Below are 144179 nucleotides of genomic sequence, written 5' to 3' on the forward strand. Positions count from 1 at the left end.
AGATCCGGTACAGAGGAAGCTACGCCGCAGCCAACGGGAAGCGAAGTAAGGAGAGAGGGCGGGAGGAGGGCGGAAGCGCAGGTACTTATGGGCGGGGCCAGTGGGGACGGGGCCTTGCCTCCCCTTACCCCGTCCTCTGTTAGTTTTGCGTCTGTTGGCCCTTCTGTCCAGCTGTGCTCCCTTTCTCTGCCTTTTAATGCCTTTAAATCTTTGATTTCCTCTGGAGCAGAGCTACTTCCTGCCTGTTCTAAGTTAGTATTTCACACAGCTGAAGGCAAAAGAGACGAATTTTGAGAGGTGCCTCTATGGAAAGCCGAGATGTTTTCAGCAAGTTGAAAAAAACGGAGAAAATTGAAAAGCCCTTTGTGTGAGTTGTGAAGATGGGTGTCTCCTCAGTGAGGAAAAGTAGAATGTAATCACTCAGATGATCCGTTGGGAGTAAGCATCATTAATTGTAACCAGAGACCAGCTTACCACAGGGCAGCTGGCTTTCCCTTTAGGAAATGATTCCAGAAAAAAAGAGGGAGACCGGAATCCACATTATCGTTTATAACGTAACCACAGAAATGACATACCGTTACTCCTGCCAGAATCTGTTGATACACATATTGCTTCTGTTATTGTTGCTGCTGCTGAAGCAACCAATTGCCCTGCCTCTTTCAGGACTGAACAAGTTTCCAAGAAGCAGGACTTTTTGTGCTAAAACTGGGCACGAAACTAGGCAAATGGGGCCTGTGGATCACATAGACTGCTCTGCACTTAGCTTCCCAAACACCTTCCTCACTGTTGGCTTTCTTTCCTAACCCCCTCCTCTTCACCCTGAAAGGATAATCTGGAGAAGAGTTAAGGCAAGACAGGTAAAACTGTAAGAGGCCCACAGACCACTGTGTCCCAGGAGAGTACACCTTTCTCTTTAAATGTGAGATTAGCAACTTTCCCTGGTAGTCCAGTGGTTAAGATGCTGTGCTTGCACTGCAGGTTATGTGGGTTCAATCCCTGGTTGGGGAGCTAAGATCTCAAGAGTTGAAGATTTAATCATTTCTTACACAGAAAGCATTAATCATTACAATATAAAGGAAAATGAATGTCAAGTTAATAAATTACTTATTAAAGAAAATGTGTTTAGTAGCTTCCCTGACAGCCCAATGGTTAAGACCCTACCTTCTGTTGCAGAATTGCATTTCCTTCCCTAGCCGGGAACTAAGATCCCACATGTTTTGGGGTGTGAACAAAATGAAAAGAAAATATGTTTCTTAAGTATCTGTGAGTGGGGACAAATTTAGAGGATATTGATACTGATTTTCATGATAAAAGTATCAGTAGGTCAAATCTCACGGTTCCCTGCTGGAACCTCTGGTTCTGAATATGACTTTGGTCACTAAGAACTAGGAGAATATTCTCTAGGGAGTTGGCACTAAGGTGTACCTGCTATTGTAGACTACAGTGGAAATTATGCGGGAATTTCTATCTATCAGACATTGAATCCTAACTATAAACAGGGGGTATTTGCCTCAAGATACTTTTTGAGAAGTTCTATGACATTTCAGACAATGAGGTATGAAAATGTCACCTTTGTAAGATGACAGATGGAGAAATTCTTGAAAACCCCTCTCAGGTGCTTTGGCTCCATTTCTCTACTCATAATCTAAATGGAGGCACAGTTCAGTGGTCTCAAGAATAGGAAATAACTCATTTTTGGTAGAAATGCTTCTCATGGATACTAACTATACAATCAGACACATGAAATTCCCTTCCTTTGTCAGACCTCAGTATTTACTACTGGTTCCTTGTGAGTTCCCTGTCTGTCTTCAGGGACCAAAGGGAATAGAACCTTCCTCAAGCATTTCAAGAGTCCCTTTGGAGAGGATCAGTACAAACTTTTAGTTCTTTTATCATTAGCAACTGAGCCATAAAGATTTTCACAAATAATCTCAGTTCTCCAAGCCTGACTCACATCGCAGATACAGGTGAAAAGATAATTGCAGTTCTGAAGGGTCATGAGGTCACAGGATCACAAACCCATACCTAGGAGTCAGGCTGCCTCCCTCCGTGTCACAGGAGCAGCCTGACGTGACCAGTACTCTGAACCCAATATCCGGGCTATGTGAAGATATCAAGTGAGTATTTTCTGTTTCAGCTTGTGGGCAAGAATCTGCAAGAAACAGGTGCTTTTGGAAGTCTGGGTTGGTGACCATTCAGGAAACACGAAGTGTTCTGACTCAAAGTAATGCAGTGCCAAAGCAACACTGGAAGGAGGAATAATTCAAAAAAATGTAATGGAGCTATTAAAAAGAGATTAGGTGCGACCAGATGTCAGTTCCCAATGCCTCCTAACATATCTTAGTGTAATTCTTTTTGAAAAATATGTGTTTATTTGGCTGTATTGGATCTTTGGAGAAGACAATGGCACCCCACTCCAGTACTCTTGCCTGGAAAATCCCATGGACGGAGGAACCTGGTAGGCTGCAGTCCGAGGGGTCGCTAAGAGTCAGACATGACTAAGCGACTTCACTTTCACTTTTCACTTTCATGCACTGGAGAAGGAAATGACAACCCACTCCAGTGTTCTTGCCTGGAGAATCCCAGGGACGGGGGAGCCTGGTGGGCTACCGTCTATGGGGTCACACAGATTCGGACACGACTGAAGTGACTTAGCAGCAGCAGCAACTGGATCTTAGTTGTGCTATATGAGATTTAGTTCCCTGATCAGGGATCGAACCTAGGCACCTCCCCCAAGTCCTGATCCCCTCCCACCCCCCACCCCCGCCCTCGCCGAAGCTAGCATTGAGAGCCAGGTGTCTTAATCACTGGACCACCAAGGAAATCACAGTGTAATTTTTGTGACAGTGATTGTTATTTTAGAATCGAAGCGATATGAAACCTAATGTTTAGAGTAACTAATGACTGGAATTGCAGAGATATATGGGAAATCATGGAGTACCTTACAGAAATCATACATTTTGGGGGTTACGATATGTGTGCCAACAGTACCTCCATGAGTAAAAAATCTATAGGAATGGTATTTATTAGAAACAGTGTATAGAGTTGACAATTGTGTGCTTAGTCCATCAGTCGTGTCTGACTCTTTGCAACGCCATGGACTGTAGCCAGCCAGGCTCATTTATCCATGGAAGTCTCCAGGCAAGAATAGTGGAGTGGGTAGCCATATCCTTCTCCAGGGGATCTTTCCGATCAAGGTATCGATCCCTGGTTTCCTGCATTCTAGGCAGGTTCTCTACCATCTGAACTACCAGAAAGCAGTAGAAATACTTTCTCTGAGTCTGGAATTTATAAAGTGCTTAACAGAGACATTATATCCTATTGAAAAATCCATAATTGGGTGATTTGGGTCAGACCATTTTCCAAAAGTAACTTCAGAAATGGGTTTCAGATGGCAGCTATCAGGCATAAAAGCATAGTGTGCCCTATTCTCTGATTTGAAAATATTCTCAAAATTTATAGTTGTATAACTTCATTTTACAAAATAAAAATCACTTTCTTAAAATGTCATTTTCTTTAAATGTGATAATATTTCAGATATCTTGACTTCCACTCAATACTTTTGATGTCACATTAATTAACAGATCAGTTTATGATTTGGAATTCAGTTCAGTTCAGATGCTCAGTCGTGCCTGACTCTTTGCAACCCCATGAATCGCAGCACACCAGGCCTCCCTGTCCATCACCAACTCCCGGAGTTCACTTAAACTCATGTCCATCGAGTCGGTGATGCCATCGAGCCATCTCATCGTCTGTTGTCCCCTTCTCCTCCTGCCCCCAATCCCTCCTAGCATCAGTCTTTTCCAATGAGTCAGCTCTTGGCATCAGGTGGCCAAAGTATTGGAGTTTCAGGTTCAAAATCCTGCACTCAATGTGCCAGCACATTTGGGAAATTCAGCCCTGGCTACAGGACTGGAAAATATCAGTTTTGATTCAAATCTCAAAGAAAGGCAATGCCAAAGAATGGTCAAACTGAAGCACAGTTGTTGCACTCATCTCTCATGCCAGTAAAGTAGTGCTCGGAATTCTCCAAGCCAGGCTTCAATAGTATGTGAACCAGAACTTCCAGATGTTCAAGCTGGATTTAGAAAAGGCAAAGGAACCAAAGGTCACATTGCCAACATCCCTTGGATCATAGAAAAAGAGAGTTCCAGAAAAACCTCTACTTCTGCTTCATTGACTATGTTAAAGCATTTGTGTGGATCACAAGACAGTGTGGAAAATTCTTAAAGAGATGGGAAAGCCAGAACACCTTAGCAGTCTTCTGAAAAATTAGGATGCAGGTCAAGAAGCAACAGTTAGAGCTGGACATGGAACAGACTGGTTCCATATTTTGAAAGGAGTACATCAAGGCTGTATGTTCTCACATTGCTTATTTAACTTAAATGCAGTGTTCAGTTCAGTTCAGTTCAATCGCTCAGTCGTGTCCGACTCTTTGCAACCCCAGGAATCACAGCACGCCAGGCCTCCCTGTCCATCACCAACTCCTGGAGTTCACTCAGACTCACGTCCATTGAGTCAGTGAGGCCATCCAGCCATCTCATCCTCTGTCGTCCCCTTCTTCCTCCTGCTCCCAATCCCTCCCAGCATCAGAGTCTTTTCCAATGAGTCAACTCTTTGCATGAGGTGGCCAAAGTATTGGAGTTTCAGCTTTAGCATCAGTCTTTCCAAAGAAATCCCAGGGCTGATCTCCTTCAGAATGGACTGGTTGCATCTCCTTGCAGTCCAAGGGAGTCTCAAGAATCTTTTCCAACACCACAGTTCAAAAGCATCAGTTCTTCAGTGCTCAGCCTTTTTCACAGTCCAACTCTCACATCCATACATGACCACAGGAAAAACCATAACCTTGACTAGCCAGACCTTTGTTGGCAAAGTAATGTCTCTGCTTTTGAATATGCTATCTAGGAGTAAGCGCTTTTAATTTCATGGCTGCAGTCACCATCTGCAGTGATTTTGGAGCCCCTCCAAATAAAGTCTGACACTGTTTCCACTGTTTCCCCATCTATTTCCCATGAAGTGATGGGACTGGATGCGATGATTTTAGTTTTCTGAATGTTGAGCTTTAAGCCAACTTTTTCACTCCCCTCTTTCACTTTCATCAAGAGGCTTTTAAATGCAGAGTACATCATGCTAAATGCGCAGCTGGATGAGGCACAAACTGTAATCAAGATTGCTGGGAGAAATATCAATAACCTTAGATATGCAGATGACAGCACCCTTAGGGCAGAAAGTGAAGAGGAACTAAAGAATCTCTTGATGAAAGTCAAAGAGGAGAGTGAAAAAGCTGGCTTCAAACTCAACATTCAGTAAATGAAGATCATGAAACCCAGTCTCATCACTTCATAGGATGGACTTTAATAGATGGAGAAACAATGCAAACAGTGACAGACTTTATTTTCTTGGGCTCCAAAATCACTAGAAATATTGGCTGCAGCCATGAAATTAAAAGGCGCTTGTTTCTTGGAAGAAAAGCCATAACCAACCTAGAGAGCATATTAAAACTTGAAGTCATTACTGTATTAACAAGGGTCTGTATAGTCAGAGCTATGGTGTTTCCAGAAGTCATGTATGGATGTGAGAGTTAGACCATAAAGAAAACTGAGCGCTGAAGAATTGATGCTTTTCAACTGTGGTGTTGGAGAAGACTCTCAAGAATCCCTTGGACAGCAAGGAGATCGTAACAGTCAATCCTAAAGGAAATCAGTCCTGAATATTCATTGGAAAGACTGATACTGAAGCTGAAGCTCCAATAGTTTTGGCCATCTGATGCGAAGAACTGACTTATTGGAAAAAGCCCTGATGGTGAGAAAGATTGAAGAGAGGAGGAGAAGGGGACGACAATGGATGAAAATGGTTGGATGGCATCACTGACTCAATGGACTCGAGTTTGAGCAAACACTGGGAGTTGGTGATGGACAGGGAAGCCTGGCATGGTGCAATCCATGGGGTTGCAGAGAGTTGGTCACAACTGAACTGAACTGAACTAAGTTCTAATTTTCACCTTTTTAATAAAAAGACTTTACATTTTTACAAATCTGTAACCTGTATTAGGCTCATTGCTACTTATGGTTCCATGAAAATACTCATCCTGGAATGAATTTTGATGTATATAAACGTGTGTTATAGACATTACTTTTATTTATTTTTATAATTTCACCTTATGTATGTTTTACCAAGATTTTTAAAAACTTTGATTCACTTGGTTTGTACAAAGGTGGCAAGATAGTTGCCATTATACTAACTCATTTGTTGAAAAAAAATCTTTTCACTACTGCTTTGTAATGTATATTTATCCTCCTTTCCACCATTGTACTGAACTTATCAATTCACATCCACCTATTTCTACTTTATTATCAAACTTTCATTTATTTTAACTAAATGGTATGCTTTAATATTGTTTCCTGAATATTTTTACTCTTACCTTATCTTTACCCTGTGTGAACTTAAAAATCATCTTGTGTAGTTTAAAATATAATCATGGTATCTTTACTGATATTACACTCATTTGTTCCTTACCCAGGGATTGAACAGTCCTCTCCTGTTTGGCAGGTGGAATCTTTACCACTGAACCATCAGTGCATGACTTTTAAATCCTCATTGATATTCCTTTAAGTGTTTTCACTGTTACACATTCAAATATCAGACACTTGTTTTACAGAAAGAAATGTAAATAATTCTTTTTCAGTGGCATCTAAGGTAAATGAAGAATACTTAAGAGTATCAATTCCAGTTGATATGGTACAGAGTTCTGCCTCATTTTCTCATGCAGGATTCTCTGGCTCAGAAGATTATTAGATTTGACAGAATGGCCTCCAAGGATTTGGCAATAGGAGTGGTCTTTTTATTGCAGACTACGGCAGGGATTATGGGGAATTTCTGTCTTGTTTACCATTTTCGCTCCCTTTATTTTGCAGGAGGCAAATGTCGGCCCACAGACTGGATTCTCAAGCACGTGACTCTAGCCAAACTCTTAGTTGTTCATTTGAAAGGAATTCCTGAAACACTGGCAGCCTTGGATGCACACTTGTTTTTCATGTTCCAAGAGTCGGCAGAGATGTGTCCATTGGCACCATCTTCCTCTTGAGTGCCTTTCAGGTGATCATCATTCCCAGTGACTCCAGGTGGGCAGAGCTTAAGAGAAAAGCTCCCAAATATGTGGGCACCTTCAGTATCCTCTGCTGGATCTTCAGCATGATTCTCAGTATTTTGGTTCCATTTTAAATGACTGCCAAGTGGAATGACACAATCAACCCAGAGAATATAGATCATGGCTACTGTTATTTGTGGCGTGCTGCCCCAAGGCCACAGATGTGAAGCCTTGCACCAAGAACACAGAAGCACACAAAGCTCAGAATCAAGGACACTTTCAAAGCTGACTAAGCCCCTCTGTAGGCTTCCCGACTCCCAATGGGGCAAAGATGCCCACTCCAGTAAGCACCCTATAGTGCCCCAACCAATCACCTAACATCAACCATCCAGCAGCAATTTTGCTTTGAGGCTGTAAAAATTGGCTATTAGCCCATGGAAACTGTCAGCATCCCCTGGTCTGTGCAGATGTGGGCCCACTGCACTCGCAGTGCCTGCTTTATCTCTGCCCTTTGTTTTTAATAAACTCACTCTTTTCTAAAATGGCCTGTGTCTGGAAATCCTTTTTGAACCCGCATTCAGACTGCCTCAACACTTATGGCTGATTGACAGTGTTGTACAGCAGAAAGGAACACAGCACTGTAACAATGTAGAAGGGTGGGATGGGGAGGGACGTGGGAGGGAGGCTCAGAAGGGAGGGGACACGGGTGTACCTATGTCTCACTCTTGTTCATGTTTGACAGAAAACAACAAAATTCTGTAAAGCAAGTATCCTTAATTGAAAAAATTTTTAAAGTTAAAAAACTCAAAACCAAAAAACATACACATTTCAAAAAAAAAAAAAAATTCCATTGTTACAAAAAAATTGTAAAACAATTGCCCAGTGGATACAAATCTGTCAGCAAGTGCAGGGGATATGGGGTTGAACCCTGCCCCAGGAATATTGCACATGCTGCAGGGCAACTTAGCCTGTGCACCACAACTACTGAGCCTGTGTGCTGCAACTACTGACACCTAGAGCCGCACTTCACAGAGGAAGCCACCGCAATGAGAAGCCCGTGCACCACACCTAGAGGTAGCCTGCACACAGCAACAGACAAAATTTTTTTAATGTTTAAAATATCAGGGACAAAAATAACTCAATCAAAATTTGGACCAAGGCCTCATATCTCCAAAGAAGATATTTCGATGGGCAAGAGGCAAATGAAAGACACTCAGCATCAGTAATTATTAAGAAATGGAAAACAAAACTACAATGAGGTATATCATTGTAGTCAGAATAACCATTATCAAAATGCCCACTAATGATATAATAAAGGCTGAAGAGGCTATGGAGATCAGGGAACCTCCTACAGGACTGAAGGGAATGGAAGCTGGTGCAGCCACTAGGGAGGACAGTGTGGAAATTCCTTAACAAACGCAACCTCCTGACATGTAAGGAAATAAATTCCATGAAAAGTCGACAAAACAGATTAGTTGCCAAATCTGTAAGTTCTTGGTAAATCATCTGCAATGCTGAAATTCTCCCTTTTGACCTATCATTCCCAAATTCTTTAAATAAATATGCACTAAAACACCTACACTTGCACATTCTCTAGTAGTTCATTGCTAACGTATGTACCTTGAGATATTTATATATTGCATTCAATGTATGTCAAAGGCATGAGAAAACAGTTCCTTTAAGCCCAGATGAGAGACGTGCTGAGAATTTTACATGGGGTAAAATTTTATGAATCTTGGTTCAGAATTTTGCAATCACTCTTTTTAATTATTCTTCCTGTGACTTTGTTAAATTTTCATTTGCTAAAATGATCCCGTGTAAAATCTTAGTTCAACAGAAGAAAAAAGGAAAATTGAAGCCAGTGAGTTTGTGAGAGAATTCATAGCAAGCATTGAGGGACGTTGTGGGAGGTCAAGGCTAGAAACAGGCACAGAAAGTTCTAGTACGTGGGGTTCAGGCTTATAAGTGACCTTGGGTGAAGTGCTCTGGGCTCCAAAGACTGAAGGTGGATTGGTCCCAGACCAAGACGCGCAGGATTCTGGTGAGCTCTGTGAGGGTGTCATTGAAGGGAACCTTTGAAGTAGACCCTGGGGTTGAGTAAGACTGCTGATCACAGTCTTAACACTTCATTCATTACAACCAATGGAGACACTAGAAACCATTCACTTTTATTAATAACCATGTATTAATGTCACACAAGGTTGAAATCAAACATTTTACAATCCACAGTATGCTGCTGCTGCTAAGTTGCTTCAGTTGCGTCCGACTCTGTGACCCCATAGACGGCAGCCAACCAGGCTCCGCCATCCCTGGAATTCTCCAGGAAAGAACACTGGAGTGGGTTGCCAATTCCTTCTCCAATGCATGAAAGTGAAAAGTGAAAGTGAAGTCGTTCAGTCGCAACCCCATGGACTGCAGCCCACCAGGCTCCTCCGTCCATGGGATTTTCCAGGCAAGAGTACTGGGGTGGGGTGCCATTGCCGCAGTATGATCCATGATTAAATCAGATTAAAAGTACAGAGAAAGATACTCATTTTCTGATAAAAGGATGTGAGGATCATTATGTTTTTGACTTACAAAACAAAGCCTAGGAAACACTTAGTAAACAAGAAATACACTAATTACATGCCTTTTTTGAAAGGGTTCTAATACATTTCTAGGTTATTACAGATGCTGTCTTTATTTCAACATTGTCAAGTAATATACTTCACTTATGCTGATATTATAAAGATATATCAATATTGTAGTGAACTGTGATTGTGTTCTTACAATTCAAGTGATATAACTATTGAAAATTTAGAACCGACTTTTGGAGAAGTTCCCTGGTGGTCCAGTGGCTAAGACTCTGCATTCCCAATGTGGGGGTCTGGGTTCAATCCCTGGTCAGGGAACTAGATCCCACATGCTGCAACTAAGATCTGATGCAGCCAAATAAATAAATATTAAAAAAAAAAAAAAAAAACCATCTTCTGCCTTACTTTAATACATTGGAAGATTACATGATCACTTACATTAGGGCAACCTCACAGGATACTTCATATCAATGACAAACACCTCCATTTAGATGTTCATTGTACATTTTACGTTAAGGTATCCTTCATCTTTTAATGGAGAATAGATAGAGATAGTTGCAACACAACATAAAAAGGATAATCTTTGAAGCTTAAACCCGTCAAAAACCTGTTTTCATTCACACTAGAAACAAAGCATAGTATGGATTATTTGAGCATTGAATTACATTCATTTTGCTTTTCAACTAATCTCAAATCAAGTCATTGTAAACAAAGACACATTGCTAATAAGTGTAGCTTTCTAACAATCAACCTTCATCTCATGATCCTAGCTAAAATATCCATTTTCTATGTTTTTAAACGATGGATTGCTCTCTATACAGTAATTCTCCTACTAGAGAAAATTAAAAAAAAAAAAAAAAAGATGATTGATGAAATACTTTTTAGTATGCAGTCTCTGATATTTATTTCAATTTGATTTTTAATTAGTTTTCTACATATTTGTTACATTTCCATAGGTTTCTTGTATAAACTCTTGTTTTCTGATGTATATTTAGGGCAAACGCCTTCCATCACTTGTATCATCACTCTGCAGCATGTGTTCTGAGATGTTTAGTGAGATGACCACCATGACTAAAGGCTTTGCCACATTCTGTACATTTATAAGGTTTCTCTCCAGCATGAACTTGCAAATGTGTAGTAAGAATTGAGTTCCGATTAAAGGCTTTGCCACATTCAGTGCATTTATACGGTCTCTCCCCAGTATGGATTCGCTGATGTTTAGTAAGACAAGAACTGTTAATAAAGGCCTTGCCACATTCCATACATTTATAACGTCTGTCCCCCATATGAATTTGGTGATGTTGAGTAAGACTTGAACTTGTAATAAAGGTTTTGCCACATTCTTTACATTTGTATCATTTATCCCCAGTATGGATTCGATGATGTGCAGCTAAAGTTGAACTCCGAGTAAAGGTTTGCATCTGTACAATGATAAGGTCTCTCGCCACTATGAATTCGCTGATGTCAAGTGAGATGTGAGCAACGGATAAAGGCTTTGTCAAATTCTTTACATTTATAAGGTCTCTCCCCAGTATGAATTCGCTGATGTCCAGTAAGAAGTGAGAGACGATGAAAGGCTTTGTCACATTCTTTACATTTATAAGGTTTCTCTCCAGTATGCATTCGCTGATGTTGAGTAAGACCTGAGTTCTGATTAAAGGCTTTGCCACATTGTGTACATTTATAAGGTCTCTCCCCAGTATGAATTCGCTGATGTTGGGTAAGATGTGAGCAACATATAAAGGCTTTGTCACATTCTGTACGTTTATAAGGTTTCTCTGCAGTATACATTCGCTGATGTTGAGAAAGTGTTGAGTTGTGATTAAAGGCTTTGCAAATAAATCTGTATATTTGTAAGGTTTCTCTCCAGTATGAATTCACTGATGTTGAGTAAGATGTGAGCGAAAGATAAATGTTTTCCTACATTCTGTACATGGGAAAGGTTTCCTTCCTGTATGAATTTTCCTATGTCTACTTCTATCGGATGAGTTACAAAGACTTTCCCACATATCTTACACTTGTTTTCTTTCTGTGAATTCTGAATAGTCTGCTGTTGAACAAGTTCTGTAGACTGATTAGAAATTTTACCATATTCACTACAATTGTAAGTCTTCTCTCCAGTATGAGTGCTCTTATATAGAGAAAGACCTGACATCTGATAAAAGATATTTCTACATTTATTAATTTTAGAATCCTTGTTTGAAGATTCAGGTCCCTGATGTTTCACAAGGTTTGAGTCTCCTTCAACCTTATACCCAGTTTTATTGCCTGAATACGCTCTCACTCCATCATAAATACTCTTGCAATTATTGGGGCTGACGCTCTTACAGAAGTGTTGACTCATTTTATTATACACGGAAAGTTCTTCCATATTAACCATATCATGGGATGTATTAAACAATGATGGTTGGATTACATCTCTTCCATTATCATCAACATTATACATTTTGGCATGGGGAAAAAATATCTGTTGGTGGAAGAATAATGACCCCCTGCTCACAGATCCCTCAAGTTAATTATATTGTGAGTTTTCCCCCTCATTTTTAAAATTCCGGTGTTCAGATACACTTGAATGATTTTTTAATATGTTACATTGAGTATTGTTGGAATGAGTATTTGTAGTAGAGACTAGATTACCTTCCGGGCTTTCCACGTTTCCTTTCAGAGAACATGTATGTTTCAAAAAAGGATGGAAATCTTTTCTTAAAAACTTACAGTTCTCATCAGATGTTGAAGACTGAAGTTGACATTTTCCCCAATTTGACTTGCATTGCTCATTTCTTTTTGCAGTGATGTGTACCTTATGTTAACTGTCTCAGTTTCTTTATGTCCATATAAACATCCTCTCTGTCTTTCATATGCCCTCATATGTTCCCAGTCATTCATTAAATGTTCTGAGGTGAAATCTTTCATATTTTCCTAGGTTTGCTTTTGGAAATACATCTTCTAACCCTGGATTCTTTAGCATCAAATCCTGGGTATCTTGAGGAGACAGAGTTGAAAGATATCAAATAACAAGTTACTTTACCTACTATTCTCAGTGAATATCCTTAGCGATTTAAAGAAAAGTGATGACTCCTTTGCTTGTTTAAAAATAAAAAACAGACAGAAGGATCAAGATGCCAGAGGATCAGGCAGAGATGGGAGTTCATCTCTCTCCACAAACACAACAAGAATACATCAGAAATGGAAGAATTTTCACAGAGCCCCTGGTGAACACAAGCAGAGGGCCTTGGACAATGAAAAGGTCAAGAAAGATTTCTGTGTTGACAGATAAGACAAGAAAAAGAAGAAGGAAAAGGAACAGGAGAGGAATTGCAGTGGGACCTGAACCTTGGGGCGATCTGAAGACAGGTCAGGTCTCCATATCCAGGGAAGGCCCTCACTGGGGGAGCCCAGTTGAGACAGAAGAGGAGCCTCATTCTCTGTGGAAAGAGAACACGCCAACAGTCTGTGGCAGCAGCACAGAGTGAGACGTGTACACAGGGTACTGACCCCTGCCCTGCCCACCCAGCCTGAGAGGGTGTCCACCACTGCAGACAAGGGCTGGGTGCTGGAATGTGGGGTCTAGAGAGCAGACCCAGGCAGAGGACTGCTGTGGGCTGTGAGAGGACATCCTGCAGGAAAGGCAGGGAGGGAGGAGCTCTATAAACGGGGATGTTGTGGCAGAAGGCCTGAACCACCATACAGCATAGCACCATTGCTGACTGATGACCAAAGAAGAAGCCCACCGCAGCCCCTCTCCCTCTGTGCTGGCCCCTGCCTCACCAGCATCCAGGAAGGGCCACCACCCGGGTGGGCTCTATTGAGCCCCAGCCACAGCCTCCCCCCACACACCTCCTCCACCATCAGCAGACTCCTGTGCTCTGTGGAAGCCTCTGGAGCAGACACCTGTGGGTCGGCCACATGCACAGATGGAGCTGAAAGCACAGCTAGCCCCAGGGTTAAGGAAGAGAAGCTGAAATCTCTCTTCACAGCTGCACAAACAATGCTTTTACACCCACAACTGGCTTTGTAACCTCAGCCCCTTAAGAGCATTTGAATGGAAAAGCAGACCCCATCCCCCTCACCCAGTCACAACAGGTGTAGCTTTAGCAGCTGTAGACTTTGTGGGCTCTTACATGAGGGGAATGGGCCAGGCCAGATCCTGAGCTGCCCCCACAGCACCACATCGGGTCCAGCTCCATGATGAATGCGATCCTGGCCCCTGATTTCAGTGGATGTGTGCTGGTGACCTGGTGAAAACAACATCTGAGAGACCCCAGGGCCATGTGCCGGCATACACAGGGTTAAGGTGGGGTCAGAAGCAATGTCAACACAGGGTCACATGAGACTCACACAATGTGCAAAAGGTGACACACAGAGCACACCTAGAGGTGAACATCCTCAGAGGAGCAATACTCAGTGGTTTCTCTCCCAGTGGGTGTGCTCCAATCCCACCTGCCTCCACCATAGATCAGAAACAAAGTGAAGAAACAGATCTGGGGACTCTATTCCACCAACCAGGGAGCAGACTCCGCCCCTAAAGGGCAGGGATAACCAGAGAGCAATGGGAAACTCCCTTCAATATCCAAGGAAGACTCGGGTCACAATAACAGCAATCACACCCCCTATTAAGGGGATAAGGACACAAGCCTGTGGAGCAACCTCACACTCCAGGGAACAGACACCAGAAGGAAAAACTAGGATTCTGCAGTTTTCATTACACAGAACACAAACACAGAAAATTGCACAAAATGATCATACAGAGAAATATGCTGTGGAGGAAGGAACAAGATAAAAGCCTATTAAGAACCAATAAATGAAGAGGGGATATTAGTCAGTATAATGATTAATTTCCACCTTCAATTCAATTTAGTTGCTCAGTCATGTCCAACTGTTTGCGACCCTGTGGATGGCAGCATGCCAGGCTTCCCTGTCCATCACCAACTCCCAGACCTTGCTCAAATATATCATAAGACTGATTCTCTTTGATGTACATTGTAAAACAGTTATATTCCAATAAGAACTTTTACAAAAGATGTCTTCGTATAATCTAAAAACCTTAAGAGCGAGGAACAACAATTAAAAATATGATGGAGAATCTCCTAGGATCTCATGAGAATTTATTTGAAAACGCTTTGAGTTTCAGAGATAAACTCTGAAAATCACAAGTTTAATTGGAAGATGTAGTGACACAAAGACTTCAGTGACTGCAAATTCAAAACAATTCAAACTCAAAACAAACATGGATATTTCAAATGTTAAGTCTCAGCTGTATCTAGAGAGCTAACATAATTTTGAATATAAAAATCAAAAAAGCCTAAATAGAGGGAACCTGCCAAGTTATATATGAAGCTATCACTGTATAGACTAGTTCACATTATTTTAAACTAAATGAAGCAAAATAGCTACAAGGTAGCCAAAGAAGCTCACCTAAAGAGAGACTTGGACATTATTTTGAACAATAAAAGAGTAGGATGAAACACAACATTATATTTTGTAATCATGTAAGAGGTGAGGTATTCCAAAGCAACATCAAAAATCAGAGGGGAAAAAATACCACACAGCATAAAGGAAAGATTTAGGTTTCAACGTTGTGTAATAAAGAACTTAGGGACATGCCTGATGGTCCAGTGGGTAGAAATCTGCCTGTCAATGCAGGGGACACGGGTTCCATCCCTGGTCAGGGAAGATCCCACAAGCCTGGGAGCAACTAAGCTACTGTGACACAACTACTGAAGCCCACCTGCTCCAGAGCCTGCCAGTTATGAATACAACAACTGAACCCGTGCCTTAGAGCCAGAGCTCCACAACAAGATAGTAGCTCCTCCTAATCACAACAGAGAAAGCCCAAGTGCATCAGCAAAATCCCAGCATAGCCAAAACTAAATAAATATTAAAATTTCAAAAGAATAAGAGAATTTAGCAGGCTTTGGCCCACAGGTTCTGAAAGTTAGCTTTTACTCTTGGAATTTAAGTTTTTTCCCCTCTTGGAATTTCCTTAGTGACTGAAGTGGCTTTATTACTCTCCGTTGTCCCTGATAATTTATGCTAACAAGAGGACTTACAAGTGGGCCCATAGTTTAATAAGAAAATGACTCAGGTTGTGAAGCTGGTCATTTCACAAAGACCAATGAAGTGACTAGAGGTACGGGGCTTTAAGCCAGGTGGGCTTATTAACCCAACCCAACTTCTAAGGAGGGGAGAATGTTGGAGATGTTATCAACCATGCCTATGTAGCTAAACCCCAACAAAAACTCGGGACTTAAAAGCTTGAGTGAGCTTCTTTGGCTGGCAATACGGTTTTCTGACACACCGATATGCCAGGAGGGCAACGGGTCCCTTCGGATGAAGACTATGGGTAAGTTCAAACAAACCCGTTCAGAAGTTAAGGAGCTTATCAAGTCCAAAAAAAGAGCATTTCAGGAAAGACAGACAGAACTATCAAAAGGACTATGCCTCTTATCTCGAAACGAGTCATTTCTGACCTTGCTTTCCTCTTTCTCTGGGCTTCACTCTCAGGTAAGATCAGTCTTGGGAAGTGACCCCTGAGTGTTGAAAACAGGCTGTCCAATACTCAGAAAAATACACTGAGGTCCCTGTAACACAGCCACACACACAGGGAGGATCTCAACAGGTACAAAACAAAATCCTGTACGGCCACTGACACAGGAGGGATTCTGGAACAGAGATCAAACGAGGTATTTTTAGTTTTATTGTTTTCTTCAGAACTCGCGGCCCTTCCTGTGAAAACCACACGTTCTAGGCAGACCCACCCTTCAAACCTTAGGCGAGACCCTGACCAAACTCCATACAGAATAGAGCCTCTTTCACCTCTTCGTGGATCAGGGACCTAGCGGTTGGGCAATGCAGGACTTTCAGCAGCGGTCTCTACAAGTTAGAAGGCAGAACTGCCAGAGAAGGACATGGACTCTAGAACTATATTAACAGCAAGCGGACCTGGGCCCCAGGGACACGGCAGCTAAGCTAAAGGACTTCAGAACTTTTCACGCGATCCGAAGACACACTGGGGACGGGAAAATGGGGACGGTAGTTTGAACGGCCACAGAGACCCCGGAAACCCACGTGTGAAGGACAACAGGCTGTGGGACTACGAAATTCAGATTTTAAACAAACAAACATTCAAACTGACCAGAACTCTCTATCGCTCATTTAAACTCAATTCCGGGTCTGCAGGATACTGCGCACGCGCGGGCGGAAGATCCGGTACAGAGGAAGGTGAATGCGCTACGCCGCAGCCAACGAGAGGGGATGTAAGGGGAGAGGGTGAGACGAGGGCGGAAGCTCAGATACGTAGTAGGGGGCCAGTAGGGGCGGAGCCTTGTATCCCCTCACCCTCGCCCCTGTCAGTTTTGGGTCTGTTGGTCCTTCTGTCCAGCTGTGCTTCCTTTCTCTACATTTTGATGTCTGTAAATCTGATTTCCTCTGCAGCAGAGCTGCTTTCTGCCTGTTCTAAGTTAATGTTTCACACAACTTAAGGCTAAAGAGAAAAATTTTGAGAGCTGCCTCTGGGAAGCCGTGCTGTTTTCAGCAAGTTGAAAAAAGAGGAAAATTCAAAAGCCCTTTGTGTGAGTGTATGAAGATAGGTGTCTCCTCAGTGACGAAAAGTAGAACATAATCACTTCAGCAGCAGCAGCAACAATTAACAGGATCAATATGTGTATCAACAGATTCTGGCAGGAGTAACAGTATGTCGTTTCTGTGGTTATATTATAAACGACCATGTGGGTTCCGGTCTCCCTCATTCTTTCTGGACTCACTTCCTAAGAGAAAAACCAGCTGCCCTGTTGTAAGCAGGTCTCTAGTTACAATTACTGAGGTTTCCTCCTAACAGTCATCTGAGTGATTCAGTTCAGTTCAGTCCCTCAGTCCTGTCCGACTCTTGGGACCCCAAGGACTGCATCACACCAGGCCTCCCTGTCCATCAGCAAATCCCGGAGTTTACTCAAACTCATGTCCATTGAGTCAATGATGTCATCCAACCATCTAATCCTCTGTTGTCCCCTCTGCTCCTGTCTTCAACCTTTCCCAGTATCAGAGTCTTTTCCAATGTCACATCTTCGCATCAGGTGGCCAAAGTACTGGAGTTTCAGCTTCAGCATCAGTCGTTCGAATGAATATTTAGGGCTGATTTCTTTTAGGATGGACTGGTTGGATCTTCTTGCCTTCCAAGGGACTCTCAAGAGTCTTCTCCAACACCACAGTTCAAAAGCATCAATTCTTCGGCACTCAACTTTCTTCACAGTCCAACTCTCACATACATATATGACCACTGGAAAAACCATAGCCTTGACTAGATGGACCTTTGTTGGAAAATTAATGTCCCTGCTTTTGAATATGGTGTCTAGGTTGGTCATAGCTTTCCTCCCAAGGAGTAAGTGTCTTTTAATTTCATGGCTGCAATCACCATCTGCAGGGATTTTAGAGCCCCCCAAAATAAAGTCTGACACTGTTTCCACTGTTTCCCCATCTATTTCCCATGAAGTGATGGGACCAGATGCCATAATCTTAGTTTTTGGAATGTTCAACTTTAAGCCAATTTTTTCACTCTCCTCTTTCATTTTCATCAAGAGGCTTTTTAGTTCCTCTTCACTTTCTGCCATAAGGGTGGTGTCATCTGCATATCTGAGGTTATTGCTATTTCTCCTGGCAATCTTGATTCCAGCTTGTGCTTCTTCCAGCCCAGCGTTTCTCATGATGTACTCTGCATATAAGTTAAATAAGGAGGGTGACCATATAGCCATGAAGTACTTCTTTTCCTATTTGGAATCAGTCTGTTGTTCCATGTCCAGTTCTAAATGTTGCTTCCTGACCTACATATAGGTTTCTCAAGAGGCAGTTCAGGTGATTTGGTATTCCCCTTTCTTTCAGAATTTTCCACAGTTTATTATGATCCACACCGTCAGAGGCTGTGGCATAGTCAATAAAGCAGAAATAGATGTTTTTCTGGAACTCTCTTGCTTTTTCCATGATCCAGTGGATGTTGGCGATTTGATCTCTGGTTCCTCTGCCTTTTCTAAAACCAGCTTGAACATCATGAAGTTCACAGTTCACATATTGCTGAAGCCTGGCTTGGAGAATTTTGAGCATTACTTTACTAGAATGTGAGATGAGTGCAACTGTGCAGTAGTTTGAGCATTCTTTGGCATTGCCTTTCTTTGGGATTGGAATGAAAACTGACCTTTTCCAGTCCTGTGGCCAGTGCCGAGTTTTCCAAATGTGCTGGCATATTGAGTGCAGCACTTTCACAGCATCATCTTTCAGGATTTGAAATAGCTCAAGTGGAATTCCATCACCTCCACTAGCTTTGTTCGTAGTGATGCTTTCTAAGGCCCACTTGACTTCACATTCCAGGATGTCTGGCTCTAGGTCAGTGATTACACCATCGTGATTATCTGGGTTGTGAAGCCTTTTTTTTTTTTTTTGTACAGTTCTTCTGTGTATTCTTGCCACCTGTTCTTGATATCTTCTGCTTCTGTTAGGTCCATACCATTTATGTCCTTTATTGAGCCCATCTTTGCATGAAATGTTCCCTTTGTATCTCGAATTTTCTTGAAGAAATCTCTAGTCTTTCCCATTCTGTTGTTTTCCTCTATTTCTTTGCATTGACCACTGAGGAAGGCTTTCTTATCTCTCCTTACTATTCTTTGGAACTCTGCATTAATATGCTCATATCTTTCCTTTTCTCCTTTGCTTTTCACTTCTCTTCTTTTCACAGCTATTTTTAAGGCCGCCCCAGACAGCCATTTTGCTTTTTCGCATTTTTTCCCCATGGGAATGGTCTTGATCCCTGTCTCCTGTACAATGTCACGAACCTCATTCCATAGTTCATCAGGCACTCTATCAGATTTAGTCCTTTAAATCTATTTCTCACTTCCACTGTATAATCATAAGGGATTTGATTTAGGTCATACCTGAATGGTCTAGTGGTTTCCCCTACTTTCTTCAATTTAAGTCTGAATTTGGTAATAAGGAGTTCATAATCTGGGCTACAGTCAGCTTCCGGTCTTGTTTTTGCTAACGGTATAGAGCTTCTCCATCTTTGGCTGCAAAGAATATAATCAATCTGATTTCGGTGTTGACCATCTTGTGATGTCCATGTGTAGAGTCTTCTCTTGTGATGTTGGAAGAGGGTGTTTGCTATGACCAGTGCGTTCTCTTGGCAAAACTCTATTAACCTTTGCCCTGCTTCATTCCGTATTCCAAGGCCAAATTTGCCTGTTACTTCAGGTATTTCTTGACCTCCTACTTTTGCATTCCAGTCCCCTATAATGAAAAGGACATCTTTTTTGGGGTGTTAGTTCTAAAAGGTCTCGTAGGTCTTTATACAACCATTCAACTTTAGCTTCTTCAGCGTTACTGGTTGGGGCATAGGCTTGGATTACCATGATATTGAATGGTTTGCCTTGGAAACGAATAGAGATCATTCTGTCGTTTTTGAGATTGCATCCAAGTACTGTATTTCGGACTCTTTTGTTGATTATGATGGCTACTACATTTCTTCTAAGGGATTCCTGCCCACAGTAGTAGATATAGTGGTCATCTGAGTTAAATTCACACATTCTAGTCCATTTCAGTTCTCTGATTCCTAGAATGCCGATGTTCACTTTTGCCATCTCCTGTTTGACCACATCCAATTTGCCTTGATCCATGGACCTGACATTCCAGGTTCCTATGCAATATTGCTCTTTACAGGATCTGACCTTGCTTGTATCACCAGTCACATCCACAACTGGGTTTTTTTTTTTTTTTTTTGCTTTGGCTCCATCCCTTCATTCTTTTGGCAGTTATTTCTCCACTGATCTCCAGTAACATATTGGACACCTATCGACCTGGGGAGTTACTCTTTCAGTATCCTATCAATTCTTCAGTGCTCAGCTTTCTTTATAGTCCAACTCTCAAATCCATACATGACTACTGGAAAAATAATACCTTTGACTACACGGACCTTTGTAGGCGAAGTAATATCTCTGCTTTTTAATATGCTGTCTAGGTTGGTTATATCTTTTCTTCCAAGGAATAAACGTCCTTAAATTACATGGCTGCAGTCACCATCTGCAGTTATTTTGGAACCTGAAAAAATAAAGTCTGTCACTGTTTACATTGTTTCCCATCTATTTGCCAAGAAGTGATGGGACCAGATGTCATGATCTTAGTTTTCTGAATGTTCAGCTTTAAGCCAACTTTTTCACTCTCCTCTTTCAGTTTCATCAAGAGGCTCTTTAGCTCTTCTTCACTTTCTGCCCTAAGGGTCGTGTCATCTGCATATCTGAGATTATTGGTATTTCTCTCACCAATCTTGATTCCAGCTTGTGCTTCATCCAGTCCAGCATTTCTCATGATGTACTTTGCATATGAGTTAAATAAGCTGGGTAACCCATGCTTACTGCTAAGACACTTCAGTCGTGTCCGACTCTGTGCGACCCCATAGACGGCAGCCCACTAGGCTCCCCCTTCCCTGGGATTCTCCAGGCAAGAACACTGGAGTGGGTTGCCATTTCCTTCTCCAATGCATGAAAGTAAGAAGTGAAAGTGAAGTCGTTCAGTCCTGTCTGACTCTTAGCGACCTCATGGACTGCAGCCTACTAGGCTCCTCCGTCCATGGGATTTTTCCAGGCAAGAGTACTGGAATGGGGTGCCATTGCCTTCTCCGACCCATGCTTAAGCTGGGGCCAAAAGCAGTGCCAATAATAGGATTACACAAGACCTTGCTGGAGAATAAAAGGTGACACATAGAGCACGCTCTGAGGTGAACATTATGAGAGGAGCAATACTCAGTGGCTTCTCTCCCAGTGGCTTCTCCCCAATCCCACCAGCCTCGCACCACAGATCAGAAACACAGCTCAGAAACAGGTCTGGGGCTCTATTCCACCAAGGAGCAGGTATCACACCACAGAGAGGGCAGTGAAAACCAGAGCAATGGGGAATTTCGCCTCAATATCCAGGGCAAGCTCTGGTCATAGGAACACAATCAAAGCCCAGATCAAGGGGATAAGTGCACAAACCTCTGGACCAACCTCACCCACCAAGTTGCAGACACCAGAAGGAAGACTAACTAAGTTCCTGTATCATTCAAAACAGAGATCACAGAAAACTGGACAAAATGAGATGGCAAAGAAATAGGTTATAGAGAGAGAAGCAACATCAAACCCTTCAAGAATCACAAAATGAAGAGGAGATAGGCAATCTAATGATTACTTGTTGCTTTTAGTTGTCTTGCATGGAGACACCAGATGTTTTCACAAATCCTAGGCTCCTGATAATTCTTTAATCCACTTCTTTTCACACATGTTTCTGAGAATGTCCTATTAGATGTTTCAATCTAAAAATCATAGATGATAGTGACACAAAACTAATCAGAAACTGAGGATACATAAGACAGTGTCCGAGGAAGTGGATTACAAATAAGATAAACTTAATAAAGTTCTAGTTCTTAAGAAATTAAATAAGAAGAGAACCTTTTAAAAATATAGTAGAAACACAGGGACGTGTACTCATAGCTATGTGGAGACCAACGTGGGATGGAAATCAACAGAATGGGGAAGACTGGATATCCCTTCAAGAAAATTGATATACCAAGGGAACTTTTCATACAAAGATGGGCAAAGTAAAGGACAGAAATAGTATGGACCTAACAGAAGTGCAAAACATTAAGAAAAAGGGAGAAGAATACACAGAAGAGATATATAAAAAAACCATCATTATAATGACTAATATAATCAGGACAGTGTGATGATTCACCTAGAGGCAGACATCCTGGAGCCTGAAGTCAAGTGGGCCATGGGAAGGATTACTATGAAAAAAGCTAATGGAGGTGATAGAATTCCCGTTGAGCTGTTTCAAGTCCTAAAAGATGATGTTCCTAAAGTGCTGCACTCAATATGCCATCTAATTTGGAATACTCAGCTGTGGCCACAGGACTGGAAAAGGTCAGGTTTCATTCCAATCCCAAAGAAAGGCAATGGCAAAGAATGCTCAAACTACCGCACAACTGCACTCCTTTCACATACTACCAAAGTAAGGTTCAAAATTCTTCAAGTGTGGCATCAACAGTATATGAACTGAGAACTTCCAGATGTTCAACCTGGATTTAAAAAAGGCAGAGGAACCAGAGATTAAATTGCCAACACCCGTTGAATCATAGGAAAAGCAAGACAGTTTCAGGAAAATACCTACTTAGGCTTTATTGACTACGCCACAGCTTTTGATGGTGTGGATGAAAACAAAGTGTGGAAAATTCTTAACAAGTTGAGAATACAAGACCACCTTACCTGCCTCCTGACAAATCTGAATGCAAGTCAAGAAGAAACAGTACTGGACATTTTACAACGGACTAGTTCCAAATTGGGAAAGGAATCTGTCAAGACTGCCAATTGTCACCCTGCTTATTTAACTTATATGCAAAGTACATAATGCAGGAGACCTCGGTTCATTCCCTGGGTTGGGAAGATCCCCCTGAAGAAGGGAAGGGCTACCCACACTAGTATTCTGGCCTAAAGAATTCCATGGATTGTATAGTCCATAGGATCACGAAGAGTGATATATTCAGTTGAGATGAGAATGCAAGGGAGAATGTTAATACAGCCTGGAAAATGATTTCCCCAAAATCTTTATTCAAATCACCTATTTAACACTAACAAACACATAACATCAGATCCTGAGATACTGATCAAGTACTATGAAGGCAAAGTAAGTGTGTAACTGTGAAATTAAGAAAAGGTGTACCTATTTAATACTAGGTGTGCCTATTTAATACTATCGGAGAAGGCAATGGCACCCCACTCCAGTACTCTTGCCTGGAGAGTCCCATGGACAGAGGAGCCTGGTAGGCTACAGTCCATGGGGTCGCTAAGAGTCGGGCACGACTGAGCGACTTCACTTTCACTTTTCACTTTCATGCATTGGAGAAGGAAACGACAACCCACTCCAGTGTTCTTGCCTAGAGAATCCCAGGGACAGAGGAGCCTGGTGGGCTGCCTTCTATGGGGTCGCACAGAATCGGACACGACTGACGCGACTTAGCAGCAGCAGCATTTAATAATACAGAGCTTATACAATTACCACTAACCTATGCAGTGATAGGTTACAGTGAAGGGTGTCAGATTCATGATCTCCAAACAAGATTTAACTTCGGGACCAGGGATCAGGCACCAGGCTTGATCACTCAAGAGCTTTTGTGTAGCAGAGTTTTATTAACATGAAAAAGGGACAGAGAAGCTTCTGACGTAGACATCAGAAGAGGGTGGAGAGTGCCCCCCTTGCTAGTCTAAGCAAGGAAGCTATATACTTTTTAAATCAGTAATTACAATAAATCAAAAGAATGTCTCAAGGTTGTAAAAATTTTAACAGACCCACTCCGACAATTTACGTTTGAGGATAACAGGATTAGAACTTAACAACAGAAAGATCCTACTAGACCCAGACCCCTTTATTGACTATGCCAAAGCCTATGACCGAGTGGATCACAACAAACTGTGGAAAATTCTTCAGGAGATGGGAACATCAGACCACCTGACCTGCCTCCTGAGAAATCTGAATGCAGGTCAAGAAGCAAGTTAGAACTGGACATGGGGAAACACACTGGTTCCAAATTGGGAAAGGACTACTCAAGGCTGTATATTTTCACCCTGCTTATTTAACTTATATGCACAGTACATCATGAAAAATGCTGGGCTGGATGAAGCACAAGCTGGAGTCAAGACTGCCAGGAGAAATATCCATAACCTCAGATATGCAGATGACACCTCCCTTATGGCAGAAAGCGAAGAAGAACTAAAGAGTCTCTTGATGAAACTGAAAGAGAAAATCACTACAATATTGTAATTAGCCTCCAATTAAAATAAATAAGTTAAAAAAAACTACCATGTATAAAATAGATAAGTAACAAGGATATATTGTATAGCATAGGGAATTATTCCCATTGTCTTGTGATAACTTTTAATGGAGTATAATTTGTAAAAATACTGAATCACTATGGTATATACCTGAAACTAATGTAATACTGTACAGCAACTATACTTAAATTAAGAAAAGAATTCAGGACAAAATAAATATGAGACACTTTTTTTTTTTTTTTTCTTGGAAGAAGAGCTCAACTCAATGTAAAGAAAGGATCTTCTTTCTTGAAAAAAATAAAAAGAAACTGAAAGAGGAGAGTGAAAAAGTTGGTCTTAAAACTCAACATTCAGAAAACTAAGAACACTGCATCTGGTCCCATCACTTCTTGGCAAATAGTTGGGGAAACAATCTAAGCAGTGATAGACTTTATTTGGGGGGGGGGGGGCTCCAAAATCACTGCATATGGTGACTGCAGCCATGAAAATAAAAGACGCTTGCTCCTTGGAAGAAAAGGTATGACCAATCTAGACAGCATATTAAGAAGCAGAGACATTACTTTACCAGCAAAGGTCTGTCTAGTCAAAGACATGGCTTTTCCAATAGTCATGTATGGATATGAGAGTTGGACTGCAAAGAAAGCTGAGCACCAAAGAACTGATTCTTTTAAACTGTGGTGTTGGAAAAGACTTTTGGAACTTCCTTGGACTCTAAGGAGATCCAACCAGTCCATCCTAAAGAAAATCAGTTCTGAATATGCATTGGAAGGACTGACGCTGAAGCTGAAACTACAGTACTTTGGAGAGCTTATGTGAAGACCTGACTCATTTGAAAAGACCGTGATGCTGGGAAAGATTGAAGGCGGGAGGAGAAGGGGACGACAGAGGATGAGATGGTTGGATGGCATCACTGACACAATGGACATGAGTTTGATGAAACTCCAGGAGTTGGTGATGGACAGGGAGGCGTGGTGTGCTGTGGTACACGCGGTCACAAATAGACAGGACTAAGGGACTGAACTGAACGGAATCAGACCCGCTCCTATAATATAAATTCTAAGGTATCAGGATAAGTCAGAAGGTTTTCAGGAAGGAGAAAGTGTCCTCAAGCAGGATCAGTTTAGTTCAGTTAAGTCGCTCAGTCGTGTCCGACTCTTTGCGACTCCATGTATCACAGCACACCAGGCCTCCCTGTCCATCACCAACTCCCGGAGTTCACTCAGACTCATGTCCATCAAGTCAGTGATGCCATCCAGCCATCTCATCCTCTGTCGTCCCCTTCTCCTCCTGCCCCCAATCCCTCCCAGCATCAGAGTCTTTTCCAATGAGTCAACTCTTCACATGAGGTAGCCAAAGTACTGGAGTTTCAGCTTTAGCATCATTCCTTCCAAAGAAATCCCAGGGTTGATCTCCTTCAGAATGGACTGGTTGGATCTCCTTGAAGTCCAAGGGACTCTCAAGAGTCTTCTCCAACACCACAGTTCAAAAGCATCAATTCTTCGGCGCTCAGCATTCTTCACAGTCCAACTCTCACATCCATACATGACCACTGGAAAAACCATAACCTTGACTAGACAGACCTTTGTTGGCAAAGTAATGTCTCTGCTCTTGAATATGCTATCTAGGTTGGACATAACTTTCCTTCCAAGGAGTAAGCGTCTTTTAATTTCATGGCTGCAGTGATTTTGGAGCCCAGGAAAATAAACTCTGACACTGTTTCCACTGTTTCCCATCTATTTCCCATGAAGTGATGGGACCGGATGCCATGATCTTCGTTTTCTGAATGTTGAGCTTTAAGCCAACTTTTTCACTCTCCACTTTCACTTTCATTAAGAGGCTTTTGAGTTCCTCTTCACTTTCGGCCATAAGGGTGGTGTCATCTGCATATCTGAAGTTATTGATATTTCTCCCGGCAATCTTGATTCCAGCTTGTGCTTCTTCCAGTCCAGTGTTTCTCATGATGTACTCTGCATATAAGTTAAATAAGCAGGGTGACAATATACAGCCTTGACGTACTCCTTTTCCTGTTTGGAACCAGTCTGTTGTTCCACGTCCAGTTCTAACTGTTGCTTCCTGACCTGCATACAGATTTCTCAAGAGGCAGGTCAGGTGGTCTGGTATTCCCATCTCTTTCAGAATTTTCCACAGTTTATTGTGATCCACACACTCAAAGGCTTTGGCATAGTCAATAAAGCAGAAATAGATGTTTTTCTGGAACTCTCTTGCTTTTTCCATGATCCAGCAGATGTTGGCAATTTGATCTCTGGTTTCTCTGCCTTTTCTAAAACCAGCTTGAACATCAGGAAGTTCACAGTTCACATATTGCTGAAGCCTGGCTTGGAGAATTTTGAGCATTACTTTACTAAAATGTGAGATGAGTGCAATTGTGCAGTAGTTTGAGCATTCTTTGGCATTGCCTTTCTTTGGGATTGGAATGAAAACTGACCTTTTCCAGTCCTGTGGCCACTGCTGAGTTTTCCAAATGTGCTGGCATATTGAGTGCAGCACTGTCACAGCATCATCTTTCAGGATTTGAAATAGCTCAAGTGGAATTCCATCACCTCCACTAGCTTTGTTCGTAGTGATGCTTTCTAAGGCCCACTTGACTTCATATTCCAGGATGTCTGGCTCTAGGTCAGTGATCACACCATCGTGATTATCTGGGTCATGAAGATCTTTTTTGTACGGTTCTTCTGTGTATTCTTGCCACCTGTTCTTGATATCTTCTGCTTCTGTTAGGTCCATACATTTTCTGCCCTTTATCAAGCCCATCTTTGCATGAAATGTTCCCTTGGTATTTCTGATTTTCTTGAAGAGATCTCTAGTCTTTCCCATTCTGTTGTTTTCCTCTATTTGTTTGCATTGATCGCTGAGGAAGGCTGTCTTATCTCTTCTTGCTATTCTTTGGAACTCTGCATTCAGATGCTTATATCTTTCCTTTTCTCCTTTGCTTTTCACTTCTCTTCTTTTCACAGCTATTTGTAAGGCCTCCCCAGACAGCCATTTTGCTTTTTTGCATTTCTTTTCCATGGGGATGGTCTTGATCCCTGTCTCCAGTACAATGTCACGAACCTCATTCCAGAGTTCATCAGGCACTCTTATCTATCAGATCTAGGCCCTTAAATCTATTTCTCACTTCCACTGTAGGAGACATTGTTGTTATATAATCCCTAGAACAGAGTTTAAACCAAGTTGTTTGTTGTTTAATCATCAGTTCTGGGATTAAAGAAAAAGTCATGTGTCTAAGACACATAAACACATAAAAAAGTCATTTTATGTGTCTAAGACCAAGGAATGTAGAGGAAAAAAAGGTGTTTGTCCTTTCCTCCTCCTCGAGAATTCCAGACCCCTATCTTCTCTTCGAGAGTCCCAGACACCCCCCCCCCCTCCTCTGGGACCCCAGATTTCTTATCAACCTGCCTACGAACTGATTCTTAGAGAAGGAGGCAGAGTATATCAAGGAAGAAAAAGCTTACCAGCATAATGAATTATCCTGAAGCCTTTCTTTCTCAACTCATACATACCCATTTCCCCTAAAGGAGAGATTTCAAACTATTGTGGGAAGCAGAAATTTAAGAAACATTCTAGAAATGATGGAACCAAAACCCAGTGGGTAGACAAGGGATTCTGGAAGGAAGCGGTCATCACCCAAGCAGGCCAGCTTCCTATAGTTCTCTAACAAAACGTCCCTGTACAATGCCCATTGAAAATTTTCTGAAAAACTCTGGACCAGTGAGTTGAGTCACTGGGCTACCCAGCTGGCTAAGTGGTAAAGCATCTGTCTGCCAATGCTGGAGATGCAGCTTCAGTCTCGTGGTGGAGAGAATCCCGGGGAGGAGGAATTGGCAACCTACTGCAGAATTCTTACCCGGAAAATCCCATGGACAGAAGAGTGTTGGTTCTATGTATAATGGCACTTCAAACTCTATTTTAAATATCTAAATTGCATCCAGGTGCTAAGTCATCACTGCATTTCCCATCGTCTCTAAATTCCCAACACCAAACCACATCCCAGTGGGAGTGAAGATAGGAATGACTCCCAATGCTGATCTCTCACAAGAAGAATAGTTTCAACAGTAGAAAGTCGCTGATTCATGTTGAGAATTCATCATGCTCCATAGAAAGCGAGGATGCAGACAAGGGAGAAAAGGCTCTGGGACACAAGGAAGTAGTCTAAAGGCCAGGTCTTGACTATTATAAGATGAAATGGGAAAAAATAAGATAACAAATGCCTGGGAAGAAAAATTAGGACCAGAGAGCTAAAGGCTTGCAGATTCTCGTTGGGGCATTTCAGGAGGAAAAGCAGACACAGCCCTAGACCCAGGACAGGGCATTTACCTGAGAAGCTGCCATTTCTTCCTCTTCTTCCTCCTGCTCTGAATTCTCTGGGTATGTTATGCTGCAAACACACTTCTGAGTTTTGAGAAAATACTTTTGACGGCATCAACACAGCCCTTTAATCTGTAACCACCGCTCCTACAGACAGAAGGACCTTGAAAAGCTCAGAAGACCGACCTCTTCTGTCCTGTCTCAGGATTCAGAAGCAATCAATTCCTACGTGGAGACCAGCCTATGAAGTAATTTCTTGATTGTTCTCTCGACGATGTGAGCTGACTGAATTTCCCGATCCAAATGGAGCTAGAGCATCCTTGCTCCCTCTCCTCAGACTGATGCCGGGGCTCAGCTCTCACAAATGGACCAGGAGCCACGTCCTTAACCCGGGCCTCTCTTTACAATCCCCTGGAGCACTTCCAACACACCACAGTGATGCTCCCAAAGGACCAACATAGAACTCTGTTGGGAGGGCATCATTGAGGTCATTTCCTGACACTGGTCACGTGATCCTGATGGGAAACCACATGGCTAAAGATTCTTTCTGAACCAGTTCAATGAATGCAAATCCCTGGTGGTCAGGTTCCCACTCCAAGAAGTTATCAATCTGCAGGTCTATAGTGGGGCCATGAAAGAAGTCATCAGCAAATCCATTTTTTCTGATGTTTCTTCCCCCAAACCAACATTCAGGGGTCCTGAGCTCAAAGCCTCACACTCACCACACCTAAGACCTGTAGGGGAGGATTTAGGGCAGGAATTTCTGAGAGGTTAAAGCTAGAATCAGGCAGAGAAAACAGGAGAACTTGCAGTTCAGCTTTCCAGTTACCCTGAGTGAAGTGCCTCAGGCTCCCTAGGCTAAGTGTGGATTAATCCATTCAAACCAAGACAAGGATTCTGGTAAGCACTGTGACAGTGTTGAAAGGTTGCTGCTGCGGCTACTGCTTCTAAGTCACTTCAGTCTTGTCCGACTCTGTGTGACCACCAGGCTCCCTGGGCTTCTCCAGGCAAGAACACTGGAGTGGGTTGCCATTTCCCTCTACAAGGCATGAAAGGTTGCTGCTCAACCACAAAAGATGCCTGGATTCTTGGCCTCCTGAGGAAAAGAATTCAAACTGGGGCCAGAGATGAAGCTTGATCGCTCGGAGCTTTTGTGTAATAAAGTTTTATTAAAGTATAAAAGAGATAGAGAAAGCTTCTGACATAGACATCAGAAGGGGACCGAAAGAGTGCCTCCTCACTAGTGTTAGCAAAAGAGTTATATACTTTTAATTAGTTATTCCAGTGAATCAAAAGCATGTCTGGAGGTTGTAAAGACCTCACTAGAACCACTTCCATAATTTACATTTTTAGACAACAGGATTAGCCAGGTTTTTTTTTTTTTCGAGAGACTATCTTCAAACAGGATAATTTGTTACATAATCCTAAGAAATGTAGAGGGGAAAAAAAAAGTTCTTCCTACTTGAGAATTCCAGACCCCTCTCTCCTTGAGGATTGCTGGACTTATCAATCAACCTGCTTAGAAATTGACTCTCTCAGTGTGATTGAATGGGGGCCTGTGAACAGACCCTGGGGTTCAGCAAGACTGATGATCTCAAGGAAGGTGGTCATCTAGTGCAGGTGCTCACAGGACTGGCTGGTGTGAGTTCAGGGAACTGCAGGCTGCCTGCTCTCAGACAGATGCTGAGGCAGCAACAGCACGGAGCAGTTCACGGAAACTGTCTACAATACTTTCTATCATCTTTCTTATTAGAACCATCCCAGTGTCCAAGTAGTTACAAAATGGGAGAGGAGATACAACATAGAAATGATGGGATATATCTGAAGTTATGAGAAATTTAAAGCTAGTGCGTAAACTAACTTCCACATATGCCATCTCTCTGTGCTACCAAGTAGTTCATTGTAGTCTCTTCACTACAACCTTAAATAAGGTGGGCGAGGTTACTGTTGGTGGTGGGTTAACCCTTCATTCATTACAATCAACTGAAACACTAAAAGCCATTCACTTTTATTAACAACCATGTATTAATTTCACGCATAGTTGAAATAAAACCTTTTATAAGCCACAGTATGATCCATGATTAAATACAGATAAATAGTATGTAGAAATATATTCATTTTTTGATATAATGATGTGAGATTTCTGATTTTTATGGCTTACCAAAGCCTAGGAAGCACTTCACAAGCATGATATACACCAATTCCATGCCTTTTCCAGGAAGGGTTTCTTACATTTCTAGGTTATCACTGTCTTTATTTCAACACTGTCATGTAATAATCATGACTTGTGTTGATATTATAAAGATACATCAGTACTGCACTGAACTGTCATTGTATTCTTCTTACAAATCAAGGATATTACTATTTAAACCTAACAACCAACTTCTGTCTTACTTTAATACATGGAAAGATTAAATGACCACTTATATCATGGCTACCTGCAGATATTTCACATCAATGACAAATGCCTCCATTTAGATGTTCATTGTCCATTTTATATTATGGTATCCTTCATCTTCTAATGGAGAATAGACAGAAATGGTTGCAACACATATAAAAAGGCTAATCTTTAGTAAACCATCAAAAACCTATGTTTGCAAACACACTAGAAACAAAGCATAGTATGGATTATTTGAGTGCTGAATTACATTGACTTCAAATAATCTCACATCACGTCATTATTAACAAGCATACATACATTACTAAGAATTGTAACTTTCTAAGCATCAACCTTTATCTCATGATTCATGCTAATATATCCGTTTTCTATGTGTTTTAACTACGGAGTACTCCCTACAGTCATTCTCCTTTAGAGAAACTTCTGAAAACAAAATTGATGAAATGGTTTCTAGTATGCAACCTCTGATATTTACTTCAATTTAACTTTTGATTAAATACCTTTCTACATATTTGTTACATCATTTCCATTGGTTTCTTATATAAACTCTTGTGTTTTCTGATGCATGTTTAGGACAATCCTCTTCCATCACTTGTTCCATTACTAGCGTTTCTCTTCAGTGTGTGTTCTCAGATGTTTAGTGAGATTACTACTATGACTAAAGGCTTTGCCACATTCTGTACATTTATAAGGTCTCTCTCCAGTATGAATTCGCTGATGTTGAGTAAGATGTGAGCACTGAATAAAGGCTTTGCTACATTCTTTACATTTATAAGGTCTCTCCCCAGAATGAATTCGCTGATGTCGAGTAAGAACTGAGCAATGATGAAAGGCTTTGTTACAGTCTTTACATTTATAAGGCTTCTCTCCGGTATGAATTCGCTGATGTCGAATAAGATTTGAGCACTGAATAAAGGCTTTGTTACATTCTTTACATTTATAAGGTCTCTCCCCAGAATGAATTCGCTGATGTCCAGTAAGAAGTGAAAGACGATGAAAGGCTTTGTTACATTCTTTACATTTATAAGGCTTCTCTCCAGTATGAATTCGCTGATGATAGGTTAGCTGTGAGTAACAGATAAAGGCTTTGCTACATTCTGTACATTTATAAGGTCTCTCTCCAGTATGAATTTGCTGATGATAGGTGAGATGTGAGTAACAGATAAAGGCTTTGCCACATTCTGTACATTTATAAGGTTTCTCTCCAGTATGAATTCGCAGATGTTGAGTAAGATGTGAGTTGTAAGTAAAGGCTTTGCCACATTCTGTACATTTATAAGGTCTCTCTCCAGTGTGAATTCTCTCATGCTTAGTAAGAAGTGAGCGAAGGTTAAACACTTTGCTACATTCTGTACATTTGAAAGGTTTCCTTCCTGTATGAATTTTGTTATGTCTACTTAGATGGCATGACTTACTAAAGACTTTCCCACATATCTTACACTTGTTTTCTTTCTGTGGATTCTGAACAGTCTGCTGTTGAATAAGTTCTGAAGGTTGATTAGAAACCTTACCATATTCAGTACAAATCCTTTCTTCAGTACAAGTACTCTTATCTAGAGAAAAACCTGACATTTGATCAAAGGTACTTCTGCGTTTATTACTTTTAGAATCCTTGTCTGAAGATTTGGATCCCTGATGTTTCATGAGGTTTGAGTCTCCTTCAACCATATACCCAGTTTCATTGCCTGAATACCGTCTCAGGCCACCATAAATACTCTTGTAATTATTGGAGCTGGAAGCTCTTACTTAAGGTATGACTCATTTTATTAAACATGGAAAGTTGTGTATTAACCATATCACAATATGTATTGAACAATAATGGTTGGATTGTGTCTGTTCCATTATCATCAACATGATACATCTTGGAATGCAGAGAAAATATCTGTTGGGGGAAGAAAAATGACACCCTGCTCACGGATTCCTCAAATTGATTAGATTGTGAGTTTGCCCTCTCATTGTTAAATTGTAGGTATTCAGACATGCTTGAATGTATGTTTAGTCGAAGCCTACGTTCAGAATTGTCTGAATCACTATTTACAGTAGGGACTAGATTACCTTCCAGATTATCCACGTTTCCTTTCAGAGAACATGTATGTTTCAAAAAAGGATGCAAATCTTTTCTTAAACACTTACACTTCTCGGCGGATGTTGAAGACTGAAGTTGCTGTTTTTCCCAAGTTGTCTCACGTTGCTCATTTCTTTTTCCAGTAATGTTAGCATTATGTGTAACTCTCTCCATTTCTTTATGTCCATATAAACATCCTCTCTGTCTTTCATATACCCTGGTATATTCCCAGTCTTTCATTAAATTTAAGTTTCTGAGGTGAAATATTTGACATATTCCTAGGTTTGCTTTTGGGAATACGTCTTCTAACGCTGCATTCCTTGGCATCAAATCCTGGGTGTCTTGTGGAGACATAGCTGAAAGATACCAAATAACAAGTGATTTTCCCTGCTATTCTCAGTGAATATCTTTAAAGACTTAGAGAAAATTGATGACCATTAGCTAATTTAAAAATAAAACAGAGACGGAAGGATCAAGATGGCAGAGGCTTAGGCAGATGTGGACTCATCTCTCTCTCCACAAATGAATGAGAAATGGAACAATTCTCACAGAGCCCAGATGAACATTAGTAGAGGCCCTTGGAAATTTGAAAGGACAAGAAAGACTCCTGCTGAGCCAGGTAGGACAAAAGAAAGAAGAAGGAAAAGGAAGAGGAGAGGAACTGGGTTCAGGCCTGAAACCCTGCGGGGAGATGAAACTGAGGAGAGGTCTCCATATGGGGGGAAGCCCCTCACTGGGTGAGGTCAGTTTGGACAGGAGGAGAGTCTCATTCTCTGTGAGGAGAGAACATGGCAACCAGGGTGTGACAGCAGGACAGAGTGAGAGCTGAACACAGGGTACTGACGCCAGCCCTGCCCACCCAGCCGTACAGGCATGTCCACCAATGAAGAAAAAGAGCTGCGTTCTGAAATGTGGGGTTTGTAGAGCAGACCCAGGCAGAGGACTGTAATTGGCAATGAGGAAACATCCTGAAGGGATGGGAGTAAGGGAGGAGCTTTGCAAACAGGATGCTTGTGGTGTAAGCCTGAATCATCAGAGAGCAGAGCGCCATTGGTAAGTGATATCCAAAGAAGAAGCCCACTGCATCCCTTGTCCCTTCTGCTGGCCCCTGCTCAACAGGGGCTATGAAGAACTCCACCCACATAGGTCTTTTGAGCCCGAAGTTATGGCTTCCCCCATTGACCTCATCCACAATCAGAAGACTCCTGTACTCTGGGGCAGCCTTAGGAGCAGACACCTGTGAGTTGGCTATAGGCACAGATGGAGCTGAAAGCATAGGTGAACCCCAGGGATAAAGAAGAAAAGCTGTAACTTCTCCTTGAAGCAACACAAGCCATGGTCTTACACCCACGACCGGCTTTGTAACCTCAGCCCCTACAGGGCATCTGAACCAACAACCAGGGCTCTCCCAGTCATGGCAGGAATAGCTTTAGCAGCTATAGACTTTGTGGGCTCCTACAGAAGGGAGCTGGGCCAGGACAGAGCATGAGCTGCCCCATAGAACCACAGAGGGTCCAGCTCCACGGTGAATGTAATCCTAGGACCTGACTTCACTGAATCTATGATGGTGACCTTGTGAAAACAACAGCTGAGAGACACCAGGGCCACAGTTCATCATGCCCATGGTTAAGGTGGACAAGAGCAGTACCAAAACTACATAACATAAGAGCTTGAAGAACGCATGAGAGGGGGCACCAGAACACCCTGAAGTGAACATTCCTAGAGGAGTAATACTCAGTGACTTCTCTCCCAGTGGGTGTGCTCCAATCCCACCTGCCTGGCTCCACAGATCAGAATCACAGCAAAAACTCAGATCTGGGGGCTCTATTCCACCACGCAGGGAGCAGGCACCACCAGAGAGAGGGCACTAATAACCACAGAACAAGGGGTAAACAGCCCTGAATATCCAGGGCAGGCTCTGGTCACAATTAACAGCAATCAGAGCACAGATCAAGAGAGGATAAGGGCACAAACCTCTGGACCAACCTCACCCACCAAGGTGCAGATACCAGAAGGAAGACTAACTGCGTTCCTGCACCCTTCAAAACAGAGACCACAAACAGAACACTGGACAAAATGAGATGGCAAATAAATACATTATAGGGGAAAAAACAAGATAAAAACCTCCAAGGACCACTGAGTTAAGAGGTGATAGGCAATCTAATGGTTACTTCTTGCTTTTAGTCATTTTAAGTGGAGACACCAAGCACTTTCACAAATCCCAGGTGCCTAGTAATTCTTAAATTCACTTCTTGCCACACATGTTTCTGAAAATGTTCTATTAGATCTTTCGATCTAAAAAGCATAGATGATAGTGACAGAGAACTTAGCAGAAACTGAGGAGACATAAGGCACTGTCTGAGGAAGCTAAATACAAATTAGAGAAACTTAATAGAAATCAAATACAAAGAGAGACTTTCAAACTATGATTGAAAGAGGGAACTCTACTCCTTGCTCTGTGGAGACCTAAATGGGAAGGAAATCAATAGGACGGTAAAGACTAGAGATCTCTTTAAGAAAATTAGAGGTACTGAGAATATTTCATGCTAAGACAGGAACAGTAAAGGACAGAAACGGGATGGACCTAAAAGAAGAAGAAGATATTAAGAGAAGTTGGCAAGAATATATGGAAGAACTATACAAAAAAGATCTTAATGACCGAGATAACCACGATGGTGTGGTCACTCACCTAGTAACAGACATCCTGGCATCCAAAGTAAAGTCGGCCTTAGAAGGCATGACTACCAACAAAGCTAATGCAGGTGATGGAACTCCAGCTGACCTATTTCAAGTCCTAAAAGATGATAATGCTAAAGTTCTGCACTCGATAAGCCAGCAAATTTGGAAAACTCAGCAGTGGCCTGAGGACGGGAAAAGGTCAGCGTTCATTCCAATCACAAAGGAAGGCAATGCCTAAGAACTCTGAAACTACTACACAATTTGCCTCGTTTCAAACAATAGCAAAGGCTCAAAATTCTCCAAGCCAGGCTTTAACAGTACATGAACCGAGAGCTTCCAGATTTTCAAGCTGGATTTAGAAATGGCAGAGGAACCAGAGGTTAAATTGCCAACATCCCTTGGATCATAGAATAATCAAGAGAGTTCTGGGAAAACAATTACATCTGCTTTATTGACTACACCACAGACTTTGATTGTGTGGATCACAAGGAACTGTGGAAAATTCTTAAAGAGATGGGAACACCAGATTACCTTACCTGCCTCCTGAGAAATCTGTATGCATGTCAAGAAGCAACAGTGAGAACTGGACATGTGACAATGGACTGATTCCAAATGGGGAAAGGAGTACGTCAAGGCTGTATATTGTCAGCCTGCTTATTTAATTTATATGCACAGTACATCATGTGACATACTGGGTTGGATAAAGCACAAATTGGAATCAAGATTTCACGGGAGAAATATCCATAATCTCAGATATACAGATGACACCACCCTTATAGCACAAAGTGAATGAAAGGTTGTTGCTGAATCACGCAAATATGCTGGGATTCTTGTTCCGGAGGAGAAGAATTGAATTCAGGGCCAGAGATGATGCTTGTTCGCTCAGAGCTTTTTGTAATAAAGTTTTATTAAAGTATAAAGGAGATAGAGAAAGCTTCTAGAAATCAGAAGGGGGTAGACATCAGAAGTGTGTAGAAAGAGTACCCCCTTGCTAGTCTTAGCAATGGAGTTGTATACTCTCCAATGAATCTAAAGAATGTCTGGAGGTTGTAAAGATCTCACCAGACCTACTCCCATAATTTACATTTTAAGATAACAGGATTAGCTAGAAGGTTTAGTCCAGAGACTGATTTAGGCAGGATACATTATTGTTATCAGTTGACTTCAGTTCAGTCGCTAAATCGTGTCAGACTCTTTGCGACCCCATGAATCGCAGCACACCAGGCCTCCCTGTCCATCACCAACTCCCAGACTTCACTCAGATTCATGTCCATCGAGTCAGTGATGCCATCCAGCCATCTCATCCTCTGTCGTCCCCTTCTCCTCCTGCCCCCATCCCTCCCAGCATCAGAGTCTTTCCCAGTGAGTCAACTCTTCCCATGAGGTGGCCAAAGTACTGGAGTTTCAGCTTTAGCATCAGTCCTTCCAAAGAAATCCCAGGGCTGATCTCCTTCAGAATGGATGGGTTGGATCACCTTGCAGTCCAAGGGACTCTCAAGAGTCTTCTCCAACACCACAGTTCAAAAGCATCAATTCTTCAGTGCTCAGCCTTATTCACAGTCCAACTCGCACATCCATACATGATCACAGGAAAAACCATAGCCTTGACTAGACGGACCTTTGTTGGCAAAGTAATGCCTCTGCTTTTGAATATGCTATCTAGTTTGGTCATAACTTTCCTTCCAAGGAGTAAGCGTCTTTTAAATTCATGGCTGCAGTCACCATCTGCAGTGATTTTAGAGCCCCCCAAAATAAGTCTGACACTGTTTCCACTGTTTCCCCATCTATTTCCCATGAAGTGATGGGACCGGATGCCATGATCTTCGTTTTCTGAATGTTGAGCTTTAAGCCAACTTTTTCACTCTCCACTTTCACTTTCATCAAGAGGCTTTTGAGTTCCTCTTCACTTTCGGCCATAAGGGTGGTGTCATCTGCATATCTGAGGTTATTGATATTTCTCCCAGCAATCTTCATTCCAGCTTGTGCTTCTTCCAGTCCAGCATTTCTCATGATGTACTCTGCATATAAGTTAAATAAGCAGGATGACAATATACAGCCTTGACGTACTCCTCTTCCTATTTGGAACCAGTCTGTTGTTCCATGTCCAGTTCTAACTGTTGTTTCCTGACCTGCATACAGGTTTCTCAAGAGGCAGGTCAGGTGGTCTGGTATTCCCATCTCTTTCAGAATTTTCCACAGTTTATTGTGATCCACACACTCAAAGGCTTTGGCATAGTCCATAAAGCAGAAATAGATGTTTTTCTGGAACTCTCTTACTTTTTCCATGATCCAGTGGATGTTGGCAATTTGATCTCTGATTTCTCTGCCTTTTCTAAAACTAGCTTGAACATCAGTAAGTTCACAGTTCATGTACTGCTGAAGCCTGGCTTGAAGAATTTTGGGCATTACTTTACTAGAATGTGAGATGAGTGCAATTGTGTGGTAGTTTGAGCATTCTTTGGCATTGCCTTTCTTTGGGATTGGAATGAAAACTGACCTTTTCCAGTCCTGTGGCCAGTGCCGAGTTTTCCAAATGTGCTGCCATATTGAGTGCAGCACTTTCACAGCATCATCTTTCAGGATTTGAAATAGCTCAACTGGAATTCCATCATCTCCACTAGCTTTGTTCGTAGTGATGCTTTCTAAGGCCCACTTGACTTCACATTCCAGGATGTCTGGCTCCGGGTCAGTGATCACACCATCGTGATTATCTGGGTCGTGAACATCTTTTTTGTACGGTTCTTCTGTGTATTCTTGCCACCTCTTCTTGATATCTTCTGCTTCTGTTAGGTCCATACCATTTCTGTCCTTTATCGAGCCCATCTTTGCATGAAATGTTCCCTTGGTATCTCTGATTTTCTTGAAGAGATCTCTAGTCTTTCCCATTCTGTTGTTTTCCTCTATTTGTTTGCATTGATCGCTGAGGAAGGCTTTCTTATCTCTTCTTGCTATTCTTTGGAACTCTGCATTCAGATGCTTATATCTTTCCTTTTCTCCTTTGCTTTTCACTTCTCTTCTTTTCACAGCTATTTGTAAGGCCTCCCCAGACAGTCATTTTGCTTTTTTGCATTTCTTTTCCATCGGGATGGTCTTGATTCCTGTCTCCTGTACAATGTCAGGAACCTCATCCCATAGTTAATCAGGCAGTCTTATCTATCAGATCTAGGCCCTTTAATCTCTTTCTCCTAAAGACCAGACCTACTCCCATAATTTACATGTTAAGATAAAAGGATTATCCAGAAGGTTTAATCCAGACTGTCCTCAGGCAGGATACATAATCCTAAGAAATGTAGAAGGAAAAAAAAAGTTTGTCCTGTTTTCCTCCTTGAGAATTCCGACCCCTCTCTCCTTCAGATCAGTCGCTCAGTCCTGTTGGACTCTTTGCGACCCCATGAATCGCAGCACGCCAGGCATCCCTGTCCATCACCAACTCCCGCAGTTCACTCAGACTCACGTCCATCAGGTCAGTGATGCCATCCAGCCGTCTCATCCTCTGGCGTCCCCTTCTCCTCCTGCCCCCAATCCCTCCCAGCATCAGACTCTTTTCCAATAAGTCAACTCTTCGCATGAGGTGGCCAAAGTACTGGAGTTTCAGCTTTAGCATCATTCTTTCCAAAGAAATCCCAGGGCTGATCTCCTTCAGAATGGACTGGTTGGATCTCCTGGCAGTCCAAGGGATTCTCAAGAGCCTTCTCCAGCACCACAGTTCAAAAGCATCAATTTTTCAGCGCTCAGCCTTCTTTACAGTCCAACTCTCACATCCATACATGACCACAAGAAAAACAATAGACTTGACTAGACAAACCTTTGTCGGTAAAGTAATGTCTCTGCTTTTGAATATGCTATCTAGGTTGGTCATAACTTTCCTTCCAAGGAGTAAGCGTCTTTCAATTTCATGGCTGCAGTCACCATCTGCAGTGATTTTGGAGCCCACAAAAATAAAGTCTGACACTCTTTCCACTGTTTCCCCATTTATTTCCCATGAAGTGATGGGACCGGATGCCATGATCCTCATTTTCGCAATGTTGAGCTTTAAGCCTCTCTCCTTGGGGACCCCTAGACTTCTTATCAACCTGCCTAGGAAATGACTCTGTCACAAAGAGGAACTGCGGAGTCTCTTGATGAAACTGAAAGAACCGGGTGAAAAAGCTGGTTTCAAACTCAACCTTTAAAAAATGAAGATTATGGCTCCGGTCAGATCATTTCATGACAAACAGAGGAAGAAACAGTGGAAACAGTGAGAGACTTTAATTTTTTGGGTTCCAAAATCACTGCAGATGGTGACTACAGCCATGAAAGTAAAAGACGCTTGCTGCTTGGAAGAAAAGCTATGACCAACCTAGGCAGCATATTAAAAAGCAGAAACATTACTTTGCTAACAAAGGTCCATCTAGTCAAAGCTATGGTTTTTCCAGTAGTCATGTATGGATGTGAGAGTTGGACCATGAAGACAGCTGAGTGCCAAAGAATTGATGTTTTTGAACTGTGGTGGTGGAGAAGACTCTTGAGAGTCCCTTGGACTGCAAGATCACACCACTCCATCCTAAAGGAAATCAGTCCTTAATATTCATTGGAAGGATACGCTGAAGCTGAAGATCCGATATTTTGGCCACCTGATGCGAAGAACAGACTCACTTAAAAAGACCCTGATCCTGGGAAAGATTGAAGATGAGAGGAGAAGGGGACAACAGAGGATGAGATGGTTGCATGGCACCACTGACTCGATGGACATGAGTTTGAGCAAGCTCTGGGAACTGGTGATGGACAGGGAAGTCTGGCTTGCTGGAGACCATGGATCACAGAGTCAGACTCAACTGAGCGACTGAACTGAACTGACTAATATGTATAATTGATTCTCTTTGCTGTATAGTAGAACAGCTATATTCCAATTAGAAATTTTAAGAAAGATTTCTTTATATAATCTAAAAATTGTCATAGTTTGAATCAACCATTAATAATATAGTGGAATATATGGTAAGATTTCATGTCAATTTATTTTAAAATTCTATGAAGTAATAGAACATAATAAAGTATTTTAGCATGTTAGAATTGGGGCAAATACACTAAAGATATTTAATGTTGGATCATATAAGGAAAAGTGAAACTTTGCAGTCAACCTGAGTTGTGTATTATTTCATTTTCATGAGGTTTTGCTTTCTGCAGTGAAAAATTACTTGAATTTGAAATTTATTCAGAAGGTCCTATATGTTGCTCCCAGTGGATAGGAAATTATAAATCAGAGAACAAAAACCCGTCCCCAGTATTCCTAGAAGTTTTGCAGTTTGTCTGCCACTCCACTTGCACATTTCTGTCTAGACGTAGAAGGAAACTTTAAAAGGACTGTCATACTGTTGCTCAGAAATGGGCAGAGTTTTCCTAGGGTCCCCAAGAAATCGAAAAGCAACGAATGAATGCAGTTTGTCACAAGCCAAGAGGAGATTTTTAGTTCACACTGTGATGGAGAAAAATAATCACTGGTGAAAAATTCATGAATGATTTAAGAGACAGAATGGGGCAGGTGATACATTCCTATGACAGTAGCAGACACAAACCCAAGTTCCTGAAAACCATTTCCACTGAAGCAAATCTTCCACAACCATGTGATGAAGGATGAGTTCCTCACTGTTCCTTGGACCTCTCATCTGATTCATCATCTCCAACCATTCATACCTACCTGGGTAAATGGCTGTTGTCTCCATTCTCCTTATATTCCTGGAATCCTTCAATTGCTCCAGAAAGGTGACCAGGTCCAGTTTAGAGACAAGACCTGTTGATCAGAGAAAGGAATATTTGTGTTGTTACAGATTCATCAGTATCGAATCCAGTATTATTCAGGTGAGACGAGAACGCATTTTGTTCTAGAAAACGATTTCCTTAAATACTTTATTCCAAGCCGCTATACAATACTAACAAACACCTAACAATCAGATCCTGAGATTCTGGTCAAGTAGTACTAAGGCAAAAGTAAGTAGTGTCAATGTGAAATTAAGAGAGGGTGCAACTATTTAATACCACAGAACTTACACAATTACCAGGAACCTAGAAGGAAGGAGGCAGAGTACATTAAGCAAGAAAACCGTCACCAGCATAACGAATCAGGAAGGCTTTCTTTCTAAACTAATAAATACCCATTTTCCCCTAGAAAGCAGAGATCTGAAACTACTGTGGGAAGCAGAAAATTTCAGAAGACATTCTTGGCATGACAGACAAAAACACAGTGGTTAAATAAGGGATTCTGGAAGGCAGTTATCCTCACCCAAGGAGGCCAGGTTCCCGTAGTTCTGTAACATCACGTCCCTGTACAATTCCCGCTGATCGAGGTCCAGGCATTCCCACTCCTCTTGAGTGAAGTCTATGGCCACATCCTGGAACGTCAGCCGTCCCTGAAACACAAAGTATAAATGCCATGTGCCTGTGGGAAGACTTACTAATGTGACCCAAGATGAAAAGAGCAAGTTCAGAGACCTGGTCATGATTTAGTAGCTTGGCTATTATTACAAAATCTATTTTTTACACAGTAATCCTTTCTATGCAATTTCTAATGTGAAGAAAAGAGGATGAGTTATGACCCAGAAGCCATTAGAGAAACTATTCTCATCTGAAAGAGCAATTATAAAATAATCAAGGCAACATTAGCATATTTATTTAGTGTTCTACTCGTGTGACATGGGATAAATTGTTTGTCAAAGAAACAGGATTTTTTTTTTTTTTTTTAAAGCATATTCTGAGCCAAGAGTTCTGAAGTGGGGCCAAAGCCACATTTCTAGCAAGGATATTTGAGTTAGTAATGTTGAAAATTCTGCTCAATGAATGACGATTTTGAACGGCAATGAAATAGAATAGTAAGGTAAGAATTCATACTTCAGTTGGAACTTGAACTGTTTTAGAGATTTAACAGGTCTAATGGGATAGTAACCTTTCTTGTGGTCTGGGCTCGTGTTGGAAAAGAATTTCCAGACATGAGACAAACTGAGAGGGAAGTAAAGTTTATTAGAATGGGGGATGCTGTTAGAAGAGCAGGCCAGCTCAAGGGAGAACGGATGTTGAACAGGGGTCTTTAGTCCACTCATAGCCAGGGTACAAGGAGGGGGAAAGGGGTCTTGCGGATGATTGCTAAATGGATGAGGCACATATACTGGGTGGGGGAAGAGTAAGAAAAACACTTTCTCCTTATGGGGTAGGAGAGGAAACCATTTATACTGCTCAGGAGGACCTGAAATCAATACGTACAACATGGGGGTGGGAAAAATGGTAAGGGGTCTTGTTTTTCCATTCCTGCATTCCAAGACCCTCCTTGGTTTTATCTACTCTTTTGTCCCTGGGTCACCACATACCTCCTTCTGTTTATTTTTAGGGCCAATTGTTTGACCCTTGTTGATACCCTGCTCATGTCTAACTATTTACCCATTTCCCTTCTCACACATTTGGGAATCCAGTTTCAAGGAAAAAGGGGCGACGACTGCTCTGGCTTCTTCAGGCTGAGCACAGGCACCATGGGGCTCTGGGTTCCCTTTGCCTACTCTGTCAGGGTGCATTTATGGAGAGAGATGAGAGTCCATGGAATGATAAGGTGACTTGTTTCAGCACTGTCTAGGTGTTAGGGAATATTCTTGCACGACCACTTGGAAATTTGTGGTATTTTAGAAGAAACAATCCTTATAAGAAAGTTAAAGTTACATGGCCTAAAGATTAATAGAAGTAGAAAAGCTGCTCAGAACAAAAAAAAAAGAAAAGCTGCTCAGGGGTTAGTTAGGAGAACCAGGACCGGACACTGGTTCGTGACATTAGTGTTTCTCTAGGTACGAGAAGAAGCCAGAATCTGGGCTCATAAAATCTTTACCTGAAAACATCTGACTATCAGAAGGCCAGTTCTGGGTTTTTCCCAGGGCACAGATTGCCTTATTTCTGATCTCTACTCTCAACAGCTTTCGGGGGGGGGGGGGGGGGGGCGGGGATTGGTGGAGGGGGCGGTCGTTGAAAGTCAGGAGCTTGCTGTGGTCATGATGTCATCTTTGTAGAGACAGCTGGCAGAGTCCAGTTAGCAGAGTCCCTTCAGAGCCACATATTTGACCATGCCTTGGGGGCATTTCTTGGCCATTGTGTCCCATGGCACTGGGAAGGCTCATTCCCAGGTCTAGGGAAGGATCCATTGATAGGCCACTCAATGTGCTGTTTCTAGAGCACGCCTTGTGAGGAGCAAACTCTCTGGACCATACCTGTCTTATTAGCCTCTTGGTCCAGGAAAAGATTCCCTTTTCTTCCTTCTTCCCATATCTAGATTTACATTATTACAATCATTGATAGCATTTGGAACTGCATATCAGCATTTTATCACAGGCTCAGTTACACATTGAGTAACATAAGAAACAATCTTCTGAAAGAAGCAACATAGAAAATAATATAGCTATAGCTAGCAGTTATTAGTCAGGATGTAAGTAAGAATGAAAAGTCAAGACCTTTCATTAGGTAGAGCCCAGTATTCCCCAAGTCATCTGACTTCACTTGTTAAATGACTATAACCTGGTGGTAATCTCCTGGTTGTATATCATGGAGCATCTAATCTTTATCTGAAGATTGCTTACTGAGATTAGCTTTAGAAACAAACTTAGAGTGTCCTTTTTAATAACTTAATTAAATCTTTTAGAAGTATAACATAAGAAGGAACTATCTCAGAAGTGAGTCTTAGTGAACACTAGACTTTAATTAACAAAACTAGAAACTTAGTTTAACAATAAAAAAAGTTAATATTCAGTTAAACATAATTTTTGCATTATGAGGGCATTAAACCTGTAGCCAGGGAAAGCTTTAACCCATCAAATAAAAATGAGGTTTGTCAGGGAGCTGGGAAAAGCCAGGCAGCCATGTTGGATTTTCCATAGCCCTGACTCTTTGATTTACAGCTACTGTTCACCCATTTTTAATTCCCTGATTGAGAAGCAGACCATGGCCATGTTTTAAGAACATCAGGATGGCAAAAGTTTAACCATGAGAGGTTATTTTTGTAGAAGAAGAATGAGCTTTGTCCATAGGTATCATAATCTTAAGTAATGCTTAGATTTTAAAAATGAATATAAATCACTTAAAGGCAAAGAAACTCATAATCTTTTATCGAAAGCTTGCCAGCTCTTATTGAAAGGGAGCCAGCACGGGAGTTCCCACCCATGACAAAGGTCATGCGGAGAGGCCTAATATGCAAAGTCAGGACTCGAGGCACCGCCCCCCGCCCCGCCCCCCACTGGACCTGCCTGAGCATCTACCCCAAAACCAGAATCTATTTTACTATTTTACGACTTTCACCAACTCCTCTGACATTAATGGGGGGGCTATCCCCGACCACCTTTCTCTGAAGGAAATCAACTTAGAGCTCTAGCTAATTAGCCTCCTGGGCATAACAGGAGTGTTTAAATCCAAACCCCTCAGATTGCTCTCTAACTTGCCTGACAGGTTTACCGGGACTCTTACAGCTATGCATAGGATTGTTTACAGTCTCCCAACTGCGAGAGGCACGGGAAGCTTAGAATATTCAAATAGTATAGAGCCTCTTGGAGAGTTAGAAATTGTTAGAATTAGTAGATTTCATTGTTGAGCCAATGCTTGCTGCCAAGTTTCCACATCCCCTGTATTGTATCCTTGAAAGTGTATTAATTAACATAGTTGGTACATCGAAAAAATAAGTAGTAGCCTTGGTGTTAACAACTTTAGACCCTTAAGGTAATAAATTCTTTCCTTATTGTAAACCCACTGCACCTCTGCCCTGTAGGAATGCAACTTTATCTAACACCTTCGGAGGATGTCGCCAAACTTTAAAATAATTACTCTTAGAGAAAATAAGTCTTATGGTTGACAAACCTTTATCAGAGTCATAAAATGTTAACAGGCCTTCTGGCCAGAAGATGATGTAAATCACCTAAACCATTTGTATAGTTTGCAGAAAAGAAAGCCTGGTCTCGATCAGGATCAAAGACTGCTGACTTTGCATGATTTTACATCCCCTATTATCCTCTATGCACAACTTAAGGTATATAAGCTCCCTTTGAAAATAAAGCTACGGGCCTTGCTCAACAGGCTTGGTCTCCCCGTGTCCTTCTTGCGTGCTTCCTTTTCTCTCCTTTTCTTCTCTATCTTTTCAGGCCAAAATAATTGGAGCATGGGGGTCCTCTGGGACTACTTATTTGCCTGGGCTTCTAAGACCCACTCGAGAAGGCACCCAAGGGGAGGCACCTTCCACTATTCGAGAGGGCGCCTGTGGCCTCCATAGTCAGAGCAAGTTCGGTGTCACGAACTTTATTGATTTCCCGTGTAAACCAGTTGTTAATGAGCCTCTAAAATCTCTCAGCCTTTGCTATTCTAATTGCCAACGCCGACTTCCTGAGGGAATCCCTGAATCCAACTGGGGCTGGACCCCGGTAAAAGCTGCATTCTAAGGAAACTTTGTTCTATTAACATAGAGATTAGACCAAATTCCAGTCTGATACCAGCTTACCAGATAGCAAACAAAACTTGTTTATCGGAAGGTGTATTCTGTTTACAGATGAAATGTTCTGTATATGTCTGTTAAGTCCATTTGGTGTAATACATAGTTTTAAGTCTAATTTTTCCTTATTTTCTGTCTATATGATCTATCCATTGTTGAAAGTGGGATACTAAAGTCCCCAATTATAACCGTGTATTTCTATTTTCCCTTAATGTCTGTTAATATACACATAAATATATAATATTTAATAAAGATCAAATTATACAAATATACAATAATACACATATATAATAAGTATATATTTGCTTCCCCCCCCCAAAAAAAGAAAAATCTTTTCCATAAATCATGAAGTAGCAGTATTCTTACAAAGTCATCAGAGTGAAACCATAGAAGGCATGTTTAAATCTGATTAAACTGCAAATGAGAATGTAGCCTGGTCATTGCTGTGACTTGTAACACTTTCACAGGATAAGTAGAATTATAGTTGACCACATTTTATTAGGGCATATCAGATCTATATGAATTCCACATAATTTTAGGATATCTATATTAGTAACATCAACCATACAGTATAATCTGAGAAGATTTATCACCCCTTCAACAGTACTTCCCTTGTAATTTAACATGTCCAATGAACCCAGGTAGTTTAATAGCCCCCCTGGGATATCTCAGGGGCCCTCTGAAGCATTCCAAAGTTAGCTAGAAGTCAAGTCATTTAGGAAGTTTTGTGGGCAAATATCAAAAGGGGTTATAACACTCAGTCAGATAAAACCATATAGATCACTGGGAAACAATATATTCACTTAGCCAAAGTAACAAAGATTTCAAAGGTAAACCTAGAACAGATCACTTCAGAGGTAAAGAAACTTAAAATCTATTATCAAAGGCAGCTCAACATCTCACGAAAACTTGTATTTATACACAAATTTCTTCCCCTGGGGTCCACTTTCCATAAAACATTTTAATCACTTTCTATACCCATTACTCTGTTCTCTCATCCTGAAACAGCCACCTGTAAGGCAGACCTACCTCCTTTTCCCTTCATAAAATGTAATTTCATTCATCATTCCTTCTTTACTGAAAATACACATGCTACTTTCTGTAAGCAACCAAGAATTTAAGCATTCTGTAGATTGGTGAACATATATACGAGAGATAATTTCTAAAAAAAAAACAAAAAATTCTAGAGAACATCTCAGGATGGCATCCTGTTCTCTAGAATTTTTCATGAATAGTCCAAAATCTCTACTTTCTCTGTAACAGGAAGTTAGTCCTCAGTAATGAATGTTTCAGAATCTCATTTTATTTGGAAATGACCAAGCTATTCGATAAACTTCCATCACTTAGTTTAGCACAGCCCTAGAAGTACAGGCTACCAAAATCTAGAGAAAGTTTTAGTCAGACATTTCTAAAGTATAATTATTCTTATAAGAGTTTCTCTGAAAGCTCATATCTCTTTTACATTTTCTTTGAAGTTTTTTTTTTTTTCCCCCCATTCCTAGAGGTACTTTGCTGGTTGACAAACTTGTAACAGATATAAAAATATAACAATATTTAACTTATAATAAACCTAGGCACAATGAAAATACTGTGCTTAATGACTCTTAGACATATTTACATTAGATTAGCAAACAAACATTAATACTAGATATTTAATATTGAATATTTCCCAGTTCATGTGAATCTGAAATTCATTTAGGTTAATTTCTCTTATACTTAGAATTGTCTGAATTGTAAGCGCTTACTTTCCTTTAGGCCTATTAAATTAGAACTCTTTTTTTTTTTTATTTTTTATTTTTTTTAGAACTCATTTATAACTTCAGCAATATTATAAAAAAAAAAAAAAGCACATACTGAGACATATATAAATCCAGACAGACAGACAGAGATCTCATAGTTTCCTGCCTGAGATTTAAAACTTCTCTTTGACCCTTTTTTGTTTGTTTGTTTGGCTTGAAGTTCTGACTTGCCCAAGGCTGAGTTAGGTCTCAGGCAAAGTGGGCAGTGTATTTCAAGGACATGGAAAGGGGTAACTTCAAGCTTTCCCCTAGGCAGGCCTTTTAACAAGCTAGTTGTTTTTAAATGCATATGCAGAAAGAAAGGGTTAGGCAGATTCCAAGGTAAAGAAAATTTCATTTTAACTAGTTTTCTCCAAAGTCTAAAGAATATCAGGGCCATCCTGTGTCAAAAAGTCATCTTTCCTTTCTGTAGTTTTAGTTTTATAGCTAAAATATAGACCAAATAATGCTCAAATTAACCCTGATATCAGGGGCATTTCAGCTCATAAAAATTTTGGACTGTCCCTCTGGTGGGAAGTGAGGTCTTTGTCCCATGAGAAGAATCTGAAGGGTTAAGGGAATTTGCAGGAGTGAAGGGAGCTTAGTCATTCCCAGCCCTGAGAAACCGGAGTTGTCAAAAGGGAATTTTTTAGGATGTTCAGGAGTGGGGGAAGCTTGGTTCCCTCTCCACCTGAGAGATCAGCTTCCTTAGAAGGGGATTCTTTAGAATGTTAAGACAGTTTTTGATCCTTCAGGCTTTTGACTATAGAAGAAAGAGCTGGACCAAAGGGAACCTCAGAATCCTTTCCTAGAGATCATGTGGATATGAAAGGCCGCATAGAGGTCATCTAGGAAATCTGATGGAGAGAGACAGAGAGGGACAGGAGACAGAGAGGCAAAAAAGGCAAGGGAATTCTGAGTTCTTTCGCTTCTTTTGGCAAAACCTAGTGTGCCATTCAGAGGCCATTTTTAGGGTTCCCCCGTTTCTATTGGAGCCAGGCCTTTTGGAGGGTCAAAATTTTCCAGTTTCTGAGAATGTAACCAAGGGTTGATTATGAAAGAGCCTCCTGGGATGTAACAGAACCCACTCTTAGCCTACCTACCATAGAATGGGAGTACTGAGAGTCACTGGCTGACAGAAAGGCATCCCTTTTTCCCCGGTGGTCTCTCCGTGCGACTAATGCACAAAATGGCCGAGCGTCCCAACAGTCGCGTCCGACAGTCAGAGCAGACCTCTGAGAACCGTGCAGCTAAGCCATCAGGTGACACGGGTAAAGAAAGCCAGAGATTTCCTGGGAGCAACCAGGTGACTCACCATTTGGTGATTCCTTGAAACCTGGAAGGCACTCTTGGGACGGCTCAGAGGCAACACCCAGGCTTCTGTAAATCAATCCGGACCAAAAGGGAAAGAAGAGAAAGGGACAGGGAAGAAGGCTGAGGAATCCGCCTTACAATATATCTGGAAGGCAGTAGCCCGGGGACAAAGGTCTGTTTTGCTTCAACCTGATACGGTGGACAGAAGTTATCTTGCTGGAGGCAGATGCCCTTCTGGCTTGATCCGTTCTGTGTGCCCCCGATCCACACATGGGAGTCTTTCTGGCAGGCGCCCTAATGCGTTTTATGTGTCTGTCCTGTGCCCACACAATATTGGTTGGCATAGTCCTCAGTCGGAAAAAACAAAAAGGAGAGACCCTCAGCCATTCACAAAAAGGAGAGATCCTTACCAGGGCTTCCCTGGTGGCTCAGAGGGTAAAGCGTCTGCTTGCAATGCAGGAGACCTGGGTTTCATCCTTGGGTCAGGAGGATCCCCTGAAGAAGGAAATGGCAATCCACTCCAGTACTCTTGCCTGGAAAATCACATGGACAGAGAAGCCTAGTAGACTACAGTCTATGGGATCACAAAGAGTCGGACACGACTGAGCAACCTCACTTTCACTTTCACTCACCCATTCAAGCTGCAGCCACTGAGCAGTGGGGCCTTTGAACATACCAGAGGTGAACCCTGGCTACAGTTCCTACGTTGCTGCCACAGCACTTGCCTGTTGGCAGAGGGTCCCTGTGAGAAAGGAGAAGCAAAGATGGTGGGAAGAGACTCCAAGTCCCTGAACAAGCCACCAAAAATGTCATGGTTTGGCTGCGGGTTGAAAAGAATTTCCAGACATGAGATAATATGGGCCTGGTTTTTCAGTTTCTGCATTCTAAGACCTTCCTTGGTTTTATCTGCGCTTCACTCTTTGTGTAACCACAACCTTGGCAGAAAGAATCATTTTACCTATACAGTATATACTCTATATATCTTTCTGATTGTTTTTATCAGAGTCTTGAAAGTGTAAGAAAAATAACTAAAAATCAGTAATGTTGCTCTTGTTCCTTTTGGCACATATTTTAACAAACAGCCATTAAGTGGCAGAGCTGAAACTTTACTTCAGTTTATGCACTTTAGACTTTAACTAATAAAACACAGACAGATTCACAGAGACAACTCTAAGAAAAGTTGATAGAAGTTTCTGTTCATTGCAGTTCAGTTCAGTCGCTCAGTCATGTCTGAATCTTTGCGACCCCATGATTCGCAGCACGCCAGCCCTCCATGTCCATCACCGACTTCCGGAGTTCACCCAAACTCACGTGCATCGAGTCGGCGATGCCACCCAGCCATCTCATCCTCTGTTGTCCCCTTCTCCTGCCCCCAATTCTGCCCAGCATCAGGGTCTTTTCCAATGAGGCAACTCTTCGCATGAGGTGGCTAAAGTATTGGAGTTTCAGCCTCAGCATCAGTCCTTCCAATGAACACCCAGGACTGGTTTCCTTTAGGATGGACTGTTTGGATCTCCTTGCAGTCCAAGGTATTAGCAAGAGTCTCCTCCAGAACTATAGTTTAAAAGCATCAATTCTTTGGCGCTCAGCTTTCTTCACAGCCCAAATCTCACAGCCATACATGACCACTGGAAAAACCATAGCCTTGACTAGACGGACCTTTGTTGGCAAAGTAATGTCTCTGCTTTTGAATATGCTATCTAGGTTGGTCATAACCTTTCCTTCCACGGAGCAAGCATCTTTTAATTTCATGGCTGCAATCACCAACTGCAGTGACTTTGGAGCCCCCCAAAATAACGTCTGACACTGTTTTGCTATCTATTTCCCATGAAGTGATGGGACCAGATGCCATGATCTTCGTTTTCTGAATGTTGAGCTTTAAGCCAACTTTTTCACTCTCCACTTTCACTTTCATCAAGAGGCTTTTGAGTTTCTCTTCACTTTCTGCCATTAGGGTGGTGTCATCTGCATATCTAAGATTACTGATATTTTTCCCGGCGATCTTGATTGCAGCTTGTGCTTCTTCCACCCAGCGCTTTTCATGATGTACTCTGAATATCAGTTAAATAAGCAGGGTGACAATATACAGTCTTGACAAACTCCTTTTCGTATTTGGAACCAGTCTGTTGTTCCATGTCCAGTTCTAACTGTTGCTTCCTGACCTGCATACAGATTTCTCAAGAGCAGGTCAGGTGGTCTGGGAGTCCCATCTCTTTCAGAATTTTCCACAGTTTATTGTGATCCACACAGTCAAAGGCTTTGGCATAGTCAATAAAGCAGAAATAGATGTTTTCCTGGAACTCTCTTGCTTTTTCCATGATCCAGCGGATGTTGGCAATTTCATCTCTGGTTCCTCTGCCTTTTCCTAAAACCAGCTTGAACATCTGGAAGTTCACGGTTCACATATTGCTGAAGCCTGGCTTGGAGAATTTTGAGCATTACTTTACTAGCGTGTGAGATTAGTGCAATTGTGTGGTAGTCTGAGCATTCTTTGGCATTGCCTTTCTTTGGGATTGGAATGAAAACTGACCTTTTCCAGTCCTGTGGCCAGTGCCGAGTTTTCCAAATGTGCTGGCATATTGAGTGCAGCACTTTCACAAGTTTCTGCAATGTAAAGAATACTAAAGACAAGAAATGTTTTAGTCACTCAGTCATGTCCCATTCTTTGTGACCCCATGGACTCTAACTTGCCAGATTCCTCTCTCCTAGAAATTCCCAAGCAGGAATACTGGAATGGGTAGTCATTCCCTCCCAGAAGTTCTTCAAGAAAACAAAGCAAAAAGAAAATAAGAAGAAAAAATTGATCAAGTCATGTTAATATTTTCATACATACGGTTCAGTTCAGTTGCTCAGTCATAACCGACTCTTCGCTATCCCACGGCACACAGCTCGCCAGGCCTCCACCAACTCCCGGAGCCTACTCAAACTCATCTCCACTAAGTACAGACATACACTCAAATGGGTCTATATGCTCAATTAGAGGAAGAGACAAAATTTTTCATGTCACTAAATCAGGTAATTTTGAATGGGGTAAAAATGTACATAATGTTAGAGGATGATATTCTTCATTTGCACTGAGCTGTACTTTAAATTTTAATACAGTTGAGCATAGGACTAATAAGATTCTTGTAAATATTTTGGAAAATACAAATACCTGTGTAATTACCTGCAATGAGACTCTGTGATGTAAGCATGGAGTATACTGGAAAAGATCAGACCTGGGTTTGGGATGAAAACTCCCACTCCCAAAACCCATCATCTCTGCTAAATACACATGAGTGTTCATTTCCCAAAGCAGAAAGAAAGTAAGAAAACATGAAGTTACTCCATTAATTGTGATAGTTTAGGCATATCCCTCACTTTTTCTTTCCAAGACACTTGTTCAAGTCAAGTGGAAAAAAACAAATTCATAGCATGGGAATCTCACAAACCAGTGAACATGAGTCATGCAGTAAGAAGTACATGGAGGAATGCATTATCACTGCATGGGTATTTTGGCATTAGTATGGAAACTATGATCTGAATCTATCATTAAAAACTGTTAGTTTGGGGACTTCAGTGACTAAGAACATGAGCTCCCAATGCACGGAGGTCAGGTTCTTTCCCTGATCAGGAAACTAGATCCCACATGCTATAGTTAAGAGTTTACATGTCACAACCAAAGAACCTGAACATTACAAGGATGACTGAAGATCCTACTTGCCACAAGAACACCCAGTGAAGCCAAATAAATATTTTAAAAATGTGTTGTAAGCAAATTTCACTTCATATATACCTTCCCTGATCTGTAGCCTAACGTTGCGGTCCTTTAATGGACTGGAATCTGGTGGTCGGAGTCGACAATAAGAAAGTAAAAGAAAGAAAGGGGCTGATATTTCCTGGCTTGTGCAGAGAACCAATAAAGCCCTTGACACAGGGCTTGTACCACTCACGAAAGCACAGGGCATCCTCTCGAGGAGGTCTGGAAAGCCCGGGAAAGAAAGTGAGCTTGGCAGGATTCCACGCTCCAGAGAACTACCTGAGGGAGAGAAAGAAAGAAAGATACGGGGACCCAAGCTCTAATGGAATAAGGGTGCTTTAATGATCTTTGTGTGAGCATATATAGGCTGTTAAGAATTTCTTTGACAATGATAAAGATCAGAAAACCAAACGAATAGTAACCGCTACCAAGGAAACAAAGAATTAACAATGGTCACAAGGTCAGAAGACAACCCATATCTCAACAGGGAGGGTCGTGACTAGGCAGAGTAACCAAAGGGAAAGAATTTACTGAAGGAAATCCATACAGACAATCCATCTCATTATCTCAGTTCTGGGAGCAGGACTGAACTGGTATTGTACTATAATATGACTTTTACACAGCAATATTTTCTACGGTAATCCAAAAACAAAAAAAGATGAGAAATGACCCACACACCATTTCAGAAACTATTCTGATCTGGAAAAGAAATGATAAAATAATCAGAACACCATGGGCATATTTATTTTTGAGTGTTGTATTGGTATGACACAGGATGAATTGTCTATCAAGGAAACAAGTAATATTTTTGAAAAGCATACTCTGACCCAAGAGTTCTTGAGTGGGAGAAAAATGCCATTTATTTTAACAAGCTTAATTTTTTTCAGAGTATTGCTAACAAGCTTCTTTTAACTAGTGATATTCAAAATTATGCTCCATGAATGACTGTTTTGAATAGTAACGAAATACAATAGTAAGGTAAACATTCATACTTACTTTTGAACGTCAAGTGTTTTACAAATTTTACAGTTCAAATATGATAACATCCTCAGTAGCAACAATCATTTTAACTATTTAGGATATACTACATATCTTTCTGAGAGTTTTTACAGAGTCTTGGATGTGTAATGGAAATAATTTAAAATCAATTATGTTGTTGTTCCACCTTTTTGCAAATATGTACCAAACATTCCTTAAATAGCTTAAATTTATCTCAGTTTATGTACCCTAAACTTTAATAATACGCAGACAGATAGGGACAACTCTAAAGAGAGTTCATAGAAGTTTCTCTAACTGTGAAGAATACAAAATACAAGAAAAATAACTGATCAAATCATATGAACATTTTCATGCATACATATATTAAAATGGAACTATATATTCATTTCATTAAAATGAAACAATCTAAGGCCATGGAAAATATGTAAGAACAATTTTCAAAGGTTAGAATAAATAAAAATATTCATGAAATGATGATGGCTTTTATAAACCCTAGGTTTCTGCACACAAAGATGCACACATAAATACACTAAAGGCAAAAGCAACTGTCCATAAGTAACAGATCTTTTGGAAGAAACATTTTTAATCCACCTTTTTTAAAAAAATTCAAGTATATTTTAGCATTTATGGTAAAACAAACATTTACAAATTTTGCATGAATGCATGCTAAGTCACATCAATCATGTCTAACACTTTGCGACCCCATGGACTGTAGCCATCCAGACTCCTCTGTCCGTGAGATTTCCCAGGCAAAAATACTGGAGGGGGTTGCCATTTCCTTCACCAGGGGACCTTCCCAACCCAAAGATCAAACCCAGTTCTCCTGCATTGGCAGGTGGATTCTTTACCACTGAGCCACCTGGGTTCACTGAAAACAATTTTTTCTCTTTAGTAAGCATAATCAAAAACACAATATGAGAAATAGTCTACATTTTTATTAGCAAATATACCATGACACCTACCTATTTAGAACACATTTCTAGACCTATGTGAAGAAACTGTAAACCTTTACTGAAGCACATAATGTCTGAAAATCACAAGTTTTATTTGGAAGATGTGGTGACATAAAGACTTCAGCGACTGCAAATTCAGAACAATTCAAACTCAAAACGAGAGCCAACATAACTATGAATTTAAAAACGAAAAAACACCTAAATAGAGGGCAATTACAGATTTCTGTAATTACAATCTGTAAATCTGTAATTCTGCCAAATTACAGACGAAGTTATCACTGTACAGACTAGTGAAACTTCAAAATAAATGAAGCAAAATAGTAAGAAGGTAGCCAAAGAAGCTCACCTAAAGAGAGATTTAGACATTATTTTTAACAATAAAATAGAAGGTAAACACAACAAAATATTTTTTTTAATAATGCAACAGCTGAGGTATTCCAAGGTAACAACAAAAATCAGAGGGGGTAAAAAAAAGGTCAAAGGGCATAAAAAAAAGATTTAGGTTTCAGCATTGTGTAATAAAGAATTTAGGGACTTGCCTGATGGTCCAGTGGTGAGAAATCTGCCTGTCAATGCAGACGACATGGGTTCCATCCCTGATCAGGGAAGATCCCACATGCCTTGAAGCAGCTAAGCTACTGTGCCACAACTACTGAAGCCCACCTGCTCCAGAGCCTGTCAGTTATTAATACAACGACTGAACCCGTGCCTTGGAGCCACAGCTCCACAACAAGATAGTATAGCTCCTCCTAATCACAACAGAGAAAGCTCAAGTGCATCAGCAAAATCCCAGTATAGCCAAAACTAAATAAATACTAAACTAAAAGAAAAAAAAAAAAAGAATTTGGCAGGCTTTGGTCCCTAGGTTGTGGAAGTTTCTTAACTACTTGTAATTAACTAGTTAACTACTTCCACGTTTATTAATTTGGAATTTAAGTGTTTTATTCTTTTGGAATTTCCTTAGTGACTGAAGTAGCTTTATTACTCTCCGTGGGCCCTGATTATTTATGCTACCAACATGACCTAAAGTGGGCCCTTGGTTTAATAATGGGACGACTCAGGTTGTGAGGCTGGACAGTTCACAAAGACCAAGGATGTGACTAGAGGTTTGGGGCTTTGAGCCAGGTGGGCTTAATAGCCCAACCTCTAAGGAGGGGAGAATGCTGGAGATGTTATCAATCCCGACTATGTGGCTAAACTGCAATAAAAACTTGAGTGAGCTTCTTTGGCTGGCAATACTCTGTTTTCTATCACACTGATGTGCCAGGAAGGCAATGGGTCCCTTGGGATGATGACTATGGGTCAGTTCAAACAAACCCGTTGAGAAGTTAAGGAGCTTAATCAAGTCCAAAGAAGCAGCATTTCAAGAAAGAGACGGAGCAAACAAACAAAAGGACTATGTCTCTTACCTCGGAATGAGTCATTTCTGATTCCTTGTTTTCCTCTTTCTCTGGGCTTCCTTCTCAGGTAAGATCAGTCGTGGGAAGTGACCCCTGAGTGTTGAGAATAGGCTGTTTAATACTTAGAAAAACACACCGAGCTCCCTGTAACACAGCCCCACACAGAGGGAGGATCTCAACAGGTACAAAACACAGTCCTCTACGGCCACTGACACAGCAGGGATTCTGGAACACAGAATCAAACGAGGTGTTTTTCGTTTTATTCTTTTCCTCAGGACTCGCGGCCCTTTCTGTGAAAACCACACGTTCCAGGCTGACCCTCCCCTTCAAACCTCAGGCGAGACCCTGACCAAACTCCATACAGAATAGAACCTCCTTCACCTCTTCGCGGATCAAGGACCTAGGGGTTGGGCAATACAGGACTTTAAGCAGCGGTCTCTACAAGTTAGAAGGTAGAACTGCCAGAGAACGACGTGGACTCTAGAACGATATTAACAGGAAGCGGACGTGGACCCCAGGGACGCGGCAGCTGAGCTAAAGGACTTCAGAACTTCTCACGGCGATGCGAGGACACACTGGGGACGGGAAAATGGGGACGGTAGTTTGAACGTCCACAGAGACCCCCGAAACCCACGTGTGAAGGACAACAGGCTGTGGGACTAGGAAATCCGGGTTTTAAATAAACAAACTCACCAGAACTCTGTCGCTCATTTAAACGCAATTCCGGGTCTGCAGGATACTGCGCACGCGCGGGCGGAAGATCCGTAACAAAGGAAGGTGAGTGCGCTACGCCACGGCCAACGAGAGGCGACGTAAGGGGAGAGGGTGGGACGAGGCCGGAAGCGCACGTACGTAGGGGCCTGGGCCAGTGGGGGCGGAGCTTTACCTCCCCTTACCCTGTCCCTGTCAGTTTTGGGTCTGTTGGTCCTTCAGTCCAGCTGTGCTTCAGTTTCTTTGCCTTTTGATGCCTTTAAATCTCTTTGATTTCCTCTGGAGCAGAGCTGCTTCCTGCTTGTTCTAAGTTAGTGTTTCACACAACTTAAGGCAAAAGAGAAGAATTTTGAGAGCTGCCTCTGGGAAGCCGAGATGTTTTCAGCAAGTTGAAAAACGGGAAAAATTAAAAAGCCCATTGTGTGAGTGTGTGAAGATGGGAATCTCCTCAGTGACGAAAAGTAGAATGTAATCACTCAGATGATCCGTTGGGAGTGTCACGCGAGTGTATACTCCTCGATTCTGTCTCGTCACAACAAAGATTTGGAGTGACGGACATTAAAACCCCCCATCGGCGTGTCACAGCTCTCGGGTCTTGGACAGCTTGTTATAATTTTTGTCTTTTAATTTCGTGGCTGCAGTCACCATCTGTAGTGATTTTGGAGCCCCAAAAAATAAAGTCTGACACTGTTTCCACTGTTTCCCCATCTATTTCCCATGAAGTGGTGGGACTGGATGCCATGATCTTCGTTTTCTGAATGTTGAGCTTTAAGCCAACTTTTTCACTCTCCACTTTCACTTTCATCAAGAGGCTTTTGAGTTCCTCTTCACTTTCTGCCATAAGGGTGATGTCATCTGCATATCTGAGGTTATTGATATTTCTCCCGGCAATCTTGATTCCAGCTTTTGTTTCTTCCAGTCCAGCGTTTCTCATGATGTACTCTGCATATAAGTTAAATAAACAGGGTGACAATATACAGCCTTGACGTACTCCTTTTCCTGTTTGGAACCAGTCTGTTGTTCCATGTCCAGTTCTAACTGTTGCTTCCTGACCTGCATAAAAATTTCTCAAGAGGCAGATCAGGTGTTTTGGTATTCCCATCTCTTTCAGAATTTTCCACAGTTTATTGTGATCCACACAGTCAAAGGCTTTGGCATAGTCAATAAAGCAGAAATAGATGTTTTTCTGGAACTCTCTTGCTTTTTCCATGATCCAGCGGATGTTGGCAATTTGATCTCTGGTTCCTCTTCCTTTTCCACCGCCATTTTGTACTCCTGTTTTCTATTCTACCTACCTAACAGGAGGAAGCCTCAGTAACTGTAACCAGAGATCTGCTTACAACTATGGATTGCTCTCTACAGTAATTCTCCTTCAGAAAAATTTAGAAAAGAGGATTGATGAAATACTTTCTAGTATGCAGTCTCTGATATATATTTCAATTTGATTTTTGATTACTTTTCTACATATTTGTTACAACATTTCCATAGGTTTCTTGTATAAACTCTTGTTTTTTGATGTATGTTTAGGGCAAACCTCTTCCATCACTTGTTCCATCACTCTCCAGCATGTGTTCTGAGATGTTTGGTGAGATGACCATGACTAAAGGCTTTGCCTGCAGCCATGAAATTAAAAGACGCTTACACCTTGGAAGGAAAGTTATGACCAACCTAGATAGCATATTCAAAAGCAGAGACATTACTTTGCCAACAAAGGTTCGTCTAGTCAAGGCTATGGTTTTTCCTGTGGTCATGTATGGATGTGAGTGTTGGACTGTGAAGAAGGCTGAGCGCCGAAGAATTGATGCTTTTGAACTGTGCTGTTGGAGAAGACTCTTGAGAGTCCCTTGGACTGCAAGGGGATGCAACCAGTCCATTCTGAAGGAGATCAGCCCTGGGATTTCTTTGGAAGGAATGATACTAAAGCTGAAACTCCAGTACTTTGGCCACTTCATGCAAAGAGTTGACTCATTGGAAAAGACTCTGATGCTGGGAGGGATTGGGGGCAAGAGGAGAAGGGGACGCCAGAGGATGAGATGGCTGGATGGCATCACTGACTCGATTGACTTGAGTCTGAGTGAACTCCAGGATAAAGGCCTTTAGCCTTGCCATATTCCATACATTTAATACATCTCTCCCCCATATGAATTGGGTGATGTTGAGTAAGATTTGAACTTGTAATAAAGGTTTGCCACTTTCTTTACATTTGTATGGTTTCCCCCCAGTATGGATTCGAATATGTGCAGTTAGTGTTGAACTTCGAATAAAGGTTTGACCACTTTCTGTACAATGATAAGGTCTCTTGCCAGTATGAATTCGCTGATATTGAGTAAGATGTGAGCAACGGACAAAGGCTTTGTCACATTCTTTACATTTATAAGGTTTCTCTCCAGTATGCATTTGCTGATGTTGAGTAAGAGTTGAGTTGTGATTAAAGGCTTTGCCACATGCTGTACATTTATAAGGTTTCTCTCCAGTATGAATTCGCTGATGTTGAGTAAGATGTGAGTGACAGATAAATGCTTTGCTACATTCTGTACACTTGAAAGGTTTCCTTCCTGTATGAATTTTCCTATGTCTACTTAGATTGGATGAGTTATTAAAGACTTTCCCACATATCTTACACTTGTTTTCTTTCTGTGACTTCTGAATAGTCTGATGTTGAACCAGTTCTGAAGACTGATTAGAAATGTTATCATATTCACTACAATTATAAGTCTTCTCTCCAGTATGAGTACTCATATAGAGAAAGACCTGCTATCTGATAAAAGATATTTCTACATTTATTACTTTTTGAATCCCTGTGTGCAGATTCAGGTCCCTGATGTTTCATAAGTTTTGAGTCTCTTTCAACCTTATACCCAGTTTTATTGCCTGAATACCCTCTCACTCCATCATAAATACTCTTGCAATTATTGGGGCTGGAGCTCTTACTTAAGGGTTGACTCATTTCATTTTATTACATGTTGAAAGTTCTTCCACATTAACCATATAATGGGATGTATTGAACAATGATGGTTCGGTTATATCTCTTCCATTATTATCAACATTACACATTTTGGCATGGGCAGAAAATATCTGTTGGTGGAAGAATAATGACCCCCTGCTCATAGATCCCTCAAATTGATTATATTGTGAGTTTTCCCCCTCATTTTTAAATTTCTGGTGTTCAGATATGCTTAAATGTTTTAATCTAAGCCTATATTGAATATTGTTTGAATGAGTATTTGTAGTAGACATTAGATTACCTTCTGGGCTTTCCACGTTTCCTTTCAGAGAACAGGTATGTTTCAAAAAAGGATGGAAATCTTTTCTTAAAAACTTACAGTTCTCATTAGATGTTGAAGACTGAAGTTGGTGTTCTCCCCAATTTGACTTGTATTGCTCATTTCTTTTTGCAGGAATGTTTGTCTTATGTATAACTCTCTCAGTCTCTTCGTGTCCATATAAACATCCTCTCTGTCTTTCTTATGCCCTCGTATGTTCCCAGTTGTTCATTAAATGTAAATTTCTGTGGTGAAATACTTTATATTTTCCTAGGTTTGCTTTTGGGAATACATCTTCTAACCCTGGATTCTTGGCATCAAATCCTGGGTGTCATGAGGAGACAAAGCTGAAAGATACCAAATACCAAGTTATTTTACCTACTATTCTTAGTGAATATCATTAAAGATTTAGAGAAAAGTGATGAATCCTTTGCTTGTTTAAAAATAAAATAGAGACAGAAAGATCAAGATGCCAGAGGATCAGGCAGAGATAGTTCATCTCTCTCCACAAACACAACAAGAATACATCAGAAATGGAAGAATTTTCACAGAGCCCCCGGTGAACACAAGCTGTGGACAATGAAAAGGTCAAGAAAGATTCTTGCTTTGACAGGTAGGACAGGAGAAAGAAGAAGGAAAAGGAACAGGAAAGGAAGTGGAGTGGGACCTGCAAACCCTGGGGGGATCTGAAGAGAGGAGAGGTCTCCACATCCAGGGAAGCTCCTCACTAGTGGGGGGAGCCCAGTTGAGACAGAAGGGGAGCCTCATTCTCTGTGGGAAGAGAACACACTAACAGTCTGTGGCAGCAAGACAGAGCGAGACCTGTACACAGGGTACTGACCCCTGCCCTGCCCACCCAGCCTGAGAGGGTGTCCACTGCTGCAGACAAGGGCTGGGTGCTGAAATGTGGCATCTGGAGAGCAGACCCAGGCAGAGGACTGCTGTGGTCCGTGAGGAGACATCCTGCAGGAAAGGCAGGGAGGGAGGAGCTCTATAAATGGGGATGTTGTGGCAGAAGGCTGAACCACAATACAGTATAGCTGCATTGCTGAGTGATGACGAAAGAAGAACCCCACCGTAGCCCCTCTCCCCCTGTGCTGGCCCCTGCCTCGCCAGCATCCAGGAAGGGCTCTCACTCAGGTGGGCTCTATTGAGCCCCAGCCACGGCCTCCCCCCATGGACCTCCTCCACCATCAGCAGACTCCTGTGCTCTGGATAGCCTCTGGAGCAGACACCTGTGAGTAGGGCACATGCACAGATGGAGCTGAAAGCACAGCTAGCCCCAGGGTTAAGGAAGAAAAGCTGAAATCTCTCCTCACAGCTGCACAAACAATGCTTTTATACCCACAACCGGTTTGTAACCTCAGCCCCTGAAGAGCATCTGAATGGAGAAGCAGGACCCCACCCATCCACCACATCACAGCAGGTGTAGCTTTCGCAGCTGTAGACTTTGTGGGCTCGTACATGAGGGGATGGGGCCAGGCTGGAGTCTGAGCTGCCCCCACAGCACCACATTGGATCCAGCTCCATGATGAATGCGATCCTGGGTCCTGATTTCAATGGGTCTATGCTGGTGACCTGGTGAAAACAGCATCTGAGAGACATCGAGGCCATGTGCCGGGATACCCATGGTTAAGGTGGGGCCAGGAGCAGTGAAGACCAGGGTCACATGAGAGCTCGCACAAGGCATGAAACATGACACACAGAACACTCCCCGAGGTGAACATCCCCAGAGGAGCAATACTTAGTGGCTTCTCTCCCAGTGCGTATGATCCAATCCCACCTGCCTCCACCATAGATCAGAAACAAAGTGAAGAAACAGATCTGGGGGCTCTATTCCACAAACCAGGGAGCAGACTCCACCCCTGACAGGGTAGTGACAAACAGAGAGCAATGGGAAACTCCCCTCAATGTCCAGGGCACAATAACAGCAATCACACCCCCTATCAAGGGGATAAGGACACAAGTGTGGACCAACCTCACACTCCGGGGGACAGACACCAGAAGGAAAAACTAGGAATCTGCAGCTTGAATAACACAGAACACAAACATAGAAAATTGCACAAAATGATTATACAAAGAAATATGCTGTAGACGAAGGAACAAGATAAAAGCCTACAGGAACCAATATATGAAGAGGCGATATTAGTCAGTATAATGATTAACTTTACCCTTCAATTTAGTTCAGTCGCTCTGCTGCTGCTGCTGCTAAGTCGCTTCAGTCGTGTCCAACTCTGTGCGACCCCATAGACGGCAGCCCACCAGGCTCCCCCGTCTCTGTTCAGTCATGTCCAACTCTTTGTGACCCCGTGGACTGCAGCATGCCAGGCTTCCCTGTCCATCGCCAACTCCCGGACCTTGCTCAAACTCATGTTCATTGATTCGGTGATGCCATCCAACCATCTCATCCTCTGTCGTCCCCTTCTCCTCCTGCCTTCAGTCTCTCCCAGCATTACCGATTTTTCCAATGAGTCACTTCTTTGCATCTGGTGGCCAAAGTATTGGAGCTTCAGCTTCAGCATCAGTCCTTCCAATGAATATTCAGGACTGATGTCCTTTTGCATTGACTGGTTGCATCTCCTTGCAGTCGAAGGGACTCTTGAGAGTCTTCTCCAACAACACAATTTACAAGCATCAATTCTTTAGTGCTCAGCTTCCTTTATGGTTTAACTCTTACATTCATACATGACTACTGAAAAATACGTACCTTAAATATATGGACCTTTGTCAGTAATGTCTATGCTTTTTAATACACTGTCTAGGTTGGTCAAAGTTTTTCTTCCAAGGAGCTAGTATCTTTTCATTTCATGACTGCAGTCACCACTTGCAGTGATTCTGGAGCCCAGGAAAAGGAACTCTCTCACTGATTCCATTGTTTTGCCATCTATTTGCCAGGAAAAGATGGGATCAGAGGCCACGATCTTACTTTTTTGAATGGTGAGTTTTAAGCCAGCTTTTTCAGAGGCCAGGATCTTACTTTTTTGAATGGTGAGTTTTAAGCCAGCTTTTTCACTCTCGTCTTTCACCTTCATTAACAGGCTCTTCAGTTCCTCTTCACTTTCTGCCATAATGGCGGTGTCATCTACATATCTAAGCTTATTGATATTTCTCTTGGCAATCTTGATTCCAGCTTGTGCTGGCAACAAACATTTTGACAAACAGTAGGTGCCTAATGTTTCTTTAATCCACTTCTTCCCACCTCTGTTCTTATTTGAGCATATTCTATTGGATATTTGAATGTAAAAATCATAAATGATATTGACATACAACAAATCAGAAAGATAGGACATATAGGATAAAGGCAGGGGAAGCTGATAACAAACAAGATAACCTTAATAATGCAGCAGTACTTAAGACATGAGACTCTGAAAATATGGTGAGAACCTAGGGAAGTCTACCAATGCTGTGTGGAGTCCTAACTGCAAGGAAATCTAAAAGAGAGTTGAAATATATATACATATGACTGATTCTCTTTGATGTACAGCAGGACAACATTGTAAAACAGTTATATTCCAGTAAGAACTTTTAAAAAAAGATGGCTTCATATAATCTAAAAATCTTAAGAGTGAGAAACAACAATTAAAAATATGGTGGAGAATTTTCTAGGATCTCATGAGAATTTATTTTAAAAACTCTTTGAGTTAACTGAATATATTAAAGTACTTTAGCATTGAAGAATTGGGTCAAATGCACTTAAGATATTTAACATGAGTTCATATAAAGAAAAGTGAAACTTGGAAGTAACTCTGAGATTTGCATTCTCCCATTTTAGGGAAAAGAAAGTGAAAGTGTTAGTCCCTCAGTCACATCCAACTGTTTGTGACCTCATGGACTGCAGACTTCCAGGCTCCTCTCTCCACGGAATTTTCCAAGGAAGAATATTGGAGTGGGTTGCCATTCCCTTCTCCAGGGGATATTCCCAGTGCAGGGATTAAAGCCAGGTCTCCTGCAATGCAGGCAAATTCTTTACCTCTGAGCCACTAGGGAAGCCCATTTTAGGGAGGTTTTGCTTTATACAGCAAAGAAGTGACTTGAGTCTAAAATTTGTCAAGTCATATCTGTAGCTTCCAGTGTTTTAGGAATTATAGATCAGAAAAACAAAAATCTGTCCCCAGTACTCCTAGAACCTTCGCAGTTTGTCTATAACCACACACTTCTGTCTAGAGGTAGAAACAAACTTTAAAAGGAGCATCATATTTACTCATAAATGTGCACAGTTTTATTAGGGCCCTCAAGAAATGAAACAGCAACCAATTCATGCAAGTTGTCATAATCCAAGAAGGGCATTTTAGTTCTCATTGTGAAAGAGAAAGGTGATCAACACGGAAAAATTCATGATGGTTTAACAGACAGAATAGGGCAGCTGACAGCTGTCTATGACAGCAACAGAAATAAATCCAGACTTCTCCAAAATGATTTCCAATGAAGGAGATCTTCCAAAACCACATTGCAAAGAATGACTTCCTCACTGACACTTGGACCTCTCACCTGAGTCATCGGCTCCATCCATTCACACATACCTGGGTATACGGCCACTGTCTTCATTGTCCTTATATTCCTGGGCTCCTTCATTTGCTCCAGAAAAGTGACAAGGTCCAGCTTAGAAACCACAAGGCCTGTTCATCAGAGAAAGGAATATATGTTTTGCTAGAGATTCTTTACTTTCCAATCTAGTATGTATCTAGGTGATGAGAGAATGTATGATAGAATGTTAAGACAGCCTAGAAAGTGATTTTCTCAAATACTTTATTGAAAGCACCTATACAATGGTAGGGAGAAGAAAATAGCAACACAATCCAGTATTCTTGCCAGGAGATTCCCACGGACAGGGGAGCCAGGTAGGCTAAAGTCCATGGGGTCGTGGAGAGTTGGACACAATGAGCTACTTCACTTTCACTTTTCATGCACTGGAGAAGGAAATGGCAACCCACTCCAGTGTTCTTGCCTGGAGAATCCCAGGGATGGGGGAGCCTGGTGGGCTGCTATCTGTGGGGTCGCACAAAGTCAGTCATGACTGAAGTGACTTAGCAGCAGCAGCAGCATACAACACTTACTACATAAAAGTCAAATTCTGAAATTCTGGTCATGTGCTACAAGGCAAAAGTAAGTAGTGGAAATTTGATTTGAAGAGGAAGGTAGCATCATTTTATACCACAGAACGTACAGAATTAGCACTAACTTAGAGGAAGCAGGAAGATTACATCAAGAACAAAATAAATTAGAATCATAATAAATCATCATGAAGTCTGGCATGCTGTAGTCCATGGGGTCCCAAAGAGTTGGACACGACTGAGAGACGGAACTGAACTGACTGGTAGGTATAATTGACTCTCTTTGCAGTACAGTAGTACAAAATTGTAAAACAGCTATATTCCAATTAGAACTTTTTAAACTGATTTCTTTATATAATCTAAAAATTGTTATTACTTGAATCAACTATTAATAATATGGTGGGAAATGTGTAAGCATTTATGCCAGTTTATTTTAAAATTCTATGAGATAATTGAATATATTAAATATTTTGCATTTTAGAATTGGGGCAAATACATTTAAAATATTTAATATGAGATCATGTAAGGAAAAGAGAAACTTTGAAGTCAGCCAGAGATGTGCATTCTTTCATTTTCGGGAGGTTTTGCTTTCTGTGGTGAAAAAAGTATTTGAGTTTGAAATTTATTTAGAAGGTCCTATCTCTAGCTCCCACTGGATAAGAAGTTATAAATCAGAAAACAAAAACCTGTCTCCAGTATTCCTAGAAATTTAGCAGTTTGTCTTCCACTTCACTCACACATTTTTGGCTAGAGGTACAAAGAAACTTTAAAAGGACTGTCATACGGTTACTCAAAATGGGCACAGTTTTCCTAGGACCCCCAGAAATGGAAGAGCAACCAATGAATGCAGTTTCTCACAAGACAAGAGGAGACTTCTAGTTCACACTGTGATGAAGGAAAGTAATCACTGGAGATGAATTTATGAATGATTTAAGAGACAGACTAGGGCAGGTGATACATTTCTATGACCGCAGTGGACACAAACCCAGGTTTTCCAAAATCATTTCCACTGAAGATGATCTTCCAAAACCACCTGACGAAGGATGACTTCCTCTAGCTCCTTGGACCTCTTATCTGAGTCATCATCTCCATCCATTCATACATACCTGGGAATATGGCTGTTGTCTCCATTCTCCTTATACTCCTGGGATTGTTCAATTGCTCCAGAAAGGTGACCAGGTACAGCTTAGAGACCACAAGACCTGTTCATCAGAGAAAGGAATATTTGTGTTGTCAGAGATTCATCAGTGTCCGATCCAATATGTATTCAGTTGAGATGAGAATGCAAGGGAGAAGGTTAATACAGCCTAGAAAATTATTTCCCCCAAAACCTTTATTCAAATCACCTGTTTAACACTAACAAACACATAACATCAGATCCTGAGATAGTGATCAAGTACTACGAAGGCAAGGTAAGTGTGTAACTGTGAAATTAAGAAAATGTGTGCCTATTTAATACTACAGCACTTATACAATTACCACTAACCTAGAATGCAATGATAGGTTACAGTGAAGGGTGTCAGATTCATGATCTCCAAACAAGAGGATTTAACTTCGGGACCAGGGACCAGGCACCAGGCTTGATCACTCAAGAGCTTTTGTGTAGCAGAGTTTTATTAAAGTGAAAAAGGGACAGAGAAGCTTCTGACATAGACCTGAGAAGGGGGCGGACAGTGCCCCCTTGCTAGTCTAAGCAAGGAAGCTATAAACTTTTTTAATCAGTAATTACAATAAATCAAAAGAATGTCTCAAGGTTGTAAAAATTTTAACAGACCCACTCTGACAATTTACGTTTGAGGATAACAGGATTAGAACTTAACAATAGAAAGATCCTACCAGACCCAGACCCCTTTATTGACTATGCCAAAGCCTATGACCGTGTGGATCACAACAAACTGTGGAAAATTCTTCAGGAGATGGGAACACCAGACCACCTGACCTGCCTCCTGAGAAATCTGAATGCAGGTCAAGAAGCAAGTTAGAACTGGACATGGGGAAACACACTGGTTCCAAATTGGGAAAGGACTACTCAAGGCTGTATATTTTCACCCTGCTTATTTAACTTATATGCACAGTACATCATGAAAAATGCTGGGCTGGATGAAGCACAAGCTGGAGTCAAGATTGCCAGGAGAAATATCCATAACCTCAGATATGCAGATGACACCTCCCTTATGGCAGAAAGCGAAGAAGAACTTAAGAGTCTCTTGATGAAACTGAAAGAGGAAACCACTATAATATTGTAAAGTAATTAGCCTCCAATTAAAATAAATAAAATTTAAAAAATTACTATGCATAAAAGAGATAGGTAACAAGGATATATTCTATAGCACAGGGAATTATACCCATTATCTTGTGATAACTTTTAATGGAGTATAATCTGTAAAAATACTGAATCACTATGGTATATACCTGAAATTAATGTAACATTGTACATCAACTATACTTAAATTAAGAAAAGAATTCAGGACAAAATAAATATAAGACATGCTCTTTTATTTCTTGGAAGAAGAGCTCAACTCAATGTAAATAAAGGTTCTTCTTTCTAGGAAAAAAAAGAAAAAAAGAAACTGAAAGATGAGAGTGAAAAAGTTGGCTTAAAATCAACATTCAGAAAACTAAGATCATGGCATCTGGTCACGTCACTTCTTGGCAAATAGATGGGGAAACAATCTAAGCGTTGATAGACTTTATTTATTAATTTTTTTTTTTTTGGGGGGGGAGCTCCAAAATCACTGCAGATGGTGACTGCAGCAATGAAATTAAAAGATGCTTGCTCCTTGGAAGAAAAGTTATGACCAACCTAGACAGCATATTAAAAAGCAGAGACATTACTTTGCCAACAAAGGTCCGTCTAGTCAAATATATGGTTTTTCCAGTGGTCATGTAAGGACGTGAGAGTTGGACCACAAGGAAAGCTGAACACAGAAGAATTGATGGTTTTGAACTGTGGTGTTGGAGAAGACTTTTGGAAGTCCCTTGGACTGTAAGGAGATCCAACCAGTCCATGCTAAAGGAAATCAGTTCTGAATATTGTTTGGAAGGATTGATGCTGAAGCTGAAACTCCAATACTTTGGCCAGCTGATGCGAAGAGGTGACTCATTTGAAAAGATCCTGATGCTGTGAAAGACTGAAGGTGGGAGGAGAAGGGAACGATAGAGGATGAGATGGTTGGATGGCATCACCGACTCAATGGACATGAGTTTGAGTAAACTCCAGGAGTTGGAGTTGGACAGGCAGGTCTGGTGTGCTGCGGTCCACGGGGTCACAAATAGTCAGACAGGACTGAGCAACTGAACTGAACTGAACCAGACCCACTCCCATAATATAAATTCTAAGATATAAGGATTAGTCAGTAAGTTTTAAGGAAGGAGAAAGTGTCCTCAACCAGGATACATTGTTGTTATACAATCCCTGCTGCTACTGCTGCTAAGTCGCTTCAGTCGTGTCCAACTCTGTGTCCTCATAGATGGCAGCCCACCAGGCTCTCCCGTCCCTGGGATTCTCCAAGCAAGAACACTGGGGTGGGTTGTCAGATTCTTCTCCAATGTATGAAAGAGAACAGTGAAAATGAAGTCGCTTAGTCGTATCTGACCCCTAGCGACCCCATGTAATGCAGCCTACCAAGGCTCCTCCACCCATGGGATTTTCCAGGCAAGAGTACTGGAGTGGGTTGCCATTGCCTTCTCCATACAACCCCTAGTACAGAGTTTAAACCTAGTTTTTTTGTTGTTTAATCATTATATCTGGGCTTAAAGAAGAAGTCATGTGTCTAAGACACATGAAGACATTAAAAAGTCATTTTATGTGTCTAAGACCAAGGGATGTAGAGGGAAAAAAGGTGTTTGTCCTTTCCTCCTCCTTGAGAATTCCAGACCCCTATCTCCTCTTCAAGAGTCCCAAATCCCCCTTCTCCTCCTCGGGGATCCCTGACTTCTTATCAACCTGCCTATGAATTGATTCTCACAGAAGGAGGCAGAGTACATCAAGGAAGAAAAAGGTTGCAAGCATAATGAATTATCCTGAAACCTTTCTTTCTAAACTGATACATACCCATTTCCCTTAGAAAGGAGAGATTTCAAACTATTGTGGGAAGCAGAAAATCTCAGAAACATTCTAGAAATGATGGAACCAAAACCCAGTAAGTAGATAAGGGATTCTGGAAGGAAGTTGTCCTCACCCAAGAAAGCAAGGTTGCCATAGTTCTCTAACAACAAGTCCCTGTACAATGCCCGTTGAAATTTTTCTGAAAAACTCTGGATCACTGAGTTGAGTTACTGGGCTTCTCAGCTGTCTCAGTGGTAAAGAATCTGCCTGCCAATGCTGGAGATGAGGCTTCCGTTTCGGGATGGCGAGAATCCCAAGGAAGAGGAAATGGCAACCCACTGCAGAATTCTTGCCCGGAAAACTCCATGGACAGATCTCTTCTGTTGGTTCTAGATATAACGGCATTTTCAAACTCTGATTTAAATATTTAATTGCATCCAGGTGCTAAGTCATCACTATATTTCCCATCATCCGTAAAATCCCAATACCAAACCACATCCCAGTGGGAGTGAGGATAGGAGTGACTCCCGATGCTGATCTCTCATAAAAGGAATATTTTCAACAGTTGAAGTCACTGATTCATGTTGAGAATTCATCATACTCCATAGAAAGTGAGAATGTAGACAACAGAGAAAAGGCTCTGGGACACAAGGAAGTAGTCTAAAGGGCTGGTCTTCATTATTATAAGAAGAAAGAGGAAAATATAAGATGATGAGAAATGCTGGAAAGAAAAATTAGGACCAGAGAGCTAAAGGCTTGCATATTCTCATTCGGGCATTTCAGGAGGAAAAGCAGACACAGCCCGAGACCCCGGATAGGATATTTACCTGAGAAGCTGCCATTTCCTCCTCTTCTTCCTCCTGCTCTGTCTTCTCTGGGGATGTTTTGCTGCAAACGCACTTCTGAGTTTTGAGAAAATACCTTGGAAGGCATCAACACAGCTCTTTAATCTGCAACCACCACTCCTACACACAGAAAGACCTTGAAAAGCTGAGAAGACCGATACCTCCTGTCCTGTCTCAGGAGAGACTCAGGAACAATCAATTCCTACATGGAGACCAGGCTATGAACCAATTTCTTGATTGTTCTCTCCCTGTAGAGAGCTCCTAACACTCTGCTCACACAGACGATGTGAGCTGACTGACTTCCCTGGTCTAAATCCAGCTAGACCAACCCTGCTGCCTCTCCTTGGACTGACGCCAGGGCTCAGCTCTCACAGATGGACCAGGAGCCACGTCCTTAACCCAGGCCTCTGCTTAGAATCTCCTGGAACACTTTCTACAAACCACACTGATGCTCCCCCAGGACCAACACAAAACTCTGTTGGGAGGGCATCAGTGAGGTCATTTCCTGACACTTGTCACATGATCCTGATAGAAAACCAGATGGAAACCACGTGGCTAAAGATTCTTTCTGAACCGCTTCAAAGAATACAAATCCCTGGTGGTCAGGTCCCCACTCCAAGAACTTATGAATCTCCAGGTCTACAGTAGGGCCATGAAAGGAGTCATCAGCAAATCCTGTTTTTTTCCTGATGTTTCTTCCCCCAAACTACTGTTCAGGAGTCCTGATCTCAAAGCCTCACACTGACCACACCTGTAAGACCTCTCTGTAGGGGAGGATTTAGGACAGGAATTTCTGAGAGAGGTGAAAGCTAGAATCAGGCAGAAAAAACACCAGTACTTGTGGTTCAGCCTTTAGAAGTTACCCTGGGTGAAGTGCTCTGGGCTCCCTAGGTGGAGTGTGGATTGCCGAATTCAAACCAAGACAAGAATTCTGGTGAATGCTGTGAGGGTGTTCAAAGGTTGCTGCTGAACCACGAAAGACACTGAGATTCTCGGCCTGTGGAGGAGAAGAATTCAATCTGGGGCCAGAGACGAGGCTTGATCACTCAGAGCTTTTGTGTAATAAAGTTTTATTAAAGCATAAAAGAGATAGAGAAAGCTTCTGACATAGACATCAGAAGAGGGCAGAAAGAGCGCCCCCGTTGTTAGTGTTGGAAGTTATATACTTTTAATTATTAGAGTGAATCAAAAGAATGTCTGGAGTTTGTAAAGACCTCACTAGACCCACTCCCATAATTTACATTTTAAGATAAGGATGAGCCAGAAGGTTTTTTTTCTCCAGAGACTGTCCTCAAGCAGGATAATTTGTTATATAATCCTAAGGAATGTAGTGGGGAAAAAAAGTTTGTGCTTTCTTCCTCTTTGAGAATCAGACCACTGTCTCCTTGGGGACCCCTTATCAACCTGCCTGGAAATTGACTCTCTCAGTGTGATTGAACGGGGCCTGTGCAGTAGACCCTGGGGTTCAGCAAGACTTCTGGTCTCAAGGAAGGGAGTCATCTAATGGAGGTGCTCACAGGACTGGCTGGTGTGAGTTCAGGGACCTGCTGGCTGCCTGCTCCCAGACAGATGCTGAGGCAGCAACAGCATGGAGCAGTTCAGGGAAACTGTCAACAATACTCTGTATCATCTTTCTTATTAGAACCATCCCAGTGTCCAAGTAGTTACAAAAAATGGGAGAGGAGATACAACATAGAAATGATGGAATATATCTGAAGTTATGAGAAATTTAAAGCTCATCTCTATGGCATATCAAGGATATTTCTATTGAAACCTTACAACCAACTTCTGTCTTTAAATAGTTCATTGTGATCTCTTCACTACAACCTTAAATAAGGTGGGCGAGGTTGATGTTGATGGTAGGTTAACATTTCATTCATTACAATCAACTGAAACACTAAAAGCCATTCACTTTTATTAATAACCATGTATTAATTTCACACATAGTTGAAATAAAACCTTTTACAATCCATGGTATGATCCATGATTAAATACAGATCAAAAGTACAGAGAACTGTATTCATTTTTTGATTAATGATGTGAGATTTGTGACTTTTACAGCTTACCAAACAAAGCCTAGGAAGCACTTAGCAAGCATGATATCCACCAATTCCATGCCTTTTCCAGGAAGGGTTTCTAATACCTTTCTAGGTTATCACTGTCTTTATTTCAACATTGTCAAGTAATAATCATGACTTGTGTTGATATTATAAAGATACATTAATATTGCAGTGAACTGTCATTGTGTTCTTCTTGCAAATCAAGGATATTTCTATTGAAACCTTACAACGAATTTCTCTCTTACTTTAATACATGGAAAGATTAAATGATCACTTACATCATGGCAACCTCCAGATATTTCACATCAATGACAAACACTTCCACTTAGATTGTCATTGTACATTTTACACTATGGTAGCCTTCATCTTCTAATGGAGAATAGATAGAAACGGTTGCAAAACATTATAAAAAGGCTAATCTTTAATAAACCATCAAAAACCAATGTTTGTAAACACACTAGAAAGAAAGCTTAGTATGGATTATTTGAGTGCTGAATTACATTCACTTCAATGAATCTCAAATCATGTCATTATTAACAAGCATACATACATTGCTAAGAATTGTCACTTTGTAACTATCAACCTTCATCTCACAATTCATGCTAATATATCCATTTTCTATGTGTTTTAACTATGGAGTACTCCCTACAGTCATTCTGCTTCAGAGAAACTTCTGAAAACAAGATTGATGAAATGTCTTCTAGTATGCAACCTCTGATATTTGTTTGGATTTAACTTTTGATTAAATACTTTTCTACATATATGTGACATCATCTCCAAAGGTTTTTGTATAAACTCTTGTGTTTTCTGATGCATGTTTAGGGCAAACCTCTTCCATCACTTGTTCCATTACTAGGGTTTCTCTCCACTGTGTTATCAGATGTTTAGTGAGATGACCACTATAACTAAAGGCTTTGCCACATTCAGTACGTTTATAAGGCCTCTCTCCAGTATGCACTCACTGATGTTGAGTAAGACTAGAACCCTTAATAAAGGCCTTGCCACATTCTGTACATTTATAACGTCTATCCCTGGTATGAATTCGGTGATGGTGAGTAAGGGTCAAACTCGAAATAAAGGCTTTGCCACATTCTTTACATTTGTACGGTTTCTCCCCAGTATGGACTCGCTGATATACAATTAACTTTGAACGACAAATAAAGCTTAGGCCACACTCTGTACAATGAGAAGGTCTCTGCCCAGAATGAATTCGCTGAGGTCGAGTAAGAACTGAGCAAAAGCTAAAGGCTTTGTTACATTCTTTACATTTATAAGGCTTCTACCCAGTATGAATTCACTGATGATAGGTTAGAAATGAGTAACCAATAAAGGCTTTGCCACATTCTGTACATTTATAAGGTTTCTCTCCAGTATGAATTCGGTGATGTTGAGTAAGATGTGAGCGATGGTTAAATGCTTTGCTACATTCTGTACATTTGAAAGGTTTCCTTCCTGTATGAATTTTCCTATGTCTACTTAGATTGGATGACTTACTAAAGACTTTCCCACATATCTTACACTTGTTTTCTTTCTGTGAATTCTGAATAGTGTGCTGTTGAATAAGTTCTGAAAACTGACTAGAAACCTTACCATATTCACTATAAGTCCTATCTCCAGTACATGTACTCTTACCTAGAGAAAAACCTGACATTTGATGAAAGATATTTCTACATTTGTTACTTTTAGAATCCTTGTTTGAAGATTCAGGTCCCTGATGTTTCTTAAGGTTTGAGTCTCCTTCAACCATATACCCAGTTTCATTGCCTGAATACCTTCTCACTCCACCATAAATACTCTGGTAATTATTGGAGCTGGAGCTCTTACTTAAGGTCTGACTCATTTTATTGCACATGGAAACTTGTTGTGTATTGAGCATATCACAATATGTTTTGAACAATGATGGTTGGATTACGCCTCTTCCATTATTATCAACAATACACATCTTGGAATGGACATAAAATATCTGTTGGGGGAAGAATAATGATCCCCTGCTCATGGATCCCTCAAATTGATTATATTGTGAGTTTTCCCCCTCATTATTAAAATTTAGGTGTTCAGACTTGCTTGAATGTATGTTTGGTCGAAGCGTATGTTCAGTATTTTCTAAATGAGTATTTACAGTAGGGACTAGATTATCTTTCAGATTTTCAATGTTTCCTTTCAGAGAACATGTATGTTTCAAAAAAGATGGAAATCTTTTCTTAAACTCTTACACTTCTCGGCAGATGTTGAAGGCTGAAATTGGTGTTTTTCCCAGTTTGACTCATGTTGCACATGTCTTTTTGCAGTAATATTAGCATTATGTGTAACTGTCTCCATTTCTTTATGTCCATATAAACATCTTCTCTGTCTTTCATATACCCCTGTATATTCCCTGTCTTTCATTAAATTTAAGTTTCTGAGGTGAAATGTTTGATATATTCCTAGGTTTGCTTTTGGGAATACATCTTCTAACACTGGATTCTTCAGCATCAAATCTTGGGTGTCTTGTAGAGACATAGCAGAAAGATACCAAATAATAAGTAACTTTCCCTGCTATTCTCAGTGAATATCTTTAAAGATTTAGAGAAAATTGATGACCACAGCTAGTTTAAAAATAAAATAGAGACGGAAGGATCTAGATGCAGGGGATTAGGCAGATGTGGAGATCCTCTCTCTCTCCACAAATGAATGAGAAATGGAACAATTCTCTCGGAGCCCAGCTGAACACTAGTAGAGGCCCTTGGAAATCTGAAAGGACATGAAAGATTCCTGCTGAGCTAGGTAGGGCAAGAGAAAGAAAAAGGAAAAGGAAGAGCAGAGGAAGTGGGTTGGGGCCTGCAACCCTGCAGGGAGATGAAACTGAGGAGAGGTCTCCATATCTGGGGGAGCCCCTCACTAGGTGAGCTCAGTTTGGACAGAAGGAGAGCCTCATTCTCTGTGGGAAGAGAAAAGCACAACCAGCCTGTGGCAGCAGGACAGATTGAGACCTTTACACAGGCTGCTGAGCGCTGCCCTGCCCATAGAGCCTTAGAGGCATGTCCACCAATGAATACAAGGGCTGGGTGCTGAAACGTGGGGTTTGGAAAGCAGACTGAGGCAGAGGACTGCGGTTGGCTATAAGGAAACATCCTGAAGGAATGGGAGTGAGGGAGGAGCTCTGCAAACGGCAATGCTTGAGGAGGAAGCCTGAACGACTATAGAGCAGAGTGCCATTGGTGAGTGATGCCCAAAGAAGAAGCCCATTTCATCTCTTGTCCCTTGTACCAGCCCCTGCTCAGCAGGGACTACGAAGAACTCCACCCACATAGGTCTTTTGAGCCCCCAGCCACGGCCTCCCCCCATGCACCTCCTCCACAATCAGCAGACTCCTGTGCTCTGGTGCAGCGTCAGGAGAAGATACCTGTGAGTTGACTGCACGCACAGATGGAGCTGAAAGGACAGCTGAACCCCAGGGATAAAGAAAAGCTGAAACCTCTCCTTGTAGCAACACAAGCCATGGTCTTACACCCACAACCAGCTTTGTAACCTCAGCCCCTATAGAGCATCTGAATCAACAAACAGGGCTCTCCCAGTCATGGCATGTATAGCTTTAGCAGCTATAGACTCTGTGGGCTCCTACAAATGGCAACTGGGCCAGACAGAGCATGAGCTGAATCGTAGCACCACAGTGGGTCCAGCTCCACGCTCAATGCAATCCCAGGACTTCACTTCACTGAATCTATGCTGGTGACCTTGTGAAAACAACATCTGAGAGACACCAGGGCCATATGCCATCATGCCCATGGTTAAGGTGGGGAAAAGGCTGTATATTGTCACCCTGCTTATTTAACTTATATGCACAGTACATCATGAGACATAACGGGTTGGATGAAGCACAAATTGGAATCAAGATTTCAGGGAGAAGTATCCATAATCTCAGATATACAGATGACACCACCCTTATAGCAGAAAGCACACCACCCTTATAGTACAAAGTGAAGAGAAACTGAGGAGTCTCTTGATGAAACTGAAAGAAGAGGGAGAAAAAGCTGGCTTCAAACTCAACCTTCAAAAAATGAAGATCATGGCACTGGTCAGATCATTTCATGACAAACAGTGGTAGAAACAGTGGAAACAGTGAGAGGCTTTAATTTTTGGGTCCAAAATCACTGCAGATGGTTATTACAGCCATGAAAGTAAAAGATGCTTCCTCCTTGGAAGAAAAGGTATGACCAAACTAGGCAGCATATTAAAAAGCAGAAACATTATTTGGCTGATAAAGGTCCATCTATTCAAAGCTAAGGTTTTTCCAGTAGTCATGTATGGATGTGAGAGTTGGACCATGAAGAAAGCTGAGTGGCGAAGAACGGATGATTTTGAACTGTGGTGTTGGAGAAGACTCTTGAGAGTCCCTTGGACTGCAAGGAGATCACACCACTCCTTCCTAAAGGAAATCAGTCCTGAATATTCACTGGAAGGACTGATGCTAAAGCGGAGGCTCCGATTCTTTGTCCACCTGATGCGAAGAACTGATGTAATGAGAAAGACCCTGATGCTGGGAAAGATTGAAGATGGGAGGAGAAGGGAATGACAGAGGATGAGATGGTTGGATGGCATCACTGACTTGATGGACATGAGTTTGAACAGGCTCTGGGAGTTGGTGATGGACAGGGAAGCCTGGCTTGCTGCAGACCACGGATTGCAGACTCAGAATCAACTGAGCGACAGAACTGAACTGACTGATATTTATAATTAATTCTCTTTGCTGTATAGGAGTACAAAATTGGAAAACAGCTATATTCCAATTAAAACTTTTCAAAAAGATTTATTTATATAATCTAAAAATTGTTATAGTTTGAATCAACGTTTAATAATATAGTGGAAAATGTGCTAAGACTTTATGTCAATTTATTTTAAAATTCTCTGAGGTAACAATAAAATAAAGTATTTTAGCATGTTAGAATTGGGGCAAATACACTAAAGATATTTAATATGAGATCTTATAAGGAAAAGAGAAAGCTTGAACTCAACCTGAGATGTCCATTCTTTCATTTTCACCAGGTTTTACTTTCTGTAGTGAAAAATAACTTGAATTTGAAATTTGTTTAAAAGGTCCTATGGGTTGCTCCCAGTGGATAGGAAACTATAAACCAGAGAACAAAAATCTGTCCCCAGTATTCCTAGAAGTCTGGCAGTTTGTCTACCACTCCACTCACAAATTTCTGTCTAGAGGTAGAGGGAAGCTTTAAAAGGACTGTCATACAGTTACTTAGAAATGGGCAGAGTTTTCCTAGGGTCCCCAAGAAATCCAAGAGCAATGAAAAAATGCAGTTTGTAACAAGGCAAGAGGAGACTTTTAGTTCACACTGTGATGGAGAAAATTAATCACTGGAGATAAATTCATGAATGATTTAAGAGACAGAATAGGGCAGGTGATACATTTCTGTGACAGTAGCAGACACAAATCCAGGTTTTCGAAAACTATTTCCATTGAAGCAAATCTTCCAACACCATGTGACGAAGGATGAATTCCTCGCTGCTCCTTAGACCTCTCTGAATCATCATCTCCATCCATTCATACCTACCTGAGTTCAGTTCAGTTCAGTCACTCAGTCGTGTCTGACTCTTTGCGACCCCATGAATTGCAGCACTCCAGGCCTCCCTGTCCATCACCAACTTCTGGAGTTCACTCAAACTCATGTCCATTGAGTTGGTGATGTCATCCACCCATCTCATCCTCTGTTGTCCTCTTCTCCTCCTGGCCCCAATCCCTCCCAGCATCAGGGTCTTTTCCAATGGGTCAACTTTTCCCATGAGGTGGCCAAAGTACTGGAGTTTCAGTACTTTAGCATCAGTCCTTCCAATGAACACCCAGGACTGATCTCCTTTAGGATGGACTGGTTGGACCTCCTTGCAGTCAGTACTTTAGCATCAGACTTTAGCATCAGTCCTTCCAATGAACACCCATGACTGATATCCTTTAGGATGGACTGGTTGGACCTCCTTGCAGTCCGAGGGACTCTCAAGAGTCTTCTCCAACACCACAGTTCAAAAGCATCAATTCTTCAGTGCTCAGCTTTCTTCACAGTCCAACTCTTATTTGAGTTACTAATGTTGAAAATTCTGCTCGATGAATGACAATTTTGAACCACAATGAAATAGAATAGTAAGGTAAGAATTCATACTTAAGTTGGAACTTTAATTGTTTTACATATTTTAACAGGTCTAATAGGATAGTAACCTTTCATGTGGTCTGGGCTTGTGTTGGAAATGAGAGAGAAATAAAGTTTATTAGAATGGGGGATGCTGTTAGAACAGCAGGCCAGCTCAAGGGAGAACAGATGTTGAACAGGGGTCCTTAGTCCACTTTCTAGCCAAGGTATGAGGAGTGGGATAGGGGTCTTGCAGATCATTTGCTGAATGGATGAGGCACATATAATGGGTGGAGGAAGAGTAAGAAAGATACTTTCTCATTATTGGGTAGGAGGGGAGAGAGTTTATACTGCTTAGGAGGACCTGAAATCCATCAGTAGTTACAACATGGGGGAAGGAAAGATGCTAAGAGTCTTGTTTTTCTGTTCTTGCACTCCAAGGCCCTCCTTGGTTTTATCTGCACTATAGTCCCTGGGTCACCACATACCTCCTTCTCTTTATTTTTAGGGCCAATTCTTTGGTCCTTGTTGATGCCCTGGTCATGTCTAACTACACATTTCACTTCTCACACATTTGGTAATGCAGTTTCAAGGAAAAGGGGGTGATGACCACTCTGGCTTCTTCAGGCTGAGCAGGGGAACATGGGGCTCTGGGTTCCCTTTGCCTACTCTGACAGGGAGCATTTATGGAAAGAGATGAGAGTCCATGGAATGATAAGGTGACTTGTTTCAGCATTGTCTAGGTGTTAGGGGATATTCTTGCACAAGCACTTGGAAACTTGTGGTATTTTAGAAGAAACAAACTGTACAAGAAAGTTAAAGGTACATGGCCCAAAGATGAAGAGAAGTAGAAAAGCTGCTCAGGGGCTAGCTGCCAGCTGCCGGGAGCCGGCAGCTAGCCAGGAGAACCAGGACCAGACATTGGTTTGTGACATTAGTGTTTCTCTAGGTAAGAGAAGAAGCCAGAATTGGGGCTCATAAAATCTTTACCTGAAAACATCTCACTCTCGGAAGGCCAGTTCTGGGTTTTTCCCAGGGCACAGAGTGCCTTATTTCTGATCTCTACTCTCAACAGCTTTCGGGGGCTGTTGAAGGTCAGCAGCTTGCAGTGGTCATGATGTCATCTTTGTAGAGACAGCTGGCAGAGTCCAGTTAGCAGGGTCCTTTCAGAGCCACAAATTTGACCATGCTTTGGGGGCATTTCTTGTCCACTGTGTCCTGCGGCACTGGGAAGGCTCATTCCCAGGTCTAGGGAAGGTTCCACTGATAGGCCACTCAATGTGCTGTTTCTAGAGCACGCCTTGTGAGGAGCAAAATCTCTGGACCATACCTGTCTTACTAGCCTCTTGGTCCAGGAAAATATTCCCTTTTCTTGCTTCTTCCTGTATCTAGAGTTACATTATTACAATCACTGATAGCATTTGGAACTGCATATCAGCATTTTATCACAGGCTCAGTCACACATTGAGTAACATAAGAATCAATCTTCTGAAAGAAGCAGCATAGAAAATAATATAGCTATAGCTAGCAGTTATTATTAAGTTATTAGAAGGTCATAAGTAAGAATGATAAGTCAAGAACTTTCATTAGGTAGAGCAGTATACCCCAGGTCATCTGACTTCATTTGTTAAATGACTAAAGCCTGGTGTTACACTCCTGTTTGTACATCATGGAGCATCTCATCTTTATCTGAAGATTGCTTCCTGAGATTAGCTTTAGAAACAGTGTCCTTTTAATAACTTATTGAATGTTTTAGAAATATAACATAACAAGGAACTATCTCAGAAGTGAGTCTTGGTAAACACTAGACCTTAATTAACAAAACCAGAAACTTAGTTCAACAATGAAAAAACGTTAATATTCAATGAGACGTATTTTTTTCATTATGAGGGCATTAACCCTGTAGCCAGGGAAGGCTTTAACCCATCAAATAGAAATGAAGTTTGTCAGGGAGCCGGGAAAAACCAGGCAGCCATCTTGGATTTCCCATAGCACTGACTCTTTGATTTACAGCTATTGTTTACCCATTTTTAAATCCGCAATTTAGGACAAGTCAATGGCACCCCACTCCAGTACTCCTGCGTGGAAAATCACATGGATGGAGGAGCCTGGTAGGCTGCAGTCCATGGGGTCCCAAAGAGTCAGATACGACGGAGCGACTTCACTTTCACTTTTCACTTTCATGCATTGGAGAAGGAAATGGCACCCACTCCAGTGTTCTTCCCCGGAGAATCCCAGGGATGGGGGAGCCTGGTGGGCTGCCATCTATGGGGTCACACAGAGTCAGACACAACTGAAGCGACTTAGCAGCAGCAGCAGCAGCAGCATGGCCATGTTTTAATGACATCAGGACAGCAAAATCTAACCGTGAGGGGTTATTTTTGTAGAACAAGAATGAGCTTTGTCTACATGTACCATAGTCTTAAGTAATGCTTATTTACTTTACCAAAGTAAAAAAAAAAGATTTTTTAAATGAACATAAATGACTTAAAGGTAAAGAAATTCATAATGTCTTCTTGAAAGCTGCATTATAATAAAAATGTGTTCTATTAACATAGAGATTAGACTAAATTTCAGTCCGGTGCCAGCCGACCAGATAAGAAACAGACAAAATTGTTTATCAGGTAACCTTAGAAAAATCTTTTCCATAAATCTTGAAATAGCAGTATTCTTGCAAAGGCATCAGAGTGAAACCATACAGTTCAGTTCAGTTCAGTTCAGTTCAGTCGCTCAGTCAAGTCCGACTCTTTGCGACCCCATGAATCGCAGCACGCCAGGCCTCCCTGTCCATCACCAACTCCCGGAGTCCACTCAGACTCATGTCCATCGAATCAGTGATGCCATCCAGCCATCTCATCCTCTGGCGTCCCCTTCTCCTCCTGCCCCCATCCCTCCCAGCATCAGAGTCCTTTCCAACGAGTCAACTCTTCACATGACGTGGCCAAAGTACTGGAGTTTCAGCTTTAGCATCATTCCTTCCAAAGAAATCCCAGGGCTGATCACCTTCAGAATGGACTGGTTGGATCTCCTTGCAGTCCAAGGGACTCTCAAGAGTCTTCTCCAACACCACAGTTCAAAAGCATCAATTCTTCTGCGGTAGGCCTTCTTCACAGTCCAACTCTCACATCCACACATGACCACAGGAAAAACCATAGCCTTGACTAGACAGACCTTTGTTGGCAAAGTAATGTCTCTGCTTTTCAATATGCTATCTAGGTTGGTCATAACTTTCCTTCCAAGCAGTGAGCATCTTTTAATTTCATGGCTACAGTCACCATCTGCAGTGATTTTGGAGCCCCCAAAAATAAAGTCTGACACTGTTTCCACTGTTTCCCCATCTATTTCCCATGAAGTGATGGGACCGGATGCCATGATCTTAGTTTTCTGAATGTTGAGCTTTAAGCCAACTTTTTCACTCTCCATTTTCACTTTCATCAAGAGGCTTTTGAGTTCCTCTTCACTTTCTGCCATAAGGGTGATGTCATCTGCATATCTTGAGGTTATTGATATTTCTCCCAGCAATCTTGATTCCAGCTTTTGTTTCTTCCAGTCCAGCGTTTCTCATGATGTACTCTGCATATAAGTTAAATAAACAGGGTGACAATATACAGCCTTGACATACTCGTTTTCCTATTTGGAACCAGTCTGTTGTTCCATGTCCAGTTCTAACTGTTGCTTCTTGACCTGCAATCAAATTTCTCAAGAGCAGGTCAGGTGGTCTGGTATTCCCATCTCTTTCAGAATTTTCCACAGTTTATTGTGATCCACACAGTCAAAGGTTTTGGCATAGTCAATAAAGCAGAAATAGATGTTTTTCTGAAACTCTCTTGCTTTTTCCATGTTTAATTCTGATTAAACTGCAACTGACAATGTAGCCTGGTCATTGCTGTGACTTGTAACACTTTCACAGGATAAGGAGAATCATAGTTGACCACATTTTATTAGGGCGTATCAGATCTATATGAACTCACATAATTTTAAGATATCTATATTAGTAACATCCACCATACAGCACAATCTGAGAAGATTTATCACCCCTTCAACAGGACTTCCCGTGTAATTTAACATGTCCAATGAACCCAGGTAGTTTAATAGCTCCCTGGGACGTCTCAGGGGCCCTCTGAAGCATTCCAAAGTCAGCTAGACGCCAAGTTATTTAGGAAGTTTTATCAACAAATATCAAAAGGGATTATAACACTCAGTCAGATAAATCATATTGATCACTGGGAAACAATATATTCACTTAACCAAAGTAACAAAGAAGATTTCTTTTTCTTTTTTTTTTTTTTGAAGTTTTGAAAATTTTTATTTTATATACAAAGAGCTAGTATTATTTCTGCCTAAGGTTGATGTGCTGGATGAGCCATCTAAGCAAGTTCGGTTAGTCCAACTTAATGAAGCCAATGTCCTTCGTATACTGGCGGAAACACTGGCGGCACATATTGAGGCCGCATTTCCGGATCAGACCGTGCCGGTTTGAGCAGACCCGGCTAGAGCGAGAACCCTGGCGGAATTTTCTCGGATGGCTCCAGTACAGCTGCTGGTGACCCATGTTGCTTTCTCGGCTGCAACGAGGTAAAAGGCCAAAGAAGATTTCAAAGGTAAGCATAGAACAGATCACTTTAGAGGTAAAGAAACTTAAAGTCCATCATGAAAGGCAGTTCAACATATCAAGAAAACTTGTATTTATGCACAAAACTCTTCCCTTGGGGTCCACTGGCCATAAAACCTTCTTATCACTTTCTGTACCCATTACTTTTTTCTCCCATCCTGAAACAGCCACCTATAAGTGAGATTTACTTCCTTTTTCCTTCATAAAGTGTAATTTCATTCCTCATACCTTCTTTACTGAAAATATACATGCTACTTTCCTTAAGCAATCAAGAACTTAAGCATTCTATAAATTGGTGAACATAAATACCAGTGATAATTTCTGAAAATAATTCTGGAGAACATCTCAGGATGTCATCAAATATTATTCATGAATAGTCCAAAATCTCTAGTTTCTCTGTAAGAGGAAGTTAGTCCTCAGTAAGGAATGTTTCAGAATCTTATTTAATTTTGAAATCATCTAGCTATTTAATAAATTTCCATCACTTAGTTTAGCACAGCTCTAGGAATTCAGGTTACCACAATCTAAAGACTGTTTTAGACAGACATTTCTAAAGTATAATTATTCTTAATAGAGTGTATCTAAAAGCTCATATCTCTTTTGCATTTTCTTTGAAGTTTTTTTTTTCCCCCCACTAGACGTACTTTGCTGGCTGACACACTTGCAACAGATAAAACAATATAACAATATTTAACTTATAATAAACCTAGGCACAATGAAAATACTATTCTTAATGACTCTTAGACATATCTATATTAGATTAGCAAACAAACATTAATACTAGATATTGAATATTGAATAATTCCCAGTTAACATGAATCTGAAATTCATTTAGGTTAATTTTTCTTGTAGTTAGAACTGTCTGATTTGTAAGTGCTTACTTTTCATGAGGAGCTACCCCACGTCCGAGGTCAGGGGCAGTGGCCAAGAAGAGCTTTCACACATCCGATGTCAGGGATGGCGGCCTAGAGGAGCAACCTCACATCCAAGGAGTGGCGGCAAGTGGAGCTTCTCCACGTTCAAGGTCAGTAGGTGTGGCGGTGAGGAGATACTCCTCGTCCAAGGTAAGGAGCAGTGGCTGCGCTCTGCTGGAGCGGCAATGAAGAGATAACCCACGTCCAAGGTAAAAGAAACCCAAGTAAGACGGTAGGTGTTGCGAGAGGGCATCAGAGGGCAGACACACTGAAACCATAATCACAGAAAACTAGTCAATCTGATCACACGGACCACAGCCTTGTCTAACTCAGTGAAACTAAGCCATGCTAGGTGGGGCCACCCAAGACAGACGGGTCATGGTGGAGAGGTCTAACAGAAAGTGGTCCTCTGGAGAAGGGAATGGCAAACCACGTCAGTATTCTGGCCTTGAGAACCCTATGAACAGTATGAAAAGGCAAAATGACAGGATACTGAAAGAGGAACTCCCCAGGTCAGTAGGTGCCCAATATGCTACAGGAGATCAGTGGAGAAATAACTCCAGAAAGAATGAAGGGATGGAGCCAAAGCAAAAACAATATCCAGTTGTGGATGTGACTGGTGATAGAAGCAAGGTCCGATGTTGTAAAGAGCAATATTGCATAGGAACCTGGAATGTCGGGTCCATGAATCAAGGCAAATTGGAAGTGGTCAAACAAGAGATGGCAAGAGTGAATGTCGACATTCTAGGAATCAGCGAACTGAAATGGACTGGGATGGGTGAATTTAACTCAGATGACCATTATATCTACTACTGCGGGCAGGAATCCCTCAGAAGAAATGGAGTGGCCATCATGGTCAACAAGAGTCCAAAATGCAGTACTTGGATGTAATCTCAAAAATGACAGAATGAAAAAAAAAAAAATGACAGAATGATCTCTGTTTGTTTCCAAGGCAAATCATTCAATTTCACAGTAATCCAAGCCTATGTCCCAACCAGTAACACTGAAGAAGCTGAAGTTGAACTGTTCTATGAAGACCTACAAGACCTTTTAGAACTAACACCCAAAAAAACATGTCCTTTTCATTATAGGGGACTGGAATACAAAAGTAGGAAGTCAAGAAACACGTGGAGTAATGGCAAATTTGGCCTTGGAATACGGAATGAAACAGGGCAAAGGGTAATAGAGTTTTTCCAAGAGAACACACTGGTCATAGCAAATACCCTTTTCCAGCAACACAAGAGAAGACTCTACACATGGACATCACCGGATGGTCAACACCGAAATCAGACTGATTATATTTTTTACAGCCAAAGATGGAGAAGCTCTATAGAGTCAGCAAAAACAACACTGGGAGCTGACTGTGGCTCAGATCAAGAACTCCTTATTGGCAAATTCAGACTTAAATTGAAGAAAGCAGGGAAAACCACTAGACCATTCTGGTATGACCTAAATCAAATCCATTATGATTATACAGTGGAAGTGAGAAAGATTTAAGGGCCTAGATCTGATAGATAGGGTGTCTGATGAATTATGGATGGAGGTTAATGACATTGTACGGAAGACAGGGATCAAGACCATCCCCATGGAAAAGAAATACAAAAAAGCAAAATGGCTGTCTGGGGAGGCCTTACAAATAGCTGTGAAAAGAAGAGAAGTGAAAAGCAAAGGAGAAAAGGAAAGATATAAGCAACTGAATGCAGAGTTCCAAAGAATAGCAAGAAGAGATAAGAAAGCCTTCCTCAGTGATCAATGCAAAGAAATAGAGGAAAACAACAGAATGGGAAAAACTAGAGATCTCTTCAAGAAAATTAGAGATACCAAGGGAACATTTCATGCAAAGATGGCCTCGATAAAGGACGGAATGGTATGGACCTTACAGAAGCAGAAGATATTAAGAAGGTGGCAAGAATACACAGAAGAACCGTACAAAAAAAGATCTTCACGACCCAGATAATCATGATGGTGTGATCACTGACCTAGAGCCAGACATCCTGGAATGTGAAGTCAAGTGGGCCTTAGAAAGCATCACTACGAACAAAGCTAGTGGAGGTGATGGAATTCCAGTTGAGCTATTTCAAATCCTGAAAGATGATGCTGTGAAAGTGCTGCACTCAATATGCCAGCAAATTTGGAAAACTCAGCAGTGGCCACAGGACTGGAAATGGTCAGTTTTCATTCCAATCCTAAAGAAAGGCAATGCCAAAGAATGCTCAAGCCAGGCTTCAGCAATACGTGAACCGTGAACTTCTTGATGTTGAAGCTGGTTTTAGAAAAGGCAGAGGAACCAGAAATCAAATTTCCAACATCTGCTGGATCATGGAAAAAGCAAGAGAGTTCTAGAAAAACATCTATTTCTGCTTTATTGACTATGCCAAAACCTTTGACTTTGTGGATCACAATAAACTGTGGAAAATTCTGAAAGAGATGGGAATACCAGACCACCTGATCGGCCTCTTGAGAAATTTTTATGCAGGTCAGGAAGCAACAGTTAGAACTGGACATGGAACAACAGACTGGCTCCAAATAGGAAAAGGAGTACATTAAGGCTGTATATTGTCACCCTGCTTATTTAACTTATATGCAGAGTGCATCATGAGAAACGCTGGACTGGAAGAAACACAAGCTGGAATCAAGATTGCCGGGAGAAATATCAATAACCTCAGATATGCAGATGACACCACCCTTATGGCAGAAAGTGAAGAGGAACTCAAAAGCCTCTTGATGAAAGTGAAAGTGGAGAGTGAAAAAGTTGGCTTAAAGCTCAACATTCAGAAAACGAAGATCATGGCATCTGCTCCCATCACTTCATGGGAAATAGATGGGGAAACAGTGGAAACAGTGTCAGACTTTATTTTTTGGGGCTCCACAATCACTACAGATGGTGACTGCAGCCATGAAATGAAAAGACGCTTACTCCTTGGAAGGAAAGTTGTAACCAACCTAGATAGCACATTGAAAAGCAGAGACATTACTTTGCCAACAAAGGTCCGTCTAGTCAAGGTTATGGTTTTTCCAGTGGTCATGTGTGGATGTGAGAGTTGGACTGTGAAGAAGGCTGAGTGCTGAAGAATTGATGCTTTTGAACTGTGGTGTTGGAGAAGCCTCTTGAGAGTCCCTTGGACTGCAAGGAGATCCAACCAGTCCATTCTGAAGGAGATCAGCCCTGGGATTTCTTTGGAAAGACTGATGCTAAAGCTGAAACTCCAGTACTTTGGCCACCTCATGTGAAGAGTTGACTCATTGGAAAAGACTCTGATGCTGGGAGGGATTGGGGGCAGGAGGAGAAGGGGACGACCAAGGATGAGATGGCTGGATGGCCTCACTGACTCGATGGACGTTAGTCTGAGTGGACTCTGGGAGATGATGATGGACAGGGAGGCCTAGCGTGCTGCGACTCATGGGGTCGCAAAGAGTCGGACACGACTGAGCGACTGAACTGAACTGAAACTTTACTTCAGTTTATGTAGTTCAGATTTTAACTAATAAAACACAGACAGATTCACAGAGACAACACTACGAAAAGGTGATAGAAGCTTCTGTAACTGTAACGAATACTGAAGACAAAAACTTTTAGTCACTCAGTCATGTCCAATTTTTGTGACCCCCATGGACTCTAACTTGCCAGATTCCTCTATCCAAGAAATTCCCAAGCAGGAATACCAGGGCGGGTAGTCATTCTCTTCCACAGAAGTTCTTCCAAAAAATGAATAAGGAAAAGAAAAAGAAGAAGAAGAAGAAATTGATCAGGTCATGTTAATATTTTCACACATACAGTCCAGTTCAGTTCAGTCACTCAGTCAGGTCTGATTCTTCATGACCCCATGGACCACAGCATGCCAGACCTCCCTGTCCATCACCAACTCCCAGAGACTATGCAAACTAATCTCCACTGAGTACAGGCATACACTCAAATGGGGCTATATGCTCATTAAGAGTAAGTTTCATGTCACTAAACTCAGGAAACTTTGAATGGATTAAAAATGTATATAATGTTTAAGGATGATATTCTTTATTTGCACTCACTATATTTTAAATTTTAATACAGTTGAGCATGGATTAGAATTAATAAGATTCTTGGAAACATTTTGGAAAATACAAAGCTGTGATGAGACTCTGTGATGTGAGCATGGACTGTACAGGAAAAGATCAGACCTGGGCTTGGAATGAAAACCCCCACTCCCAAAACCCAGGATCTTGGCTGAACACACGTGAGTGTTCATTTTACAAAGCAAAAGAAAGAAAGAAGACATTAAATTACTCCATTAATTGTGATAGTTTAGAGACATCCCTCACTTTTTCTTTCCAAGACACTTGTTCAAGTCAAATGGAAAAAAAACAAATTCATAGCATGGGAATCTCACAGAAACACTTAAACCAGTCAACATGAGTCATGGGGTAAGAAGTACATGGAAGAATGCATAATCACTGCATTTTGGCACTATTATGGAAACTATAATGTGAATCTATCATTAAAAATGTTACTTTGGGGACTTCGTGACAATCCACTGACTAAGACCCTGAGCTCCCAATGCAGGGAGCTCTGGTTCTTTCCCTGACCAGCAAATTAGATCCCACATGCTATAGCTAAGAATTTACATGTCACAACCAAAGAACCTGAAAACAACAAGGATGACTGAAGATCCTACTTGCCACAACGAAGACCCAGTGCAGATAAATAAATAAATAATTTTTAAAAGTGTTATATGTGAATTTCACTTCATATACGCCTTTCCTGATCTGTGGCCTAATTTTGGAAGGACTGATGCTAAAGATGAAACTCCAATACTTTGGCCACCACATGTGAAGAGCTGACTCACTGGAACAGACTCTGATGCTGGGAGGGATTGAGGGCAAGTGGAGAAGGGGACGCCAGAGGATGAGATGGCTGGATGGCATCACTGACTCGATGGACGTGAGTCTGAGTGAACTCCGGGAGTTGGTGATGGACAGGGAGGCCCTGGCGTGCTGCGATTCATGGGGTCGCAAAGAGTCGGACACGACTGAGCGACTGAACAGGATCGACCCAATTACTGGGCTAGCTGACACACATTTTGAGGGTTTTTGAAACATGGCGGGTGAAGACCAACATTTAGGAGCCCTGAGCTGCAGCCTCACACTCTGCACTCCTGAGACCTCTCTGGAGCTGAGGATTAGGGCGGGAACTTCGAGAAAGAAAGGTTGCTGGGCTGCTTGCCTGGGGAGGGGCTCTTTCTCGGATGGGTGTGGCCCTCCACCGCCTCTGCCTGGGCCCTTGGGGGAGGGGTGGTGGGGAATGCGTGCCTGGCGGGAATCACCTGGGGGCCTTGGGTTCCTGCAAAGCTTTGTTCTCAGAACTCTTCCCAAAGATGCCTTGCCTTTAGCGTGCTAAGTCTGACTCTTTGGCACCCCATGAACTGTAGCCCGCCTGGCTCTTTTGCCAATGGGGACTCTCCAGGGAAGAATACAGGAATGGGTTCCATGCCCTCCTCCGGGGGATCTTACTGATCCAGGAATGGAACTCACCTCTCTGGTGTATCCTGCATTGCCAAGCGGTTCTTGACCGCTAGTGCCACTTTGGAAGGCACAGGATACCCTGAGTACTTAGGGTTTTTTCACTACCCTCTGCAGCCTGAGCAAACATGTTTTCACAAAATGATTTGCACTGTGACCACCTGTCTGCAGGCAAGGGATCTCCAACTTCAGAGACCAGGAGGCTGAAAGTGTTTCCATTGTTGCAGAAACGGAGCACCGCACTCGGAGAGTTGGAGAACTCGGGTTTATTATGCCGGCGGGCCCCAAGAACTTAACACTCCAAGCTCTGAGCCCCAAACAAAGGGGTTACAGAGTTTTTATACTTGGGCAGGCATGATTAAGAGAGTTTGCAGATTTGCAGGGGCTAGGGCAATTGGAAAGAACAGGACAAGGGTGAGTGAGATAAATTCCAGTTCCTAGTATTTTGAAGTCCCCACTTTTTGAGACCTATGTGATTAAGACTTTGCAAAGAGCAAGCCGAGTTACAGAGGAAAAAGGAGCAGGAAGTTATGCAAAAATTTGACATTTCCCTCTTCATTGTCCCGCTTGATGTTTCTATCACTCATTGTAGAAAGCATCATCTTATGTTCGATAGGATATTCAGAGCTCCAGATCAGTTAGGAGACTATACTGAGCTATTAACATCTGTAACTTTCTGGATCAATTCGAGAGGTTATGAACTGGGTAATATCTCTGAGAACACAAGGGGTAAACAAAAGCACCTCTAAGAACATGAAGAGAGGACCGGTTAAAGGGAGAAGCCACGATGCCCAGCTCCAGATATTGTTCCAATTACTTCAGGAATTTTCTAGTTCCTCTCTGCTTTTCATGATTCATTCCCTTAGTTGTTAGGCCATGTCTCTTACTATTTCTAACTGGTTTTTATAAAAGCAGCATTCTTAATTCAAGAAGAGGCAGAGGCCTGCCTTTTCAGCTGTCAATAGGTCTAGCCCTCTCCTATTCTGTAAAGCCACCTCAGCCAAAGAATCTAGCTGGTCCTGTAAGGCCACTAAAGATGTGGCTACTCTCTCAATGTCGTCTCTGTGTAGTAGCCACGCGTTCTGGGAAACGAACTCACTCAGAAAGACAATGCAGATAGTGTAGTGCAGTTTATTACACAGGCGGGCTCAAGGCAGAGTCTCCTCTTACCCAAGCACCCCGACCAGTTTTTGTGAAAGCCTTACATACCCTACGTGTATAAGGTTCCCTGAAACTAGTCTGAACAAAGGAAAAAGAAAGATACAATCAAAGTTAACCCGCAATCATATGCCTTAAGCCTAGGTAGTTAACAGTCGACAATTATCAATAGGCCTGTGGTCATACCCCAGTAAGCATAATAGAACGTATGATTCTATTCAGTTACACAGATAATTAGGACATTCTTTTAGGCCACAGAGAGCCCTGGGCCTCTTCCTTCCAGGGGGCCTGGTTTTCTAGTGGACATTTCATTTCCATAGATACTGGGCATATAGCTCAAGGTCCACAGTCCAGCCCAAGATGGAGTCCTGCTTTCAAGATAGAGCCTGTTCTGTTTCCTCCTTCATGTGAAGTCCTTGGATAGTATATGGTAGAAGGTGATTGATGAAGCAATCCTCCTGTTCCAATACTTATCCCAGCCAAAATTTCGGGACCAAAGTAGGGGATAAACTGGATGGGTCTTTTTGACCGCACGTGTGCTGTCAGAGGCACCGTGAGAGTCTGGTTGTTAGGGCCAGTATTCATCTGGAGAGTGAGGAAAGCTAAGGTGCAGATACCCATCCACTGATTGGGAGACATAAGTAAGCATCTGGCCACAAACCAAGAAAAGGCCTTGATAGGGGCGGCACCATATTGTGTCTGTGGGAAGAAGAGTGGGCCACTCACCTACAGTTTGATTACATTCGTCCCTGGCTAAATTACCTACAGCTTCAGTTCTTCCATCATTTGTAAATCATTTGCCCCCTCGCCAGTGTTAGCAATGGAGTTATATACTTTTAATTATTACAGTTAATCAAAACAATGTCCGAAGGTTGTAAAAACCTCACTAGATCCACTCCAATAATTTACATTGTAAGATAACACGATTGGCCAGAATATTTTTTTCCCAGAGACTGTCCTCAAGCAGGATATACGATTGTTGTATAATCCTCAGAAATGTAGAGGAAAAAAAAAAAAAAAACCTTTTTCCTTTCTTCCTCCTTGAGAATTCCAGATCCTTCTCTCCTGGGGAACCCCCGGACTTAAAAACCTACCTAGAAATTGACTCTCGGTGGGATTGAAGGGGGTCTGTGAATAGACCCTGGGGTTCAGCAAGACTGCTGGTCTCAAGTAAGGTGGTCATCTCGTGCAGGTGCTCATAGGACTGCTGGTCTGAGCTCAAGGAACTGCAGGCTGCCTGCTCCCAGACAGATGCTGAAGCAGCAACAGCATGGAGCAGTTTAGGGAAACTGTCAACAATACTCTGTATCATCCTTCTTATTAGAATCGTCACAGTGTCCAAGTAGTTTAAAAATGGGAGAAGAAATACAACATAGAAGTGAGGGAATATATATGAAGTTATGAGAAGTTTAAAGCCAGTGAGTCAAGTAATTTCCACATATGACATCTCTCTGGGCTACCAAACAGTTCATTGTGGTCTCTTCACTACAGCCTTAAATAACGTTGGAGAGGTTACTGTTGGTGGTGGGTTAACACTTCATTCATTACAATCAACCGAAACACGAAAAGCCATTCAGTTTTATTAATAACCCACAAACTGGAATCAAGATTGCTGGGAGAAATTTCAATAACCTTAGATATGCAGATGACACCATCCTTATGGCAGAAAATGAAGAGGAATTCAAAAGCCTCTTGATGAAAGTGAAAGTGGAGAGTGAAAAAGTTGGCTTAAACCTCAACATTCAGAAAACGAAGATCATGGCATCTGGTCCCACCGCTTCATGGGAAATGGATGGGGAAACAGTGGAAAGAGTGTCAGACTTTATTTTATGGGCTCCAAAATCACTACAGATGGTGACTGCAGCCATGAATTTAAAAGACGCTTGCTCCTTGGAAGGAATGTTATGAGCAACAGAGATAACATATGCAAAGCAGAGACATTACTTTACCAACAAATATTTATCTAGTCAAGGCTATGGATTTTCCTGTGGTCATGTATGGATGTGAGAGTTTGACTGTGAAGAAGGCTGAGCGCCGAAGAATTGATGCTTTTGAGCTGTGGTGTTGGAGAAGACTCTTGAGAGTCCCTTGGACTGCAAGGAGATCCAACCAGTCCATTCTGAAGATCAGCCCTGGGATTTCTTTGGAAGGAATGATGCTAAAGCTGAAACTCCAGTACTTTGGCCACCTCATTGGAAGAGTTGACTCATTGGAAAAGACTCTGATGCTGGGAGGGATTAGGGGCAGGAGGAGAAGTGACAACAGAGGATGAGATGGCTGGATGGCATCACTGACTCGGTGGACGTGAGTCTGAGTGAACTCCAGGAGTGCTGATGGACAGGGAGGCCTGGCATGCTGTGATTCATGCGGTCGCAAAGAGTCAGACATGACTGAGCGACTGATCTGATCTGATCTGATCTGATGTATCAATTGCAAACATAGTTGAAATAAAACCTTTTACAATCCACGGCGTGATCCATGATTAAGTACAGATCAAAAGTACAGAGAAAGATATTCATTTCTCTGTTATAATGATGTGAGACTTGTGATTTTTATGGCTTACCAAACAAAGGCTAGGAAGCACTTAGCAAGCATGGTATACACTAATTCCATGCCTTTTGCAGGAAGAGTTTCCAATACATTTCGAGGTTATCACAAAAGCTGTGTTTATTTCAACAGTGTCAAGTAATAATCATGACCTGTGTTGATATTATAAAGATACATCAATATTGCAGTGAACTGTCATTGTGTTCTTCTTAAAATCAAGGATATTACTATTGAAACCTTACAACCAACTTCTACTTACTTTACAACATGGAAAGGTTAAATGATCACTACATTATGGCAACCTCCAGATATTTCACATCAATGAAAAACACGTCCATTTAGATGGTCATTGTCCATTTTACAGTACGGTATCCTTCATCTTCTAATGGAGGATAGATAGAAGTGGTTGCAACACAATACAAAAAGGCTAATCTGTAATAAACCATCAAAAATCTATGTCTGCAAACACACTAGAAAGAAAGCATAGTATGGATGATTTGAGGGCTTAATAACATTCACTTCAAATAATCTCAAATCACGTCATTATTAACAAGCATACATACATTACTAAGAATTGTAACTTTCTAACCATCAACCTTCATCTCACGATTTATGCTAATATATCCACTGTCTATATGTGTTTTAACTATGGAGTACTCACTACAGTCATTCTCCTTCAGAGAAACTTCAGAAAAGAGGACTGATGAAATGCCTTCTAGTATGCAATTTCTATTTATTTCGATTTAAATTTTGATTAAATACCTCTCTACATATTCGTTACATCATCTCCATAGGTTTCTCATATAAACTCTTGTTTTCTGATGCACATTTAGGGAAAATTTCTTCCATCACTTGTGCCATTACTAGAGTTTCTTTCCAGTGTGTGTTCTCAGATGTTTAGTGAGATGATCACTCCGACTAAAGGCTTTGCCACATGCTGTACATTTATAAGGTCTCTCTCCAGTATGAATTCGCTGGTGTGTAGAAAGCGTTGAGTAGCGACCAAAGGCTTTGCCACATTCAGTACATTTATAAGGTCTCTCTCCAGTGTGCACTCGCTGATGTTGAATCAGCAATGACCGACGATGAAAGGCTTTGTTACATTCTTTACATTTATGAGGTCTCTCTCCAGTATGAATTCGCCAATGTTGAGTAAGTGTTGAGTTGCAAGCAAAGGCTTTGCCACATTCAACATATGAATATGGTCTCTCCCCAGTATGTATTCGCTGATGTTTAGTAAGCCTAGAACACATAATAAAAGCCTTGCCACATTCTGTACATTGATAACGTCTATCCGCGGTATGAATTCGGTGATGTTGACAGAGGTCCGATCTCGTAATAAAGGCTTTTGCCACATTCTTTATACTTGTATGGTTTCTCCCTAGTATGGATTTGATGATGTACAATTAACTTTGAATGACAAATAAAGGTTTGGCCACACTGTGTACAATGATAAGTTTTCTCTCCAGTATGAATTTGCTGATGTTAGGTAAGATGTGAGCTAAGGATAAAGGTTTTGATACGTTCTTTACATTTATAAGGCCTCTCTCCAGTATGAATTCGCTGATGATAAGTTAGATCTGAATTTTGAATAAAGGCTTTGTTACAGTCTTTACATTTATAAGGTCTCTCTCCAGTATGAATTCCCTGATGTTGGGTAAGTTGTGAGCGATTGATAAATGTTTTGTTACATTCTTTACATTTATAAGGCCTCTCTCCAGTATGAATTCGTTGATGATAGGTTAGACTTGAGCGTTGATTAAAGGCTTTGTTACACTCTTTACATTTATAAGGTCTCTCTCCCGTATGAATTCGCTGATGTTTAGTAAGATTTGCGCGCTGAATAAAGGCTTTGTTACACTCTTTACATTTATAAGGTCTCTCTCCAGTATGAATTTTCTGATGTTTAGTAAGATGTGAGCGCTGAATAAAGGCTTTGTTACACTCTTTACATTTATAAGGTCTCTCCCTAGAATGAACTCGCTGATGTTTAGTAAGAAGTGAGCGACTATGAAAGGCTTTGTTACATTCTTTACATTTATAAGGCTTCTCTCCAGTATGAATTCGCTGATGATAGGTTAGATGTGAGGAAGAGACAAAGGCTACACTACATTCTGTACATTTATAAGGTCTCTCTCCAGTGTGAATTCGCTGATGTTCAGTAAGACTTGAACTGTAAGGAAAGGCTTTGCCACATTCTGTACATTTATAAGGTTTCTCTCCAGTGTGAATTCGCTGATGTTGAGTAAGATGTGAGCGACGGTTAAACGCTTTGCTACAATCTGTACATTTGAAAGGTTTCCTTCCTGTATGGATTTTCCTATGTTTACTTAGATTGGATGCTTTACTAAAGACATTTCCACATATATTACACTTATTTTCTTTCTGTGGATTCTGAACCGTCTGCTGTTGAATAAGTTCTGAAGACTGATTAGAAACCTTACCATATTCACGAAAAGTCCTCTCTTCACTACAAGTACTCTTATCTAGAGAAAAACGTGCCATTTTATCAAAGGTATTTCTAAATGTCTTACTTTTAGAATCTTTGTTTGAAGATTCAGGTTCCTGATGTTTCATAAGGTTTGAGTCTCCTTCAACCGTAGACCCAGTTTCACTGCCTGAATACCTTCTCACTCCACCATAAATACTCCTGTGATTATTGGAGCTGGAGCTCTTCCTTAAGGCCTGACTCATTTTATTATACATGGAAAGCTCCTGTGTATTAACCGTATCACGATATGTACTGAACAATGATGGCTGGATGGCATCTCTTTCATTATCATCAACATTATACACCTTGGAATGGAGAGAAAATATCTCTTGTGGGAACAAAAATGACCCCCTGCTCACAGATCCCTCAAATTGATTAAATTGTGAGTTTGTCCTCTCATTGTTAAATTGTAGGTATTCAGACATGCTTGAATGCATATTTAGTCGAAGCCTACCTTCAGAATTGTCTGAAACAGTATTTGCAGTAGAGACTAGATTACCTTTCAGATTTTCCATATCCCTTTTAGAGAACTTTTATTTTTCAAAAAACGATGGGCATTTTTTCTTGAACACTTACATTTCTCAGCAGACGTTGAAGACTGAACTTGGTGTTTTTCCAAATTTGACTCACGTTGCTCATTTCTTTTTGCAGTAACATTAGCATTATGTATAACTATCTCCATTTGTTTATGTCCATATAAACATCCTCTCTGTCTTTCATTTACCCTTGTGTATTCCCTGTCTTTCAATAAATTTAAGTTTCCGAGGTGAAATGTATGACATATTCCTAGGTTTCCTTTGGGGAATACACCTTCTAATGCTGGATTCTTCGGAATCAAATCCTGGGTATCTTGTGGAGACACACCTGAAAGATACCAAATAACAAGTAATTTTCCCTGCTCTTCTCAGTGAATATCTTTAAAGATTAGAGAAAATTGATGGCCATCGCTAGTTTAAAAGTAAAATAGAGATCGAAGGATCAAGATGCCAGAGGCTTAGGCAGATGTGGAGCTCATCTCTCTCTCCACAAATGAATGAGAAATGGAACAATTCTCACAGAGCCCAGCTGAACACTAGCAGAGGCCTTTGGAAATCTGAAAAGACAAGAAAGATTCCTGCTGAGCTCAGTAGGACAAAAGGAAGAGGAGAGCAGGAAGAAGGAAAAGGAAGAGGAGAGGAAGTGCGTTGGGGCTTGCAACCCTGTGGGGAGATGAAAGTGAGGAGAGGTCTCCATATCCCGGGAAGCCCCTCACTGGGGGAGCTCAGTCTGGACAGAAGGAGAGCCTCATTCTCTGTGGGAAGAGAACACAGCAACCAGCGTGTGGCAGCAGGACAGAGTGAGACCTGCACACAGGGTACTGACCCCAGCCTTGCCCATCCAGCCTTAGAGGCTTTTCCACCAATGCAGACAAGTGCTGGGTGCTGAAAGGTGGGGTTTGGAGAGCAGATTGAGGCAGACGACTGCTGTTGGCTGTGAGGAAACAGCCTGAAGTGATGGGAGTGAGGGAGGAGCTCTGCAAACGGGATGCTTGTGGTCGAAGCTTGAACCACCAGAGAACAGAGCGCCATTGGTGAGTGATGCCCAACCAGGAAGCCCATTGCATCCCTTGTCCCTTAGACCGGCCCCTGCTCAGCAGGGACTATGAAGAACTCCACCCATGTAGGTCATTTGATCCCCCAGCCATGGCCTCCCCCATCGACCTCCTCCACAATCAACAGGCCCCTGTGCTCTGGGGCAGCCTCAGGAGCAGAACCTGTGAGTTGGCCACACACACGGATGGAGCTGAAAGTACAGCTGAACCCCAGAGATTAAGAAGAAAAGATGAAACCTCTCCTCCCAGCGACACAAGCCATGGTCTTACACTCACAACCGGCTTTGTAACCTTAGCCCCTTAAATACCAGGGCTCTCTCATTCATGGCAGGTGTAGCTTTGGCAGCTGTAAGCTTTGTGGGCTCCCACACAAAGGGGCTGGGCCAGGACAGAGCCTGAGCTGCCCCATAGCACCACAGTGGCTCCAGCTCCACGTGGAATGCAATCCCAGGACCTGACTTCACTGAATCTACGCTGGTGACCTTGTGAAAACAACATCTGAGAGACCACAGGGCCACGGGCCATCATGCCCTCGGTTAGGGTGGGGCCAAGAGCAGTGCCAACACTACATAATGTGAGAGCATGCAGAATGCAGGAGAGGGCACAACAGGGCACACCCTGAGGTGAACATCCCCAGAAGAGTAATACGTAGTGACTTCTCTCCCAGTGCGTGTGCTCCAGTCCCAGCAGCCTGGTACCACAGATCAGAATCACAGCTAAGAATCAGATCTGGGGGCTCTATCGCACCACGCAGGGAGTAGGCACCAACAGAAAGAGGGCAGTAACACCCACAGAACAAGGGACAACAGCCCTGAATATTCCCGGCGGGCTCCGGTCACAGTTACCAGCATCAAAGCACAGGTCAAGAGAGGATAAGGGCACAAACCTCTGGACCAACCTCACCCACCAAGGGACAGATACCAGAAGGAAGACTAACTAGGTTCCTGAACCCGTCAAAACAGAGACCACAAACAGAACGCTGGACAAAATGATATGGCACAGAAATACGTTATAGGGGAAGAAACAAGATGAAAACCCCCAAGGACCACTGAACTAAGAGGTAATAGGCAATCTAATGATTAATTCTTGCTTTTAGTCATCTTAAGTGGAGACACCAAACACTCACTTTCAGAAATCCTAGGTGCCAGTAATTTTTAATTCCACTTCTTGCCACACATGTTTCTGAGAATGGCCTATTAGATGTTTCAATCTAAAAATCATAAGTGATAGTGACAGAGAACTAACCAGAAACAGAGGACACATAGGGAAATGTCAGAGGAAGCTGAAAACAAATAAGAGAAACTTAATACAGTACTAGTTTTAAGAAATTAAAAAAGAAGAGGGACTTTAAAACTATGACTGAAACAGGGAAGTCTACTCATTGCTCTGTGGGACCTAAATGGGAAGGAGATCAATAGAACAGTAAAGACTAGAGATCTCTTTAAGAAAAATAGAGGTACTCGGAATATTTCATGCAAAGAAGGGAAAAATAAAGGACAGAAACGGGATGGACCTAAAAGAAGCAAAAGATATTAAGAGAAGATGGCAGCAATACATGGAAGAACTATACAAAAAACGAAAGATCTTAATGACTGAGATAACCACGATGGTACAATCACTCACCTAGTAACGGACATCCTGGCATCCAAAGTCAAGTCGGCCTTGGAAGGCATGACGACCAAAAAAGCTAGTGCACGTGATGGAACTCCAGCTGAGCTATTTGAAGTTAAACGATGATAGTGCTAACGTTCTGCACTCGATAAGCCAGCAAATTTGGAAAACTCAGCGGTGGCCTCAGGACAGGAAAAGGTCAGTTTTCATTCCAATCACAAAGAAAGGCAGTGCCAAAGAACGCTCAAACTACTACACAATTTCCCTCATTGCAAACAATAGCAAAGGCTCAAAATTCTCCAAGCCAGGCTTTAACTGTACATGAACCGAGAGCTTCCAGCACTTGAAGCTGGATTTAGAAATGGCAGAGGAACCAGAGATCAAATTGCCAGCATCCCTTGGATCGTATAAAAAGCAAGACAGTTCTGGAAAAACAACTACATCTGCTGTATTGACTACACCACAGCCTTTGATTGCATGGATCACAAGAAACTGTGGAAAATTCTTAAAGAGATGGGAACACCAGACTACGATACCTGCCTCCTGAGAAACCTGTATGCATGTCAAGAAGCAACAGTGAGAACTGGACATGGGGCAATGGACTGATTGCAAATGGGGAAAGATGTACGTCAAGCCTGTATATTGTCAGCCTGCTTATTTAATTTATATGCACAGTACATCATGTGACATACCGGGTTGGATGAAGCACAAATTGGAATCAAGATTTCAGGGAGAAATGTCCATAATCTCAGATATACAGATGACACCACCCTTATAACTGAAAGTGAAGAGGAGTTGAGGAGTCTCTGGATGAAACTGAGAGAGGGTGAAAAAGGTGGCTTGAAACTCAACCTTCAAAAAACGAAGATCATGGCACCAGTCAGATCGTTTCATCGCAATCGGCGGGAGAAACAGTGGAAACAGTGATAGACCTTATTTTTGGGGTCTCCTAAATCATTGTAGATGGAGACTACAGCCATGAAAGTCAAAGAGCCTTCCTCCTTGGAAGAAAAGCTATGACCAACCTAGGCAGCATATTAAGAAGCAGAAACATTACTTTGCTGACAAAGGTCCATCTAGTCAAAGCCATGGTTTTGCCAGTAGTCATGTATGGATGTGAGAGTTAGACCATGAAGAAAGCTGAGCACTGAAGAATTGATGCTTTTCAACTGTGGTGTTGGAGAAGACTCTTGAGAGTCCCTTGGACTGCAAGAAGACCACACTACTCCATCCTAAAGGAAATCAGTCCTGAATACTCATTGGAAGGACACGGTGAAGCTGAAGCTCCGATACTCTGGCCACCTGATGTGAAGAACTGACCCACTGAGAAAGACCCTGATGCTAGCAAAGATTGAAGATGAGAGTCAAAGGGGACCACAGAGGATGAGATGATTCGATGTATCGTGGACTCGATGGACATGAGTTTGAGCAGGCTCTGGGAGTTGGTGATGGACAGGGAAGCCTGACTTGCTGCAGATCATCATTGCAGACTCAGAATCGACTGAGTGATGCAACTCAATGGATATGTATAATTGATTCTCTTTGCTGTATAGGAGTACAAAATTGGAAAACAGCTATATTCCAATTAGAACTTTTAAAAAATATTTCTTTATATAATTTAAAAATTGTCATAGTTTGAATCAACCAAAAACAATATAGTGGAAAATGTGCTAAGATTTTATGTTAATTTACTTTAAAATTCTTGACTTAACAGGATAACATATTTAATACATTTGAATCAGTTCTAATGAGGTGGATCAAACAGGAGCCTATTATACAGAGTGAAGTAAGCCAGAAAGAAAAACACCAATACAGTATACTAACGCATATATGTGGAATTTAGAAAGATGGTAACAATAACCCTGTATACCAGACAGCAAAAGAGACACTGATGTATAGAACAGTGTTTTGGACTCTGTGGGAGAGGGAGAGGGTGGGATGATTTGGGAGAATGGCATTGAAATACGTATAATATCATATATGAAACGAGTCGCCAGTCCAGGTTCGATGCACGATACTGGATGCTTGGGGCTGGTGCACTGGGATGACGCAGAGGCATGGTAGGCGGAGGGAGGAGGGAGGAGGATTCAGGATGAGGAACACGTGTATACCTGTGGCGGATTCATTTCAATATTTGGCAAAACTAATACAATATTTGAAAGTTTAAAATAAAACTAAATTAAAACATTTTTTAAAAATTAAAAAAAAAAAAAGAATAACGTATTTTAGCATGTTAGAATTGGGGCAAATCCACTAAAGATATTTAATATGAGATTATACAAGGAAAAGAGAAACTTTGAAGTCAACTTGAGATGTGCATTCTTTCATTGTCCTGAGGTTTTGCTTTCAGCAGTGAAAAATTACTTGAATTTGAAATGTATTTAGAAGGTCCTATGTGTCACTCCAAAATTTATTTTTCTGGGCTCCAAAATCATTGCAGATGGTGATTGCAGCCATGAAATTAAAGATGCTTACTCCTTGGAAGGAAAGTTATGACCAACCTAGATGCTGCTGCTGCTGCTAAGTCTCTTCAGTCGTGTCTGACTCTGTGCGACCCCATAGACGGCAGGCCACTAGACTTCCCCGTCCCTGGGATTCTCCAGGCAAGAACCCTGGAGTGGGTTGCCATTTCCTTCTCCAATGTATGAAAGTGAAAAGTGAAAGTGAAGTCGCTCAGTCGTGTTCGACTCTAGCGACCCCATGGACTGCAGCCTATCAGACTCCTGCGTCCATGAGAATTTCCAGGCAAGAGTACTGGAGTGGGTTGCCATTGCCATCTCCAACCTAGATAGGATACTCAAAAGCAGAGACATTACTTTACCAACAAAGGTTCATCTAGTTAAGGCTATGGTTTCTCCTGTGGTCATGTATGGATGTGAGAGTTGGACTGTGAAGAAGGCTGAGCGCCGAAGAATTGATGCTTTTGAACTGTGGTGTTGGAGAAGACTCTTGAGAATCCCTTGGACTGCGAGCAGATCCAACCAGTCCATTCTGAAGGAGATCAGCCCTGGGATTTCTTTGGAAGGAATGATGCTAAAGCTGAAACTCCAGTACTTTGGCCACCTCATTGGAAGAGTTGACTCATTGGAAAAGACTCTGATGCTGGGAAGGATTGGGGGCCAGAGGAAAAGGGGACGACAGAGGATGAGATGGCTGGATGGCATCACTGAGTCAATGGACATGAGTCAGAGTGAAATCTGGGAGTTGGTGATGGACAGGGAGGCCTGGCATGCTGCGATTCATGGGGTCGCAAAGGGTCGGACAGGACTGAGTGACTGATCTGATCTGATTTGATGTGTCGCTCCCAGTGGAAAGGAAATTATAAACCAGAGAACAAAAACCCATCCCCAGTATTGCGAGAAGTTTGGCAGTTTGTCTACCAATCCACACACATTTCTGTCTAGAGGTAGAAGGAAACTTTAAAAGGACTGTCATGCAGTTACTCAGAAATGGGCAGAGTTTTTCTAGGGCCCCCAAGAAATCGAAGAACAATGAATGAATGCAGTTTGTCACAAGCCAAGAGGAGACTATTAGTTCACACTGTGATGGAAAAAGCAGTCACTGGAGATAATTTCATGAATGATTTAAGAGACAGAATGGGGCAGGTGATACATTTCTATGATAATAGCAGACACAAACTCAGGTTTTTGAAAACCATTTTCACTGAAGCAAATCTTCCAAAACCATGTGATGAAGGATGAGTTCCTCGATGCTCCTTGGACCTCTCCAACCATTCATACCTACCTGGGTAAATGACTGTTGTCCCCATTCTCCTTATATTCCTGGGATCCTTCAATGGTTCCAGAAAAGTGACCAAGTCAAGGTTAGACACAAGCCCTGTTCATCAGAGAAAGGAATATTTGTGTTGTTAGAGATTCATCAGTATCGAATCCAGTATGTATTCAGGTGAGACGAGAATGCATTTTGTTCTAGAAAACGATTTCCTTAAATACTTTATTCAAAGCAGCTATACAATACTAACTGACACCTAACAATCAGATCCTGAGATTCTGGTCAAGTAGTACTAAGACAAAGTAAGTAGTGTCAATGTGAGATTAAGAGAGGGTGCTACTATTTAATACCACAGAACTTACACAATTACGACAAACCTAGACGGAAGGAGGCAGAGTACATCAAGGAAGAAAAACTTCACCAGCATAACGACTCATTATGAATCATCCCCTTTCTTTCTAAACTCACAAATACCCATTTTTGCCCTAGAAAGCAGAGATCTGAAACTTCTGTGGGAAGCAGAACATTTCAGAAGACATTCTTGACATGACGGAACTAAAACCCAGTGGGTAGATAAGGGATTCTGGAAGGCAGTTATCCTCACCCAAGGAGGCCAGGTTCCCATAGTTCTCTAACATCACATCCCTGTACAATTCCCTCTGACTGAGGTCCAGGCATTCCCACTCCTCTTGAGTGAAGTCTATGGCCACATCCTGGAACGTCATCCATCCCTGAAATACAAAATACAGATACCAATAGGCCGTGGGAAGTCTTCCTAATGTGATCCAAGATGAAAATGGCAAGTTCAGAGTCCTGGTCGAGATTTAGTGGCTTCGCTGGTATTACAAAATACATTTTTTACATAGTACTCCTTTCTACCCAATTTCTAAAGTGAACAAAAGAGGATGAGTGATGATCCACAATCCATTAGAGAAACTACTCTCATCTGAAAGAGCAATTATAAAATAATCAGGGCAGTATGAGCATATTTATTCTTCAGTGTTCTCCTCGTGTAACACAGTATAAATTGTTTATCAAAGAAACAGGATTTTTTTTCTTTTCTTAATGTATTCTGAACCAAGAGTTCTGAAGTGGGGCCAAAGTGCCACATTTTTAGCAAGGTTATTTGAGCTAGTAATGTTGAAAATTCTGCTCGATGAATGAGGATTTTGAACCCCAATGAAACAGAATACTAAGGTAAGAATTCATACTTAAGTTGGAACTTTGTTTTACAGACTTCAACAGGTCTAATAAGATAGTAACCTTTCTCGTGGTCTGGGGTCGTGTTGGAAAAGAATTTCCAGACTTGAGACATAATGAGAGGGAAGTAAAGTTTATTAGAATGGGGGACACTGTTAGAAGAGCAGGCCAGCTCAAATGAGAACGGATGTTGAACAGGGGTCCTTAGTCCACTCATAGCCAGGGTACAAGGAGTGGGATAGGGGTCTTGCAGATCATTTGCTGAATGGATGAGGCACCTATACTGGGTGGGAGAAGAGTAAGAAAAACAATTTCTGCTTATGGGGTAGGAGGAGAGACTGTTTATACTGCTCAGGAGGACCTGAAATCCATCAACAGTTACAACATGGGGGAGGGAACGATGCTAAGTGTCTTTTTCATTCGTGCATTCCAAGACCCTTCTTAGTTTTATCTGATCTTTAGTCCCTGGGTCACCATATATCTCCCTCTTTCTTTTTATGGCCAATTCTTTGGCCCTTGTTGATACCCTGTTCACGGCTTACTATCTACCCATTTCCCTTCTCATATTTGGGAATCCAGTTTCAAGGAAAAGAGGGCAAAGACCACTCCGGCTTCTTCAGGCTGAACAGAAGCGCCATGGGGCTCTGGGTTCCCTTTGCCTACTCTGTCACAGAGCATTTATGGAGGGAGATGAGAGTCCATGGAATGATAAGGTGACTTGTTTCAGCATTGTCTAGGTGTTGGTCAGGGAATATCCTTTAGGACCACTTGGAAACTTGTGGTATTTTAGAAGAAACAAACTGTACAAGAAAGTTAAAGGTACATGGGCCAAAGATGAAGAGAAGTACAAAAGCTGCTCAGGGGCTAGCCAGGAAAACCAGGACTGGACATTGGTTCGTGACGTTAGTGTTTCTCTAGGTATGAGAAGAAGCCAGAATTGGAGCTCATAAAATCTTTACCTGAAAACGTCTCACTCTTGGAAGGCCAGTTCTGGGTTTTTCCCAGAGCAGAGTGCCTTATTTCTGATCTCTACTCTGAACTCCTTTTGCAGGGTGTTGAAAATCAGGAGCTTACAGTAATCATGATGTCATCTTTGTAGAGACAGCTGGCCGAGTCCAGTCAGCAGAGTCCCTTCATAGCCACATATTTGGCCATGCTTTGGGGGCATTTCTTGGCCATTCTGTCCTGTGGCACTGGGAAGGCTCATTCCCAGGTCTAGGGAAGGATCCATTGATAGGCCACTCAATGTGCTGTTTCGAGAGCGGGCCTTGTGAGTAGCAAAATCTCTGGACCATACCTGTCTTACTAGTCACTTGGTCCAGGAAAATAATCCCTTTTCTTCCTTCTTCCTTCTTCCCATATCTAGAGTTACATTATTACAATCATTGATAGCATGTGGAGCTGCATATCAGCGTTTTATCACAGGCTCAGCCACACATTGAGTAACATAAGAATCAATCTTCTGAAACAAGCCACATAGAAAATAATATAGCTAGAGCTAGCAGTTATTAGTCAGGACTAAGTAAGAAGGAAAGGTCAAGAACTTTCATTAGGTAGAGCCCAGTATACTCCAAGTCATCTGACTTCACTTGTTAAATGACTAGCCAGATGGTAATCTCCTGCTTGTATATCAGGGGGCATCTATTCTTTATCTGAAGACTGCTTACTGAGATTAGCTTTATAAACAAACTTAGAGTATCCTTTTTAATAACACAATTAAATCTTTTAGAAATATAAGATAAGAAGGAACTATCTCAGAAGTGAGTCTTAGTGAACACTAGACTTTAATTAACAAAACTAGAAACTTACTTTAGCAATGAAAAAAAGTTAATATTCAGTGCAACATAATTTTTTCATTATGAGGGTATTAACCCTGTAGCCAGGGAAGGCTTTACCCGTCAAATAAAAATGAGGTGTGTCGGGGAGCCGGGAAAAGCCAGGCAGCCATGTTGCATTTCCCATAGCCCTGACTCTTTGATTTACAGCTATTGTTCACCCATTTTTAATTCCATGATTGACAAGCAGACCATGGCCATGTTTTAAGGACATCAGAATGGCAAAATCTAAGCATGAGGGGTTATTTTTGTAGAAGAATGAGCTTTGTCTACATGTACCATTATCTTAAGGAATGCTTATTTACCAAAGTAACAAAAGATTTTAAAAATGAATATAAATCACTTAAAGGGAAAGAAATTCATAATCTCTTATTGAAAGCTGCATTCTAAGAAAACTTTGTTCTATTAACATAGAGATTCAACTAAATTCCAGTCTCGTACCAACTTACCAGATAGCAAACAAGACTTGTTTATTGGTTAACCTTAGAAAAATCTTTTCTATAAATCATGAAGTTGCAGTATTCTTACAAAGGCATCAGAGTGAAACCACAAAAGCCATGTTTAAATCTGATTAAACTGCAGTTGACAGTGTAGCCTGGTCACTGCTGTGACTTGTAACACGTTCACAGGATAAGTAGAATTATAGTTGACCACATTTAATTAGGGCATATCAGATCTATGGTGACTTCCCTCGTGGCCCAGCAGCTAAGACTCTGAACTCCCAAGGCAGGGGACCCAGGTTCGAACCCTGGTTGGGCAACAAGACCCTGCGTGCTGCAACTACGATCTGGCGCGGCCAAATAAATAAATATTTGGGCTTCCCTGGTGGCTCAGACGGTAAAGCGTCTGCCTGCAATGAGGGAGACCTGGGTTCGATTCCTGGGTCGGGAAGGCCGCCTGGGGAAGGAAATGGCAATCCACTCTAGCACTCTTGCCTGGAAACTCCCATGCACGGAGGAGCCTGATAGGCTACACCCCATGGGGTCGCAAAGAGTCGGACAGGAGTGGGTGACTTCACTTCACTTCACAGATCTATATGAACTCACGTAATTTTAAGATATCTATATTAGTAACATCCACCATACAGCATAATAAGAGGAGATCTGTCACCCCTTCAACCGCACTTCCCATGTAATGTAACATGTCCAATGAACCCAGGTAGTTTAATAGTTCCCTGGGATGTCTCAGGGGCCTCTGAAGCATTCCAAAGTCAGCTAGAAGTCAAGTTATTTAGGAAGTTTTGTGGACAAATTTCAAAAGGGGTTATAACACTCAGTCAGATACAATCATATAGATCATGGGGAGACTATTCACGTAGCCAAAGTAACGAAGATGGCATAGGTAAACAGAACAGATCCCTTCAGAGGTAAAGAAACTTAAAATCCAGTATCAAAGGCAGCTCAACATCTCAAGAAAACTTGTATTTCTGCACAAAACTCTTCCCTTGGGGTCCACTTTCCATAAAATATTCTTACCACTTTCTGTACACATGACTTTGTTCTCCCATCCTGAAACTGCCACCTGTAAGTCAGACCAATTTCCTTTTCCCTTCATAAAATGTAATTTCATCCCTCATACCTTCTTTAGTGAAAATACACATCCTACTTTCCTTAAGCAACCAAGAACTTAAGCATTCTATAGATTGGTGAACATAAGTACCAGTGATAATTTTTATAAAAAAATTTCTAGAGACCATCTCAGGATGGCATCAAGCATTATTCATGAATAGTCCAAAATCTCTACTTTCTCTGTAAGAGGAAGTTAGTCCTCAGTAATGAATGTTTCAGGATCTTATTTTATTTGGAAATGACCTTGCTAGTCAATAAACTTCCATCACTTAGTTTAGCACAGCCCCAGAAATTCAGGTTACCAAAATCTAAAGAATGTTTTAGACGGACATTTCTAAAATATAATTATTCTTAAAAGAGTGTCTCTGAAAGCTCCTATCTCTTTTACATTTTCTTTGAGTTGTTTTTTTTTTTTTTTCTCTTTTTTCTTTCCTAAAGGTACTTTGTTGCTGAGTCACTTCAGTCCTGTCTGACTCTGTGCGACCCCATAGACGGCAGCCCATCAGGCTCCCCCATCTCTGGGATTCTCCAGGCAAGAACACTCGAGTGGGTTGCCATTTCCTTCTCCAATGCAGGAAAGTGAAAAGTGAAAGTGAAGTCACTCAGTCCTCTCCAACTCTTAGCGACCCCATGGACTGCAGCCTACCAGGCTCCTCCATCCATGGGATTTTCCAGGCAAGTATACTGGAGTGCGGTGACATTGCCTTCTCCAAGAGGTACTTTGCTGGTTGACAAAGTTGTAACAGATATAAAAATATAACAATATTTAACTTATAATAAACCTAGGCACAATGAAAATACTCTAATGACCCTAGACATATCTACATTAGATTAGCAAACAAACATTAATACTGGATATTTAATATTGAATATTTCCCAGTTCACGAGAATATGAAATTCATTTAGTTTAATTTCCCTTGTAGTTAGAATTGTCTGATTTGTAAATGTTTACTTTCCTTTTGGCCAATAGCCAATTAAATTAGAACTCATTTACAACTTCAGCATTAAAAAAAAAAAAAAAGTGCATACTGAGATATACATAAATCCAGACAATAGACAGAGATCTCAGAGTTTCCTGCTTGAGATTTAAAAGGTCATTTTGACCCTCTTTGTTTGTTTCTTTGGGTTGAAGTTCTGATTTGCCCAAGGCTGAGTCAGGTCTAAGGCAAAGTGGACAGTGTATTTCAAGGACACGGAAAGGCCTAACTTCAAGCTTTGCCCTAGGTAGGACTTTTAACAAGCTAGTTGTTTTTAAATGCATATGCAAAAAGAGCCAGCTTTTCAGTTTCCAAGGGAAAGGAAATTTCATTTTAACCAGTTTTCTCCAGAGTCTAAAGAATATCACGGCCATCCTGTGTCAAAAAGTCATCTTTCCTTTCTGTAGTCTTAGTTTTATAGCTAAAATATAGACCAACTAATGCTCAAATTGACTCTGATCTTTCAGCTGATAAAAATTTTGGACTGCCCCTCTGGTGGGAAGTGATGTCTTTGGCCCATTAGAAGAATCTGAAGGGTTAAGGGAATTTGCAGGAGTGGGGGAAGCTTGGTTCTTTCCAGGCCTGAGAAACAGGAGTAGTCAGAAGGGAATTTTTTAGGATGTTCAGGAGTGGGGGAAGCTTGGTTCCCTCTCCACCTGAGAGATCAGCTTCCTTAGAAGGGGATTCTTCAGAATGTTAGGACAGTTTTTGATCCTTCAGGCTTTGGAATATAGAAGAAAGAGCTGGACCAAAGGGAACCTCAGAATGCTTTCCTAGAGATCCTGTGGATATGAAAGGCCGAGTAGGGTCATCTAGGAAATCTGATGGAGAGACACAGAGAGGGACAGGAGACAGGGAGTCAATAGAACGGAAGGAAATTCTGAGTCCTTTCTCATCTTTGGCAAAACCTAGTGTGCCACTCAGAGGCCATTTCTGGGGCTCCCCCATTTGTATTGGAGCCAGGCCTTTTGGAGGGTCAAACTTTTCCCAGTTTCTGACAATGTAGCCAAGGGTTGAGAATGAGAGAGCCTCCTGGGATATAACAGAAACCACTCTTAGCCTACCTACCATAGAATGGGAGTACTGAGAGTCACTGGCTGACAGAAAGGCGTCCCTTTTTCCCCAGTGGTCTCTCCGAGTGACTAATGGCACAGAACGGCCGATTGACCCAACAGTCGTGTGCCACAGTGTGAGGTGACCGCTGAGAACCCTGAAGCTAAGTCATCAGGTGACAGGGGCAGAGATAGACAGAGATTCCCTGCAGCAACCAGGTGACTCACCATTTGGTGATTCCCTCAAAAGAGAAGGCACTCTTGGGATGGCTCAGAGGCAACACCCAGGCTCCTGTAAATCAGCCCGGGAAAAAGGGAAAGAAGTGAAAGCGACAGGGAAGAAGGCTGAGGAATCCGCTGTACAATATATCCGGGAGGCGGTGGCCAGGTGAAAATGGTCTCTGTTTGGCCTCAACCACTATGTTCCTGACACGGTGGAAGGAAGTTGTCATGCTGGGGGTGGATGCCCTTGAAATAATGCAAAATCAGTAATGGTGTTCTTACACCTTTTGGCACATATTTTATCAAACAGCCATTGAATAGCAGAGCTTAAACTTTACTTCAGTTTATTTACATTAGATTTTAACTAATAAAATTTTAACTAATGACAGATTCACAGAGACAGCTCTAAGAAAAGGTGAGAGAAGTTTTTGTAACTGTAAAGAATACTAAAGACAAGAAAAGTTTCATTCACTCAGTCATGTCCAATTCTTGTGACCCCATAGATTCTAACTTGCCAGGTTCATTTGTCCAAGAAATTCCCAAACAGGAATACTGGACTGGGTAGTCATTGCCTTCCACAGAGTTCTTCAAAAAAAACTAACCAAAAAAAAAAAAAGAAGAAGAAAAGAAAATTGATCAAATCATGCTAATATTTTCATACATACAGTCCAGTTCAGTTCAGTCGCTCAATCGTGTCCACCTCTTTGGGATCCCATGGATCCCGGGGCTTCCTGTCAGTCACCAACTCCCGGAGCCTAGTCAAACTCATCTCCACTGAGTACAGACATACACTCAAATAGGGCTATACACTCATTAGGAGGAAGAGAGAAAAAGTTTCCTGTCACTAAACTCAGGTAATTATGAATGGATTAAAAATGTGCTGTAGTTTTAATACATTTTAAAATACAGCAATGAGCTGTATTTTAAATTTTAATACAGTTGAGCATAGATTAGGACTAATAAGATTCTTGTGAACATTTTGGAAAATACAAAGCTGTGATGAGACTCTGTGATGTGAGCATGGAGTGTACTGGAAAAGATCAGGCCTGGGCTTGGGATGAAAACCGCCACTCCTCAAACCCAGTATCTCTGCTAAACACAGGTGAGTGTTCAAGTCAACTGGAGAAAAACAAATTCATAGCATGGGAATCTCACAGAAACACCTAAACCATTGAACATGTCATGGAGTAAGAAGTACATGGAGGAATGCATTATCATTGCATGGGTATTTTGGCACTATTATGGAAACTATGATCTCAATCTATCATTAAAAAATATTAGTTTGGGCACTTCGTGATGATCCAGTGACTAAGACTCTGAGATCCCTATGCACAGCGCTCTGGTTCTTTCCTGATCAGGAAACTGGAACCCACATATTGTAGCTGAGTTTACATGTCAGAATCAAAGAAGCTGAAAATTACGATACTGAAGATCCTACCTCCCACAACGAAGACCCAGTGCAGCCATATAAATAAATACATTTAAAATGTGTCATAAGCAGATTTCACTTCATATATGCCTTTCCCGATCTGTGGCTTAATTTTGGAAGGACTGATGCTAAAGCTGAAACTCCAATACTCTGGCCACCGCATGTGAAGAGTTGACTCATTGGAAAAGACTCTGATGCTGGGAGGGATTGGGGGCAGGAGGAGAAAGGGACGACAGAGGATGAGATGGCTGGATGGCATCACCTGCTCCATGGACATGAGTTTGGGTGAATTCTGGGAGTTGGTGATGGACAAGGAGGCCTGGCGTGCTGCGATTCATGGGGTCGCAAAGAGTCGGACACGACTGAGCGACTGAACTGCACTCAAGTGAACTGCACTACTTTTAAGTAGCTAGTTTCCCTTATCGATAGAGCGCAGTCTCTGCAACGTTTTTATTTCTGAAACTTTTCTGAAGAACTGTGGACCACTGAGTTCACTCTATAAGGACAATCTGTAACTCCGGTTCTAACGAGCTGAAGCTGCATCCATATGTAAATTCACACAGCATTTCCCCTACTTCACGATGATCCTAACACCAGACCACATCCCAGTGGGGATCTCTGGTACCAGTGCCTCCCCGTGCTGATCTCGCACAAAGGGCATATAGTGAACAACTCAACGTCACTAATTCATTTCGAGAATTCATCATGCTCTAGAGAAAGCCGGGATACAGACAATGGATAGGAGGCTCTGGGATTTAACGGAGAAGTTAATCTAAAGAGCAGTTCTTCACTATTATAAGAAAAAAAGGGGGAAATAAGAAGAAGGCAACACCAAATCCCCCAGGGAGAAAACTTAGAGAACTAAAGGTTTGCAGGTTCTCAGTCCAGGCATTTCCGGAGGAAAAGCAGACACATTCCCAGACCCGGGACAGGACACTTACCTGAGAAGCTGCCATTTCCTCCTCTTCTTCCTGCTGCCGTGAGTCTTTCCTGGGGATGTTATTTCAAAAACTCACATCCACAGCTTGAGAAAATACCTTCAAAGGCATCCACACAGCTCTTTCACCTGCAACTGATGAAGTGAAACTGAAGAAAGAACCTTCCTGTTTCCCCCGCCGTTTTCTGAGCCTTTTTTTCGCTTCCTCCGTTCCAGATCTGTAGGCGGCAATCAAGACTAATCTGATATGCTAATCACATTTGGTGTTTGGTGCTTACATTTGGTGCCTCTCCTTGCAGACCACCCCTGAGAGCTCTCCTTTCTTCGTGCATTACAGAGAGCAGGTCACAGTACAATTCACGGGAGACTATGGACCCGACCACTGGGCTAGCTGACACACATTATGAGGGTTTTGAAACACGGCGGGTGAAGACCCCATTTAGGAGCCCTGCGCTGCAGCCTCACACTCCGCACTCCTGAGACCTCTCTGGAGCTGAGGATTAGGGCGGGAACTTCGAGAAAGAAAGGTTGCTGGGCTGCTTGCCTGGGGAGGGGCTCTTTCTCGGATGGGTGTGGCCCTATGTCTCCTCTGCCAGAGCTCTTGGGGGAGGGGTGGTGGGGAATGCGTGCTTGGCGGGAATCACCTGGGGGCTTGGGTTCCTGCAAAGCTTTGTTCTCAGAACTCTTCCCAAAGATGCCTTCCCTTTATCTGCTAAGTCTGACTCTTTGCCACCCCATGAACTGTAGCCCGCCTGGCTCTTTTGCCAATGGGGACTCTCCAGGGAAGAATACAGGAATGGGTTCCATGCCCTCCTCCGGGGGATCTTCCTGACCCAGGAATGGAACTCACCTCTCTGGTGTATCCTGCATTGCCAAGCGGTTCTTGACCGCTAGTGCCACTTTGGAAGGCACAGGAGACCCTGAGTACTTAGGGTTTTTTCACTACCCTCTGCAGCCTGAGGAAACATGTTTTCACAAAATGATTTGCACTTTGGCCACCTGTCTGCAGGCAAGGGACCTCCAACTTCAGAGACCAGGAGGCTGAAAGTGTTTCCATTGTTGCAAAAACAAAGCACTGCACTGGGAGAGTTGGAGAACTCGGGTTTATTATGAGGGCGGCCCCAAGAAATTAACACTCCAAGCTCTGAGCCCCAAACAAAGGGGTTACAGAGTTTTTATACTTGGACAGGCATGATTAAGAGAGTTTGGAGATTTGCAGGGGCTAGGGCAATTGCAAAGAACAGGACAAGGGTGAGTGAGATAAATTTCAATTCCTAGTATTTTAAGTCCCCAGTTTGAGACCTATGTGATTAAGATTTTGCAAACAGCAAGCTGAGTTACAGAGGCAGAAGGAGCAGGAAGTTATGTAAATATTTGACATTTTCCTCTTCATTGCCCCCTCTTGATGCTTCTATCACTCACTGCAGAAAGCATCATCTCATGTTCAATATGCTATTCAGAGCTCCAGGTCAGTTAGGAGACTATATTGAGCTATTAACATTTGTAACTTTCTGGATCAATTCAAGAGGTTATGAACTGGGTAATATCTCTGAGAACACAAGGGGCAAACAAAAGCACCTCTAAGAACATGAAGAGAGGACCGGTTAAAGGGAGAAGCCACGATGCCCAGCTCCAGATATTGTTTCAATTACTTCAGGAATTTTCTAGTTCCTTTCTGCTTTTCATGATTCATTCCCTTAGCTGTTAGGCCATGTCTCTTACTATTCCTAATTGGTTTTTATAAAAGCAGCATTCTTCATTCAAGAAGAGGCAGAGGCCTGCCTTTTCAGCTGTCAATAGGTCTAGCCCTCTCCTATTCTATAAAGCCACCTCAGCCAAAGAATCTAGCTGGTCCTATAATGCCACTGAAGATCTGGCTGCTCTCTCAGTGTCGTCTCTGTGTTGTAGCCATGCGTTCTGGGAAACGAACTCACTCAGAAAGACAATGCAGATAGTGTAGTGCAGTTTACTACACCGATGGGCTCAAGGCAGTCTCCTCTTAGCCAAGCACCCCGACCAGTTTTTGTGAAAGCCTTACATACCCTACGTGTATAAGGTTCCCTGAAACTAGTCTGAACAAAGGAAAAAGAAAGATACAATCAAAGTTAACCCGCAATCATATGCCTTAAGCCTAGGTAGTTAACAGTCAACAATTATCAATAGGCCTGTGGTCATACCCCAGTAAGCATAATAGAATGTATGATTCTATTCAGTTACACAGATAATTAGGACATTCTTTTAGGCCACAGAGAGCCCTGGGCCTCTTCCTTCCAGGGGGCCTGGTTTTCTAGTGGATATTTCATTTCCATAGATATTGGGCATATAGCTCAAGGTCCACAGTCCAGGCCAAGATGGAGTCCTGCTTTCAAGATAGAGCGTGTTCTGTTTCCTCCTTCATGTGAAGTCCTTGGATAGTATATGGTAGAAGGTGATTGATGAAGCAATCCTCCTGTTCCAATACTTATCCCAGCCAAGAACTTGGAACCAAAGTAGGGGATAAACTGGATGGGTCTTTTTGACCGCATGGGTGCTGTCAGAGGCACCATGAGAGTCTGGTTGTTATGGCCAATATTCATCTGGGGAGTGAGGAAAGCTAAGGTGCAGATACCCATCCATTGATTGTAGACATAAGTAAGCATCTATCCCACAAACCAAGAAAAGGCCTTGATAGGGGGGCACCATATTGTGTCTGTGGGAAAATGAGTGGGCTACTCACCTTCTACAGTTTGATTACATTCGTCCCTGGCTACATTGCCTACAACTTGAGGTCTTCCATGATTTGTAAATCATCTGGAGCCTTTTGAGTTAACTCAATTGCCTTTAAGATTAGCCCTTGTAAGGATGGATCTATAAGAGTTCCCATGGCTGTTGCAATATTTCATGGTACTGGTGTAGCTAAATACCGTGGAGCTCCTAAGGATGAGCAAAGCCAGCAATCCCTGGCCAGCAGGGGGTTGGTGTCATTTAGAAGGTGATGAGTTGCGTTGAGAACCTGGTACAGATGAAGGTCTAAGGGGGAGTTAACTCTGTAACCTCAGTCATACTGCCAACAGGCAGAGGCTGACTTTTAAGGGCTAAGTTGGTCTGTGATTTCATTAGTCTGCATTATTGTCCCTGTCCAGTAGGTTTTTCCATTTATTTGGCAGACAGACAGCTGTCCTGTCTTGTAACATCTACGTGGCATTTGGGGGTAGACGGAGGCCCAGGAGCATGATGGCAATGCCATGGTGTCGGGATGCCCCTGGGGTTTGGATCCTCTGGTGGGGAAAGGTAGCGGCAGTGGAGGACATAACTGGGAAACATTTTTGGCACCAGGACCCTGGATATACATCACCTGATCAGAAAGACAGTAAGTGATCTGCCTATAGGATAGGCTATCTATACATTGTTCTAGCTGATGGTTGAATAGGCGATTTTCCAAGGGTTGACCTTAATGTTGACAGGTGCATGATGGAGAAGGAACGGCTCCATCTGTTACGGCAAGGGACAGCAAAAGGCTCCAAAGCAGCCTGCACATAACAGGTAACTGAGCACAAGCAAAAGGTTTTCTCCCCATCTTTGGGTGGTCACCACTATAGCAACTGAGCCTATCGTGAAGGGGGATCAGCTATACTGTGAGCAATTTAGATAGTAGGGAGAATCGATGATAAGAAACAACTAATTAGAATGAAGCTTGCCACTACAGTGAGATAACAGATGGCTAACTGCAGCTTCTGACCCAAATTCTACACTTGCGCTGTGACTGAAGCTAGTCCTGTAGTGAACAGCACAGCAGTAATACCAATCAGGGATAGAGGCCAGGGTTGACAATAGAAATCCATTAATATCTGGATAGCCAGATCCTCAAGCTTCTGCTGAGCATTGACCAGCGAGCTGCCGCAGTGTGGCTAGAGCAAGGCTGAGGAATCCTCAAGCGTCTGCCGTGCGTGGACTAGTCAGCTTCTGGAGCGACTAGAGCAGGGCTCAGCGTCTTTGGTGGGTGAGCACTTTGTTTTTGGAACAAGACCTTGACGGGATTTCCGGGGTCCTGAACTGTTTTCCAGCTGTCCCCATCAGAGGAAGTTGCTGCCTTCTTGACTCTGCTGTGGTGGATCCAAGGGATGATGCCTGTAACTTTAACAGCAGTAAGGTTGCCCAGACAACCATGTGAGGGCCTGTCCCAACTGGCTGACTTGGTCCTTTTCCCCAATACTCTTATCTCATCTCCTGGCTGGTAAGCATGAACCGAATTGCCCAAAGGAATGGGTGCCCTTTCTAGGGTTCTCAGGCGATATGGTGGAAGACTTGTCCCAGGATCGGAAGGTGTTGGGACATCTCCAGGTGAGCTAGTTGTTGGGGTCTTCCCTTGAGTTTTCCTGTCACTGGGGGTTTCTCCCATATAAGATCTCAAAGAGAGAATAGCCTAAGTACTTAGGGTGCATCGGGCTTGGAGTAAAGCTTGGGGGTAACATGTTGACCCAAGAAAACTGGTCTGCTGACAGACTTTAGCTAATGTAGGGCTGAGGGTACAATTCATGCCTTCAACTTTTCCTGAGCTCTGAGGCCTGTAAGACGTGTCAAACTTCCATTTGAGTCCCAGTGTGCAGGATAAAGTTTGGATTATCTGAGACACAAAAGCTGGCCCATTGTCAGACCCTATGGAGAGAGGCAGCCTATAACTCAGGATCATGTCTCTTCACAGGGCCTTGGCCAGTTCTCGTACCTCTTTAGTGCACGTGGGGTAGGCTTCAGCCCATCCCGAGTAGGTGTACACTACCACAAGGAAATACTTATAGCCCCTAAAAGGCTTGACATCAGTAAAGTCCACTTCTAGATCTTCAAAGGGCAGTGTCCCAACGGTCAGCATGCCTGGGTTGGGTCTTCATCCTTGGCTGGCATTGTTCTGGGCACAAGTCACACAGCTAGGACTGATCTGAACACACAGGGCTGGGAGCTTAGAAACGAAATAGTAGCAGCTCAGTAAGCTCTCCAGCAGTTTTTCCTAAACAAGTTTTCTCCTGATGTTGTTGTGCCAGCTGGATTTCTATATTGCTGGAGACAAAGAGTCGTTGGTCTGTGAGTTTCCACCAGCCCTCCTTTTCTCTTATTCCTCCCTCGTTGAGAGCCCTTTGATCTTCTTCCTTGGTATATCTCGGGGATAGAGGCAATTCTGGGGCCATGAGGACCATAAACATGCACTCGGGGCCCACTGTGGGGCTCCGTTGGGTTGCCACCTCCTTGGCAGCCTGGTCAGCCAACTAATTCCCTTTGGTGATTGGATCAGTTCCTTGCTGATGGCCTTTACTATGGATGACTGCCACTTGGGAAGGCTTCCTGAGTGCTTCTAACAGCTGAAGGATTTCTTTTTTGTTTTTTAATCTCCTTTCCTCCCGCTGTCAATAGTCCCTTTTCTTGATAAATGGCTCCATGTACATGTAAGTAGCAAAGGCATACCTTCCCTGGGTGTAGATGTTGACTTCTTTCCCTTCGTGTGCTCAGTGCCAAGGAGAGTGCACAGAGTTCCGCCCGCTGTGCTGCCCACCCTTGTGGCCAGGCCTCCGCCTTCCTGTCTCGTCAGTTGTTGTTATGCCAGAGCCTGCTTTGTGCTGCCCGTCTTGGATGAAACTGCTTCTGTCAGTGAACAGGTCCAGTTCTGGGTTCTAGAAGGGAATGTCCATCAGGTGCAGCCTGCTCGAGTAAATCCCACCTATGAGCTCCTCACAGTTATGACAGGGGTTCCTATTCCGTAGGGAAAAAGTGGTGGGGTTCAGTGTCGGCACAGTCTCGAGTTGGACCCGTGGGTTTTTGCAAAGCAGTTCTTGATAGTGAATCCTCCTGGAGTTGGCCAGACACTTGTGTGCCCTTTTCATCAGGGCAGTAACAGCATGGGGAACTTCTGCATTTACGTTTGGTCCTAGTGTAAGCTTACCTGCTTCTCTGGCCAGAATCACAGTGGCAGCTAATGCCCGGAGGCATTGCGGCCGTCCCGTGACCACTGGATCCAGTGCTTTGCACAGGCATGAGACTGGGCGCAGATTGGCCCAACTGCTTTAGTGAGGATCCCCAGTACAGTGTGATTTTTTTCATGTACAAAGAGGGTCAAGTCCCATGTCTCATCTGGCAGCCCTAATGATGGAACGCTCCTCAGTTCAGTTGCTCAGTCGTGTCCGACCCTTTGCGACCCCATGAATCGCAGCATGCCAGGCCTCCCTGTCCATCACCATATCCTGGAGTTCACTCAGACTCAGGTCCATCGATTTGGTGATGCCATCCAGCCACCTCATCCTCTGTCGTCCTCTTCTCCTCTTGCCCCCAATCACTCCCAGCATGAGGGTTTTCCCATGAGTGAACGCTTCGCATGAGGTGCCCAAAGTACTGGCGTTTCAGCTTAAGCACCATTCCTTCCAAAGAAAACCCAGCGCTGATCTCCTTGCAGTCTAAGTCAGTCTCAAGAGTCTTCTCCAACACCACAGTTCAAAAGCATCATTTCTTCAGCGCTCAGCCGAAGTCAGAAACCAGAGCCTTGACTAGATGGATATTTGTTGGCAAAGTAATGTCTCTGTTTTTCAATAAGCTATCTAGTTTGGTCAGAACTTTCCTTCCAAGGAGTAAGCATCTTTTAATTTCATAGCAGTAATCACCATCTGCAGTGATTTTGGAGCCCAAAAAATAAAGTCTAACTCTGTTTCCACTGTTTCCCCATCTATTTCCCATTAAGTGATGGGACCAGATGCCATGATCTTCGTTTTCTGAATATTGAGCTTTAAGCCAACTTTTTCACTCTCCTCTTTCACCTTCATCAAGAGGTTTTTGAGTTCCTCTTCACCTTCTGCCATAAGGATGGTGTCATCAGGATATATGAGGTTATTGATATTTCTCCCAGCAACCTTGATTCCAGCTTGTGCTTGGGTTTTTACTGAGACCAAGGCAATCCTTCCTGGGGTGGTGGTGGGGGGCGGTTCCCTGACTTTCAGTTTGTTCAGTTGGGAGTCCCGGGTATGGGGCCAAAGGAGGAGGACAGGAGGGAGCTGAAGGTTTCACAGTCAAATCTATACTCTTAGGACGTAAGTCCAGCATACCTCGCCGAAGGAAAAAGGCCAACACATATGTTACTTCTACCCATGTCCCCTGTTTTCTACAGAACCGATCTAATTGTGAAACAGTTTTATAATTCAGAGACCCTCCAACCGGTCACCGTTCGCCATCCAGCCACGGATACTGTGGCCATGCAGTATCACATAGGAAGATCAGGCGTGTCTTCTTTAAGCTCTGGGGATCAAATCTACCCCAGCTTCTCAGGGTACAGTTCAAAGAAGTGAGGCTGCGATTGTTAGCTCCCATCTGTAGGAGAGAAAAAAGTAACAAGCGCCATCTTTCTACCGTAGGCGTCCCTCCTTGCTCTAGATAGGGGTGTAGACAGACGTTACACCAAAGCTTTCCTTCCGTGGTTGGACTTAGTCTGTCCCTTACCGACAGGGGTCGTACTTGTGCCTATCGATTCTACCACCGAGTCGGGCTGGAGGTGCACCAGGGGTAGACCTGATGTCATCTCAGACTTATGCCCAGCTCCTCACCATTAAAACCTTGCTTGCCTCTGATGCCACCTGGGGTGCAATCAGAGTAACCTTCAGGAATGCCTCCCAAGCTAAGACCGCTTTGGGAAACATTCGTCACCTGAGTGCGTGTGCACAACCCTGAGTATATTCCTGACCACAGTAAGACCAAACGATACGAATATAAAGCTGAGGTGTCCCTTCCAAGCATCACCACACCAGTATAAGAGATAGCAAAAGAGATGGGCAAGGGCTCTCCAGTGAGGAAAAACTGATTTTTGTTCTCGAGTTATTAGGGCCAGTCCTTCCAGTTCATCCTCAAGATTCCACAGAAAGAATAAGGAGTCGGGACAAAAGCTACTGGAAAGCCGCCTCTGGTCCACTAACAGCTAGTGTTGCCAAAGGAAGAAACCCATTGCACCTCCAATCTGAGTAACCTTTAACTTCAGATACTCATGGAGCTAGAGCTCCATCTAGCTTCCTGACTTTCCATACCTAGCGAGGCTAGGCGCTTCCTGACTACCAATCCAAGCTGGCGACCTAAGTAACCCTACACAGTAACAGCATAGATCACAAGCCCCTTCAAAGTCTAGGATCCGGCAGATTGGTTAATAGTTCTAATTCCCAAGAAGTCATGAAATGATCAGAGACTGGAAAGTTTGACCGAGAAATGAGAGTTCGATCCACACGCTTTGCCCATTTCTAGTCAGTGCCCGAAAGAGACACTGGATGCCTCTTGGCATTGGCACGTTGGTACAGGTTTCTGCCATAGCCATATGAGGTCACCGAGGAACTGCAGAGCAGGGCTCCTCAGTTGATTCACGCAAGGTATCTCATTCATTCACACAAGCACACTGTAGAGGTAGTGAAGTACAGCAAAAGACATGTTCCCTAGCAGTACAAAGAACTACAGCTCCACGCATCCTCACCTTGTCCTGAAGAGTCCCGGAAGAGCCCCCAAGATGAAAGGTTGTTGCTGAACCAAGAAACAAGCCTGGATTCTTGGCCTCCTGAGAGGAAGAACTCTATTCAGAGCCAGAGATGAGGCTTAATAATTCAGAGCTTGGTGTAATAGTTGTATTAAAGTATAAAAAAGAGAAAGCTTTTGACAAGACATCAGAAGGTGGCAGAAAAAGTGCTCCCTCGCCAGTGTTAGCAATGGAGTTATATACTTTTAATTAGTTATTGCAGTGAATCAAAACAATGCCCCAAGGTTGTAAAGACTTCACTAGATCCACTCCAATAATTTACATTGTAAGATAACACGATTGGCCAGAATTTTTTTTTTCCCCAGAGACTGTCCTCAAGCAGGATATATGATTGTTATATAATCCTCAAAAATATAGAGGGGAAAAAAAAAAAAAAAAACTTTTTCCTGTCTTCCTCCTTGAGAATTCCAGATCCTTCTCTCCTGGCGGACCCCCGGACTTAAAAACCTACCTAGAAATTCACTCTCTCGGTGGGATTGAAGGGGGTCTGTGAATAGACCCTGGGGTTCAGCAAGACTGCTGGTCTCAAGTAAGGTGGCCATCTCGTGCAGGTGCTCATAGGACTGCTGGTCTGAGCTCAGGGAACTGCAGGCTGCCTGTTCCCAGACAGATGCTGAGGCAGCAACAGAATGGAGCAGTTTAGGGAACCTGTCAACAATACTCTGTATCATCCTTCTTATTAGAATCGTCACAGTGTCCACGTAGTTACAAAATTGGAGAGCAGATACAACAAAGAAATGAGGGAATGTATATGAAGTTATGAGAAGTTTAAAGCCAGTGAGTCAAATAATTTCCACATATGACATCTCTCTGTGCTACCAAACATTTCATTGTGGTCTCCTCACTACAGCCTTAAATAAGGTGGAAGAGGTTATTGTTGGTGGTGGGTTAACATTTCATCATTACAATCAACCGAAACATGAAAAGCCATTCAGTTTTATTAATAACCATGTATTAATTGTACACATAGTTGAAATAAAACCTTTTAGAATCCACGGCATGATCCATGATTAAGTACAGATCAAAAGTACAGAGAAAGATATTCATTTCTCTGTTATAATGATGTGACACTTGTGATTTTTATGGCTTACCAAACAAAGGCTAGGAAGCACTTAGCAAGCATGGTATACACTAACTCCATGCCTTTTCAAGGAAGAGTTTCTAATACACTTCGAGGTTATCACAAAAGCTGTGTTTATTTCAACAGTGTCAAGTAGTAATCATGACCTGTGTTGATATTATAAAGATACATCAATATTGCAGTCAACTGTCATTGTGTTCTCCTTAAAATAAGGATATTATGCTTGAAACCTTACAACTGACTTCTGCTTACTTTACAACATGGAAAGATTCAATGATCACTATATCATGGCAACCTCCAGATATTTCACATCAATGCCAAACACGTCCATTTAGATGGTCATTGTCCATTTTACAGTACGGTATCCTTCATCTTCTAATGGAGGATAGATAGAAATGGTTGCAACACAATATAAAAGACTAATCTATAATAAACCATCAAAAATCTATGTCTGCAAACACACTAGAAACAAAGCATAGTATGGATGATTTGAGGGCTTAATAACATTCACTTCAAATAATCTCAAATCACGTCATTATTAACAAGCATACATACATTACTAAGAATTGTAACTTTCTCACCATCAACCTTCATCTCACGATTTATGCTAATATATCCACTGTCTATGTGTTTTAACTATGGAGTACTCCCTACAGTCATTCTCCTTCAGAGAAACTTCAGAAAAGAGGACTGATGAAATGCCTTCTAGTATGCAATCTCTGATATTTATTTCGATTTAACTTTTGATTAAATACCTTTCTACATACTTGTTACATCATCTCCATAGGTTTCTCGTATAAACTCTTGTGTTTTCTGATGCATGTTTAGGACAATTCTCTTCCATCACTTTTCCATTACTAGGGTATCTCTCCAGTGTGTGTTCTCAGATGTTTACTGAGATGACCACTCTGACAAAAGGCTTTGCCACATGCTGTACATTTATAAGGTCTCTCTCCAGTATGAATTCGCTGATGATAGGTTAGATATGACTTTAGATTAAAGGCTTTGTTACACTCTTTACATTTATAAGGTCTCTCCCCAGAATGAATTCGCTGGTGTCGAGTAAGATTTGAGCAGTGAAAAAAGGCTTTGTTACATTCTTTACATTTATAAGGCCTCTCTCCAGTATGAATTCTTTGATGTTGGGTAACATGTGAGCGAAGGATAAAGGTTTTGTTGCATTCTTCACATTTATAAGGCCTCTCTCCAGTATGAATTTGCTGATGTTTAGTAAGATGTGAGCGCCGAATAAAGGATTTGTTACACTCTTTACATTTATAAGGTCTCTCTCCAGTATGAATTCGCTCATGTTGAGTAAGATTTGAGGGGTGAAAAAAGGCTTTGTTACACTCTTTACATTTATAAGGTCTCACCCCAGAATGAATTCGCTGATGTCGAGCAAGAAGTAAGCGACTATGAAAGGCTTTGTTACATTCTTTACATTTATAAGGCTTCTCTCCAGTATGAATTCGCTGATGATAGGTTAGATGTGAGGAACAGACAAAGGCTACACTACATTCTGTACATTTATAAGGTCTCTCTCCAGTATGAATCCGCTGATGTTCAATAAGACTTGAACTGTAAGGAAAGGCTTTGCCACATACTGTACATTTATAAGGTTTCTCTCCAGTGTGAATTCGCTGATGTTGAGTAAGATGTGAAGCGACGGTTAAACGCTTTGCTACAATCTGTACATTTGAAAGGTTTCCTTCCTGTATGGATTTTCCTATGTTTACTTAGATTGGATGCTTTACTAAAGACATTCCCACATATATTACCCTTGTTTTCTTTCTGTGGATTCTGAACAGTCTGCTGTTGAATAAGTTCTGAAGACTGATTAGAAACCTTACCATATTCATGACAAGTCCTCTCTTTACTACAAGTACTCTTATCTAAAGAAAAATGTGCCATTTGATCAAAGGTATTTCTAAATGTCTTACTTTTAGAGTCCTTGTTTGAAGATTCAGGTTCCTGATGTTTCATAAGGTTTGAGTCTCCTTCAACCGTAGACCCAGTTTCACTGCCTGAATACCTTCTCACTCCACCATAAATACTCCTGTGATTATTGGAGCTGGAGCTCTTCCTTAAGGCCTGACTCATTTTATTATACATGCAAAGCTGCTGTATATTAACCATATCACGATATGTACTGAACAATGATGGCTGGATGGCGTCTCTTCCATTATCATCAACATTACACACCTTGAAATGGAAAGAAAATATCTCTTGTGGGAAGAAAAATGACCCCCTGCTCACGGATCCCTCAAATTGATTAAATTGTGAATTTGACCTCTCATTGTTAAATTGTAGGTATTCAGACATGCTTGAATGCATGTTTAGTCGAAGCCTACGTTCCGAATTATCTGAATCAGTTTTTGCAGTAGAGACTAGATTACCTTTCAGGTTTTCCATGTTCCTTTTTAGAGAACATGTATGTTTCAAAAAAGGAGGGACATCTTTTCTTAAAAACTTACATTTCTCAGTCGACGTTGAAGACTGAACTTGGTGTTTTTCCCAATTTGACGCACGTTGATCATTTATTTTTCCAGTAACATTAGCATTATGTATAAGTGTCTCCATTTCTTTATGTCCATATAAACATCCTCTCTGTCCTTCATTTACCCTCGTATATTCCCTGTCTTTCATTAAATTTAAGTTTCCAAGGTGAAATGTTTGATATATTCTTACGTTGGCTTTGGGGAATAGACCTTCTAATGCTGGATTCTTCGGCATCAAATCCTGGGTATCTTGTGGAGACACACCTGAAAGATAACAAATAACAAGTAATTGTCCCTGCTCTTCTCAGTGAATCTCTTTAAAGATTTAGAGAAAATTGATGGCCATCGCTAGTTTAAAAGTAAAATAGAGACCCAAGGATCAAGATGCCAGAGGCTTAGGCAGATGTGGAGCTCATCTCTCTCTCCACAAATGAATGAGAAATGGAACAATTCTCACAGAGCCCAGCTGAACACTAGCAGAGGCCCTTGGAAATCTGAAAAGACAAGAAAGATTCCTGCTGAGCTCGGTAGGACAAAAGGAAGAGGAGAGCAGGAAGAAGGAAAAGGAAGAGGAGAGGAAGTGCGTTGGGGCTTGCAATCCTGTGGGGAGATGAAAGCGAGGAAAGGTCTCCATATCCCGGGAAGCCCCTCACTGGGGGAGCTCAGTCTGGACAGAAGGAGAGCCTCATTCTCTGTGGGAAGAGAACACAGCAACCAGCGTGTGGCAGCAGGACAGAGTGAGACCTGCACACAGGGTACTGACCTCAGCCTTGCCCATCCAGCCCTAGAGGCTTTTCCACCAATGTAGACAAGAGCTGGGTGCTGAAAGGTGGGGTTTGGAGAGCAGATTGAGGCAGACGACTGCTGTTGGCTGTGAGGAAACAGCCTGAAGTGATGGGAGTGAGGGAGGAGCTCTGCAAACGGGATGCTTGTGGTCGAAGCCTGAAACACCAGAGAGCAGAGCGCCATTGGTGAGTGACACCCAACCAGGAAGCCCATTGCATCCCTTGTCCCTTAGACCGGCCCCTGCTCAGCAGGGACTTCGAAGAACTCCACCCATGTAGGTCATTTGATCCCCCAGCCATGGCCTCCCCCATCGACAATCAACAGACCCCTGTGCTCTGGGGCAGCCTCAAGAGCAGAAGCTGTGAGTTGGCCACACACAAAGAAGGAGCTGAAAGTACAGCTGAACCCCAGGGATTAAGAAGAAAAGCTGAAACCTCTCCTCCCAGCAACACAATCCATGGTCTTACACTCACAACTGGCTTTGTAACCTTAGCCCCTATGGAGCATCTGAATCAAATACCAGGGCTCTCTCATTCATGGCAGGTGTAGCTTTGGCAGCTGTAAGCTTTGTGGGCTCCCACACAAAGGGGCTGGGCCAGGACAGAGCCTGAGCTGCCCCATAGCACCACAGTGGCTCGAGCTCCACGTGAATGCAATCCCAGGACCTGACTTCACTGAATCTATGCTGGTGACCCTGTGAAAACAACATCTGAGAGACCACAGGGCCACGGGCCATCATGCCCTCGGTTAGGGTGGAGCCAAGAGCAGTGCCAACACTACATAACATGAGAGCTTGCAGAATGCAGAAGAGGGCACAACAGGGCACACCCTGAGGTGAACATCCCCAGAAGAGTAATACTTAGTGACTTCTCTCCCAGTGCGTGTGCTCCAGTCCCAGCAGCCTGGTACCACAGATCAGAATCACAGCTAAGAATCAGATCTGGGGGCCCTATTCCACCATGCAGGGAGCAGGCACCAACAGAAAGAGGGCAGTAACACCCACAAAACAAGGGGACAACAGCTCTGAATATCCCCCGTGGGCTCTGGTCACAGTGACCAGGAATCAAGGAAATGATCAAGAGAGGATAAGGGCACAAACCTCTGGACCAACCTCACCCACCAAGGGACAGATACCAGAAGGAAGACTAACTAGGTTCCTGAACCCGTCAAAACAGAGACCACAAACAGAACGCTGGACAAAATGATATGGCACAGAAATACGTTATAGGGGAAGAAACAAGATGAAAACCCCCAAGGACCACTGAATTAAGAGGTGATAGGCAATCTAATGATTAATTCTTGCTTTTAGTCATCTTAAGTGGAGACACCAAACACTCACTTTCAGAAATTCTAAAAATCCAGTAATTTTTAAATCCACTTCTTCCCACACATGTTTCTGAGAATGGCCTATTAGATGTTTCAATCTACAAATCATAAGTGATAGTGACAGAGAACTAATCAGAAATGGAGGACACATAGAAAATGTATGAGGAAGCTGAAAACAAATAAGATAAACTTAATACAGTACTAGTTTTAAGAAATTAAAAAAGAAGAGAGACTTTAAAACTATGACTGAAACAGGGAAGTCTACTCATTGCTCTGTGGGACCTAAATGGGAAGGAGATCTATAGCACAGTAAAGACTAGAGATCTCTTTACGAAAAATAGAGGTACTGGGACTATTTCATGCAAAGATGGGAAGAATAAAGGACAGAAACGGGATGGACCTAAAAGAAGCAAAAGATATTAAGAGAAGGTGGCTGGAATACATGGAAGAACTATACAAAAAAAAGATCTTAATGACTGAGATCACCATGATGGTATAATCACTCACCTAGTAACAGACATCCTGACGTCCAAAGTCAAGTCGGCCTTGGAAGGCATGACGACCAAAAAGCTAGTGCACGTGATGGAAATCCAGCTGAGCTGTTTGAAGTCCTAAACGATGATAGTGCTAACGTTCTGCACTTGATAAGCCAGCAAATTTGGAAAACTCAGCAGTGGCCTCAGGACAGGAAAAGGTCAGTTTTCATTCCAGTCACAAAGAAAGGCAGTGCCAAAGAACGCTCAAACTACTACACAATTTCCCTCATTTCAAACAGTAGCAAAGGCTCAAAATTCTCCAAGCCAGGCATTAACTATACATGAACCCAGTGCTTCCAGCTCTTGAAGCTGGATTTAGAAACGGCAGAGGAACCAGAGATCAAATTGCCAGCATCCCTTGGATCATGTAAAAAGCAAGAGAGTTCTGGAAAAACAACTACATCTGCTGTATTGACTACACCACAGCCTTTGATTGCGTGGATCACAAGAAACTGTGGAAAATTCTGAAAGAGATGGGAACACCAGACTACATTACCTGCCTCCTGGGAAACCTGTATGCATGTCAAGAAGCAACAGTGAGAACTGGACATGTGACAAAGGACTGATTCCAAATGGGGAAAGGAGTACGTCAAGCCTGTATATTGTCAGCCTGCTTATGTACTGTGTCAGCCTGCACAGTACATCATGTGACATACCGGGCTGGATGAAGCACAAATTGGAATCAAGATTTCAGGGAGAAATGTCCATAATCTCAGACATACAGATGACACCACCCTTATAGCAGAAAGTGAAGAGGAATTGAGGAGTCTCTTGGTGAAACTGAGAGAGGGCGAAAAAGGTGGCTTCAAACTCAACCTTCAAAAAATGAAGATCATGGCACCAGTCAGGTCATTTCATCGCAATCGGCGGGAGAAACAGTGGAAGCAGTGATAGACCTTATTTTTGGGGGTTCCTAAATCATTGTAGATGGTGACTACAGCCATGAAAGTAGAAGACTCTTCCTCCTTGGAAGAAAAACTGTGACCAACCTAGGCAGCATGTTAAAAAGCAGAAACATTACTTTGCTGACAAAGGTCCATCTAGTCAAAGCCATGGTTTTTCCAGTAGTCATGTATGGATGTGAGAGCTGGACCATGAAGAAAGCTGAGCACCAAAGAATTGATGCTTTTGAACTGTGGTATTGGAGAAGACTCTTGAGAGTGCCTTGGACTACAAGAAGACCACACCACTCCATCCTAAAGGAAATCAGTCCTGAATATTCATTGGAAGGACATGGTGAAGCTGAAGCTCCGATACTCTGGCCAGCTGATGTGAAGAACTGACCCACTGAGAAAGACCCTGATGCTAGCAAAGACTGAAGATGAGAGAAGGGGACAACAGAGGATGAGATGGTTGGATGCATCCTGGACTTGATGGACATGAGTCTGAGCAGGCTCTGGGAGTTGGTGATGGACAGGGAAGCCTGCCTTGCTGCAGATCATGATCGCAGACTCAGAGAGCCGTGGAACTGAATGGATATGTATAATTGATTCTCTTTGCTGTATAGGAGTATAAAATTGGAAAACAGCTATATTCCAATTAGAACTCTTAAAAAATATTTCTTTATATAATATAAAAATTATCATAGTTTGCATCAACCATTAACAATATAGTGGAAAATGTGCTAAGATTTTATGTCAATTTATTTTAAAATTCTATGACATAACAGAATAACGTATTTTAGCATGTTAGAATTGGGGCAAATCCACTAAAGATATTTAATATGAGATCATATAAGGAAAAGAGAAACTTTGAAGTCAACTTGAGATGTGTATTCTTTCATTGTCACGAGGTTTTGCTTTCTGAAGTGAAAAATTACTTGAATTTGAAATGTATTTAGAAGGTCCTATGTGTCACTCCCAGTGGATAGGAAATTATGAATCAGAGAACAAAAACCTGTCCCTAGTATTCCTAGAAGTTTGGCAGTTTGTCTACCATTCCACTCCCACATTTCTGTCTAGAGATAGAAGGAAACTTTAAAAGGACTGTCATACAGTTACTCAGAAATGGGCAGAGTTTTCCTAGGGCCCCAAGAAATTGAAGAACAATGAATGAACGCAGTTTGTCACAAGGCACGAGGAGACTTTTAGGTCACACTGTGATGGAGAAAAGTAATCACTAGAGATAAATTCATGAATGATTTAAGAGACAGAATGGGACAGGTGATACATCATTATGATAGTAGCAGACACAAACCCAGATTTCTGAAAACCATTTCAATTGAAGTAAATCTTCCAAAACCATGTGATGAAGGATGAGTTCCTCCCTGCTCCTTGGACCTCTCATCTGAGTCATCATCTCCAACCATTCATACCTACCTGGGTAAATGGCTGTTGTCCCCATTCTCCTTATATTCCTGGGATCCTCTAATTGCTCCAGAAAGGTGACCAGGTCCAGCTTAGAGACAAGCCCTATTTATCAGAGAAAGGAATATTTGTGTTGTTAGAGATTCATCAGTATCGAATCCAATATGTATTCCCGTGAGACAAGAACACATTTTGTTCTAGAAAACGATTTTCTTAAATACTTTATTCACAGTAGCTATACAATACTAACACACACCTAACAATCAGATCCTGAGATTCTGGTCAAGTAGTACTAAGGCAAAAGTAAGTAGTGTCAATGTGAGATTAAGAGAGGGTACAACTATTTAATACCACAGAACTTACACAATTACCACGAACCTAGAAGGAAGGAGGCAGAGTACATCAAGGAAGAAAAACTTCACCAGCATAACGACTCATCATGAATCATCCCCTTTCTTTCTAAACTCACAAATACCCATTTTTGCCCTAGAAAGCAGAGATCTGAAACTACTGTGGGAAGCAGAACATTTCAGAAGACATTCTTGACATGACGGAACTAAAACCCAGTGGGTAGATAAGGGATTCTGGAAGGCAGTTATCCTCACCCAAGGAGGCCAGGTTCCCATAGTTCTCTAACATCACGTCCCTGTACAATTCCCGCTGACTGAGGTCCAGGCATTCCCACTCCTCTTGAGTGAAGTCTATGGCCACATCCTGGAACATCAGCGGTCCCTGAAATACACAGTACAGATGCCAGTAGGCCGTGAGAAGTCTTCCTTATGTGATCCAAGATGAAAAGGGAAAGATCAGAGTCCTGGTCGTGATTTAGTGGCTTGGCTGGTATTGCAAAATATATTTTTGACACAGTACTCCTTTCTACCCAATTTCTAATGTGAACAAAAGAGGATGAGTGATGATCCACAAGCCATTAGAGAAACTACTCTCATCTGAAAGAGCAATTATAAAATAATCAGGGCAGCATGAGCATATTTATTCTTCAGTGTTCTACTCGTGTGACATAGTATAAATTGTTTATCAAAGAAACAGGAATTTTTTTTTTTTTAATGTATTCTTAACCAAGAGTTCTGAAGTGGGGCCAAAGTGCCACATTTTTAGCAAGGTTATTTGAGCTAGTAATGTTGAAAATTCTGCTTGATGAATGAGGATTTTGAACCCCAATGAAACAGAATACTAAGGTAAGAATTCATACTTAAGTTGGAAGTTTGTTTTACAGACTTCAACAGGTCTAATAGGATAGTAACCTTTCTTGGGGTCTGGGATCATGTTGGAAAAGAATTTCCAGACTTGAGACAAAATGAGAGGGAAGTAAAGTTTATTAGAATGGGGGACGCTGTTAGAAGAGCAGGCCAGCACAAATGAGAACAGATGTTGAACAGGGGTCCTTAGTCCACTCATAGCCAGGGTACAAGGAGTGTGATAGAGGTCTTGCGGATCATTTGCTGAATGGATGAGGCACCTATACTGGGTGGGAGAAGAGTAAGAAAAACATTTTCTGCTTATGGGGTAGGAGGGGAGCCCGTTTATACTGCTGAGGAGGACCTGAAATCCACCAACAGTTACAACATGGGGGAGAGAAAGTTGCTAAGGGTCTTGTTTTTTCATTCCTGCATTCCAAGACCCTCCTTGGTTTTATCTGCTCTTTAGTCCCTGGGTCACCACATATCTCCCTCTTTATTTTAGGGCCAATTCTTTAGCCCTTGTTGATACCCTGCTCACGTCTTACTATCTACCCATTTCCCTTCTCATATTTGGGAATCCAGTTTCAAGGAAAAGGGGGCAAAGACCACTCCGGCTTCTTCAGGCTGAACAGAGGCGCCATGGGGCTCTGGGTTCCCTTTGCCTACTCTGTCATGGAGCATTTATGGAGGGAGATGAGAGTCCATGGAATGATAAGGTGACTTGTTTCAGCATTGTCTAGGTGTTGGTCAGGGAATATTCTTGCAGGACCACTTGGAAACTTGTGGTATTTTAGAAGAAACAAACTGTACAAGAAAGTTAAAGGTACATGGCCCAAAGATGAAGAGAAGTAGAAAAGGTGCTCAGGGGCTAGCCAGGAAAACCAGGACTGGACATTGGTTCGTGACGTTAGTGTTTCTCTAGGTACGAGAAGAAGCCAGAATTGGGGCTCAAAAATCTTTACCTGAAAACATCTCACTCTTGGAAGGCCAGTTCTGGGTTTTTCCCAGAGCAGAGTGCCTTATTTTTGATCTCTACTCTGAACTCCTTTTGCAGGGTGTTGAAAATCAGGAGCTTACAGTTATCATGATGTCATCTTTGGCAGAGTCCAGTCAGCAAGGTCCCTTCATACCACATATTTGACCATGCTCTGGGGGCATTTTTTGGCCATTGTATCGTGCAGCACTGGGAAGGCTCATTCCCAGGTCTAGGGAAGGATCCATTGATAGGCCACTCAATGTGCTGTTTCTAGAGCAGGCCTTGTGAGTAGCAAAATCTCTGGACCATACCTGTCTAACTAGCCTCTTGGTCCAGGAAAATAGTCCCTTTTCTTCCTTCTTCCCATATCTAGAGTTACATTATTACAATCATTGATAGCATGTGGAGCTGCATATCAGCATTTTATCACAGGCCCAGCCACACATTGAGTAACGTAAGAATCAATCTTCTGAAACAAGCGACATAGAAAATAATATAGCTAGAGCTAGCAGTTATTACTCAGGACTAAGAAGGAAAGGTCAAGAACTTTCATTAGGTAGAGCCCAGTATACTCTAGGTCATCTGACTTGCCTTGTTAAATGACTAGCCAGATGGTAATCTCCTGGTTGTATATCACGGAGCATCTATTCTTTATCTGAAGATTGCTTACTGAGATTAGCTTTAGAAACAAACTTAAGAGTATCCTTTTTAATAACACAATTAAATCTTTTAGAAATATAACATAAGAAGGAACTATCTCAGAAGTGAATCTTAGTGAACACTAGACTTTAATGAACAAAACTAGAAACTTACTTTAGCAATGAAAAAAAGTTAATATTCAGTGAAACATAATTTTTGCATTATGAGGGCATTAACCCTGTAGCCAGGGAAGGCTTTAACCCATCAAATAAAAATGAGGTTTGTCAGGGAGCCCAGAAAAGCCAGGCAGCCATGTTGCATTTCCCATAGCCCTGACTCTTTGATTTACAGCTATTGTTCACCCATTTTTAATTCCCTGATTGACAAGCAGACCATGGCCATGTTTTAAGGACATCAGGATGGCAAAAGTCTAAGCACGAGGGGTTATATTTGTAGAAGTATGAGCTTTGTCTACATGTACCATAATCTTAAGGAATGCTTATTCACTTTACCAAAGTAACAAAAGATTTTAAAAATGAATATAAATCACTTAAAGGGAAAGAAATTCATAATCTCTTATTGAAAGCTGCATTCTAAGAAAACTTTGTTCTATTAGCATAGAGATTCAACTAAATTCCAGTCTGGTACCAGCTTACCAGATAGCAAACAAAACTTGTTTATTGGTTAACCTTAGATAAATCTTTTCCATAAATCATGAAGTCGCAGTATTCTTACAAAGGCATCAGAGTGAAACCATAGAAGGCATGTTTAAATCTGATTAAACTGCAGTTGACAGTGTAGCCTGGTCACTGCTGTGACTTGTAACACGTTCACAGGATAAGTAGGAATTATAGTTGACCGCATTTAATTAGGGCATATCAGATCTATGGTGACTTCCCTGGTGGCCCAGCAGCTAAGACTCTGAACTCCCAAGGCAGGGGACCCAGGTTCGAACCCTGGTTGGGCAACTAGACCCTGCGTGCTGCAACTACGATCTGGCGCGGCCAAATAAATAAATATTTGGGCTTCCCTGGTGGCTCAGATGGTAAAGAGTCTGCCTGCAATGAGGGAGACCTGGGTGCGATTCCTGGGTCGGGAAGGCCGCCTGGGGAAGGAAACGGCAATCCACTCTAGCACTCTTGCCTGGAAACTCCCATGGACCGAGGAGCCCATAGGCTACACCCCATGGGGTCGCAAAGAGTCGGACAGGAGTGGGTGACTTCACTTCACAGATCTATATGAACTCACGTAATTTTAAGATATCTATATTAGTAACATCCACCATACAGCATAATAAGAGGAGATCTGTCACCCCTTCAACCGCACTTCCCATGTAATGTAACATGTCCAGTGAACCCAGGTAGTTTAATAGTTCCCTGGGATGTCTCAGGGGCCCTCTGAAGCATTCCAAAGTCAGCTAGAAGTCAAGTTATTTAGGAAGTTTTGTGAACAAATTTCAAAAGGGGTTATAACACTCAGTCAGATACAATCATATAGATCACGGGGAAACTATTCACTTAGCCAAAGTAACGAAGATGGCATAGGTAAACAGAACAGATCCCTTCAGAGGTAAAGAAACTTAAAATCCAGTATCAAAGGCAGCTCAACATCTCAAGAAAACTTGTATTTCTGCACAAAACTCTTCCCTTGGGGTCCACTTTCCATAAAATATTCTTACCACTTTCTGTACACATGACTTTGTTCTCCCATCCTGAAACTGCCACCTGTAAGTCAGATCTATTTCCTTTTCCCTTCATAAAATGTAATTTCATCCCTCATACCTTCTTTAGTGAAAATACACATTCTACTTTCCTTAAGCAACCAAGAACTTAAGCGTTCTCTAGATTGGTGAACATAAATACCAGTGATAATTTTTATAAAAAAATTTCTAGAGACCATCTCAGGATGGCATCAAGCATTATTCATGAATAGTCCAAAATCTCTACTTTCTCTGTAAGAGGAAGTTAGTCCTCAGTAATGAATGTTTCAGAATCTTATTTTATTTGGAAATGACCTAGCTAGTCAATAAACTTCTGTCAGTTAGTGTAGCACAGCCCCAGAAATTCAGGTTACCAAAATCTAGAGAATGTTTTAGACAGACATTTCTAAAATATAATTATTCTTAAAAGAGTGTCTCTGAAAACTCCTATCTCTTTTACATTTTCTTTGAGTTTTTTTTTTTTTTTTCTTTCCTAGAGGTACTTTGCTGCTGAGTCACTTCAGTCCTGTCCGACTCTGTGTGACCCCATAGAAGGCAGTCCACCAGGCTCCCCCATCCCTGGGATTCTCCAGGCAAGAACACTGGAGTGGGTTGCCATTTCCTTCTCCAATGCAGGAAAGTGAAAAGTGAAAGTGAAGGCGCTTAGTCGTGTCTAACTCTTAGCGACCCCATGGACTGCAGCCTATCCAGGTTCCTCCATCCATGGGATTTTCCAGGCAAGTATACTGGAGTGGGGTGCCATTGCCTTCTCCGAGAGGTACTTTGCTGGTTGACAAACTTGTAACAGATATAAAAATATAAAAATATTTAACTTATAATAAACCTAGGCACAATGAAAATACTCTGCCTAATGACCCTCGACATATCTACATTAGATTAGCAAACAAACATTAATACTGGATTTTTAATATTGAATATTTCCCAGTTCACGAGAATATGAAATTCATTTAGTTTAATTTCACTTGTACTTAGAATTGTCTGATTTGCAAGTGTTTACTTTCCTTTAGGCCAATTAAATTAGAACTCATTTAGAACTTCAGCATTAAAAAAAAAAAAAAAAGAGTGCACACTGAGATATACATATATCCAGACAATAGACAGAGACCTCATAGTTTCCTGCCTGAGACTTAAAACATCTCTTTGACCCTCTTTGTTTGTTTGTTTGGCTTGAAGTTCTGATTTGCCCAAGGCTGAGTCAGGTCTAAGGCAAAGTGGACAGTGTATTTCAAGGACACGGAAAGGCCTAACTTCAAGCTTTGCTCTAGGCAGGACTTTTAACAAGAGAGTTGTTTTTAAATGCAAATGAAAAAACAGCCAGTTTTGCAGTTTCCAAGGGAAAGAAAATTTCATTTTAACCAGTTTTCTCCAGAGTCTAAAGAATATCACGGCCATCCTGTGTCAAAAGTCATCTTTCCTTTGTGTAGTCTTAGTTTTATAGCTAAAATATAGACCAACTAATGTTCAAATTGACTCAGATTTTTCAGCTGATAAAAATTTTGGACTGCCACTCTGGTGGGAGGTGATGTCTTTGGAACATCAGAAGAATCTGAAGGGTTAAGGGAATTTGCAGGAGTGGGGGAAGCTTGGTCCTTCCCAGACCTGAGAAACAGGAGTAGTCAGAAGGGAATTTTTTAGGATGTTCAGGAGTGGGGGAAGCTTGGTTCCCTCTCCACCTGGGAGATCAGCTTCCTTAGAAGGGGATTCTTCAGAATGTTAGGACAGTTTTTGATCCTTCAGGCTTTTGAATATAGAAGAAAGAGCTGGACCAAAGGGAACCTCAGAATCCTTTCCTACAGATCATGTGGATATGAACGGCCGAGTAGGGGTCATCTAGGAAATCTGATGGAGAGACACAGAGAGGGACAGGAGACAGGGAGGCAACAGAACGGAAGGAAATTCGGAGTCCTTTCCCGTCTTTTGGCAAAACCTAGTGTGCCACTCAGAGGCCATTTCTGGGGCTCCCCCATTTGTATTGGAGCCAGGCCTTTTGGAGGGTCAAACTTTTCCAGTTTCTGACAATGTAGCCAAGGGTTGAGAATGAGAGAGCCTCCTGGGATATAACAGAAACCACTCTTAGCCTATCTACCATAGAATGGGAGTACTGAGAGTCACTGGCTGACAGAAAGGCGTCCCTTTTCCCCCAGTGGTCTCTCCGAGTGACTAATGGCACAGAACGGCCGACTGACCCAACAGTCGTGTCCCACAGTGTGAGGTGACCGCTGAGAACCCTGCAGCTAAGTCATCACGTGACACGGGCAGAGATAGACAGAGATTCCCTGCAGCAACCTGGTGACTCACCATTTGGTGATTCCCTCAAAAGAGAAGGCACTCTTGGGATGGCTCAGAGGCAACACCCAGGCTCCTGTAAATCAGCCCGGGAAAAAGGGAAAGAAGTGAAAGCTACAGGGAAGAAGGCTGAGGAATCCGCTGTACAATATATCGGGGAGGCGGTGGCCAGGTGACAGTGGTCTCTGTTTGGCCTCAACCACTGTGTTCCTGACACGGTGGACCGAAGTTGTCGTGCTGGGGGTGGATGCCTTGAAATAACGCAAAATCAGTAATGGTGCTCTTATACCTTTTGGCACATATTTTATCAAACAGCCATTGAATAGCAGAGCTTAAACTTTACTTCAGTTTATTTAGATTTTAACTAATGAAATTTTAACTAATGACAGATTCACAGGGACAGCTCTAAGAAAAGGTGAGAGAAGTTTTTGTAACTGTAAAGAATACTAAAGACAAGAAAAGTTTCATTCACTCAGTCATGTCCAATTCTTGTGACCCCATAGATTCTAACTTGCCAGGTTCCTTTGTCCAAGAAATTCCCAAACAGGAATACTGGACTGGGTAGTCATTGCCTTCCACAGAGTTCTTCAAAAAAAACTAACCAAAAAAAAAAAAGAAGAAAAGAAAATTGATCAAGTCATGCTAATATTTTCATACATACAGTCCAGTTCAGTTTAGTCGCTCAATCGTGTCCACCTCTTTGGGATCCCATGGATCCCAGGGCTTCCTGTCAGTCACCAACTCCCGGAGCCTAGTCAAACTCATCTCCACTGAGTACAGACATACACTCAAATAGGGCTATACACTCATTAGGAGGAAGAGAGAAAAAGTTTCCTGTCACTAAACTCAGGTAATTATGAATGGATTAAAAATGTGCTGTAGTTTTAATACATTTTAAAATACAGCAATGAGCTGTATTTTAAATTTTAATACAGTTGAGCATAGATTAGGACTAATAAGATTCTTGTGAACATTTTGGAAAATACAAAGCTGTGATGAGACTCTGTGATGTGAGCATGGAGTGTACTGGAAAAGATCAGGCCTGGGCTTGGGATGAAAACCGCCACTCCTCAAACCCAGTATCTCTGCTAAACACAGGTGAGTGTTCAAGTCAACTGGAGAAAAACAAATTCATAGCATGGGAATCTCACAGAAACACCTAAACCGGTGAACATGAGTCATGGAGTAAGAAGTACATGGAGGAATGCATTATCATTGCATGGGTATTTTGGCACTATTATGGAAACTATGATCTCAATCTATCATTAAAACATGTTAGTTTGGGCAGTTTGTGATGCTCCAGTGACTAAGACTCTGAGATCCCAATGCACAGAGCTCTGGTTCTTTCCCTGATCAGGAAACTGGATCCCACATGTTGTAGCTAAGAGTTTACATGTCACAATCAAAGAAGCTGAAAATTACGAGGATGACTGAAGATCCTACCTACCACAAGGAAGAACCAGGGCAGCCGAATAAGTAAATACTTTTAGAATGTGTCATAAGCAAATTTCACTTCATATATGCCTTTCCTGATCTGTGGCCTAATTTTGGAAAGACTGATGCTAAAGCTGAAACTCCAATACTTTGGCCACCGCATGTGAAGAGTTGACTCATTGGAAAAGACTCTGATGCTGGGAGGGATTGGGGGCAGGAGGAGAAGGGGACGACAGAGGATGAGATGCCTGAATGGCATCACCTGCTCCATGGACATGAGTTTGGGTGAATTCCTGGAGCTGGTGATGGACAGGGACTCCTGGCGTGCTGCGATTCATGGCGTCGCAAAGAGTCGGACACGAAGGAGCGACTGAACTGCACTCAAGTGAACTGCACTACATTTAAGTAGCTAGTTTCACTTATCGATAGAGCGCAGTCTCTGCAACGTTTTTATTTCTGAAACTTTTCTGAAGAACTGTGGACCACTGAGTTCACTCTATAAGGACAATCTGTAACTCCGGTTCTAACGAGCTGAAGCTGCATCCGTATGTAAATTCATCACAGCATTTCCCCTACTTCACGATGATCCTAACACCAGACCACATCCCAGTGGGGATCTCTGGTACCAGTGCCTCCCCGTGTTGATCTCGCACAAAGGGCATATAGTGAACAACTCAACGTCACTAATTCATTTCGAGAATTCATCATGCTCTAGAGAAAGCCGGGATACAGACAATGGATAGGAGGCTCTGGGATTTAACGGAGAAGTTAATCTAAAGAGCAGTTCTTCACTATTATAAGAAAAAAGGGGGGAAAATAAGAAGGCAACACCAAATCCCCCAGGGAGAAAACTTAGACTCAGAGAACTAAAGGTTTGCAGGTTCTCAGTCCAGGCATTTCAGGAGGAAAAGCAGACACATTCCCAGACCCGGGACAGGACACTTACCTGAGAAGCTGCCATTTCCTCCTCTTCTTCCTGCTGCCGTGAGTCTTTCCTGGGGATGTTATTTCAAAAACTCACATCCACAGCTTGAGAAAATACCTTCGAAGGCATCCACATAGCTCTTTCACCTGCAACTGATGAAGTGAAACTGAAGAAAGAACCTTCCTGTTTCCCCCGCCGTTTTCTGAGCCTTTTTTTCGCTTTCCTTCCAGAACTGTAGGCGGCAATCAAGACTAATCTGATATGCTAATCACATTTGGTGTTTGGTGCTTACCTTTGGTGCACTCTCTTTGCAGACCACCCCTGAGAGCTCTCCTTTCTTTTTGCATTACTGAGAACAGGTCACAGTACAATTCACGGGAGACTATGCACCCGACCACTGGGCTAGCTGACACACATTATGAGGGTTTTGAAACACGGCGGGTGAAGACCCCATTTAGGAGCCCTGCGCTGCAGCCTCACACTCCGCACTCCTGAGACCTCTCTGGAGCTGAGGATTAGGGCGGGAACTTCGAGAAAGAAAGGTTGCTGGGCTGCTTGCCTGGGGAGGGGCTCTTTCTCGGATGGGTGTGGCCCTATGTCTCCTCTGCCTGAGCCCTTGGGGGAGGGGTGGTGGGGAATGCGTGCTTGGCGGGAATCACCTGGGGGCCTTGGGTTCCTGCAAAGCTTTGTTCTCAGAACTCTTCCCAAAGATGCCTTCCCTTTATCTGCTATGTCTGACTCTTTGCCACCCCATGAACTGTAGACCGCCTGGCTCTTTTGCCAATGGGGACTCTCCAGGGAAGAATACAGGAATGGGTTCCATGCCGTCCTCCAGGGGATCTTCCTGACCCAGGAATGGAACTCACCTCTCTGGTGTATCCTGCATTACCAAGCGGTTCTTGACCGCTAATGCCACTTTGGAAGGCACAGGAGACCCTGAGTACTTAGGGCTTTTTCACTGCCCTCTGCAGCCTGAGGAAACATGTTTCACAAAATGATTTGCACTGTGACCACCTGTCTGCAGGCAAGGGACCTCCAACTTCAGAGACGCTGAGGCTGAAAGTGTTTCCATTGTTGCAGAAACGAAGCACCGCACTCGGAGAGTTGGATTACTCGGGTTTATTATCCGGGCGGGCCCTAAGAACATAACACTCAGAGCTCTGAGCCCCAAACAAAGGGGTTACAGAGTTTTTATACTTGGGCAGGCATGATTAAGAGAGTTTGCAGATTTGCAGGGGCTAGGGCAATTGCAAGGAACACAACAAGGGGGAGTGAGATAAATTCCAGTTCCTAGTATTTTGAGTCCCCACTTTTTGAGACCTATGTGATTAAGGCTTGCAAAGAGCAAACTGAGTTATGGAGGCAGAAGGAGCAGGAAGTTATGTAAAAATTTGACATTTTCCTCTTCATTGGCCCCTCTTGATGCTTCTATCACTCATTGCAGAAAGCATCATCTCATGTTCGATAGGATATTCAGAGCTCCAGGTCAGTTAGGAGACTATACTGAGCTATTAACATTTGCAACTTTCTGGATTCGAGAGGTTATGAACTGGGTAATATCTCTGAGAACACAAGGGGCAAACAAAAGCACCTCTAAGAACATGAACAGAGGACCGGTTAAAGGGAGAAGCCATGATGCCCAGCTCCAGATATTGTTCCAATTACTTCAGGAATTTTCTAGTTCCTCGCTGCTTTTCATGATTCATTCCCTTAGCTGTTAGGCCATGTCTCTTACTATTCCTAATTGGTTTATATAAAAGCAGCATTCTTCATTCAAGAAGAGGCAGAGGCCTGCCTTTTCAGCTGTCAATAGGTCTAGCCCTCTCCTATTCTGTAAAGCCACCTCAGCCAAAGAATCCAGCTGGTCCTGTAAGGCCACTAAAGATGTGGCTACTCTCTCAATGTCGTCTCTGTGTTGTAGCTACGTGTTCTGGGAAACGAACTCACTCAGAAAGACAATGCAGATAGTGTAGTGCAGTTTATTACACCGGCGGGCTCAAGGCAGAGTCTCCTCTTACCCAAGCACCCCAACCAGTTTTTGTGAAAGACTTACATACCCTATGTGTATAAGGTTCCCTGAAACTAGTCTGAACAAAGGAAAAAGAAAGATACAAAAGTTAACCCGCAATCATATGCCTTAAGCCTAGGTCGTTAACAGTCGACAATTATCAATAGGCCTGTGGTCATACCCCAGTAATCATAATAGAACATATGATTCTATTCAGTTACACAGATAATTAGGACATTCTTTTAGGTCACAGAGAGCCCTGGGCCTCTTCCTTCCAGAGGGCCTGGTTTTCTAGTGGATATTTCATTTCCATAGATATTGGGCATATAGCTCAAGGTCCACAGTCCAGGCCAAGATGGAGTCCTGCTTTCAAGATAGAGCGTGTTCTGTTTCCTCCTTCATGTGAAGTCCTTGGATAGTATATGGTAGAAGGTGATTGATGAAGCAATCCTCCTGTTCCAATACTTATCCCAGCCAAAATTTTGGAACCAAAGTAGGGGATAAACTGGATGGGTCTTTTTGACCGCAAGTGTGCTGTCAGAGGCACCGTGAGAGTCTGGTTGTTAGGGCCAGTATTCATCTGGGGAGTGAGGAAAGCTAAGGTGCAGATACCCATCCACTGATTGGGAGACATAAGTAAGCATCTGGCCCACAAACCAAGAAAAGGCCTTGATGGAGGGGCACCATATTATGTCTGTGTGAAGAAGAGTGGGCAACTCACCTTTTATAGTTTGATTATATTTGTCCCAGGCTAAATTGACTACAGCTTCAGTTCTTCCATCATTTTTAAATCATCTGGAGCCTTTTGAGTTAACTCAATTGCCCTTAAGACTTGCCCTTGTAAGGGTGGATCTTTACGAGTTCCCAAGGCTGCTGCAATATTTCATGTTACTGGTGAAGCTAAATACCGTGGAGTTCCTAAGGATGAGCAAAGCCAGCAATCCCTGGCCAGCTGGGGGATGGTGTCCTTTAGAACGTGAAGAGTTGTGCTGAGAACCTGGTACAGATGAAGGTCTAAGGGGGAGTTAACTCTGTAACCTCGGTCGTACTGCCAACAGGCAGAGGCTGATTTTTTTTTTTTTTCCAGAGGCTGATTTTTAAGGGCAAAGTTGGTCCGTGATTTCATTTGTCTGCATTATTGTCCCTGTCCAGTAGGTTTTTCCATTTATTTGGCAGACAGACAGCTGTCCTGTATTGTAACATCTACGTGGCATTTGGGGGTAGACGGAGGCCCAGTAGCATGATGGCAATGCCATGGTGTCGGGATGCCCCTGGGGTTTGGTTCCTCTGGTTGGGAAAAGGTAGCGGCAGTGGGGGACATAACTGGGAAACATTTTTGGCACCAGGACCCTGGATATACATCACCTGATCAGAAAGACAGTAAGTGATCCGCCTATAGGATAGGCTATCTATACATTGTTCTAGCTGATGGTTGAATAGGCGATTTTCCAAGGGTTGACCTTAATGTTGACAGGTGCGTGATGGAGAAGGAAGGGCTCCATCTGTTACGGCAAGGGACAGCAAAAGGCTCCAAAGCAGCCTGCACATAACAGGTAACTGAGCACTAGCAAAAGGTTTTCTCCCCATCTTTGGGTGGTCACCACTATAGCAACTGAGCCTATCGTGAAGGGGGTCAGCTATACTGTGAGCAATTTAGATAGTAGGGAGAATCGATCATAAGAAACATCTAATTAGAATGAAGCTTGCCGCTACAGTGAGATAACAGACAGCTAACCGCAGCTTCTGACCCAAATCCTACACTTGCGCTGTGACTGAAGCTAGTCCTGTAGTGAACAGCACAGCAGTAATACCAATCAGGGATAGAGGCCAGGGTTGACAATAGAAATCCATTAATATCTGGATAGCCAGATCCTCAAGCTTCTGCTGAGCGTTGATCAGCGAGCTGCCGCAGTGTGGCTGGAGCACGGCTGAGGAATCCTCAAGCGTCTGCCGTGCGTGGACTAGTCAGCTTCTGGAGCGACTAGAGCAGGGCTCAGCGTCTCTGGTGAGTGAGGGCTCTTGTTTTTGGAACCAGACCTTGACGGGAAATCTGGGGTCCTGAACTGTTTTCTAGCTGTCCTCATCACAGGAAGTTGCTGCCTTCTTGACTCTGGTGAGGTGGATCCAAGAGATGATGCCTGTAACTTTAACAGCAATATGATTGCCCAGACAACCATGTGAGGGCCTGTCCCAACTAGCTGACTTGGTCATTTTCTTCCAATACTCAACCCTTACCTCATCTCCTGGCTGGTAAGCATGAACCGAATTGCCCAAAGGAATGGGTGCCCTTTCTAGGGTTCTCAGGCGATATGGTGGAAGATTTGTCCCAGGATCGGAAGGTGTTGGGACACCTCCAGGTGAGCTAGTTGTTGGGGGCTTCCCTTGAGTTTTCCTGTCACTGGGGGTTTCTCCCATATAAGATCTCAAAGGGAGAATAGCCTAAGGACTTAGGGTGCATCGGGCTTGGAGTAAAGCTTGGGGGTAACATGTCGACCCAAGAAAACTGGTCTCCTGACAGACTTTAGCTAATGTAGGGCTGAGGGTACAGTTCATGCCTTCAACTTTTCAAAGCCGCCTCTGGTCCACTAACAGCTAGTGTTGCCAAAGGAAGAAACCCATTGCACCTCCAATCTGAGTAATCTTTAACTTCAGATACTCATGGAGCTAGAGCTCCATCTAGCTTCCTGACTTTCCATACCTAGCGAGGCTAGGCGCTTCCTGACTACAAATCCAAGCTGGAGAACTAAGTAACACTACACAGTAAGGGCATAGATCACAAGCCCCTTGAAAGTCTAGGATCTGGCAGATTGGTTAAGAGTTCTAGTTCCCAAGAAATCATGAAATGATCAGAGACTGGAAAGTTTGACCAAGAAATGAGAGTTCGATCCACACGCTTTGCCCATTTCTAGTCATTGCCCGAAGGAGACACTGGGTGCCTCTTGGCATTGGCACGTTGGTACAGGTTTCTGCCATAGCCATATGAGGTCACCGAGGAACTGCAGAGCAGGGCTCCTCAGTTGATTCACGCAAGGTATCTCATTCATTCACACAAGCACACTGTAGAGGTAGTGAAGTACAGCAAAAGACATGTTCCCTAGCAGTACAAAGAACTACAGCTCCACGCATCCTCACCTTGTCCTGAAGAGTCCCGGAAGAGCCCCCAAGATGAAAGGTTGTTGCTGAACCACAAAAGACGCCTGGATTCTTGGCCTCCTGAGGAGAAGAATTCTATTCGGAGCCAGAGACGAGGCTTAATAGTTTAGAGTTTTTGCATAATAGTTTTATTAAAGTATAAGAAAGAGAAAGTTTTTGACATAGACATCAGAAGGTGGCAGAAAGAATGCCCCCTCGCCAGTGTTAGCAATGGGGTTATATACTTTTAATTAGTTATTACAGTGAATCAAAACAATATCCAAAGGTTGTAAAAACCTCACTAGATCCACTGCAATATTTTACATTGTAAGATAACACGATTGGCCAGAATATTTTTTTCCCAGAGACTGTCCTCAAGCAGGATATACGATTGTTATATAATCCTCAGAAATGTAGAGGGGAAAAAAACAAAACAAAGCTTTTTTCCTTTTTTCCTCCTTGAGAATTCCAGATCCTTCTCTCCTGGCGGACCCCCGGACTTAAAAACCTACCTAGAAATTGACTCTCTCGGTGGGATTGAAGGGGGTCTGTGAATAGACCCTGGGGTTCAGCAAGACTGCTGGTCTCAAGTAAGGTGGTCATCTCATGCAGGTGCTCATAGGACTGCTGGTCTGAGTTCAGGGAAGTGCAGGCTGCCTGCTCCCAGACAGATGCTGAGGCAGCAACAGAATGGAGCAGTTTAGGGAACCTGTCAACAATA

The 144179-nt window shown here is 42.2% G+C and overlaps 5 protein-coding genes and 2 pseudogenes across 10 annotated transcripts; all 7 read right to left on the minus strand.

The window, feature by feature from the left end:
* Positions 1 to 9230: 9230 nt before the first annotated feature.
* LOC132342737 (zinc finger protein 502-like) lies at positions 9231 to 12172 on the minus strand (annotated as a pseudogene).
* An 18638-nt stretch (positions 12173 to 30810) lies between these two features.
* Positions 30811 to 32892, minus strand: LOC101907041 (zinc finger protein 501-like). The gene has a single exon (XM_005200965.5). The coding sequence runs from the start codon at positions 32890 to 32892 to the stop codon at positions 31828 to 31830; it is 1065 nt and encodes a 354-aa protein (XP_005201022.2). The 3' UTR covers positions 30811 to 31827.
* Positions 30811 to 57366, minus strand: LOC100336208 (KRAB domain-containing protein 5). 6 transcript variants are annotated; one of them, XM_059877243.1, is made up of 6 exons: positions 52065 to 53552; positions 49945 to 50276; positions 49536 to 49851; positions 42225 to 42351; positions 41643 to 41735; positions 30811 to 33645 (listed from the first exon to the last, which is right to left on the minus strand). In XM_059877243.1, the coding sequence occupies exons 3-6, from the start codon at positions 49536 to 49538 to the stop codon at positions 32948 to 32950; spliced, it is 921 nt and encodes a 306-aa protein (XP_059733226.1). In that variant the 5' UTR covers positions 49539 to 49851; positions 49945 to 50276; positions 52065 to 53552; the 3' UTR covers positions 30811 to 32947. The 6 variants fall into 6 exon arrangements, with proteins under 6 accessions (XP_059733226.1, XP_059733225.1, XP_024835104.1 ...); XM_059877242.1 differs by having other exon boundaries at positions 49945 to 50067; positions 50167 to 53552; XM_059877244.1 differs by lacking the exons at positions 49536 to 49851; positions 49945 to 50276; positions 52065 to 53552 and adding exons at positions 56635 to 56718; positions 57319 to 57366 and having other exon boundaries at positions 32971 to 33106; positions 33358 to 33645.
* Positions 57367 to 59011: 1645 nt separating this feature from the next.
* On the minus strand, positions 59012 to 60075 carry LOC132342755 (zinc finger protein 519-like; annotated as a pseudogene).
* A 22908-nt stretch (positions 60076 to 82983) lies between these two features.
* LOC112442376 (small ribosomal subunit protein uS14-like) lies at positions 82984 to 83301 on the minus strand. The gene has a single exon (XM_059877245.1). The coding sequence runs from the start codon at positions 83266 to 83268 to the stop codon at positions 83098 to 83100; it is 171 nt and encodes a 56-aa protein (XP_059733228.1). The 5' UTR covers positions 83269 to 83301; the 3' UTR covers positions 82984 to 83097.
* Positions 83302 to 93758: 10457 nt separating this feature from the next.
* LOC100849068 (zinc finger protein 501-like) lies at positions 93759 to 96430 on the minus strand. Its single transcript, XM_024979335.2, has one exon. The coding sequence runs from the start codon at positions 96366 to 96368 to the stop codon at positions 94926 to 94928; it is 1443 nt and encodes a 480-aa protein (XP_024835103.2). The 5' UTR covers positions 96369 to 96430; the 3' UTR covers positions 93759 to 94925.
* Positions 96431 to 121977: 25547 nt separating this feature from the next.
* LOC100336431 (zinc finger protein 383) lies at positions 121978 to 131507 on the minus strand. Its single transcript, XM_059877329.1, has 4 exons — positions 131469 to 131507; positions 129745 to 129871; positions 129152 to 129244; positions 121978 to 123422 (listed from the first exon to the last, which is right to left on the minus strand). The coding sequence occupies exons 1-4, from the start codon at positions 131505 to 131507 to the stop codon at positions 122545 to 122547; spliced, it is 1137 nt and encodes a 378-aa protein (XP_059733312.1). The 3' UTR covers positions 121978 to 122544.
* Between the last annotated feature and the right edge of the window lie 12672 nt (positions 131508 to 144179).

Source organism: Bos taurus, chromosome 18 (genome assembly GCF_002263795.3).
Source record: "Bos taurus isolate L1 Dominette 01449 registration number 42190680 breed Hereford chromosome 18, ARS-UCD2.0, whole genome shotgun sequence".
NCBI classification, from domain to species: Eukaryota; Metazoa; Chordata; class Mammalia; order Artiodactyla; family Bovidae; genus Bos; species Bos taurus.

What these genes read in the sequence shown, in the direction of transcription:
- LOC101907041 (XM_005200965.5), bottom strand. Translation starts at nt 32,892, where the DNA reads ATGGTTGAAGGAGACTCAAACCTCATGAAACATCAGGGATCCAAATCT.
- LOC100336208 (XM_024979336.2), bottom strand. An exon ending in CGGGAACCTGGCCTCCTTGG is followed by an intron (nt 41,736 to 42,224) that starts GTGAGGATAACT and finishes TCTGATCAACAG; the next exon opens with GTCTTGTCTCTAAACTGGAC. An exon ending in GACAACAGCCATTTACCCAG is followed by an intron (nt 33,646 to 41,642) that starts GTAGGTATGAAT and finishes GGTATCTTTCAG; the next exon opens with CTATGTCTCCACAAGACACC.
- LOC112442376 (XM_059877245.1), bottom strand. Translation starts at nt 83,268, where the DNA reads ATGGGTCACCAGCAGCTGTACTGGAGCCATCCGAGAAAATTCCGCCAG.
- LOC100849068 (XM_024979335.2), bottom strand. Translation starts at nt 96,368, where the DNA reads ATGCATTCAAGCATGTCTGAATACCTACAATTTAACAATGAGAGGACA.
- LOC100336431 (XM_059877329.1), bottom strand. Translation starts at nt 131,507, where the DNA reads ATGGCCAAAAAATGCCCCCAGAGCATGGTCAAATATGTG. An exon ending in TGGGAACCTGGCCTCCTTGG is followed by an intron (nt 129,245 to 129,744) that starts GTGAGGATAACT and finishes TCTGATAAATAG; the next exon opens with GGCTTGTCTCTAAGCTGGAC. An exon ending in GACAACAGCCATTTACCCAG is followed by an intron (nt 123,423 to 129,151) that starts GTAGGTATGAAT and finishes ATCCAATCTAAG; the next exon opens with TAAACATAGGAAAATCCATA.